The 143,285-nt window shown below is 39.2% G+C and overlaps 8 protein-coding genes and 2 long non-coding RNA genes across 18 annotated transcripts; 4 read left to right on the forward strand and 6 right to left on the reverse strand.

Annotated features, from left to right (window-relative positions):
• Nucleotides 1-22,793: 22,793 nt before the first annotated feature.
• On the forward strand, nucleotides 22,794-24,506 carry LOC126606041 (uncharacterized protein At5g64816-like). The gene is made up of 2 exons (XM_050273508.1): nucleotides 22,794-22,876; nucleotides 23,941-24,506. Exon 2 carries the CDS (start codon nucleotides 23,977-23,979, stop codon nucleotides 24,349-24,351), a length of 375 nt encoding a protein of 124 aa, XP_050129465.1. The 5' UTR covers nucleotides 22,794-22,876; nucleotides 23,941-23,976; the 3' UTR covers nucleotides 24,352-24,506.
• A 455-nt stretch (nucleotides 24,507-24,961) lies between these two features.
• LOC126606040 (uncharacterized) lies at nucleotides 24,962-25,898 on the reverse strand. Its single transcript, XM_050273507.1, has 2 exons — nucleotides 25,618-25,898; nucleotides 24,962-25,376 (listed from the first exon to the last, which is right to left on the reverse strand). The coding sequence occupies exons 1-2, from the start codon at nucleotides 25,887-25,889 to the stop codon at nucleotides 25,139-25,141; spliced, it is 510 nt and encodes a 169-aa protein (XP_050129464.1). The 5' UTR covers nucleotides 25,890-25,898; the 3' UTR covers nucleotides 24,962-25,138.
• Nucleotides 25,899-32,958: 7,060 nt separating this feature from the next.
• LOC126604488 (DNA-directed RNA polymerase II subunit 4) lies at nucleotides 32,959-34,860 on the forward strand. The gene is made up of 6 exons (XM_050271764.1): nucleotides 32,959-33,122; nucleotides 33,246-33,354; nucleotides 33,482-33,559; nucleotides 34,112-34,145; nucleotides 34,243-34,311; nucleotides 34,544-34,860. Exons 1-6 carry the CDS (start codon nucleotides 33,074-33,076, stop codon nucleotides 34,619-34,621), a joined length of 417 nt encoding a protein of 138 aa, XP_050127721.1. The 5' UTR covers nucleotides 32,959-33,073; the 3' UTR covers nucleotides 34,622-34,860.
• A 440-nt stretch (nucleotides 34,861-35,300) lies between these two features.
• LOC126604487 (uncharacterized) lies at nucleotides 35,301-42,623 on the reverse strand. Of its 3 annotated transcripts, none has more exons than XM_050271762.1 (8): nucleotides 42,562-42,623; nucleotides 38,860-38,960; nucleotides 38,690-38,773; nucleotides 38,503-38,600; nucleotides 38,112-38,404; nucleotides 37,205-37,439; nucleotides 35,816-36,020; nucleotides 35,301-35,734 (listed from the first exon to the last, which is right to left on the reverse strand). In XM_050271762.1, the coding sequence occupies exons 2-8, from the start codon at nucleotides 38,950-38,952 to the stop codon at nucleotides 35,612-35,614; spliced, it is 1,131 nt and encodes a 376-aa protein (XP_050127719.1). In that variant the 5' UTR covers nucleotides 38,953-38,960; nucleotides 42,562-42,623; the 3' UTR covers nucleotides 35,301-35,611. The 3 variants fall into 3 exon arrangements, with proteins under 3 accessions (XP_050127719.1, XP_050127717.1, XP_050127720.1); XM_050271760.1 differs by lacking the exon at nucleotides 42,562-42,623 and adding an exon at nucleotides 39,311-39,454; XM_050271763.1 differs by lacking the exon at nucleotides 42,562-42,623 and adding an exon at nucleotides 39,311-39,427 and having other exon boundaries at nucleotides 38,860-38,992.
• A 5,974-nt stretch (nucleotides 42,624-48,597) lies between these two features.
• LOC126601459 (ABC transporter F family member 5) lies at nucleotides 48,598-62,697 on the reverse strand. 2 transcript variants are annotated; one of them, XR_007615746.1, is made up of 10 exons: nucleotides 61,660-62,697; nucleotides 60,970-61,311; nucleotides 60,315-60,455; nucleotides 60,009-60,188; nucleotides 59,719-59,874; nucleotides 59,391-59,492; nucleotides 59,163-59,291; nucleotides 58,636-58,740; nucleotides 58,355-58,542; nucleotides 48,598-48,722 (listed from the first exon to the last, which is right to left on the reverse strand). XR_007615746.1 is itself a non-coding variant. In XM_050268168.1 (9 exons), exons 1-9 carry the CDS (start codon nucleotides 62,695-62,697, stop codon nucleotides 58,447-58,449), a joined length of 2,289 nt encoding a protein of 762 aa, XP_050124125.1. In that variant the 3' UTR covers nucleotides 58,308-58,446. The 2 variants fall into 2 exon arrangements, 1 of the variants encoding a protein (XP_050124125.1); XM_050268168.1 differs by lacking the exon at nucleotides 48,598-48,722 and having other exon boundaries at nucleotides 58,308-58,542.
• LOC126601461 (UBP1-associated protein 2A-like) lies at nucleotides 62,014-72,660 on the reverse strand. 3 transcript variants are annotated; one of them, XM_050268171.1, is made up of 2 exons: nucleotides 70,992-72,660; nucleotides 62,014-63,215 (listed from the first exon to the last, which is right to left on the reverse strand). In XM_050268171.1, the coding sequence occupies exon 1, from the start codon at nucleotides 72,494-72,496 to the stop codon at nucleotides 71,003-71,005; it is 1,494 nt and encodes a 497-aa protein (XP_050124128.1). In that variant the 5' UTR covers nucleotides 72,497-72,660; the 3' UTR covers nucleotides 62,014-63,215; nucleotides 70,992-71,002. The 3 variants fall into 3 exon arrangements, with proteins under 3 accessions (XP_050124128.1, XP_050124127.1, XP_050124126.1); XM_050268170.1 differs by lacking the exon at nucleotides 62,014-63,215 and adding an exon at nucleotides 69,247-69,393; XM_050268169.1 differs by lacking the exon at nucleotides 62,014-63,215 and adding an exon at nucleotides 69,722-69,948 and having other exon boundaries at nucleotides 70,992-72,659.
• Nucleotides 72,661-89,221: 16,561 nt separating this feature from the next.
• On the reverse strand, nucleotides 89,222-91,668 carry LOC126601647 (uncharacterized). Of its 2 annotated transcripts, XR_007615778.1 has the most exons (4): nucleotides 91,417-91,668; nucleotides 90,731-91,101; nucleotides 90,383-90,449; nucleotides 89,222-89,465 (listed from the first exon to the last, which is right to left on the reverse strand). It is a non-coding gene; the product is annotated as an uncharacterized LOC126601647 (long non-coding RNA). The 2 variants fall into 2 exon arrangements; XR_007615777.1 differs by lacking the exon at nucleotides 91,417-91,668 and having other exon boundaries at nucleotides 90,731-91,410.
• A 2,102-nt stretch (nucleotides 91,669-93,770) lies between these two features.
• Nucleotides 93,771-97,322, forward strand: LOC126605357 (uncharacterized). 2 transcript variants are annotated; one of them, XM_050272734.1, is made up of 3 exons: nucleotides 93,771-93,946; nucleotides 95,089-95,319; nucleotides 97,100-97,322. In XM_050272734.1, the coding sequence occupies exons 1-3, from the start codon at nucleotides 93,929-93,931 to the stop codon at nucleotides 97,145-97,147; spliced, it is 297 nt and encodes a 98-aa protein (XP_050128691.1). In that variant the 5' UTR covers nucleotides 93,771-93,928; the 3' UTR covers nucleotides 97,148-97,322. The 2 variants fall into 2 exon arrangements, with proteins under 2 accessions (XP_050128691.1, XP_050128690.1); XM_050272733.1 differs by lacking the exon at nucleotides 93,771-93,946 and adding an exon at nucleotides 93,995-94,120.
• Nucleotides 94,127-94,979, forward strand: LOC126605358 (uncharacterized). Its single transcript, XR_007616925.1, has 2 exons — nucleotides 94,127-94,596; nucleotides 94,910-94,979. It is a non-coding gene; the product is annotated as an uncharacterized LOC126605358 (long non-coding RNA).
• Nucleotides 97,323-101,177: 3,855 nt separating the features above from the next.
• On the reverse strand, nucleotides 101,178-108,605 carry LOC126604627 (developmentally-regulated G-protein 3). 2 transcript variants are annotated; one of them, XR_007616695.1, is made up of 10 exons: nucleotides 108,433-108,605; nucleotides 107,861-107,914; nucleotides 107,594-107,767; nucleotides 105,613-105,684; nucleotides 105,269-105,328; nucleotides 104,150-104,259; nucleotides 103,182-103,481; nucleotides 102,472-102,667; nucleotides 101,854-101,905; nucleotides 101,178-101,706 (listed from the first exon to the last, which is right to left on the reverse strand). XR_007616695.1 is itself a non-coding variant. In XM_050271917.1 (10 exons), the coding sequence occupies exons 1-10, from the start codon at nucleotides 108,472-108,474 to the stop codon at nucleotides 101,656-101,658; spliced, it is 1,107 nt and encodes a 368-aa protein (XP_050127874.1). In that variant the 5' UTR covers nucleotides 108,475-108,604; the 3' UTR covers nucleotides 101,178-101,655. The 2 variants fall into 2 exon arrangements, 1 of the variants encoding a protein (XP_050127874.1); XM_050271917.1 differs by having other exon boundaries at nucleotides 102,476-102,667; nucleotides 108,433-108,604.
• Nucleotides 108,606-143,285: the final 34,680 nt, after the last annotated feature.

The raw sequence follows: 143,285 nt of genomic DNA on the forward strand, positions 1-143,285 counted from the left end.
CATCGGCTCAGACGAGCAAGACATGCTGAAGAGCAACATAGGACACTAGGTCAACACCGGGGGCAGCTGGAGGCTCTGCTGCCCCTACCAGGTACAAATCCAGAAGGAAGTTCAAAGGCTCATAACAGAGCAGCTGTGCGAATTCCAGCGTGTTGACACTACCGACAATGCCCTCCATATAGACGTGGCCAACTTGAACAGGTCACCATTTACAGACGAGGTTGAGCAGACGGAGCCACTGCAGAAGTTCAATCTGCCACATTTCACCTTGTTTAGGGGAGATGAAGATCCGGACGAACACTTGATGCACTACCGAAGTGCCATGACCCTCTACGCTAATAATGACGCTCTCATGTGCAAGATCTTTACCATGACGCTATAAGGGAAGGCGCAAAACTGGTTCCACACTCTGTCGCCACGTTCAATCCAAAACTTCGACGAACTTTCCCTGGTTTTCACTAAGGAATATTCGTCATACTATTCGATCAAGAATAGATCTGACCACTTTTTCAGCATGAAGAATGACCCAAATGAGTCATTCTACACTTATGTCAAGAGATTCAAGGCAGAAAAGGCAAAGATCGTCGGATGCGATGATAGCATCGCATGCTCAGCTTTCCGAAAAGGACTCCTAGCAGATCACTCATTTTTCGGAGAATTGATTATGGGCGAGAACATGTCCCTGGCAACCTCTTATGCTTTGGCAGAAAAGCACTCCATCTGGGACGAGGAAAAACGCTCTCAGAAGCCGCCTGAGTAGCCACGCAGAGTCGTGGAACCGACTCAAAAGAAGGCGAGCGATAAACCACTCAAAATCAAAAGCAAGCCAAGAGACAAGTCCAAGAAGCGGTCACTAGTAAAGGGAGGCACGGCACCCAAGTCATAGACTTGGTTCTCGATCTCGATCAGCCAAATCCTTTACGACCTCAAAGACAAGCCATGGTTCAAGCCGCTGTCACCTATAAAGGTTGACACCTCAAAGATGGACCAGACCAAATATTGTGCATTTCACAAGGGTCCTAGGCACACAACCGATGATTGCATCTCATGGAAGAGGTACCTCAAGCAACTCGTGAAGGAAGGCCAGTGCGACCAATATATTGACAGACCAGATGCCCGGCCAAGGTGAGAAGCAGATGCCAATGCCTAACCCTCAACCAAGACAATCCGAATCAACAAAATCTTTACCGAATCTGAGCATCTGGGGGCCACCAATAACTCCAAGAAGAGAAAAATCCAGCAGGCGAGATCGGTCAATCAGGTTCAAGCCATGGATGTTGTACCTGGACCAATCGTCAACTTCACCGAGCAGGACGCTGAGGGAGTAGGTCTTCCCCACGTCAACGCCCTAGTGATTTTTGTACAACTGGCCCACGTCATCGTTAATAGAGTCATGGTGGACAATGGTAACTCTGTCAACCTCCTACAACTGTCAGTTATCTAGACGATGGGCATGGAAAACATGATCCAACGCAAAGCAGAGGTCTTGACCGGATTCAACAGACTTACCTCAACTACCATTGGCACTATCACACTCGACGTAACCAGCCTGCTGATTGTCTCATCGCAGACCTTCATGATCATCAGTGACCCATCTCCTTACAACAGGATATTAGGCCGACCTTGGCTAGTAAAGATTAGAGCTGTGACCTCAATCGAGTATCAGAAAATCCGATTTCGTATCCCAGGAAAAGCAGTCGGAGAAATCAAAGGTGACCAAGCCATGTCTAAGCGATGCACTTTACAAGTTCTCAAGGAGTCGAAGAAGAAGTCTTTCACCCTAGCAGTAGCAGCTGAAGTGCAAAAAGACGACTCTACCTCCGCCAAATAGAAATTGCAACAGGCAGGTCAGAAAGATGGCATTAAGGTCGACAATGCCCTAGAAGATGAATCAGGATGGAAACCCAAAGAAGACGCCGAAAACATCATTCTTGACCCCTCACCAGCCGGAAAAGACAGCTAGAATTGGATCACGTTTAAGCCCAGCGGAAAAGGAAGAACTCACGGTTTTCCTTAGGGAAAATCACGACGTTTTCGCATGGTCACCTTCTGATATACCTAGCATTGATCCAGTGATAGCTTGTCGCAAGCTGCATGTCGATCCTACTGCTAAACCTGTGATCCAAAAAAGGCGACATTTCATACCCGAGCTAGTGGCGATTATTGAGAAGGAGATCAACAAGCTACTGGAGGCCGAATTCATCGAGAAAGTGGCACATTCACCATGGCTGGCCAATGTCGTGCTAGAATTGAAAAAATAGAAAGGCAAATGAAGAGTATACGTGGATTACACCGACCTTAACAAAGCATGGCTTAAAGATAACTACCCGGTTCCCCGAATCTACCTTTTCATTGACTCAACATCCGGGAATCAGTTGCTCAGCTTCTTGGACGCATATTCAGGCTACAATCAGATTGCCATGCACAAGCCTGATAAAGAAAAGATTTCATTTGTGATCGAGCGAGGCATATACTGCTACAAGGTCATGCCTTTTGGTCTCAAGAATGCATGAGCAATCTACTTGGGGCTCGTAAACACGATGTTCAAGAAGCAGATCAAAGTCACCATGGAAGTCTACATCAACGACATCATGGTGAAAGGCAAGCAAGGGTTATACCACATTCGCAACTTGGTAAAAACTTTTGCCATTCTTCAAGAATACAACATGAAGCTCAACCCAGCCAAGTGCACATTTGACGTCTCCTCAAGCCGATTCTTAGGGTACCTTGTATCACAACGAGGAATGGAAGCTCATCCAAGGCAGATCAAAGCGATCTTGGACATGAAATCGCCTACAACTCTAAAAGAAATCCAAAGTCTGACCGGATGAGCAGTCGCAATCAATCGCTTCATTTCGCGATCTACCGACCGATGCAAGCCCTTCTTCAAGGCAATTAAAAAGGCGCAGAAGGACAAGTGAGACAATGAGTGCAAAAAAGCATTTCAGGACCTAAAGCAGTACTTGACATCACATGCACTACTATCCAAACCGGAAGCAGCGAAGAACCTATACATCTATCTGGCGGTATCAGAAGTAGCAGTAAGCTATGCCCTTATACGAGAAGAAATAAGGGCCCAACTGCCTGTATTCTACACATCCAAAGCTCTCCTCGATGCAGAAACCAGATACCGAAGATCGAAAAATTAATTTTGGCGCTAGTTGTTGCAGCTCGAAAGCTCAGACCCTACTTTTAAGGGCATCCGGTCATCGTCATGACTCAATACCTACTGCGATTAGTTTTGCATAGTCCAGATGCTTCTTAGCGAGTAATGAAGTGGGCATTGGAACTTGGTCAATACGGCCTAGCATATCAACCCCGCATGGCAATAAAAGCCCAGGCATTGGCAAACTTCATAGCAAAATTCACCCCAAGCCTGAAGGATGCAATAACACAGCCCAAAATTACCCCGGAGGTAGCCGAGCATGCCATAGTCGTACCTACCCTAACTGATGAAGATTTTTGGCATTTGCAAGTTGATGGATCATCCAACCATCAAGGATCGGGAGCAGGCTTAGTTCTCACTACCCTAGACAGCTCAATACTCGAGTAGGCGATCACATTGAGCTTCAAAGCATCAAACAACGAAGCAGAGTATGAAGCCCTACTTGCAGGTTTCCGATTGGCAAAAGACATAGCGGTGAAGAAGCTCGCAATCTATTCTGATTCCCAACTGATCACCAACCAAACTTCAAAGGAGTACGCTGCAAAACATCCAAGGATGGCCCGATACCTTGAGAAGGTACGATAGCAGCTAACGACGTTCCAAGCGTACACACTCACTCAGGTTCCATGGGCAAAAAATGCCCATGTAGACGCATTGGCAAGCCTAGGCTCCGCATTAGACCATCAGCTCAGACGCTCAATCCCGGTTGAGTACCTAGAAAAGCCAAGCATAGATGAGGAACTAGCAGGTGAATGGCGCAGATCAGCATGACCTCGAGTTGGCAAGATCCCATCATCGACTACATAGTCAATAGAATGCTCCCCGCAGATAGACTGGAGTCTAGGAAGCTCCAAATAAAGGCAGCACACTACAACATATGGATTGGCATGTTCGTTCAAAGATCCTTTTCAGGACCACATCTCCGCTACCTATCGCCTCCCGATGACCTGAAGATTCTTAGCTCAATCCATAAAGGCGTTTGTGGAAACCACTCTGGAGGCCGATCTTTGGCACAAAAAGCTCTCAACGCTGGTTATTATTGGCCAACCATGCATCAAAACGCTAAGGAGTATGTACAAAGGTGTGACAACTGCCAGCGCTTCAAGCCCGTGCCCGCACTACCTGCCAACGAACTCCATTAGCAAACAAGCTCATGGCCATTCATGCAATGGGCGATCGACTTGGTAGGACCAATGCCGCCTGCTACTGGGGGTAAAGGCATGATGTTCGTAGTGACTGACTACTTCACCAAATGGGTCGAAGTTGAACCCATGACCATAACTACCCAGATGGACATAAAGCACTTTATATGGAAGAACATCATCTGTCGCTTTGGTATCCCAAACTTCATCGTCACCAACAATGGCCCACAATTCGTGGGCAAAGACTTGGCAAGATTCTTTAAAATATATGGCATCAAGCAGCACATGTCCACGCCCCGATACCCACAGGGCAACGACAGGTCGAAGCATCCTACAAGACTATCCTCGACTGCCTTAAGAAGACCCTCTCAGACAAGAAGGGCAAATGGCCAGATAAGCTCCCTGGTGTTTTATGGGCATATCGCACCACTAAAAGGCAAGCAACCGGCCAGACTCCATTCTCCCTGGCATATGATTCTGAGTCGATCATTCCTCCCAACGTCTTAGTGCTAAGCATCATCACTGTACTACCTAACCTTGAGCAGAATGAAAATAAGATGGTCACCAACTTAGACCTGGCAGAGGAAGAGCATGAGAAGGTTATCACCCGCATTACGGCCTATCAACATCATCTTTTCTCCAGCTACAACAAAATGACAAAAATTCGGCAGTTCCAACCAGAAGACTTAATCCTTAGAAAAGCTTTCATCACCGCTCGATGGGAAAGCTCTAAAAAGATGGCTCCCATCTGGAAGGTTCATAGAAAATCAGTCGAGTAGGCAGAAAGAGAAGCTACATTCTCACCACCATAAACGACAAAGAAATAGACAAGCAGTGGAATGCCTACAACCTGAGAAAGTACTACGTGTGACCTCTTATCATTCCTTGGACCCTATTCAAGATGAGAAAGTTTGAAGACTCAAACAGCTCGATGAACAAAGACCTCGCATGCCAAAGATTATCAGTTGTTATGCCATTTACGCCTACGAGCAAAGTTAATAAAAGCCTCTATCTTCAACGAAGATTGAAGGATTTATTGACAAGCCTGGGCCAAATGCATAAACAAACTAACTACCTCATACAATAAGCAGAAAACACCCTCTGCCCGACGAACATGGTGCATGACACCCGCCACCCTGCAGACATGATGAAAAAACACCCTCCGCTAGACGGACATGGTGCAAGACACTCGCCGCCATGCAAACATGGTGAAAAACACCCTATGCCCGGCAGACATGGTGCAAGACACTCGCTGCCCTGCAAACATGATGAAAAAACACCCTCCGCCCAACGGACATGGTGCAAGCACCCGCCGCCCTGTAGACATGGTGAAAAACACCCTTGGCCTGACGAACATGGTGCAAGACATCTACCGCCCTGCAGACATGGTGAAAAACACCCTCTGCCCAACGGACATGGTGCAAGACACTCGCTGCCCTACAGACATGGTGAAAAACACCATTTGCCCGCCAGACATGGTGCAAGACACCCGCTGCCTTGTAAACATGGTGAAAAACACCCTCTGCCCTGTAGACATAGCGTAAGATGCCCTCTGCCTTGCAGACATAGCATAACCACCCCTGTGATAAGTAGAAGGCGCCCTCTGCCCGTTCAGACATTACGTATCTGGAATATCCAAACGTGGATGGGTAGTACGACTGCTCAATTTCCCTTGATGTCAGCGACCGCCTGCGCTAAACGACTCCCAGAATTGGCCACGATAGTCATTCCACTGGAATAAACTTAGCCAATTGAAGGATTCAATTCTGCTGGATCCCAAGTCTCTAACCAGAAGAGACAATTAAGTGCAAGACCCCTACCTATGAAAGATGTCACGTGAACAAAATGTTCCGTCCTCGACGTGCAAATCTTTATGAGTGGCTTGATTTCAAAATGTTGCAATACTAGTTAAGCGACCTGCAGAATCAAAGCTGCAACTCGGAAGGATATGACCTCTGATGAGCGACTTTGCCTACACCTTACGCCAAAGAATGCCTCCGAGAGCCAGGGATGACGCCTGAAGTGGTCACGCGGGTCGTCTACTTCTGTAAGTAAGATGCCCGGCCGACGACCCTACTACTATAAGCTCAAGGCAGCCCATAAGTCAGAACTTACGCCTGTCATAATTACGCGGACTCGCCTGTTTACTTATAAGTAGTGCTTCCGGCCGACTGTCTATGGTTTAGGTTTTGCTGGGACAAAGTCGAGTGTCATGACTATAGCGACTATGCGGACTTCCTCTGCTTTCAAAGAGAAGCACGAGTTCGGTCGACAGCTCTATAAGTCAAAAATCTCACAACATGCCTCGGGAGGGCCATGGCTCAAAAAGCCACAAAGTCAAGTGTCATAACTATAGTAGCTACGCGGACCTCCTCTACTTCCTACGCGAAGCATGAGCTCGGCTAACAACTCTATAAGTTAAAAATCTCACATTTTTTTCCTCTTGCAGGTAAAGCTTACGAAGCTACCCAAAGCCAAAACTAAAGCCTAAAGTGACCACGTGAGTCAACTGTTCCATCGGAGTAGCCCACTCAACTTCCTATCCTACGGTAAAGTTTTGTAAATCGCCTCAAGCAGGCAAAGCTCCCGAAGCCCCAAAGCCGAAACTAAAACCTAAGTGACGACGTGGGATCAACTGCTTCGTTGAAGCAGCTCACCCAGCAACCCATCCTACGATAAAGTTTTGCAAAAGACATGGCGAAATAGAAGGATAAAGCAAAAACAAGGAAAGTTGTTTATTAAATTTCTAGCAAATTGATAAACTGGCTCGAAGGCTGACAAAGTTCAAGCAAAGCAGAACAAAAAGAAAAAGGAAAAAAAAAATCCTAAGTCTAAGCAAAAAGACTATGTGCAACCACCGGTTCCTCGACTACCATGCCTTCAGCAGCCAAGCCATTCCCAGCAGCAAAAGCTTCCATCAGCTCATCCTCATTCGCCATTGCCTGGACTACCTGACCTTCAGCTGCTCTACCAAAGGTAGCCTCAAATGAGAAATCAAGCAGATCAACTAGAAAAATGGAAAAAAGTCTTGAAGTCCTTCTCGAAAAACTCATAATTCAACGGCCTGCCCTAAAGATGGTCTATATAGCTAAACTTGTAGAAATCGACCTGACAAGAAGTAAGCGCCACTTCGTGACCAGCTTTCTCATTCTTCAGCTGCACATTCTCCTCAACAAGCCTAGTGTGAGCACCTTGTAGCTCATCCAGTTCCTTTTTCAGGTTCTCGCTAGCAGACAGCGCACCTTGCAGATCCACTTCCTTGGACTCAAGCTTATTAGCAATCTCCTTGAGATTAGATACTTCAGCATGCATGAAGATGAGCTCCTCGTCTTTAGCAAAACAAGCAGATCGTAGCACAGAATTAACACGCTCAAGGTCCTCGACTACCAGAGAAACACGACTGATTTCCTTCTATACAGCTTCCAACATCGCCTGAGTCGCACTAAGCCTAGCATTCAAATGGGCAGCCTCTTCACAAGCGATCTCCAACTGCAAAGAAGTAGGGGCAGAGACATCAGACCACTTCAAAATGACGAGTTCAGATTCGAGCTTCTCAATCTTTTCAACAGCCGAGCGAAGTTAAGCCACCAATGCCACTTCGGCCTCCTTGGCACACTTGACAACATCTTGATCAATGTGCATAGACTCAGCTGCCAGGATCAAAGTCTTATGCATTGTAGCAATCAGGGAGGACCTCCTCGAGTAGGTAGGACGCTTCGCAAATGAGTCTGAACGGATAACTTTCCCAACACTGTCAACGAACTTGGCCCATGCATCAACATCCTCAGCCTTCAGTAGTGCACAAACCTCAAGAAACTCTTCAGCCTCAGACTCGGTGGATCTCTCACAATTGCCCGTGCGAGCAGATTTCTCCTTCTCAGCAGACGAGTCAGTCACAACAGAATTAGCAGTAGGCCCAAGCACCACTTTAGCAGCAGAATCCACATTCCTGCTCTTCATAATGGCGAACCTCTCAGAAGCCGATTTAGACTTAGCTTCCGATGGACGCTTCGATACAAACCCAGACACCAGAGACACCACCGAACCCTTCCGCTGGGCAAGTCTTTCAGCAATGGGTGCAGTCACCTTCAAAACAGAAGGTTTCATAGGCTCAGGCTCTACAGTCCTCTTCACCCCTTGGGGGAAGTTAGATCAATGACAAGCTTCTAGGCAACAGATAAGCTCCCACGAGCAGCTGAAGAAGTCATTTGCTTCTTTTCGGCTGGAAGCTCACAAGCAGGTGAGGAAGATCTTCTCTTTCCGCCCTCGATGGCAACAAGCTCTATAGCAGCGATCGGGCGAACCAACGTCTCATCCTTTATCCGCTTTATCTCTTCCTTCGGAAGCATGCCATCTTTCTTCCGACGAAGAAGGTTGAGCAGCCAGCGCCACTCACGGTACTCAGCAGGAATGCCCAAGGCAATGTGCACTTTCTTCATATCTGTCGAAGTCCTTGGAGTTGAGCCAAACTCTGAATCTACGCAAAGTAAGAAAGAATATCAACAAATTGAAGTCATAGAGCAACTCAACAAAAAATTCAAGCAGGACAAGAATGAAGCAATTCACTTACCACTAATAAAGGTAGTTGGGACACGCAGCTCAGGAGAAGAGTCAGACTTCCACTCTCCGCTCACCTCCAAGGTGTCTCTCGCCCAGTCATGATCACCTTTGCTAGAAGCATCGAACAGTTTATGGCGAGACCTCAGCTGCCCCACACCTTCCTTGTGGCCGATCTAAATGAAATACCATAACTCATTTATGGTCAAGCCAAGATCAAAGAACCTACTCAAGTTTGAAAATCCCACCATCGCACGAACTGCATTTGGGGAGCACTGAGCAGGTGCGCATTTCATGGAGCAAATCACCTCCTGGAAAAGATGCGGCATGGGAAAAGTAAATCCCAACACAAAGTAGTACGGGTGGAATTTGATAGCTCTCTTCGTAGCATAGGTACCCTCTCCATATGGTTTATGGCCGCTATCATCTTTCACCCGCTTGACGCAAACCCCAGACGGAATTGCATGCTTGTACGCTGAGGAAAATCCTGAAACAGCTCGTCAGAATTAATCTTGGCATGCGCAGCCTTGAAGTAACATACCTTGCCAGAAGAACCAACTTGACGATACAAAGGTGGAGGATATTCGTCACTTTTGCAGTCGGATGAAGACATCTTAAAGGCTCTACAAAAAAGCACAAGGGAAAATACTTAGAAGGAGGCTCAAAAAAAAAAAAAAAAAAAAGATGATGCATATATATATATATATATATATGCTTATTATATTAGCACCCCACAAATTGTTGAATAAAACCCACATTTACTTTTTCAATTTCAAACTATCTTAATACACCCCACTTCCTTTCCCATAATACCCTCACACCCCCACATTCTTAATATACACCTTATAATTTCTACACACACCCCACATTTCTCAAATCTTATAACACTCATTTTTTATTTTGCCGAATGATTTCAAACTATCTGAACGTTAGTTTGCTGAATGATTTCAAAAAATGTTTAGGTTCATTCGAACGTTTTTCAATAACAATAATAATGATTTCAAAGCTTTCGAAACACCGATTTTGTGTTCCATTCGTCAAAAATTATTTTTCTCAATTAACATGTTTGTAGTTTCATTGCTTAGGGTTTTATTCAACAATGGAGAATGGGAGGGGTTTTGATAGTTGAAATAGATAAATAATACATTAAAAGTGATTTGGGGTGTATTTATAAATTTTTTATTATTTTTTAAACCTAATAAGGTCAAAATTGTCATTACATAGTAGAGTAAATTAGTCATTAATATTAAATTTTAATGTGGGGTGCTAATATAAAAAGCATATATGTATATATATATATATATATGCGAACGCAGCCCAGCAGGAAAAGAGGCCCGCGCCTCTTTCCTTTCTCCTCCTCCACGGTGCTAAGCGCCCCAAAAGGCCAGCCCAAGCCTTGCGGCCTGATGCGAAAATTATCTTAACACACAAATTTAACCCTCTTTTGACAATTGTAGTACAAGTATAAGTAGGAATCGTTCTGGACAGGGGATTAGGAGGGCTTGCTAATAACCTCTAAACTGACTCAAAAACATAAAACTAAACTTAAAAACACTTAACAAGACTCACAAGACTCAAAGCAAACTTAAAATACTCAAAACAGCTTAAAACAACCAAATAAATTTAAACTAGACACTAGGAATGACTTTGGACGAAAATTGACTTTTACTTGAATCAAAACACTTAAAAACACAAACTAAAACAGATTTGAAACACTTTGAAACAAGAAACTAAAAGGGGGGTTTTGATTTGGATGAAGTTGAAACAAACAAACAAGTATGAAAAACTAGACAGATTGTAAAACAAATGTGAGAAATAAGATGATGGATGGGATAGCTAGAGGCTTTTTCTCCACACATGACATGTATGCAAATAACTCGATTTCCAGTTACTACTTCATTGAATTATGAATGACAATGCCCCAAATTAAACGTGACATCACTAGTTAACTCTCAGATTTTCCTTGTTTTATTGGATTGGATGACATCATTCGACAACCCAAAACATTCTTCAAAAGTTCCCTACATGACATCATAATAGAGATGCAATCAAAGATCATTACATCTAATGAAAATCATAAGCATTGACAAAGCACTTGCAACTATGACATCATGTCACTCATGCTAGGAATTGAACTTAACGCGATCGTTTATAAGCGACCTTCACTACATGTGAATATAAGTTTCTAACGATTATGTGAAACTTCCTTATATTCTAGCAACGGATTTATGCATGCCAATTAAGTGTCGACCCTTAATTAACAAGTACAAATAAGTTATCAACCAAATAGTTGAGCCAATTGCATTCACGATTCAAGAGTTCATAACTGGAATTTATCAAATTATATTGCACACATAGTCATGGCTTTGAAATCACCCCTAGCCAAGAGGGGTTTAGCCACTCATATTTACAACAAAACGAAAGGAAATGAATTTAAACATTAGAAACAAAAGAAAGAAAACACCTAAACGCTCCAACGATCCAAGTTGGACAGCAAGCACGTCCAAGAACTTTCCTTCCCTTCCTTTGCTACGGCACAAGGTGTTGGTGAGTGTTTGAAGGTTTGTTTGTATGGAGGAATGGATGTGAAGATGAATGGATGTGCTTGGATGAAGGTTGTGTTGAAATGGGAGTGAATGATCTAACAAAGTATGAACTAAATTTATGTTACACACACTTCCTTTTATAGAGGAAGTGCATGGCAATAGAGGGGAACATGGAATGGTGTAGCAATTGAGTGCAATGATGCATGAAATCTGAAATAATGGAGGGAACAAGGAATGATGTAGCAATTGAATGCAATGATTCAATGTAATGATGCATGAAATCTGAAATAATGGAGGGAACAAGGAATGATGTAGCAATTGAATGCAATGATTCAATGTAATGATGCATGAAATCTGAAATGATGGAAGGAACAAGGAATGGTGTAGCAATTGAGTGCAATGATTCAATGTAATGATGCATGAATCTGACCTTCATGATATGAAATACTTTTGCTTATGATGGGTTGTTTGCAGAGGAATCCTAGGGAATAAGGAACACTGAGTGACTCAATAGGCTTTGTTGGGAAGGCATTCTCGGAGATGAAGAAGGGTTATGTATGTCTGCCTTGCAATGGAGGGTGATGGTCGACATTTATATGAATTAATAACCGGTACTATTCTTTCACTCTTGTTGGCAACCGTTAGATGATTGAATAGTAATCTTCACATGTTTTCTACATCATCAGAAATCTTCGACAGATTGCCCGTAATTTCCGCAAGGCTGAGTGTGCATGTGACAGATGCTGACACGTCTGGAAAAGTAAATGCCTCCTCGATATCTGAAATCGGCGCTTCGACAAATTGCTTTCCACAAGCTGAGTGTGCATGTGACAGATGCTGACACGTCTGAAAAAGCAAATGCCTCTCCAATTTCTGAGCTTGCCTCTTCGATTTCTGAGCTCCGTCGAGTGCAGAGGTTGTATGTGACAAGTGCGGACAAATCTGGAATAGAGGATGGCCCATGGTTTCTGAGCAAGCCTAGCTTTTGAGAAAGCTAGCGCCTTTTCGATTTTTGAATTGGCCTCTTCGATTTCTGAGCTCGCCTCTTCGATCTCTGAAATCCCATTGAGTGTTGATTTTTATAGAGGATAAGCAGTTCGTTTCTAAGCACACTTGAATTTCTGCTTGTAAAAACTCCCATCATTGCACTTCTAAGATCTCGATTTGTCTGACCTCTTCTTTCTTTAACACATTTGAAAATGTTTGGCCCCTCCGACCGTCATTTTGACTTGAACCTTAGTGAAGAGGCATCCATGCCTTCTCCAGACATCATATGGCGCCCATCCTTTATATCCCCTACTGGTCCTCTTACCGTTGGGGATTCGATGATGAAGAATGATATGACAGCTGCGATGGTGGCCCGGAACCTTGTCACTCCTAAAGATAACAGACTACTTTCCAAACGGTCTAATGAGTTGGCTATTAAGGATTCTCTGGCTCTCAGTGTGCAGTGTGCGGGTTTTGTGTCTAATATGGCCCAACGTCTATTTGCTCAAACCCGTCAAGTTGAATCATTGGCGGCTGAAGTGATGAGTCTCAAACAGTAGATTATAGGGCTCAAGCATGAGAATAAACAGTTGCACAAGCCTGCACATAACTATGCTACAAACATGAAGAGGAAGATTGACCAGATGCAGGAATCTGATGGTCAGATTTTACTTGATCATCAGAGGTTTGTGGGTTTATTCCAACAGCATTTGCCTTCGTCTTCTGGGGCTGTACCGCGTAGTGAAGCTCTAAATGATCAACCTCCAATACCTCATCCTTCTGTGGCTCCGCTAACTGCTGATGCTCCGCCGACTACTGAGACTTCTCCTAAGCAGCCTTTGTGAAGGCTCCCTCTTGTATTTTCTGCCTCCTGTTCATTTTCAACAAATTTTAATGTAAAATACCTTGCATATCTGTCAATGTTTCAAAAATAAACCCACACCAAAAACAATTAAACAAGCAACAAATAAAAATAACAATCATGGCAAAATAAAATTACAGAAAAGGGAAGGTTTTTAGGAACACAAAACATGGGTTGCCACCCAAGAAGCGCTTGCTTTAACGTCTTGCAGCCGGACGAAACTTCCTTCTAAGCTTGGATAGGGCCCATGGCACTGAGTGGGATTTCTTCCACAATCTGCCCCACATCACTCTCATAGTATAGCTTCAGGTGATGCCTGTTCACTTTGAATTCGTCGTCGTTCCTTAAGCTTTTAACTTGGACTGCACCATGGGGAAAAACATTAGTGACAACAAATGGCCCAATCCACTTAGACCGTAACTTACCAAGGAACAATCGTAGATGGGAATTGAATAGTAACACTTTCTGTCCAATTGAGAATGTTTTTCCCCGAATCATTTTGTCATGAAACGCCTTTGTTTTCTCCTTGTAAATTCATGCATTCTCATAGGCTTCATTTTGTATCTCCTCAAGTTCATTCATTTGGAGCTTCTTATTCATTCTAGCAGCATCTAAGTCCAAATTGAATGTTTTCACAGCCCAGTGCGCTTTGTGCTCCAGTTCCACAAGTAGGTGACACGGCATCATCTAAACGCAAGTTCCAATCCTTCCAGTTTGGCCCAACAGTCTTCTCCAAGATTTGCTTGATTTCTCTATTTGAGACTTCAGCTTGGCCACTTGTTTGAGGGTGATATGGTGTGGAAACCTGATGCTTCACATTGTACTTTTTAAATAGCACCTCAATGGTGCGATTGCAAAAGTGGGAGCCTCCATCGCTTATGAACACCCTCGGCATGCCAAATCTGGAAAAAATGTTAGCCTTGATAAAATCTGCCACCACTCTAGAATCGTTAGTATGGGTGGCTTTGGCTTCCACCCATTTCGACACATAATCAACGGCTAGCAAAATATAAGTAAAACCATATGAGGGCATAAAGGGTCTCATGAAATCCATACCCCATACATCAAAGATCTCCACATTAAAGATGGTGGTTTGCAGCATTTGGTCTTTGGCACCGATTGTACCTGTTCTTTGGCATCTATCACAAGTTATACAAAATGTTCTACCATCCTTAAACAATGTGGGCCAATAGAAACCACTCTCTAAAACCTTAAGGGATGTCCTTTGGGTGCCAAAATGACCTCCACATACATAACTATGACAAAATGCAAGAATTGAATTAAACTCGGAATTATGCACACATCCACGAATAATCTGGTCACGACAATACTTCCACAAATATGGACCTTCCCACACATAAAATCGTGCATTATTTCTGAGTTTATCACGTTTGTATTTATCTAGAGTGCTAGGAACTTGTTTTGTGACCAAATAATTGACCAAATCAGCATACCAGGGCTCACTTACCTCTAGGGACAGCAATTGCTGGTCAGGGAAAGTCTCTAGAATGGGTAAGGAGTCCTCCTTGTGCACCAAACGGCTGAGGTGGTCAGCCACCACATTTTCACTCCCCTTTTTGTCTCTTATTTCAATGTTGAACTCTTGAAGTAGGAGCATCCAACGAATTAGCCTTGGTTTGACCTCCTTCTTGGTGAGGAGGTACTTCAACGCTGCATGGTCAGAATATACAATCACTTTAGTGCCAAGTAAGTATGAACGAAATTTATCTAAAGCAAATACAACTACAAGAAGTTCTTTCTCAGTGGTAGAATAATTCAATTGAGCATCATTTAGTGTCCGGGAAGCGTAGTGGATGACGTGGGGCTGTTTGTTCCTCCTTTGGCCTTAAACAACACCAATGGCATAATCGGATGCATCACACATTAGCTCAAATGGAAGGCTCTAATCTGGTGGCATGATGATGGGGGTCGAAGTCAACATGTCCATGAGGGTTTTGAAAGCGGTCTCACACTCCTTGTTGAACTCGAAGGCTACTTCCTTTTGGAGTAAACGGCAAAGGGGTTAAGCGATTTTTGAGAAATCCTTTATGAATCTCTTATAAATCATGCATGGCCAAGAAAAGAACGAACCTCCCTCACCGAAGTGGGAGAGGGTAAGTGACGTACAAGATCTATTTTAGATTTATCAACCTCAATCCCTTTTTCTGATATGATATGCCCCAAAACTATACCTTGTTTTACCATAAAATGGCACTTTTCCCAATTCAAGACAAGATTAGTTTTGATGCATCGTTGTAAGATCAGAGTAAGATTATTCAAGCATGCATCAAATGAGTCACCAAAAACACTAAAGTCATCCATAAACACTTCAATGATCTTTTCCACAAATTCTAAGAAAATACTTACCATACACCTTTGGAATGTGGCTGGTGCGTTGCATAGCCCAAATGGCATGCATCGATAAGCAAAGGTACCAAAGGGACATGTGAAGGTAGTCTTTTCTTGGTCATCGGGAGCTATCACAATCTGATTATAACCCGAATAGCCATCAAGAAAACAATAAAATGAATGACCGGCTAACCTTTCCAGCATTTGATTAATAAAGGGCAGCGGGAAGTGAACTTTTCTTGTCGTAACGTTGAGCTTCCGATAGTCAATACAAACTCTCCATCCGGTTTGGATTCAGGTGGGCACAAGCTCATTATCTTCGTTTTTTACCACAGTGACTCCGGACTTCTTAGGAACAACTTGGACCGACGAGACCCAATGACTATCAGAAATTAGGTAAATCACTCCATAATTTAGTAGCTTGATGATTTCCTTCTTCACAACGTCCATCATGGGTGGATTGAGCTGGCGTTGTGCTTCTCTAGATGGTTTGGCTCCTTCCAAGAGTATTCGATGCATGCAAGTGGTAGGGCTAATTCCCTTGATATCGGCCAATGTTCACCCAATGGCAGTTTTGTATTCCCGAAGCACCCTCACCAACTTGTCCTCCTCTTGTGCAGTGAGTGAAGAAGAGATGATGATGGGCAACGTCTCTTGTTCTCCCAAAAACACATATTTCAAATGGCTCGGCATTGGTTTAAGCTCTAGGGAAGGGGGCTGGATTACAGAAGGAAGCAACTTGTTAGTCGAATTGGGAATTGAAATTAGGTTAGGAGACTTACCAATATGCCTTGGATTTGACTCTAGGGCAGCAACCATCTCCACCAATTCTTCTTGAATAGGCACGGCAAGATGTTCCTTGTTGTTGCCGTGTGCATGCCTAAGTGCTAACCCTTCATTTTTTAGTCCAATGCTTTGCGTGAGAGTCTTTTCAAGTGCATCCTCACTCAAATCATAAAGGAATTCTTGCGCCCAATAGTCAATCACATCAATAGAGAAACAAGAGTGACCATCATGAGGATATCTCATAGCATCAGAAATATTGAAATTAATAACTTCCCTATCAAATTCCATAGTCAATGTTCCCTTGAATACATCTATCTTTGTACGGGCAGTCTTCATGAATGGTCGGCCAAGTAATATTGGTAATTGAGGGGAATGGTTTGAGTCTTCCATTTCAAGCACGTAGAAGTCCGCCGGAAAGACTAGGTGATTCACCTGCACTAAAACATCTTCCAAAACACCTTTTGGATACGCATTAGATCTATCGGCCAGTTGAATGATCACTCTATCATTTTTTAATTCTCCCAAGTTCATAGATGCATATATTGAATAAGGCATGACATTTATTGATGCACCTAGATCTAACATGGCAAATTTAAAGCGAGTATTTCCTATAACACAAGGAATTGTAAAATTGCCTCGATCTTTGCATTTAGGAGGTAATTTTCGTTGCAACACAGCTGAGACATTCTCATTTACCCTTACCACCTCTTTGTTCGAAGCCCTCTTCCTTGTAGTGCACAGCTCTTTCAGGAACTTAGCATACTTGGGGACTTGTTTAATTGCATCTAGAAGTGGAATGTTGACTTGCACTTTCCTGAATGTGTCAATGATGTCTTTGTCACTCTCATCCTTCTTTGATTGCATAAACCTATGAGGAAATGGTGCATTGGTTGGAATGGAATTAGAAGTCATGGAATTTGAACCCAACTTACCTTTGGTGGTTGAATTAGGGTGTGTAGGTGGTTGCGGCAAAGATTGCTCAATCCTTGCCGATGGCAGGCTTGTTCCTTCTCCTCATATTGCATCTTTTCGTCCTCCTCTTGATTGGATTTAGATGGGCTGGGATCAGATCCAGCTTCTTTTCCACTTCGTAAGGTGATGGCTTTGGCAAATTCGAAGCCTCTCTTTGGATTCACATCCGTCGAACTAGGTAACTTGCCTGGTTCTCTACTAAATTACCCCATGAACTCAACCATTTGTCCCATTTGTCTTTTCAATTCAGTCACCTTTCGAGCTTGATTTTGCACTTCCTTGGCGTAATTGTGCATATCTTTGGCTTGATTTTCCTGACCCTTCTCTAATGTAGTTAGTAACTGAATAACTTAAGCATTATCAAAAGACGAACCTGAGTTATTTTGTGCAGGTTGTGTTTGGGGTTGTGCGGGTGCATACGACCTTTGATAGAAACCCAGAGGTTGCTGTCTGAATGCACTTTGTTGTTGGGTTTGTTAAGGCTCCCTCTATTTGAAATTTAGATGATCTTTCCAACCTGGATTGTATGTATTCAAGAACGGATCATTCCTTGGTTGGTTTTGACTCTCAAAACCCACGGCATTGTCAGATTCCCACCCTCCGTTCTCGATCAATTGAGGGCACTTATCCGTGAGATGTCCATTCATTGAGCACACGCCACAAGCAGCTACACTTTGTTCTTTTGGTTTTTCAACCACCTGTGAAAGAAGAGTAGTAAGATTAGCCATTTGATTTTGAAGTTCAGAAATAGCACTTACCTCATTAACTTGTTGCTACCATGGGTTGTCTCTTTGACCAATGCCTTCATATTGTTGGGCATTCAATGCTCGGTTAGCAATTAAGATCTTGGCAGCCATGGGTGTTTTGTCCACCAAAGCTCATCCCGCTGAGGCATCTAACATTTGGTGTTCAATTGGTAGAAGCCCTTCGTAGAAATATTGAAGAAGAAGCTCCTCCTTCATCTGGTGTTGTGGACATGAAGCAACAAGGGTTTTAAAACGCTCATAGTAAGTGGGAAAGGATTCACCTTGGTTTTTCTAAATGCCACTAATCCTTTTGCGTAGTAGAATGACTCGAGAAGTTGGGAAAAACTTCTCCAAAAATGCTCGTTTCATACTCTCCCATGATGTGACAGTTCCGGGGGCTAGCTCGTACAACCAATCTTTAGCCTTTTCCAAAAGAGAAAATGGAAAAGCCTTCATTTTCATAATGCTCCCATCAACATTCACATGGGTCATGCTCGAACAAACAACCTCGAACTCCTTCAAATGTTTATTAGGATCTTCTATGGACAACCCATGGAACTTAGGAATATGATGCAATAAACTGGACTTTAATTCGAACTCATCAGTCTTGTTTTGGGCCGCCCTTGGATACTGAATGCATAAAGGCAGAGCATTGTCCAATCCTGAAGCGGAAAGCTCCTTGATTGTTCGATTGTCTACTGCCATATCTTGGACTTCTTCAAAAGTCCTTGACGTGGCCTCCTCTTGCTCTTCTACTTTGTCTTCTTCAAGATCTGGTGCAGGTTGAGATGGTTGGGGATCTTGTTGATTCCTTGCTCGTTTCAAAGTTCGTTCAAAATCGTCGTCAAAGTCAAAGATGTGCTTATGAACAGGTTGAGAACTTCGAGTCATAAACCACCTAAAATAAGAAAACAAGTAAAATCAGCAACTAGGAACAAAAACACATGAAAATAAACAAAAAGAAATAACAAGGGATTAGCAAAGTTGCTAATCCCCGGCAACGGCGCCAAAAACTTGATGCGAAAATTATCTTAACACACAAATTTAACCCTCTTTTGACAATTGTAGTACAAGTATAAGTAGAGATCGTTCTAGACCGGGGATTAGGAGGGCTTGCTAATAACCTCTAAACTAACTCAAAAACATAAAACTAAACTTAAAAACACTTAACAAGACTCACAAGACTCAAAGCAAACTTAAAATACTCAAAACAGCTTAAAACAACCAAATAAACTTAAACTAGACACTAGGAATGACTTTGGATGAAAATTGACTTTTACTTGAATCAAAACACTTAAAAACACAAACTAAAACAGATTTGAAACACTTTGAAACAAGAAACTAAAAGGGGGGTTTTGATTTGGATGAAGTGGAAACAAACAAACAAGTATGAAAAACTAGGCAGATTGTAAAAGAAATGTGAGAAATAAGATGATGGATGCGATAGCTAGAGGCTTTTTCTCCACACATGACATGTATGCAAATAACTCGATTTCCAGTTAGTACTTCATTGCATTATGAATGACAATGCCCCAAATTAACCGTGACATCACTAGTTAACTCTTAGATTTTCCTTGTTTTATTGGATTGGATGACATCATTCGACAACCTAAAACATTCTTCAAAAGTTCCCTACATGACATCATAATAAAGATACAATCAAAGATCATTACGTCTAATGAAAATCATAAGCATTGACAAAGCACTTGCAACTATGACATCATGTCACTCATGCTAGGAATTGAACTTAACGCGATCATTTATAAGCGACCTTCACTACATGTGAATATAAGTTTGTAACGATTATGTGAAACTTCCTTATATTCTAGCAACGGATTTATGCATGCCAATTAAGTGTCGACCCTTAATTAACAAGTACAAATAAGTTATCAATCAAATAGTTAAGCCAATTGCATTCACGATTCAAGAGTTCATAACTGGAATTTATCAAATTATATTGCACACGTGGTCATGGCTTTGAAATCACCCCTAGCCAAGAGGGGTTTAGTCACTCATATTTACAACAAAACGAAAGGAAATGAATTTAAACATTAGAAACAAAAGAAAGAAAACACCTAAACGCTCCAACGATCCAAGTTGGACAGCAAGCACGTCCAAGCACTTTCCTTCCCTTCCTTTGCTACGGCACAAGGTGTTGGTGGATGTGAAGATGAATGGATGTGTTTGGATGAAGGTTGTGTTGAAATGGGAGTGAATGATCTAACAAAGTATGAACTAAATTTATGTTACACACACTTCCTTTTATAAAGAAAGTGCATGGCAATGGAGGGGAACATGGAGTGGTGTAACAATTGAGTGCAATGATGCATGAAATCTGAAATGATGGAGGGAACAATGAATGGTGTAGCAATTGAGTGCAATGATTCAATGTAATGATGCATGAAATCTGAAATGATGAAGGGAACAAGGAATGGTGTAGCAATTGAGTGCAATGATTTAATGTAATGATGCATGAATCTGAAATGAGGGAGGGAACAAGGAATGGTTTAGCAATGGAGGGAACAAGGAATGGTGTAGCAATTGAGTGCAATGATTCAATGTAATGATGCATGAAATCTGAAATGATGGAGGGAACAAGGAATGGTGTAGCAATTGAGTGCAATGAGTGGTGTTTAAAATGATTCAAAGGTGAAAGTGAAGTGATGATGCAAAGCATGGGGGTAAAATGGAGTGGTGTTACAGCTAAGGAACATGAATGATTGTGCACATGGTAGAGAAAGGAAAGGGAGGTGGAATGATGCAACAAATGAGTCAATAGAGGGAACATGGATGATGATGCACGGCATAGGAATCCAAAGAGAGTGCAATGGTGGTGCACGGCAATGATGGAAAGGTGAATGGTGGAGTGACACCCCTTTATGGTTGAGCTCTTTGTCCTTTACATTAATTCTTCTTTCTCTTTAACACATTCCTAGCCTCTTTAGTCTTCAATTTCGTCCATCCACCTTGCTCCATGCATGTGCTATTCATTCCAAGCCCAAAACTACTCCAAAATGCATCTTATTACTTCATAAGGCCTATGGACCTACAAACGCACGAAAATAGCTTAAAATACATAATTAACTAAGAAATAACAACATAAATGCATGAGAACAAGCTAACTCAGTCGCATAAATATGCTCATATCATTGCCCAAACTGCATGCATCAGCCAGAGGACCAGCCCAAGCCGGCATCTCCTTCTCTCCAACCTTCAGCAAGCTTGAGCCCAACGCACCAACTCACCCCATGCCGCATCACTATGTTGTTTTTTTGCAAAGCAACTCACAGCATCCATGCCGTGTGTCACCAACACACCAACCAACACCCTTGCCGCACCACTTGCAGCCTGTGGCCTCCCTGCCAAGCCATTCATGCATCCTTGGCATCCTCCAAGCCAATCTTTCAAGCCCCAAGGCTCCCAAAAATTCAAGAAACAGAAAATATTCTTACCTTGGAGCAGCACGAAGAAGAAGAACAACAACGAGAAACGACTCTTCGCAAAGGCAAGAAAAGAAGAACACTAGGGGAGAGGGAAGAAAAAATATCCTCTGGCTTCTCCTTCTTGTTGGAATAATGATTGTTCTCCAAATTTATTTAATCCCCTGCTTAAGGCAGAGTTAAATAGGTATTGGGAACAACTATTTTCCTTTTCCTAGAAGAAGTCTATCTCCAAATCAAGAAAAAAAGATCAAGTTCAAATTGAGAAACAACTCTGCAAGCCCAAGCAGCTTAGGATTTCTACACCTATTACCTTTTCCATGCAAGCAGCACAGTAAGTGTGGGGGCATTTGTGGAGCCAAAAATAATTCCAAAAATTCTAGAGGCGACACGTGGACTTTTATTCAAGAATGACAAGATTGCCCTCAATAAATGGACAGGCTTCTCATATTGTCCCACGTGCAGCTCACCTCCCTAAAGGACCCAGCAGCTGAATACAACTACCCACAGCTCACCTACCCATGGCAAGGAATTAAAGATAATGATTAATTATCCAAATCTCATTTTTCATACATTCATAATTAAAGATTGACTCCAATCAAGTAAGTAATACTAATTTAAATCAATTAAGGATTATTACCTATTATCTCAAGATATTATCTCCTTTTAAATATCTTGGGAATATTTAGAGAATATTTTCTCCATTAAACCCTATGCGGTCAGCCCTAGCCCTATAAATACCCCATATTCTACCATTTTCAGAGAGCTTTTTGCAACCCTAAAAAGCCTAAACACCTTACTCTCTCAAAAAACTAACTTAGGCATCGGAGATTCGTTGACCTAACCCCCCACATCGTGGGCATGTGAGGCTTAGGTACAAGTGCATTTTCGTCAAGACTGAAGATGACGAAAATTTGCATCCACAACATCTGTTCATCGTCCATTGTGCAACCAATTTTTGTCAGGTATTGTTTATATTCAATTTTAAATAAAAAATTATGATAATTTCTAAACACATAATATACGATGAACGAATATGGTTTGAAAATCTCCTCGATACTATCAAAAAAGGATCCGGCGAGTTACCAACTCAAGGGTTGTGATTTTCACACACCCCTCCCTATTTTTTAATAGTTAATTGGTATCCTACTATTTAATCTTTCATATATATCCTTCCTACTTTTTTATGGTAATTAATAAAAGATTAAATAGGGAGGGGTATATATGAAAGATTAAATAATAAGATACCATTACTTTCATACTATCTTTCTCTCTCTCAAACTTTGAAGCCGGAAGAGCAGACACCTCGTCGAATATCATCAGGTATGCTTCCCGAACCCAGAACCGTCTTCTAAACCCTAAAACTTAAAACCCAACAAAAAATATTCCCTACAAGTTTGAACAATTAGAATTTTCTAGGGTTGTTTTGAATTCATATTACAACTTCCCATGTAATTCTCAATTATTTGGAATAATTTTCATCACTCTTATGGTTTTTCTGATAAGATATGTTTGCTCTGCTTAAAATGTGGCAAGAAAATATGTCCCTCTGGCTCTCTGGGAGTTTTTATTTCTTTTCATTTATTTGTTTGATACTTGTTAATTGGTGTGGTGGATTGGTAAAGGAAAAACATCTGCTATGGAGATGGAATTGCACTGCTTTATCCCATGGATAATATTAGGGTTCTGGGTTTAAAACCTCAGAAACGTTTGTGTGAGTGCGTGAATTTGGTTAGCTTCTCTCTGTGTGGGGTTACTTTGGGCAATTCTTTGGTTTAATCGTTGTTTTCGTTGTTGTTGTTGGAATGTTCCATTGTTGGATAATCCGATTTTGCAGTAAAAACTAAATCCAAGCTAAAATAGAGGGAAGAAATATAGTTAAACCGAGTAATGATTCCTAGGGAAATGATAAGCACAACCATTTTTAGTCTCGCACACCTTCCTGTTTAATCATGTTTGTTGTTTCCGTTTGATTTATTCGATTTGATAGCCAAAAATAAGGAGAGTTGTGTGAAAATCACCCCCCTTGTACCTTTCTGTCTGATGGTTGGCACTTGGCAGTTGTGTTGAGATTAACCAGTAAATTGGATTCCTTATCGCATTTCCTGTTGACATCGCAATGGTTATATTGAACTTCTGTTTGCAGTTTTCTTGCTCCCTTCTTTCGGGGCAAAATTTGTCTTTACTGAAAACTGCGGTATTGTATTTTTACATGTATGTAACTCAAGGATTCTTTTACCATGTACTCAATTTCTTGACTTCAGTTACATATTGGTTTCGGTTAGGCCAAAATGACGTTTAGAATTTTATAAAGAATGCATATGCTTACAATCTAACAATGACTAAATGAGTAACTAAGTTCTTTGCATTTCGTATTTCTGTTAAAGACTGCTAAAGAAGAGATTGACTTTGCATTGGTGGTGATGGTGGAAGTGTGGTGGTCCCTGTTAGCAGCTATCCCTGCAGTGGTTGCAGGACAAGCATTTCGAGTGAAGAAAAGGCGTGCTGAAGAACAGAGATTAATGAGTGCTAGGGGGAGGGAGAAGAGTTCTGATGAGATCTTTGTCTGTGAAAGGGTATGTACATCAAAGAGAATGCTGAAAAAGGTAGGTGCATTTTCAAAGGATCCAATTCCTGATAGCTGTGTTACCGTGTGCGGTGTATCTGAGCTGGATGCTTGTGCTGATGCATGTGCACGCACTGTTTGCGTAAACCAACATCAAGTACCTAACTGGAATGACATCTGCCTTCGGAGATGCCAGAGTGAATGTCTTAAACTCTCTTCTTCCAGTTCTTAGTAGCTTCAATCTAAAAAGGAAATGTGTATTACAAGTTGAATTATCATAGCGTCGGTTACTACCATTTTCTGAGGTTTTAAGCTCAGTTTTAAGCTCACAGAATGTGACTGACATTGACTTGGTATCAGTTTTAAGCTCACAACCGTTGGATTAAATTTTTTTCTTTATTGCTCAAGCTTGTTTGTTGGCTTTTCGAATTACCTTGTTATGTCCTTCTCTGTTCAACGTATATAGGCGTGTTCTTGAGTTTAAGCTTGCAACTGATGTAGATTGAGGTACTCGGCGAAGCTGTCATGTGTTGCTTGTTATTATGCTTGAGTAGCCATAGTGGACAGCTAAAGCAGGTGTAACTGGATCTCAGGTACCCCAACCATTCAGATGACGGTGAGTGTCGTATCCCTGAATTTCTATTTTTTTTTTCTTTTTAATTTTCATACGGTTGATGGAACCTATGAAATTGTTATTCTGTGGGGATGTAATCGGGATAACTTCTCAATTGAAGATATGAATAATAACATTGTTTCACTTTTCTGTGATATTTCCTCAACGTCCAAAATTCCGCATTGCCTGCTTCTGCATTTGTTAAGGATGGTCAAATCTCTTTCGATACAACAAAAAAGTGAAACAAGGTTATTATTCATCGATGGATTGAATAGCTTCCCATGAGATCATTGCTTAAGCATAAAACCGAATCAATGCAACAGATTGATACAAGTTTACAATGAATGAAAGAAATGTTTAAGCCAAAAACGCCTTGACTAATTTAAGCATTAAACAAAGAAGATTATCAAAGCTCTGCATGCGCAGCAGGAGTCTCTTCGTGCGGAGAAGCCACCGTCTCCTTTACCTTTTCTGCTGTCTTATGCACCGTCCCTCCCACAGCTTCGCCTGCGGATTTAGCCGATTCCTCCACCGTATGTTTGCTTGTTTCAAAACTCTTCTGTGCTGCCTCTTTCACTTTTCCTCCCATCCCTTGATCATCGCCTTCGCTGCCCCTTGCATTTGCCTCGTCTCCGCCCCTGAAACTGATAAAAACAACTTCACAAACCCCTTTCTTTCTTTTCTTTCTTTTGTTTGGATCAAAACAAGACTTGGAACCTCTTTCAACATTATATTGAAAAATATCAACTTGTACAAAACTTTTCGAGAATCGTCTGAAATCCCTCATTTTGTTAACAGTTTCAAGCAAACGACAACAGGCTATGCTTGAGAAGATTGGATAATAATATGATTGAACCATCGGAGATTATAAATCAATAGACTTACTCTAAATTTGGAGGGGAAAATTGCAACTGCATGTCGTTTATGATGGTTTTAACTTTGTCCCATGCATTTTGGTGAGACTTTTGCAGGACAGAGATTGTATCATAGAGCATAGACATGGTGTCTTGCATTGTTCTTCCAAAAGCAGTTTGCTGATCTGCTTCCTCATTCTTTTCGACCTCTGGTTGTGCTTCCCCGATTGTTTTCGGAATCTGAAGCGAGACGATGATGAACCAGAAAAGAAAGAGTGCTGTTCTTCTGCTGAATCTGTCCATGCCACCAAAACTGGAAGAATTCAATTAAAATAGGAGCTCAATTGGGCTGTTTGAGATTTGAACATTTTCTAGGCTTGTAGCTAATACATGTACGCTAACGTGGGGTTAGCTTCTTGCTTGTAGGATTCCACATTTGAACTTGTCAATCATGGCTGACATGTAATAATATGACAGTAATTTGGCATTAGTAATTTATGGCTTGTAATTTTTATTGACTTTGTGAAAGAATGTCAGTAACAAATTTATAACTAATCTTCTGGATCTATAGCATGTTATTCTGATCTGAGTCCCAATATAATAACTGAAATATAATAATAAATATCATATGAAACTTGGAACTGCAAACGTGTGCATATTAGCTAGAACGTATGTGCTCCTCTCTATTCACCCGAGGTTAAATTTGGATTCTTGAACATATACCTACTTTGGTGTTAGAAAAGATTTTCAAAACCAAACGATGGGATTTGAAAAGTGATAGGCCAACGACCGGTCAGACTAGTGGAAGCTAAGAGCAGTTTCACTAGGGCTTGATACCCCAGCACCCAGTCCAAAAAATGGACCAGCCTCCCTCATTTCTGCTCCACCCCAGCCTAATAGGCTGGCACCCAGCCCAAGCCAGGCCACTAGCTGGCCTAGAATCGACAGACCTGTTGACCGGCCCATCTGACGCAAGAGTGGCGTCAGAGGACGTTTGAATTTTTTTTTTTTTTTTTTTTTTTTTTTTTTTGCCCCAGGCGCATGGGAAGCACGTGTGATTGGGCGCACATCGCCGACAAGAATCTAGAGCCAGGGCCCGCTTGCGCAAGCGCACTCAGCGCACCAATAGGGAGGCCACATGGCCAGTCCTGAGCCATTGGATTTCCAACGGCTAGTTTTATGGACAATTGGATTTCCAACGGTAAAAAAAATTGAATTTGAATTTTGATTTGGACCGTCCGATCACAGATCAACGGTCCACGTTTTTCCCCCAAAAATTTAAAAAATAAAGGCACAACAGTCGTTGGCCACATGTCAACTTATAGGCTATTGGATTTGAATATTTTTCAAATCCAACGGTATAAATTAATTAACTAAATTAAAATTTATAAAAAAAATTAATTAAAAATTGTTAAAAAATACAAAAAAAATTTAATTTTTTTTCTATAAATGTCTAACCCTCATCTTCCACCTTACACCATATTTCAATATTTTCTACACTTTCTACATTTCAACATTTTCTACACTTTGAGAGAAAAAAATGACTACATGGAAGCTCATTGAAGATCTTACTTTGTGTGAATGTTGGGTTCACACTACTCATGACCTGATTACAGGTAATGGGATGGATAAGCGAGAAATGTGGAGTAAAATTACGAAAGCGTTTTGCAATGTACATGGAAAAGATGCCAGAAGTAATCAAGGTCTTCAAGGTCGTTGGAAAAAACTCAACGCATCATTTACTTAATGTGACTAGTTTAGCGGATCAAGTGACAATATTTTTATTTATTTATATGCATTCCACCCGCATCAATATTTTAATTTATTTATTTGTGTTACACCCGCATTTTATAATATTGTCTTATCCCACATTTATAGATACTACAAGCACTCAAAAAATCTAATTCTACACTCCAAACTTTCTATATTAGGAAAGAAAAATACACTTGTGAGGATTGTAGAATGAGATTTTGGGAGTACCAATAACATTTCCCTACTTTTAATACTTAATTTTATATTGAGATAACACTTTTTAAATATTTCAAAGTGGGACAAAAGTTAATACATGTAAAAGATGAAATCATTAGTTTTTCTTTTTTCTCTAAAGTGTAAGTAATAGAAATACCCTTTATGGTGGTAAAGTCGTTTCACAATTCCATCACTTCATTTGTTACTCCTTTCTTTCTCTTTCTCTCTTCAAGAAATATTAGACCGAATGTGAAGTTGGAGCTGAGCTTGAAAGATTGAGAATCGGCAAGAAGCCCTTCATATCCAATTCAATTTCGTTCCGATTTCTCTCTTTATTCATTGATTTGATGTCTGGACCGTGTTGCACGTGCAAATTCTTAATTTTTGTACTTTATATTCTTCCTCACTTTCTAGGCAGCTAAATAGTGCACATACAAAAACCAAAAAGGAAAAAGGCACATATGTATGAGCAATCAAGAAGGGTTGAACTAATTTTGCAAAAATGGTCGAAGACAGATTAAACTAATTCTACAAAAATAGTTGAAGACGGGTTGAATTGGTTCAGCCAAAATAGTCAAGGACGGGTTGAACTAATTAAGAAAAAATGGTAGAAGACGGATTAAATTGATTATGCAAAAATGGTTGAGGACTGGTTGAACCAATTTTGCAAAAAAGGTTAAGGAAGAGTTGAATTGATTCTGCAAAATTAATCGATGACTAATTGAATCGATTATGCAAAAATAGTCGATGAGGGGTTGAACTGATGCTGCAAAAATTGTCGATGACAGGTTGAACTGATTCTGCAAAAATATCATACGATAGATTTTGTTAGATTAAATGTTAGATGACAGATTGAACCAATTCTGCATAAATAGTTGAATTGATTCTAGTAATAAAGGATACAAACTGATTCTACATATAGTTTCAAAACTGATTATGCAAAAATCGAGGATGAGTTGAGCTTATGGCACATATAAATTTTGTTGGAGTTGTAAGGGTTAAGTTATATTAACAGCCTAAAACTTTAGGGGTATGTCAAGTATTTTAAAACATTATTTCCATGTTTTTGGGCTAGGTTTTTGTTGTTTTTATATTTTTGTCTCTCATTGACATGTTTCAAAACTAGTAGAGTTCCTTGAAATATAGTAAAAGTTTTTGTCTCGATATATAAACTCCCTTATTTATTTCTTTGATTTTACTTTCAATTTATTCTTTCGTAACCTAGGTTAGTTTCTTTGATTTATTTTCGTATTTATTATTGCCAACTAATGTCCTCAACCCCTGACATTTGGTGGAAATAGTTAATATATAGAGAGAAGAACCAACCACTACTCAACATATATAAATTTTGAAAATATTATTAGAATATCTTCTTTCTCTTCTCAGCCAATCAAATTGCAGAAGTTTAGACAACTATCAAAGAGGGACATGAGGTGCAAACACTTTAAACTCCAAAAGAAGTCTTCGTATAGGCTTCAAGCTAGGTGTAGTCTTTAATGTACAAGGACGAAACACTACCAAACCAAAATAAGTTAAAGGGTTAGCCATGTTTTAAATACATTTATTTATTGAAAAAATTGCACATAGAGTATACTTTTGATACCTCATTTTATATTGAGATAACACCTTTTAAACATTTCAAGGTGGGGTAAAAGTTAATACATGTAAAAGATGACATCATTAGTTTTTTTTTCTCTAGAGTGTAAGTTACAAAAATATCCTTCACAGTGGTAAAGTCTTTTCACAATTCCATCACTTTATTTGTTACATCTTTCTCTCCCTTTCTCTCTTCAAGAAATATTAGGCCGAAGGTGAAGTTGTTACATAGCTTGAAAGATTGGAAATCAGCGAGAAAGCTCTCAGATCCAGTTCAATTTTGTTCTGATTTCTTCTTTTTTTTCATTGATTCGACGTTTGGGTCGTGTTGTGGGCGCAAATTCTAAAATTTTTGTACTTTACTTTCTTCCTCACTTTATTGGTAGCCAACAGAGCATATACAAAAAACTATAAAGAAAAAAGGCACATATGTACGAGTAATCAAAAAGCCCTTAAAGGAGCCAGCAAAAGGGGCAAACACCAAACTGAAGCATGGCAAACTTCTCGACCAAGTCCTTGACCTTGAAGTAGCATACGTCAGTGCAGTTGAACTAATTCTGTAAAAATAGTCGATGACGGGTTGAATTGATTCTACAAAAATGTCGAGGATGAGCTAAATTAATTCTGCAAAAATAGTTGATGACTGATTGAACCGATTATAGAAAAATGATCGAGGACGGGTTGAATTGATGTTTCAAAAATGATTGAGGACGAGTTGAATTGATGTTGCAAAAATGATCAATGAGGGGTTGAATTGATTCTAAAAAAACAGTCAATGACTGATTGAATCGATTCTGCAAAAATGGTCGAGGATTGACTCTAGTAATAAAGGATACAAACAAATTCTACATATAGTTTCAAAATTTCAGCAGAAATAGTCGAGGATGTGTTGAGTTTATGGGACATATTAATTTTGTTAGAGTAGTGAGGGTTGGGTTATATTACAGCCCTAAAGCATTAGGGGTATGGCTGGTATTTTAAAACATTCTTACCATGTTTTTGGGCTAAGCTTTAGTTGTTTTTATGTTTTTGTCTCTCCTTGACATGTTTAAAAACGAGTGGAGTTCCTTGAAATATTGCAAAATGTTTCGTCTCGATATATAAAGCTCTCTTATTAATTTCTTCGATTTTATTTTCAATTTATTCTTTCATAACCCAATTATGTCCTCCTCATGTTGTGAACAAAGCTATGGGGAAGCAACTAATGTCCTCAACTCCTCAAATTTTGTGGAAATAGTTAATATATAGAGAGAAGTACCAACCATTACTCAACATATGTAAATTTTGATAAGATTATTATAACATCTTTTTTCTCTTCTCAACCAATCAAATAGCAAAAATTTAGGCAATTATAAAAGAGGGATGTGAGGCAATGCAAACACTTTAAACTCCAAAAGAAGTCCCGGTATAGGCTTGAAGCTAGGTGCAGTCTTTAATGTACAAGGACAGAACACCACCAAATCAAAATAAGTGAAACGGTTAGCCATGTTTTAAATGCATTTATTTATTGGACAAATTACACAAAGAGTATACTCTTAATACTTAACTTTATACTAAGATAACACTTTTTAAACATTTCAATGTGGGACAAAAGTTAATACGTGTAAAAGATGACATCATTAGTTTTTTTTTTTTTTTCTCTAGAGTGTAAGTTACAAAAATACCATGTATAGTGGTAAAGGCTTTTGACATTCCATCACTTCATTTGTTACTCTTTTCTCTCCCTTTCTCTCTTCAACAAATATTAAGCCAAAGGTGAAGTTACGGAGTTTGAAAGATTGGCAATCGGGGAGAAGCCTCTCATATCCAATTCAATTTCATTCCAATTTATCTTTTTTTTTCATTGATTCGACGTCTGGGTCGTGTTGCAGGTGCAAATTCTTAAATTTTTGTATTTTACTTTCTTCCTCACTTTCTCGGCAGCCAAATAGAGCACATATAAAAAACTATTAAGGAAAAAGGCACATATGTATGAGCAATCAAGAAGCCCTTAAAGGAACCAACAAAAGGTGCAAACACCAAATTGAAGCATGGCGAACTTCTCGGCCGAGTCCTTGACCTTGAAGAAGTAGACATTGGCGCAGTTAAACTAATTCTCCACCAAAGGTCAATGACGAGTTGAACTGATTCAGCAAAAATGGTAGATGACTAATTGAACCGATGCTGCAAAAATGGTCGAGAACGGGTTGAACTGATTCTACAGAAATGGTTGATGACTGATTTAACCAATTCTGCAAAAATGGTCGATGACGGGTTGAACTGATTCTAGTAATAAAGGATACAAATTGATTCTACATATAGTTTGAAAGTTGATTTTGCAAAAATAGTCAAGGATGAGTTGTGCTTATGACATATATTAATTTTGTTAGAGTTGTGAGGGCTGAGTTATATTAACAGCCCTAAAGCCTCAGGGGTATGGCTTGTATTTTAAAACATTATTTCCTTGTTTTTGGACTCGGCTTTAGTTATTTTTATGTTTTTGTCTCTACTTGACATATTTAAAAACTAGTGGAGTTCCTTGAAAATAATAAAAAAAATTGCCTCTATATATAAAGCTCCCTAATGATAACGGCACATCATTTATTTGACAATGGAGAGATAATTAGCAAAAGGGAATTAGATAATTGGAGTATTCGTGTCTAAATTTTAGTCGAACTAAAGTTTTCATACCCATACTAAAAATCGGTGAGTAATGATCCCCAAACTTGTCACTATGTAGAACAATTTTATTTTGGATTATTCCATTAGAAATTTTGTCCATTATTTGCTTCCCTAAGCTCTTTATTTTGGATGGAAGTTATAATGGTGTTATTCATAAGGATTATTGCTCCATCTTATAACAAGTTTAACAACTAATATTCACGGTATTTTTTTTCATGAACCAAAACTCTAGTTAGATCAAAATTCATAGACTAATGCTCAAATTTTCTTTAAAGAAACATATAATTTTATTTTGCTCCTATGCATCTTTTTAATTTCTGGTCATCCTTACATAAAAACAACTAAAAGATATAAGGTTTTTTATTTTTGTCAAACGATAACTTTATTCAATTAATTCGAATATCAAGCATCACATCCTTAGCAAGAGCATTGAAATAAAAATTTAGATGGGTAATTAGCTTAAAATAAAAAGAAGAAAGAATTCACAGCGGAAAATTGAGTGTAAATGAGGAAAACTATTTGTTCAATATGATGGCCAGACCAATGCCTTTATAGCACGTCCAACGGGATCCAATCCCCTTGGGGATAGGCGATCCAATCTACTACCCCACCCCCAAAACCCTCTAGCCCAATTTAGGGCATTGGGCTCCAGGTGAGCTCGATGACTCAGTCAGGCAATAATCCACTAGCCCAATATCTGGCCTATGTGACGCAAGACTGACATCAGCCACAATCTAATTATTAAAAAATTGTAAAAATTATAATTTTTTTCTATAAATAAGCAAGAACCACTTTATACTACATTTCAATATTTTCAACTAATTTTTTATTATTATTAGAAATTAAAATAAAGTTATCTTTTATTATTTTATAAAAAATAATATTTTAATATCAATGACCTACTTTTCAGTTTAAAGGTGAAGATATTGGGCAATTACCTAAGGCCCGGGAGGCTAACAACTTTATACGAGCCGCCCTATTGCCATTTCTAGGGCCCTCAATTGGTTGGCAAGCTCTCGGACATCAAAGATTAAGCTCTCAATGGCAGCATCATGTAATTCTATAAATAAATAAAATAAAATAAATTCAGAGCGAAAAATTGAGGGTAAATGAGGAAAAGTACTTTTTATATATGATGGCCAGGCCAACGCCGCCTCTGCCTCTTCAATAAATTCTTAATCCAACTCCTTGCTTTGCTTAAGCCCCGTCGAAATCTCTCTCTCTCTCTCTCTCTCTGTTTTCTCTCTAGATACTCCGCAAACATGTCTGGGGAAGAGGAAGAAAACGCCGCCGAGCTTAAAATCGGAGACGGTAGCTTTCTCCCGCTCTCTCTTGTTCTCTCTCTCTATGTATATATATCTATATATGTATGTATGTATTGCGTTAGATTAGATTAATTAGAGAAATGGTGGGATTTGGTTTTGTGGTGGGCAGAGTTTTTGAAGGCAAAGTGCTTAATGAACTGCGAAGTTTCTTTGATTCTGGAACACAAGTTCGAGCAGCTTCAACAGATGTCTGATGATCCCAGGAACCAAATTTCTCAGTCAGTTTCCCTTTCACTCCCTTTAATCTTTAATCCTTAATCTTCAATCTAGCATAATATTAGGATTCCGATCAGAATGTTGTCTGTTTTGCTTAATTTGTTGTTTCTTTTTGCCTTACCTTCTCAGAGTATTTGAGAAGTCACTGCAGTATGTGAAGCGCTTCAGCCGTTACAAAAATCCCGACGCTGTTAAACAAGTTCGAGAGTATCCTTCAAATTGTAAAAGATGGAAATTTTATCTTCTTTGTTGTTCGTTCATGGTTATGCTGCTACAAGTCTACCACATTTATACATGTGCACCCGTAGAATCTCATCCTATCTTGGACATTGCACTTATGTCCTTTCATTCGTTCCTGGGAGTCGGTGATAGAGACTCGAGTTTGCATAATTTTCTAATCAACCCTATAAATCCAAATTAGCCGGATGGCTGCAAGGTTTCCTGCCTTAGGTTCTTGTTAAGATGCAGATTAAGTGTTGGTTATCTGGTTATTGTGCGTCTCGTGTTAAAGAAAGTAAAACCATAGCAGTTTGGAGTTCAATCATTTATCAGCTGATGGGCAATTTGGCTGAGTTATCTGTTGATGAGAGTATTTGTAACCCTTATGGGCCGCCAGTCCAGATGTGTACTGTTATCTTTCAGATGCTTAATCGGGACAACGCTGGCAATTGTCATAGGAATGGTGGTTTATGTTATTTACTTTTGACATGAAAGCATGATATTTTTTCTTCAAACTTGTGAATCTTAACCAACATTCAGAATCCTTAGTAGATATCAGCTGACTGAGTTCGAGGTAAGTTCCAATTACCTATAATAAACTCTAGAAAGAGAATTTTCTTTTCATTGTTAACACAAATCTTCTTAATGCTGGAATCATTTCTGTTGTGCAGCTCTGTGTTCTTGGCAATCTCTGCCCTGAAACTGTTGAGGAAGCTATTGCTATGGTGCCATCTATAAAGGTATATCCCACTCATCCAACCTTTCCGAGTGGTGTTTATGAATTTGTCAGTATGGATATACATAATGCTTCGTAGGAGCGAGCAAGTTTAATGTCAGTTAATTTCCAATGAACAAAACTTAATTCAAGTGCAGAAAAAGAAATCTCATTGATTTCCTTCTGAAGTCTGTAAGTCATGCCTAGGGTTTACTTGACTCTAATTAGTATCTATTAACGGAGCCTCTCTTATGCAGGCAAAAGGACGGGTTCACGACGATGATGCAATTGATAAAATGTTGAATGACCTGGCGCTAATCAAGAAATTTGAGTAGTCTGTCGCTACTTCTGTTCCATATGACTATGAAAGGTGCTGTATTTATGGCAATGCAACTCCGAACGTCTTTTTGTAGCATATTTTGTAATATTCAGAACTTGACTGCCAAGCAAGCTGTCTTTGGACAGCCACCAACTTCAAACCTTGTGTGTGGATCTTACATGGATGTAGTTGAATGAATATTATGACACTAGTATTCGTGGGTGATGATGCCCTTGAGTGATTTGTTCTGAAGTATTCTGAGTTTTGTCACAAAGGCTTAATGCCATCCCAATGTGCTTTGAATGCAATGTAGTTTTAAAATTCGGTTAATTGATCGGTCCAATTAGTCAGGTTCTTGTGTCCAATCATATAGAACAAAAGAACCCGGACGTAGCCAAGTTGTCTAACCAAAAGTTGACTCCATCGACTTATTTTTTCAAAAAAGTTTCCTTAAACCCATTAAAATTTGTCAGTCCACCCTCTAAGTGTGTCACATGTCAGTCGCGCAACTTAAATTGACGAATTATCCTTGCCAACCTGCCTACCCATCTTACGGCCTAGCTTCAAGTGAAACCGAGTTGGGTGTTTAGAACATCGAACTCGAATCCTGTCACAAGGACTCTCCAAGTATATACGCTATAGGATCATATTCCATTTGTACACAAATCCTATAGGCAATTGAAACACCGTGTGCGTGTGGCAAGATTTTACCAGTAAGTATTTGCATTCTCTCAGCAGAAAAACTGTCACATACTAAAATATCAACCATGTATACATCACATCTCACCAGTCTCGGTAGCCTGTTTCGAATGGCCAATGAGACTTCCTTAAGCATAAGCGGGGACAAATTTGAAATTCTTCAAGCTTTACCAGAAGGTCCAGAACAAGAGCTCTTCCGTGTCAGCGCCACTCATCAGCAACCATCAATAACCAAGAGACAACGCCTTTAATATTCCCGTATATGTATGTATAATAGCCATGAAGAGGCTACATCTACTGCACCGATTCATGACAAATAACCATGTTCAGCTAGCCCATTAAAAGATTTCTCGACTTGTACCACAACAGCTTCCTCTATCACAAGCCAGTTCCCATACTTGGACGTTCCTTGACCATGTTGACAGCAGCTCTGCAAAATATCAAATTGTTTCTGCATAAAATTAAAGGGAACCTACGTAATAAGAGACCAAATAGCAAATACTTGACTCACCTTGGAACAAGTGTATACCATAAGTGTCATCCAGTTCCAGTTCTCCAGTGACTGCCTCTGACAATCATCAGCTGCTTCTTGTAGAAAATATAATAATGGGGGCATTAGTTGCATCTCGTACTTCCTTGATCCACCACATAGACTACATCTCCCCGGATCTCCTTCAGCCGATGTAGCCAGGAGTGGCTTTCCACCATATGAATATCTGAGTACACAAGATATCATAAGAAATGACAAAAGAAAAACGCGGAGTTGAAAAATAGATATCATTCCTCGGTTCCAAGTCTAACAGTGATAATTGCTGGGCCAATTTCGAAAGACATGAAAGATGCCAAAGTCTCAGACAAGCTTCCCATCAACTTCACACTCGGTTTCTAATTTAAGGTCGAATATAAGCTTAACAAGTATTACTTTCCAAAGGGGAAGTGAAAAATGAAAAAGCTCTACTCACATGTGGTCGCAAGGTTTTGAAATCACACATTATCACATGGAAATTGAAACAAAATTATGTCCAGGTACGCTAGTAAGTAACTCCTCATTGGTGAGGCCTAAAAGAAAAGATTTTTAAAAGGGAAAATTATAGATACAACTCATATGCTTTCGTCTACAAGACACTTCATCCTTATGGTTCAAATCAGAGAGAGAGATGAAAAAATTATGGTAAATTGGTCATCTGATATATGCAGTTACATGAAATTATTTCGGGAAAAGATCATATGACCAATTGACCATATCATAGAGCCATAGCCTTTCAAGACCTATATGAGATTAGTAATGAGTAGCAACAAATAGACCTTGAAGAAATTCACGACTAAGCATGTGAAGATGGGATTTTCAAGGGAACGTTACCAAAGCATGTGAAGATGGGATTTTCAAGGGAACGTTACCAATATATGAACGAGTGGGCTCTTCATATCATACAGCCATCTCAGCATAGTGTGTAGCCAGACATTGGTTCACATTGTTGCAACACCACAGATGGAAATACCATCAGGGATGGAGTGTGGCATGTTCACATGGCCATGGGTGACGGCGTGTGGCATGGTCATATATAGCTATTCAAACTAAACAATTTTTCCCCAAGGGGTTGGAGTAAGCAGCACTCTTTCCTAATTTTCCCCCTTCCCCCCAAAAATTAAATAAATAAATTCGTGGAGTTGATATATGTGTGTTGCTCTGCAATATTATGTTAAATAAGCCCGAGTGATTTTCATGTGCTTCTGCATCATAGTGAGCTTCGCATTGGTATTGACCACCAAACACATTGTAAGAGTCTCCACAAATTTAACTAATTTTGATAACAAGCTACAAATGCAAATGAAGTGCAACTAACTACTTGCATCCTAATTTCCATCTACTTGAACATCTTAAGTTTCATTAATTCAATACCTGAAACATTGTTCTGGGTGTGCATCCAACCGTTTCTTGAACTTCAGGTATGTCCTGTCAGCTGTCAACGCTTTATCATATTCATAAGCTTCCTCAGCCCACGTTTCATCTTGTCCGTGATCCTCATTATCATTTCCTTCTTTTGCAATGGAAAGTGATGAGTAGTTTGAACATAAAGAAGTAAGATCCTTTGAGGATGACTCTTTTTGAGTGTATACATAAAAACAAGGCACCACTGCACAAGCACATTAAACAAGTTATACCTCAGAAAAACCTAAAACAACACTGAAATGGCAACCCAGCACATAGATTTTACTGAAAAAGAATGTCATTGAATGGAAGAATTTGAATCAGTTAAGAAAAAGAAATACCAATTTACAACAAACAATAAATATGTAAATAAGTGAATCATGTTGTACACACACATAAACTTGGTTTTTCAAATTAAGCAAAAGTTTATATGAACAAATGGTTTTTACCCTTATGTATGAAGAAATGATTTTTACCATTATGTTGCAGTCAAAGTGGGATAGAAACTACAATAATTTATAGGCAAGCTAATTTTGGTTACTTCGTCCCTTAAAAAGAAAAGAACTTATTCATCTCACAATTATTTAATGACAAGTTTCGTTCTCCCACATCATTACATTTGTAGCCAACCATCCACTTTGTGCAGTTTTTTTTATGGTACCTTTCACACTGAACCACCAAAAAGACTCTGAACAAAACAACAACGAAGTGGCATATTTTAGCCACAGAGAAAAATGCAACAGCCATAGTACAGTACATGTACAAAGGAGACGAAGCTCATGAAATGGTGGCCAAAAAACACATACAATTATAAAAGCTTGGAAACCAAGTAAGGGGAAGCTAAGCTGAGATTTATTCTTCTAAAAGACATCCATACCAGGTGTGTCAACGTCTGCCACTTTTTCCAACTGACTTGAAGAAGATGGCTTTGTAGAAGTCTTACTGTGATCATTTCTATGAGGTTTCTTGGCAGTAGAAGCTAATCTCGCAGCATCATTAAATGCTTTACCCAACTCTTCTAGATTTATATCTTCATCATTTTCATCGTCCAAATCCTCCCACCAGCTGGCATTTGAAACCGGTACTGATGAAGTTGATGGGACCACTTCCAGAGAAGAGGTAATTGGTTCCTCCTCATTGTGTAGCTTTTGAACACGCAGCGCTCGCCAGCTGCATGATATAAGATACATCATAAGAAAAACCAACAACGCTTGCACCAACACTAATATATTTTGCAGTTAATATCAACTCAGATGCTTTAAAATGACCTAAGAGGAGTGCTCCCACATTTTGGCATTAGACACCCAAAAATAAAAATGACACGCTCTTCAATCTGTACGATTTTACTGGAAATTGGGGCATAAACCTGGAGAATAAAGAATTAAAAATCACGGCCTGTATCTTTTCGAAGGATATGTCATTAAAACGTAAAATGATTAGTTGCCAAAGTAAAACCTGTGCAACAAGACTTAATCTACTTCCACATGCACTGCACTTAAGCAGATCAGGCGTGACGGATTCCTCAGGGAGAGGCCAGTCCTGTTACAAAGAAAATAAAAGGGGTTCAAAAACTCAACACTCGTATACTGGAAGAAAACATGAGAAGATGAGCAGCAGTTGCTCACAGGTAATCCGCCAATCTTTGTAGTATAATGATCAGATGTTTCACGAAAATCATCAGCCCAGGGTCCCGGCATGCCTAGTAGGACTTGAGCCATCACCCGAGCTACAAGCCATAGTCACAAATTAAACAAAGAGCTGAAAACACAAATTCCAGCACATACAGCTAAATAAACAAAATAAGCGAAATCAATATAAACGAAAAAACAATAGATTTGAGGCTCTCAAGTGCAACTTAAAACAATTTGTTTGAGAAGCAAAGCACAAACAAAAGAATGTCATATGCTTCGTAACACTCCATTTATCCTTGGAATTTTTGTGAGTTTATTCAGTGCTGTCCGAGCAAAAAGAATTTGTCAGAGTTTCGGCACACTACCCTTTGTTTTTAAGAGCAAAAAGTCTGATTCGCATAACTGAAGAATTAAACAAAGAAGAATTAAACGAAGAAGTAGTTACATTAGCAGAGGACACCGGCGGCAACAATGGTTGATGCCTGATGAGGACTGAAAGAGGCTGCGCTGCGGTGCACTGCAGACTCTCTGGATGGGCTATAATTTACCTAGACTGATACGGCCCGCCCAACCCCCGCCCTAATTTTATTTAGCAACACCCCCAACTTTTCGTTTGATTAAGGCATAATCGGATAAATGGTCCCCGTGATCATAAGGTATTCAGATGATAGTCCATGTGGTAAAAAAAATTCGGATTTAAACCCCTGTGGTCACAGTCTGTTAGGATTTATGTCCTTCTGTCATTCCTCCATTAGGTTTAGGTTGGCAAAATCGGATAAATGGTCCTTGTGGTCATAAGGTATTCAGAAGATAGTCCATGTGGTAAAAAAAATTCGGATTTAAACCCCTGTGCTCTAAGTTTGTTAGGATTTATGCCCGAAACTAGAGGTTCTGTCGTTTCTCCGCTAAGCTTACAGGTGGAGCAGAGTTTCTCTTAGTAGACGCGACAGAATGAGGTGGAACTAATAAATCACATAATTCATTAAAATTCAAGATCTAATAAATCAAATAATTCAAAATGCCTTTATAAAATTAACGAGTTTTTAACTTCCGAATATCCAACCGATTAATTAATTTTTTACTAGCCTCTTGCCACATGCATACGCGTGTGGCAATTGACATTTTTATATATCTTTTATTTAAATAATTAATTTACATATGTTTTAAAAAAAATATTTTTTTTAAAAAAAAAGAAATGAATTAAAAACATGAAACCACCCACTAATGTGGGAGGTTTTGGTTTTTTTTTTTTTCTATAATTTTAAATATTAAAATCATTCAAAATAAAAATATGGTTAAATAATTTAGCTTCTTTTGGTTCAATTGTAATTTATGAAATTCTTAAAGGACAATTTATGGTATTTTGAATGTTTCACCATTTTAGGGTGCTCACTTTATATATATAGATATAATAGATATATATCTTTTATTTAAATAATTAATTTACATATTTTTTTAAAAAAAAAAAAAAAATTAAATGAATTAAAAATTATTTAAATCCGAATTTTTTCTACCACATGGGCTATCTTTCAAATTCCTTATGACCACGGGGATCATTTATCCGATTTGGCCAACCTAAACCTAATGGAGGAATGATAGAAAGACATAAATCCTAACAGACTTAGACCACAGGGGTTTAAATCCTAACAGACTGTGACCACAGGGGTTTAAATCCGAATTTTTTTATCACATGGGCTATCATCCGAATACCTTATGACCATGGGGACCATTTATCCGATTAGGCCTTTGATTAATTATACGCATATTTGTCGATTTGCGCCGTAAATTTGTATAGAGCTACCAATTTTCTTCTTGAACTTTAATTTTACCCAATTGCTTCCTTGAATTTTTTTAAATAGCCAATTTCTTCCTATGTTAGATTTTAAAAATTTGCGTTCAATTTTCCATTCATCTTAATCACGGAAACAAACACATGACAACTATATGAGGGCAAAAGAGATGAAAAATTGAATGAAAGTTTTTAAAATCTAATGCCAAGGGGGAATTGGCTATTTAAAAAAGTTCAGGGATAATCAGCTAAAATAAAAGTTTAAGAGGAAATTGGCTAATTTAAAAAGTTTAAGGGGGTAATCGGCTACAATTAAAGTTCATGGGAGAAATTGGCAGATGCATACAAGTTCACGAACAAATCAACAAATACCTCTTAATTATATAACGTCATCTCCTATCATCTTTTCGATTTTACAGCAATGTTTTTATTAAAATTGTTGAAAATGTTGTGAAATATATGATTGTACAAGGAAGCAAACCAAAATAAATTTTGGTGACAACCATTGAAAGCTTTATGTGAGAAAATCTTAGGGAGGTGAAAAGTTTTCTTTATGCATGTAAAGTTATGGTGGATCAAAACCTCTATATATTGAGGTATGTTTGTATCCTCAATACAACACAACAAGATCAAAAGTGAAGGTAATAATATCAATCTCACTCCCCACTCTTTACCTACATCCATTGTCTAATACAGTTACGAAAATAAACAGTGTGATATATTACTCCTATTCCACTTCGATTTTTAGCAAAAGTTATCTATCTCTCGCTTTTGCCTATTTGTAACATGTTATCAGCATAACTCTCTAACCATAACCAGTTTTCATTTCCTTTGCCGAAAAATGCTTCCCTCAAGGATCTTAATGTTTATCTTCCTTCTCTTCCTCACTTGCTTTGTGATCCCTCACCACAATAAAGAATTACTACCATCATGCCTTCTCCTAGTCCTCAATTTAATATTTACTTTTTTTTTCTTATTTGGGGTAGCTCCTAATTGCTAATCCAGTGTTTATTTATGTTAATTTACTACAATTTTAGATGGTACGGTACAATCACTTATCATGCACTGCATTTTAGATGATGCGGTATAATTGCTCATCCTGCACTGCATATTTAATTTTCCTGCTATTTGAATGGTGCGGTATAATCCTCCATTGTACACTACATTATTCTAATGAGAGTGGTTCCAATCGTCTTCCACATTAATTTTCTCTCTTTCTTGTACTAACACTTGAGTATAGACTTGTAAACTTGGTTAGATATATTGGGTCTGGATCGGGTTCAACCCGACTCATTAATTTAATGGGTCATCTTTGATATCCCACATCGCCCAGGGGAGTGATCCTTAAATGTATATTCTCATCCCTACCTAGCACGAGGCCTTTTGGGAGCTCACTGGCTTCGGGTTCCGTAGAAACTTCAAAGTTAAGCGAGAAGGAGCCTAGAGCACTCATAGGATTGGTGACCCACTTGGAAGTTGCTCATGAGTTCCCAAAAACAAAACCGTGAGGGAATGGTAAGCCCAAAGCGAACAATATCGTGCTATGGTGGTAGAGCGGGCCCGAGATATGGTGGACCCGGGTCGGAATGTGACAAATGGTATCAGAGCCAATCCCTGGCCGGAAGTGTGCCGACGAGGACGTCGGGCCCCTAAGAGGGTGGATTGTGACATTCCACATCGCCCAGGGGAGTGATCCTTAAATGTATATTCTCATCCCTACCTAGCAGGAGGCCTTTTGGGAGCTCACTCCATTTATCCTTGGAATTTTTGTGAGTTTATTCAGTGCTGTCCGAGCAAAAAGAATTTGTCATAGTTTCGGCACACTACCCTTTGTTTTTAAGAGCAAAAAGTCTGATTCGCATAACTGAAGAATTAAACAAAGAAGAATTAAACGAAGAAGTAGTTACATTAGCAGAGGACACCGGCGGCAACAATGGTTGATGCCTGATGAGGACTGAAAGAGGCTGCCCTGTGGTGCACTGCAGACTCTCTGGATGGGCTATAATTTACCTAGACTGATACGGCCCGCCCAACCCCGCCCTAATTTTATTTAGCAACACCCCCAACTTTTCGTTTGATTAAGGCCTAATCGGATAAATGGTCCTCGTGGTCATAAGGTATTCAGATGATAGTCCCTGTGATAAAAAAAATTCGGATTTAAACTCATATGGTCACAGTCTGTTAGGATTTATGTCCTTTTGTCATTCCTCCATTAGGTTTAGGTTGGCAAAATCGGATAAATGGTCCATGTGGTCATAAGGTATTCGGAAGATAGTCCCTGTGGTAAAAAAAATTCGGATTTAAACCCCTGTGGTCACAGTCTGTTAGGATTTATGTCCTTATGTCATTCCTCCATTAGGTTTAGGTTGGCAAAATCGGATAAATAGTCCATGTGGTCATAAGGTATTCGGAAGATAGTCCCTGTGGTAAAAAAAAATTCGGATTTAAACCCATGTGGTATAAGTTTGTTAGGATTTATGCCCGAAACTAGAGGTTCTGTCATTTCTCCGCTAAGCTTACAGGTGGAGCAAAGTTTCTCTGAGTAGACGCGACAGAATGAGGTGGAACTAATAAATCACATAATTCATTATAATTCAAGATCTAATAAATCAAATAATTCAAAATGCCTTTATAAAATTAACGAGTTTTTGACTCCCGAATATCCAACCGATTAATTAATTCTTTACTAGTCTCTTGCCACATGCATACGCGTGTGGCAATTGACATTTTTATATATCTTTTATTTAAATAATTAATTTACATATGTTTTAAAAAAAATATTTTAAAAAAAAGAAATGAATTAAAAACGTGAAACCACCCACTAATGTGGGAGGTTTTGTTTTTTTTTTTTTTCTATAATTTTAAATATTAAATTCATTCAAAATAAAAATATGGTTAAATACTTTAGCTTCTTTTGGTTCAATTGTAATTTATGAAATTCTTAAAGGACAATTTATGGTATTTTGAATGTTTCACCATTTTAGGATGCTCACTTTATATATATATATATATATATATATATATATATATATATATATCTTTTATTTAAATAATTAATTTACATATTTTTAAAAAATTTATTTAAAAAAAAAGAAATGAATTAAAAATTATTTAAATCCGAATTTTTTCTACCACAGGGGCTATCTTTCAAATTCCTTATGACCACATGGACCATTTATCCAATTTGGCCAACCTAAACCTAATGGAGGAATGATAGAAAGGCATAAATCCTAACAGACTTAGACCACATGGGTTTAAATCCTAACAGACGGTGACCACAGGGGTTTAAATCCGAATTTTTTTACCACAGGGGCTATCATCCGAATACCTTATGACCATGGGACCATTTATCCGATTAGGCCTTTGATTAATTATACGCATATTTGTCGATTTGCGCCGTAAATTTGTACAGAGCTACCAATTTTCTTCTTGAACTTTAATTTTACCCAATTGCTTCCTTGAATTTTTTTAAATAGCCAATTTCTTCCTATGTTAGATTTTAAAATTTTACGTCCAATTTTCCATTCATCTTAATCACGGAAACAAACACATGACAACTATACGAGGGCAAAAGAGATGAAAAATTGAATGAAAGTTTTTAAAATCTAATGCCAAGGGGGAATTGGCTATTTAAAAAAGTTCAGGGATAATCGGCTAAAATAAAAGTTTAAGAGGAAATTGGCTAATTTAAAAAGTTTAAGGGGGTAATCGGCTAAAATTAAAGTTCATGGGAGAAATTGGCAGCTGCATACAAGTTCATGAACAAATCAACAAATACCTCTTAATTATATAACGCCATCTCCTATCATCTTTTCGATTTTACAGCAATGTTTTTATTAAAATTGTTGAAAATGTTGTGAAATATATGATTGTACAAGGAAGCAAATCAAAATAAATTTTGGTGACAACCATTGAAAGCTTTATGTGAGAAAATCTTAGGGAGGTGAAAAGTTTTCTTTATGCATGTAAAGTTATGGTGGATCAAAACCTCTATATATTGAGGTATGTTTGTATCCTCAATACAACGCAACAAGATCAAAAGTGAAGGTAATAATATCAATCTCACTCCCCACTCTTTACCTACATCCATTGTCTAATATAGTTACGAAAATAAACAGTGTGATATATTACTCCTATTCCACTTCGATTTTTAGCAAAAGTTATCTATCTCTCGCTTTTGCCTATTTGTAACATGTTATCAGCATAACTCTCTAACCATAACCAGTTTTCATTTCCTTCGCCGAAAAATGCTTCCCTCAAGGATCTTAATGTTTATCTTCTCTTCCTCACTTGCTTTGTGATCCCTCACCCCCAATAAAGAATTACTACCATCATGCCTTCTCCTAGTCCTCAATTTAATATTTACTTTTTTTTTCTTATTTGGGGTAGCTCCTAATTGCTAATCCAGTGTTTATTTATGTTAATTTACTACAATTTTAGATGGTACGGTACAATCACTTATCATGCACTGCATTTTAGATGATGCGGTATAATTGCTCATCCTGCACTGCATATTTAATTTTCCTGCTATTTGAATGGTGCGGTATAATCCTCCATTCTACGCTACATTATTCTAATGAGAGTGGTTCCAATCGTCTTCCACATTAATTTTCTCTCTTTCTAGTACTAACACTTGAGTATAGACTTGTAAACTTGGTTAGATATATTGGGTCTGGATCAGATTCAACCCGACCCGTTAATTTAATGGGTCATCTATGATATCCCACATCGCCCAGGAGAGTGATCCTTAAATGTATATTCTCATCCCTACCTAGCACGAGGCCTTTTGAGAGCTCACTGGCTTCGAGTTCCGTAGGAACTTCGAAGTTAAACGAGAAGGAGGCTAGAGCACTCCCAGGATGGGTAACCCACTAGGAAGTTGCTCATGAGTTCCCAAAAACAAAACTGTGAAGGAATGGTAAGCCCAAAGCGGACAATATCGTGCTACGGTAGTAGAGCGGGCCCGGGATATGGTGGACCCGGGCGGGATGTGACAAATGGTATCAGAGCCAATCCCTGGCCGGAAGTGTGCCGACGAGGACGTTGGGCCCCTAAGGGGGGTGGATTGTGACATCCTACATCGCCCAGGGGAGTGATCCTTAAATGTATATTCTTATCCCTACCTAGCACGAGGCCTTTTGGGAGCTTACTAACTTCGGGTTCCATAGGAACTTCGAAGTTAAGCGAGAAGGAGGCCAAAGCACTCCTAGGATGGGTGACCCATTGGAAAGTTGCTCATGAGTTTCCAAAAACAAAACCGTGAGAGAATGGTAAGCCCAAAACGAACAATATCGTGCTACGGTGGTAGAGCGGGCCCGGGATATGGTGGACCCGGGCGGGGATGTGACATCATCCAAATTTAAACCGCTAATCTAATAAGTTACCTGTTAACAATGTTTTTTTTTTTTTTTTTTTTTTTTTAATTTTTAAATTTGCATTCCAAGACAAATTACACATTAACTAACAGTCTAACATCATATATATACATAATATATATATATATATATATATGTATATATGTGTGTGTGTGTGTTCATATATATACATAATATATATATGTATATGTGTGTTTGTGTGTGTGTGCATATATATACGTAATATATATATATATATATATATATATGTATGTATGTATGTATGTATGTATGTATGTATGTATGTATGTATATGTGTGTGTGTGTGTAGCTAGCTCTAAGACATTGGTTGTCCTGCGGCCAGCCTTGGTCTAATGGTGACAAAAGTTCATGTTTTCCATCAACCAATTTGACAGATGTAAACTGGAGGAACTTGAACCATATTGACTCGCAAAGAATTTCGTGAAACTAAAACTACAGGGCTTAAAAAAATCAGAGTAACTACAGGAGAACAAAACAGAGCAAAATTCAGTAAAACCCTGATTTTTGAGGTGGAAGGGAATCGTCATGGAAGAAGAGGTGGAAGGGAATTGGAACTTATCGGAGAGAGGGTGGCAAAATTCAGTAAACCCCTGATTTTTGAGGAAGAAGATGAGGGAGAGAACGGCAGCCCATAAGCAAAAAGAACAAAGAGCAACGTGCAAAACGAGACAGAGAGCAAGGTTTTCTATTACGACTATGAAATTAAACAAAGGCCTTCATTAATAGGTGTTAACGGGTTTTGCGGGTTGACCCAAAATGACATGTTACTTAACGGATGATTAACAGGTTGACCCATTAATAACCCAACTCGTTAAACACTCAACCGAATACTAATTTTAACGGGTCGGGTTTAAAATGTCAAGTCTACTCGATATTGATGGAAGTGCTTGTGTAGTGAGTGTTAATAACTACCTAATAATTTTTAATTAATGTAAATCTTGAGCCTGAAGTTTCGAGTACTTATCATTTTGGCTTGAAGTTCAAAAATAAAAAAATTTGTAGGAATCAGAAGTTCTAACACTACATTCCTCCATAATCCATATTATTGCAAATTCTTACACATCTCATTTTCTTTAAGAAAAAGGAGAAATGGCAAGCTTGACAAATCTTGATTTTGTTGCCCTTGACATCACTAGAAAGAACTACCTTACCAGAAAAGGGAGAAATGGCAAACTTGGCACGACAAATCAATTTAAAAGATTTCGATTTTGGTTGAATTGGGGTCTGGATCAAACCCAGATGAGAAATGGGTTGGATTTTTTCTAGGTGTTTCGGAAGACTTGGACAGTTGGAATGGTTGGGAAATGCGACTTTCTTCATCGTCCTTTTCTTATGTTTGTGCTTTGGCTTGATGAGTCTTGGTTTTGAGTCAATTGGGACTTGGTGTCTTCTGTGTTAGTTTCATGCCCTGATCTCGACTTATGTCCAGGATCGACAAGTGACGTCACAAAGTACCCGTATATCTAACATACCCCGCCTCCAAGATACAGACAAAGCATAACTCAAGCTTCGGATTGCGTAGTGGATTTTTCATTTACTCTATGGTTGCATCTAACCTTTTTGTTAGACTGCCTACGTATCTTCCAACGTGATCAAGTCATTTGTAGTTCATCATTTGTTAAACTCTAAACTTTTTGTAAAATACTTCCTAGCAGAAAACATAGGGTACCACACTACACATCAACCATAAGCCAAACAAGAGTTGTCATTTTGCCATTCACACACACATATGCTTTCCAACACCATTCCACAATCACGTCAATTAATAACTCATACAATACACCAAAATGCATGACTAGAGCGACACAGTTCGGCCGAAGCCTACATCTATGAAGAATGTGATTTAGCATCACCACAATTGCCACCTCCAACGCCGCCATCAACACCTCAGAACAACGTATCGTGGTGGATACTTTGGGGAATTAGAGAGTTTTGGGATTTGAAAAATGTGACCAATTACATGGCTATTCAATGGAGATGATTTTCACACACCCATTTTAGCCTCTCACAAACCTCTCTTTATTTTTGGCTATCAAATTGAATAAATTAAATGAAAACAACAACCAGGATTAACATGGGTGTGTGAGAGGCTAAAAAGGAGTGTGTATTTATTATTTCTCTTATTTCATTTGTCGGTTTTTTTATACATATAGGGCACGTTGGATACATAGAATTAGTTTGGTTTGGACTACATGTAGGGATTGACTTGGTTTGAGTTGAGCCGGTTCTACTTAGGCCCATCAATTTAAGTATTCCCACAGAGAGAATGTATAATCCTAGCTAATCCAGTTGCTAATTAAACCCATATTTGGTGTAGACTGAAATTACTGTTAAATTGCCCAATCCAATTCCAGTATAGGCAAGCCGAGAATTGGCTTGGATATGACTATTCACTACATTACACGAAGAAATGAATGAGAAATTCCTTATTTTGTTCAAGTTGAAGGTTATTGCTGCTGTTGAGAGTATAATCTTTGTTCTATCCTTCCACTTTCACTAGGTACGTATTGTATTCTTGAGTCCTAAAATAAGGAAGAGGGATGTCTGTTGCACCGTAATTTCATATTTTTGCCATTACTGAACATAGAGCTTCATGTACAAGGATTTCTGTTGCACCGTAATTCTCCCGAAACAAACCGGTAAACGTAATCCTATTAATAATAATGTTTACTGTTATTGTGAACACGGAAAATTCCTGAAACGAAAGAGACAAGAACAACGTGCACAAACAAATATTTTGTATTTGATGATTTTGGGTTACAATCTCTCTCTATTTTGATCATCTGATTCGATCTCCGTAAGGTGTGTATTTGTGGATGTGTGATTGATCCAAAGGGCCGTTGGGCTTGATCTAAGGATGAACGTTCTTCAAGGGCCGTGGACTTGATCTTGAAGGTGGATTTGAGCGGATCTTCAAAGGGGCTTTTGGGCTTGATCTTTGAAGAACAGTGACGAACGGATCTCCAAGGGCTTTTGGGCTTGATCTTGAAGAACAGTGATGAACGGATCTTCAAGGGCTTTTGGGCTTGATCTTGAAGAACGGTTGGATGTGTGGATTTGTCGACGTTGTTGATCCAAAGGGCCGTTGGGGCTTGATCTTGGATGAACGGACGATGAACGATGGTGCTTTCTTCAAGGGTCGTCGGGGCTTGATCTTGAATTGGTGGAAGTTCTTCAAGGGGCCTTTGGGGCTTGATCTTTGAAGAAAGATAAACGAAGAACGAAGAACGAAGAACACTTTCTTCAAGGGCCGTCGGGGCTTGATCTTGAATTAGTGGATGATTGTTGATCCAAAGGGCCGTTGGGGCTTGATCTTGGAAGAACGATGAACGAAGAACGAAGAAGGCTTTCTTGATTCTTCGGGAACCTAGATGCTTGAGAGCTTCGGAGTTTCAGAGCTTCAAAGCTTCAAGGTGTAATATGAATTCGTTCCTCCAAATGAATGAAATGGGCTTGTATTTATAGAATTTTTTAAGGCCTAATTTTGAATATAATATCCCAGATGAAATAAGTCGTTTCTACCAGGTGTTGACACGTGTCCTATTTGATGACTTTTCCAACTCATTTCAATTTTCGTTGAGTCACACGCTACGTGTAAAATTTATGTAATACATGAGCGTTGACACTTTGATTTATCGGTCAACATTTATTTACCGAAATTTCGATGTATACAAATGCCCCCACTTCAAGGCGCGTCGTATACATGTGCTTGTCACGTGTAGGAGATGCGTTTTGAAGTCCCTTAATGTAGATGTCGATCCAAGGGCAGTCGAGGCTTGATCTTGAATTGGGCTTGAGATTTCTTCAAGGGCCGTTAAGGCTTGTTCTTGAACTTTTGTTTGAAATTTCTTCAAGAGTCGTTGAGGCTTGTTCTTGAACTTTTGTTTGAAATTTCTTCAAGGGCCGTCGAGGCTTGATCTTGAAGGTTGAAATTGGACCACAATGAGCTTTATGTGGTAGATGATCCTTGGCTTTGGTAGTGGATGAATCGGCACGTATTTGTTTTTGCGCTTTGTTGACTTTCCACAGCTTTGATCTTGAACTGGGTTGGAGGATTTTCTGGATTCCTCCAATTGTTGATTTTCCACAGCTTATTCTTGAACTAGGTTTTGATTCAAGAGTGATAGACACTTGATCTTGAATCGGACTTGTGATTTCTTCCAGGGTCGTCGAGGCTTGATTTTGAATTTGGCTGGAAGCTTCTTCAAGGGTCGTTGAGGCTTGATTCTTGAAGGTTAATTCGAACACATGACAAGCAGGCATGAGGTGAAGGTGACGACTTGTTGCTTTGTTCAATCTTTCTAATTCACACCCGAGCAGTTTGGTCAACGGTATGATATTCAATATTGATGGGCTATTCTTCCAGTTGGTGACTTGATCTTTTAAAGATTTGATTCAAGGGTGGTGAATCGGCACGTGCAGCCCACAACGCCTAGTAAGCCGACCCAAGAATTTGAGGGTCAAAACGAATTCACCGTCAGAGTGATTGCAACTTTGATGATATGAGATACTCTTGCTTTTGAAGAAGTAGCGGATGAATCAGCACGTGCTTGGTTGCACTTGTCTCCACATGCTTCAAGGTATCATCTTCATTTCCTTTATCTGTTCCTCAGGTAGATGTGGCATCTTCTCGAGTTCTTCATCTCAGACTCTTTCTGCTGAGTTGACTGTTCATGCTGCATTCTTCTCTGCTTGTTTCTTCAGGCAAATGTGGCAGCTTCTCGAGTTCCTCAGTTCGGACTCCTTCTGCTGAGTTGACTGTGCAGACCGCATTCTTCTCTGCTTGTTCCTTCTGCACGTTGTCTCCACATGCTTCAAGGTATCATTTTCACTTGCCTTATCTGTTCTCCGGGCAGATGTGGCAGCTTCTTTAAAAGTACAGCAGCAGTGGGGGGGCGAGTACTCGAGAGCAGTGCTAGGTAGGCAATCAGGGAAGGGTTCCAAGCAGTCGGTTTCTTACCCGAGTTTGAGTGGAAGTTCCGGCATATTGTTTTCTTTATCCTTGTCTTTGTAGGTAAGAACAAAGACAAAGGAAAGGACAGGGAGAACGCATGATATGAGATACTTTTGCTTTCTACCCTGGTGATATGAGATACTTTTGCTTTGGTGTCATTTGTTGCTGAGGTACCCCAAGGAATAAGGAACATTGAGTAACTCGAGAGGCTTCGTTGGGAAGGCATTCTCGGAGATGAAGAAAGGTTTTGTATGTCTGCCTTGCTATGGAGGGTGAAGGTGGACAGTTATAGAGAGTTCCTTAATACCTGTAGAGGTACTGTTCTTTCACTCGTGTCAGCAACCAACGCGTGATTGATCAGTATGGCTTCACGTGCTTTCTTCTTTATCAGAAATCTTCGACAAACTGTCCGTAATTTCTGCCAAGTTGAGTGTGCATGTGACAGGTGTTGACGCGGCTGAAAAAGACCGGCGCCTCTTCGATATCTCGGATCGGCGCTTTGACAAATTACTCGTGATTTCCGCAAAGCTGAGTTTGCGTGTGATGGGTGCTGACACGTCTGGAAAAGCAAGATGCCTCTCCGATTTCTGAGCTTGCCTCTTCGATTTTTGAATCGGCGTCTTCGAATTCTGAGCTCGCCTCTTCGATCTCTGAAATCTCGTCGAGTGCTGATTTTTTTATAGAGGCATGCAGTTCGTTTCAAAGCACACTTGAATTTTCGCTTGTGAAAAAAAAAAACTCTCCTCTTGTACTTCTAAGATCTTGATTTGTCCGATCTCTTCTTTCTTCAACACTTTGAAAATGTCTGGACCCTCCGACCGTCGTTTTGACTTGAATCTTGGTGAAGAGGCAGTCCCTCCTTCTCCAGACAACATATGGCGCCCATCCTTCATATCCCCCACTGGTCCTCTTACCGTTGGGGATTCGGTGGTGAAGAATGATATGACCGCTGCGGTGGTGGCCCGAAACCTTGTAACTCCCAGAGATAACAGACTACTTTCCAAACGATCTGATGAGTTGGCTGTTAAGGATTCTCTGGCCCTCAGTGTGCAGTGTGCAGGTTCTGTGTCTAATATGGCCCAACGCCTATTTGCTCGAACCCGTCAAGTTGAATCATTGGCGGCTGAAGTGATGAGTCTCAAACAGGAGATTAGAGGGCTCAAGCAGGAGAATAAACAGTTGCATAAGCTCGCACATAGCTATGCGACAAACATGAAAAGGAAGATTGACCAGATGCAGGAATCTGATGGTCAGATTTTACTTGATCATCAGAGGTTTGTGGGTTTGTTCCAGCAGCATTTGCCTTCGTCTTCTAGGGCTGTACCGCGTAATGAAGCCTCCAATGATCAACCTTCGGTGCCTCTTCCTCCTGGGGTTTTGTCGAGTGGTGTGGCTTCAAACAGTCAACCTCCGGCGCCTCTCATTTTTGGAGCTCTACCGAGTGGTGAGGCGGCACCTGATCGTCCTTGAAGATCCCCTCTTGTAAATTTGATTTGATTTGATTTGATTTTTTTTTTTTTAAGGTATGTATAATGCAAATTTATGTAAAATTTCCAAAAAAATAAATAAAATGGACTTCTATTTCTCTCAATGCATTTGTTTTTTTTTTTTTTTTTTTTTGCTATATACATACATATATTATGTATGTATATATATATATATATATGTATATTTTTTTCACGTGGACTCATCCACCATTCCAAAACCCTTCCCCTTTGCATGGTGCTAGCCACCAAGAATCCACCTTCTCTCCTTTTTTTATTTTTTTATTTATTTTTTATTATTTTTATTTTATATATATATATATATATATATATATTTTTTTTTTTTTATTATTATTATTTTTTGCTTTCACATGGTGCTGATCCACCATTTCCCTTTTCTTTTCTTTTTTTTTCACGTGGTGCCAGCACCACTTTGCTCCACCATCCCCCCCCCTTTTTTTTAATATATTTTTTCTGTATAAATTTGGGTGGTGGGTAGAGGAATTTGCAGGGAGCGGACAAAGACGGATGGAGAGCTGGAGTTTGAGGAAGAGCTTCTCGGCCGGCTAGTCGTTTGACAGCGGTCTTTGAAGTTGGTGGCAGCTGCGAGGCAAGAGGCGGAGGAGATGGAGGTGCACGGAGGAGGTAGGTGTGGACAGACGGTGCCAATGCTTTGGAGCTGGGTTCTTTGCTGGGCTTAGGCGTTGCGCAACGGAGAGGGTGCCTAGATGATGTAGATGATGTACTGCATCACCACCGCTTGCACCATGAAGATCTCTCTGTTAAAAGCTTTGAGCAGACTCCACAAGACTGCAAATCTATGGAAGGAGAACATGAGAACCTGCAGCCATCAGAAGACCCACCTAGAGATCTAGTCGCCAAGTCATTGCTGCAAGTAGAGAGAGTCAGAGGTGGCGGAGACAGAGCCTGTCCTCCAATGCCGGTGACGAGAGAGCAGATGAGTGCCACGTTGAAGATGTTCTATCTCGGATGCTGCTGCTCTACCATGGTTCAGAACGACGACGAGGTCGTAAGTTTGGAGACGCAGGTTTGCACAGAGGAGGAGCGGAAGATAAGGGATGACGTGAAGGTCCACTTGCTCTGGGTGTGCACACCATGTGCAACAGGCCGGGTTTGGTGGAGTGAGGCAGCAGAGAGCGGCACAAAGACCGGTGAAGATGACAGCGGAGAACAATGATTGCTGAGTCTGGTTGCTCATGAAAAGTTGCGGGTTCAGAATCTGCGGCTTCTCGTCCGGGCTGCTCTCAAATTGCTGCTGCCGTTCGAAAACCCCGAACCGGCGAACCCAAAATTTGGGACCGAAACGCCGCTGCCCCAATTAGATCGAAATTAGGGCCCTGATTCCCAACCCGGCGTTGCTGTCGAAATCAATGGGGCTGTTGTGGTGGTTGCCCTTCCCACTCTGCAACAGCTGCTTGAGTCCACACGACATGTCGTCCACATCCCCGGCTATCCACCTCAGCAGAGACGTCGATTTATCACCGCCACCACTGCCGTTGTTAAAAGACGAAGAGAGAGTGGAAGCCGAAGTGGGTGGGCTCGGGTTTCTTCTCATACGAAGAACAGAGTTGGGCTCGCCGGTCGGAAAGCTGTTGAGGTGGAGGAGTCGCAGCGGATGTGCGGGAGAAAGATGAGAGTTAGCTGAGAGAAGGGCCTGGATTCCAGCTTGAGGTCCGTGAGCTCGCCGGACCTGGATTTGGGTGCCCTCTGGGTGCCCTGAAGTTCCACAGAGACGGAGGGAGAGGGATTTCTCGGAAGGGAACGTCGCGGCGGTCGATCACGGATGAGATCCGGTCCGCGGTCCGTTCCTGAGATAGGGAGTCGGATTCGGTGTGGATCTGAGTTGGATCGACGAGTCGCGGAAGGGTGGCGACGATTCGGGAGAGCGTGGTGTGGTCAGCCGGTCTCATTGGCAACTGGTGTGCGAGGTAGAAAGGTACTGGAGTCTATAAAGGTTGCAAGTCTGGGAGGAACTGAGATGGCAGTTGAATTTCTGGCGTAGGGAGCAGTAGATATACAAGCAGATGGATGCTGACCCAATGTCATCACCGAGCTGTGGTCTCAATAACACCTGACTGCCTGGCTGAGGTTGAAGGCTAAACCTTTTGCAAGCTTTTGAGATGAGACTTCGAGAGTTGGGCCTGAGCCTGGATTTGGGCTTTGATAACCGTGTCTGGGCCTAGGCCTGGAGGGAGACGAGTGGGGCGGCCCAAAGTAATATTATTTTATATTTGTGGCTGCAACTCTGTGCTATGTATCATCAGAATTTCAACATTTTTTTTTTATTTTTTATTTTTTATTTTTTTTTAATTTAATTTTATTTTTTTTTATGAAAACATAATAACATATGTATTCATTTTTTTTTTCTTTTTGTAATAAAATTGACTCTATTTAATAAAACACATTTTTTTTTATTTTGATGCGACTGGACTCGAAAAATTGAATATTCGGGCTGCCTACGTACCCCTCCAAAGAAGAGATCAAGTCGTAACGTAGTTCAAATACATACATATTTTTTGGTATTTTCTTTTTGTGCCGTTTGCAGTTTTAACTCATGCAGGCAAGGAGTGTTGGTGTCGTTTGCAGTTTCAACTCGTGCAGACAAGGAGCATTTGGTGCCGTGTTGCAGTTTCAGCTCGTGCAGGCAAGGAGCGTTGATGTTGCCTTTTATGCTCGTGCAGACCAGGAGCGTTGGTGTCGCCTTTTATGCTCGTGCAGACAAGGAGCGTTGTGCCATGCAGTTTAGGCTCGTGCAGGCGCGGAGCTTTGGTTCGTGCAGTTTAGGCTCGTGCGAACAAGGAGCTTTGTGTCTTGCAGTTTAGGCTCTTGCAGACAAGGAGCTTGTTTCATGCAGTTTAGGCTCGTGCGAACAAGGAGCATTGGTTCGTCAAGCGATCTGAGAGAGTCGTTCCTCGCAATCTTCATAGCAAGGAGCCTTGACTGAGTAGTTGAAGAAGTCTTCAGGAAAGAAGTCACGCATCATGATGGGGATGGACGATCTATGTGTCGAAATTTCATCATCTTCAACACGTTCATGTTGCTTTGAAGGTTGACAAGAGCTGCTTTGCCCCCTTTCCAATTGGCGGACATGTGGAGGAGACGTATGCTTCTTGTGCAATTTCTTAGGAGTGACTTGAGTCTATCCTTCAATTTTGCTTGTCTTGGAGGATGCCCCCAGCGGTTGAGGTGAAAACTTTGAGTCGGAAGAGCCAAAAGTGGAGGTGGTATAGTTTGACTCCACCATATCATCAAGATCTAGCTCGATGATTCCTTTCTGAGCCAGCTTCATGATGAGATCTTTCAGCACGAAACATTTTTCTGTCGGATGACTGATGAAGCGGTGGAATTTACAGTATCTTGGACTGTCGGTACGATTCATCTCTTCCGGCCGTCTGCACTCAGGCAAACTGATCACCTTCTTGTCCAACAGGTCATCTAACATGGCAACCACATCAGAGTCGGGGAATGGATAAGTCTTCTCCTCAAGCTCCTTCAAAGTGCGTCTACGCATCTCTTGATCACGAAAAGCTTCGGTTTGAATCGCCTTGCCTCGTGTGGATATTTTGACGGGAGATGTGTTGACCGTCATCGCTTCCTTGGTGGGTTTCCATGCAGCCTTTTCCACCTTTGTCCCAAGAACTTTGTCGTTCTTGTAGTCGGCGATCGGTTCTTTCTTCCCATGATGGGCGATGCTCAACTCCATGTCATGGGCGCGAGTGGCTAATTCCTCGAAGGTCCGCGGTTTAATGCCTTGAAGGATGTATTGCAAACCCCATTGCATGCCTTGGATGCACATCTCGATTGAAGAGGTTTCTGAGAGCCTGTCTTTACAGTCGAGGCTTAGAGTGCGCCATCTGTTGATGTAGTCAATGACTGGCTCGTCCTTCCACTGCTTTGTGCTCGTTAGCTCTAGCATGCTCACAGTACGGCGGGTACTATAGAAGCGGTTGAGGAATTCTCGTTCTAATTGCTCCCAACTGTTGTTGGACTCAGGCTCCAGATCCGTGTACCACTCAAAGACGTTTCCTTTCAGCGAGCGCACAAACTGCTTGGCGAGGTAATCCCCTTCGGTTCCTGCGTTGTTGTAGGTTTCAACGAAGTGGGCAACGTGCTGTTTCGGGTTTCCCTTTCCATCAAATTGCATGAACTTTGGTGGTTGATAACCCCTCGGCATCCTTAAGGCGTCGATCTTCTTTGAATACGGCTTTGAGTACAACCCGGAGGTATTTGAGCTCCCTTCGTACTGTGCCTTGATGGTGTTGGTGATCATCTTTTGCAGCTGCTGGATAGAAAGAGATCCCATGAGTGCCGCTGCTTGGTCTGGCTCGGGCTTCGCATCGTTTTTCTCCACCTGAGGCTCATCTTCTGGGTTAGGGTTCTCGTCGTCCTGTGGCTCCAGTCGATTGGCGAGTGCTGCAATTTGCAAGTCTTTTTCTTTCACAGTTCGGGTTAGCCTTGCGATTGCTTCATTCATTTGAGCCAGTTGTTCTTCAACGGAGGTAACGCCGATAGTCATGACTTGTGCGACCAATAGACGTGACTTTCCTTTAGACATCCAGGATGCTGATGAAGAACGTCGTTAGCTGCTTTGGGATGTCATCTTGTGTGCCCTAACATCGTGCTTCGGTGCCCCCAGCGAGGTCAGGTTGATGACATACTCACACCTTGGATGCTCCCCTTGCTCTTTTAGCGGCACCAATTTTGAAGTGGCGTGTTGAGGAGCGGTTGTGGCGCCAATGGATTGTCCGTTTGCGGCAGAAGTGCTTAGGATCCTTCCCTCAGTGGTTGCAAGAACGGCTTGTCCCTTGCTTGATGCCATTGACTTTGAGGTGTGCTTGGATTCCTTGAACGGAGAAAGAGATGAGAGGTAGAGATTATCCCACCGGGCGTGCCAATTTGTGAACACGGAAAATTCCTGAAACGAAAGAGACAAGAACAACGTGCACAAACAAATATTTTGTATTTGATGATTTTGGGTTACAATCTCTCTCTATTTTGATCATCTGATTCGATCTCCGTAAGGTGTGTATTTGTGGATGTGTGATTGATCCAAAGGGCCGTTGGGCTTGATCTAAGGATGAACGTTCTTCAAGGGCCGTGGACTTGATCTTGAAGGTGGATTTGAGCAGATCTTCAAATGGGCTTTTGGGCTTGATCTTGAAGAACAGTGATGAACGGATCTTCAAGGGCTTTTGGGCTTGATCTTGAAGAACGGTTGGATGTGTGGATTTGTCGACGTTGTTGATCCAAAGGGCCGTTGGGGCTTGATCTTGGATGAACGGACGATGAACGATGGTGCTTTCTTCAAGGGCCGTCGGGGCTTGATCTTGAATTGGTGGAAGTTCTTCAAGGGGCCTTTGGGGCTTGATCTTTGAAGAAAGATAAACGAAGAACGAAGAACGAAGAACACTTTCTTCAAGGGCCGTCGGGGCTTGATCTTGAATTGGTGGATGATTGTTGATCCAAAGGGCCGTTGGGGCTTGATCTTGGAAGAACGATGAACGAAGAACGAAGAAGGCTTTCTTGATTCTTCGGGAACCTGGATGCTTGAGAGCTTCGGAGTTTCAGAGCTTCAAAGCTTCAAGGTGTAATATGAATTCGTTCCTCCAAATGAATGAAATGAGCTTGTATTTATAGAATTTTTTAAGGCCTAATTTTGAATATAATATCCCAGATGAAATAAGTCGTTTCTGCCAGGTGTTGACACGTGTCCTATTTGATAACTTTTCCAACTCATTTCAATTTTCGTTGAGTCACACGCTACGTGTAAAATTTATGTAATACATGAGCGTTGACACTTTGATTTATCGGTCAACATTTATTTACCGAAATTTCGATGTCTACAGTTATATACATACATGCTCGGCTAACTGGGAAAGCCCTCTTCGTCTCTAAAATTAGCTTAACAATAATGAACAATGTTCGATGAGGTTTCGCTTAATTCCATCTCTTGGCATTCTTTGTTCCTTTTGATTTGGCCTTTGCTTGCTGAAATGCCTGCATCTTTTGCTTCTTCCGAGCTTCCTTCTCAGCCTATAGTGGAAAACAAGGGTATTAAGCAACGGCTCAGATTGCTGCACTAAAACACTTACAATTTCTCAGGTCTCATAATGGAAGAATGCTTACCTTAGACATCTTTGACTTTGCTTTCACTTTAGGAGCCTTTTCTTCGATCTCGGCCTCACGCTCAAGCTCTCTTTCTCTAGCATCAAGATTCTTTTCTAGATAATACTGCACGTCATAAAACCTCATGGTCAGAATCACTGATCAAATAAGCAACTGGATAACTGATTTAATTTTTTAATGAACCCTAGACTCTCCAAATGTGATCACAGCTGCTAACGTTATGGGCACTAACTTTTCTGTCTTCTGAAATTGCGAATGAAAGATGGGATTAAGTGAAAGGATCCCTTGTTGCCACATGATAAAATGTTCTATAATCATCCTACAACCCGGGAGTCATCAATTTGTTGGTTCTACAAACTTAAAATATTTCCTGAATCATCATTTGGTTAAGGCTCAGCTCAAGATAATGAGATCATTTTTAAATTTAGCTCTTTTTTTTTTTTTTTTTTTAAACTATTAAACGAAACCAGAAAAATCCAAACACTACACTTTTAAGCCAATACATAGAGGGTCAAGAAAGTGCTTACATTGTAATCTCCTGCATAATTTTGCAACTTGCAATCTTTAACTTCCACTACTCTATTAACTATTTGCTTTATGAAGTATCGGTCATGAGAAACTGTGATGACAGTGCCCTTGTACTCCGTGATTGCCTCCTGAAAGAAACAATTAGGGACCATATTATATTTAAGTGATGCTGAAGTAATGCAAAATACTCATTGCATAGAATGGAAAGAAAAATGTGAGAGACTTGCCTCAAGCATCTCTTTTGAAGGAATATCCAAGTGATTTGTTGGTTCATCCAAAACTAGCAGAGTTGACGGCTTTACCATGAACTTGCAAAAGGCAAGGCGTGCCTAACAAAAGTGAAAGACAAACTGTTAAAATCCTCACCTCACCTTGACATGTGTAAGTCCACGTATTATGTAGGCTTCTCAAAATGGAACAAATGAACAAAAACAAATTCAGACCTTCACACACATTATAGTCAATACCTCACTGGAAGGAAAAGATATAAAGGAAGCACAAAATACATGTGTACAAAGAACTGACAAAATTCATTTGCAAGCCTATTAAATTTACCTTCTCGCCACCACTCAACAGGGAAACCTTTCTGTCAAGCATATCAGATTTGAAATTACAACGCCCAAGGAGACCCTTTATATCATCAAGTCTCCAGTCCTCTGCAGCTTCTTCTACAGTCTCAAGCACTGTTTTATTTAAATCAAGTGCCTCGGCCTAAAAAGACATGGATATAGGTCAAATGCAGAAGAAAAAAAAAAAAAAAGTTCTGAGAAACGGAATTAAAAATTTCTGTGATGAAACCTAGAATTGCCGTGGTATTCCTTAAATCAAAGTAAACACTAACTCACCTGATTTTGCTCAAAATAGTTTGGTAGGACATTATGCTCCCCAATCTCAACTTCTCCTGCTATTGGCTTTTGTAAACCCATTATTAGTTTCAGCAACGTACTCTTTCCACATCCATTTGGGCCAATAATGGCAATTTTCTCCCCCCTTTCAATCGTAAGATTTGCCCTGTTAAATAGGACCTGGTACAAAACACAGATTGATGTAATATATACAATTTGTCTCATTTCTCTTCAACAAAAAGTAAAATTTGCAGATGAAGAGTTTAAAGTAGCACTTCTTATTATTAGCAACGTATGTCCACCCACCTTATCCCCAAAGCCAAATTCCAGATTCTTAATCGTTGCAACAAATCTTCCACTTCGTCCCCGCTCAGGAAACCTGATCTTCATTTGTTTCCTCTGGAACGGCCTTTCAACTAGATCATCTTCCTGAAGTTTCTCCAGCTTCTGTTTTTTAGAATAAAAAGAATGTTAGATAAGTGGGAAGTGAAGTGATTAAATACCACCATAGAGAGCAATACATAGAATAACAAAATAAAATAATTAGAATCATCAAACAGATATAACCACCAATCATATATGTTTTACATTTCTATCGAGTATCATAACAAGCATTAATAGGTATAGAAATTTAAATTAAAAGAATTTATGTAACATTTAGTTTGTTTGGCTCAACAATGTAAAAGTGCAGTTCGGCAAGAACCATTAAATGAGACAGACTACAAGCCTACTGACAAAAAAGTCAGTGAAACGATTTGTTTTTGGAAAGAATATTTCTCACCACTCTTAAATTTTCGTGACTGAAAAGAAAAAGTTTAAAGCAATTAAGTTGCATTTTGTTAAATTGAGAAAATGAAGCAACAAATTCCAACCGTGACTGACTGTTCAGGTTAGACTGGTTTATTTAGTTCCCTTTAGAATTGCACAGCACAACTCTCTAGGCCAGTAAACCTCAGTTTACCTTTTCAGCAGAAGAAGCACGGCCAGAATTAGCTCCAGCTCCCAGCCTGTGTATCAAGTCTCTTGTCTGCTCGATTTCCTTCTGTTGCTTCTCCCAAGCAGCATTTTGGGTTTCAATCCATGCCGCCTTTGCCAGAATATACTGAGAGTAATTTCCCTCATATGTCCTGGAGACACCCATATCTGTTTCCACTATTTTTGTACATAACTGATCTAGAAATGCTCTGTCATGAGATATTATAACCATTGGCACATCTTGCCGATTCAGATAATCCTCGAGCCACTCAATTGTGTCAAGGTCAAGGTGATTTGTAGGCTCATCCAACAGTAGTAAATCTGGATCCTGAAGATAAAAAAACATCGCGCCGTGATTCATGAACAACAACTAAACCAATTCATATTCTAAGATACATTAAACGTGCTATGCCTATTGGCAGAAAACAAATGTTCTGTGAAAAACAAATGCTAAATGTTGGATGAAACAAATATTTGTTGGGGGCAGCATCTCGCTATACAGAAATTCAAGTTCGCAATTTTCCCTGCATACAATTTTTCATCGCACCATTTGCGGTAATAAAACATTGTTGCATACGTCAAGCAATAATAAATGTTATAATTCAGTTTTCTACATCGCCAACAGAGATAACCTAAAACAAAATGTATCATATTGGTAGGATATATGTTAATATACCTGAAGTAAAATCTTCCCAAGCGACATCCTCATCTGCCAACCACTGCTAAAGGATGCCACCAATCTATCAGTATCCTCTGGAGCAAACCCGAGTTCCGGCATCAGCTTATTAATCTTTGAATCCACCATATCCAAGTCAGCCGCCTGCGCCCGATTCTGAAGCTTATCAAACTCATCCAAAAGCCTTCCCATCAACTCCAAATCGTTAACGGAACTCTCCAACGCCTTTTGCACCTTCTCCAACTTCCCAGCCACTTCCATTTCCTCTTTAAACGCACTCATAAACTCCTCCTTGACCGTCCTACTCAACGAAACCTCGAATTCCTGGCTCAAAAACGCGATCTTCATGTTGGGTTTCGCCTTTATGACATTGCCGGAATCGGGTTCTTCTAAACCGGCGATAATTCTCATTTGGGTAGTTTTTCCTGCTCCATTTACACCCACCAATCCAACCTTATCTCCCTTTTTGACTTCCCAAGTGACATCTTTCAACACAGTGACGCCCTTGTAGCTCTTTCGGACATTTTCGAGCTTCACACCAGAAGAAATACTGGAAGCCCCGGAATTATTCGAATTCTTTTTACCACGTCTGTTCTGAGATTCGTTCTTGGAATTATCCGAGAACAAAGACTCGACATCGTCGTCACTGGCGGTGGTTTCGGCGACGGATGTTTCAAGAGCCACCGCCGATAAGGGGGTTGCAAATTTAGGAATTGGGGTTGTGGATTTCTGTAGATGACTAGTGGTTTTGATGGAGTTAGTGTTGTTGCTATCTCTAAGTGATTGAGAAGCTATCCGATTGGAAAGGGAGCGGAGCCGGGGAGGGCGAACGGTGGCGCGAGCGTCGAAAGGGGATGAGCCGCTGATGAAGGTGGAGCGGAGGTGGAGGCGGTGGAGCTTAGAGCTCAATTCCATGGTTGGTTTTGGTGGGTAGAGTCTCTCTCGGTTTGCTGCAAGTCTGACACTCAGACCATGAATTGTAACAAGATAGAAAAATGAAATTTGTGGCGTTTTAAATGCCCATACAATGAAAATCATACTTCCTCCATTCCCTTCTCTTGTGTTGAGTGGTCAGGAATTTTACCCATGCCCCTTTTTTGTTTGAAATATACTTCTATGGAGAACAATTGATGACGAGTAATACCATATAAATTAAATTTTTGTAGTTAAAATTTTATAAATTAAATGAAATAAAATTTGATGATTGAATTATCATAAATTTTATCTACTCATTTTCTATTCGTAACATACCATTTATTTTATAAATTTTATGTGCAAATTTAATTTGCTCACCGTTATATTTGTACGAAACACAACCATCCATCTCTTTGTTTTCTACAATGTCGTTTGTTCTTTCGTTTGTGGTAGCAAATGTTGTGGACCCATAAAAAGTAAAAAGTCAAGAAAAACAAACATGAGAAATACTGGAACCGCATAAAAATTGAACATAACGACAACGCGCGCGGCTGCAACAGAAAGTTATGAGTGGTACACATTCCACAAGGGCAGATTCTTCAGAGAAATTGATAGCCTCCCATCCTATCATCTAAGGCCACCTGTAAATCATGTGAGGGTTGCCCACAAAACACGTCGTTATTCTGCTACTAAAATTGAATTTTAGAAAATTCTTAATTGATACCAACATTTTTATTGTTATCTTATTTCTTTGCATTTACTTAATTAATATTTATTTATTATAATAATTTAAGTTATTTTCGTTTTATTGTAGATCCAATTGGTATAGTTGATAATTAGAGTTTTTTTATTTTTTTTAACAAATGACAGATTTTGTTAGACTATATATTAGTTTAGCCAAACACTTTTTCACCACTATGATAAAGGGTTGTTGATGCACAAAATCGGTGAGGACTTTGGTACAACAGAGAGTGTTAAGTTTGTGACATTCGCTAGATTGCTCCGGTCACTAATGTGGATAAGTATGTAAATGAATAGGGACAGGGAAGCAAACACAAGATGTACGTGGTTCATCCAGATTGGCTACGTCCACAGAGTAGAGGAGTTCACATTAATTGTGAAGGGTTTACACAAGTACATAGGTTCAAGCTCTCCTTTAGTGAGTACTAGTGAATGATTTAGTACAAATGACATTAGAAAATATTGTGAGAGAATGATCTCTATTTATAGAAGATTGATATGTAAATGATCTCTATTGTGAGAGAATGATCCCCTATATGCATTATCGTGGTGATACCCTTGGTTATCGTGAAAGTGTCCCTTACTCCTTTTACTAAAATGGGACTGGTGAGGATGGAAATCTTTCCTTTTGCCCTGAGATTGATATGTCTGTTGACTTGGCGAAGTATTAAGTAAGGCAGGAGAAGGCACCGCTGCCGTTTGGAAAGTCGAGGTCTTCTCATTTTGTTGGATCTGGCTTCCATTCCCTACTTGCTGATAAAAGGGTGGATGTGGGGGGTTTCCCTTGATATGTCATTGCCTCAGTGAAGGCATGGTTGTAAGCCTGTGCCATCACCTCAGAGTAAGTCTTCCAAGTGTTGGCATTGATCATGTACTTGAATAAACAATCACGTAGGCCTGCCGTGAAGGCTTTGAGGGCAGTCTTGTCGTCTGCCTCGGCATAACGGGAATACTCATGGCTGAAGCGGCCAGCATACATACGTAATGACTCGTCTGGCTTCTGGTGAATAGTGTACAAGTCATCCGCAGAGTGCAAGCGATCGGTCTAGAAAATGTGTTAAGAAACAAACAGTTTCCTCAATTCCTCAAATGAGTTTACTGTCTCAGGTGGAAGACAACAATACCAGTTTAAAGCTCCGCCAGAGAGGGTGGAGGGGAAGAGAAGACATCGCTCTTCGTCGGTATGTATCCGGTATGCCATGGTGGACTCAAAGAGGTTCATGTGTTCAATCGAGTCCTCATTTCCAGTATAAAGTTGCAAGCCAAGCTTCTGCTTTGTCTTTGCTTGAAGGGGGTGTCAAGGATCCTCCTTGTAAGAGGGTCAGGCCTAGGTTGGTTCCAATCAGGTATCTTAGCTTGTCGTTCAGCTTTCAACTTGTTTACTTCCTTAAAGAGTTGTAGGACAAGAGGGACCTGAGTGGAGTCATGTACCACTAGAGATTTCTTTCGTAAATCTCCATCTACTCCTGGAAGTAGGAAGGTTTGATTAAGAGCATGTGATTTTTCCCTGGACTCGCCGTACTGACTTCCAATGTATGTCTGTCGGAACATCTCTAAGTCCCCTATACCTTCGTGTTTCTCTAGGACTTGTTGCCCCTTCCCCAAATTAGTAGTCGGTCTGGGACATGTGAGGGGACCGAGTCTTTCAGATACCCTTGGGTCATTGATCTTCGAGTTTACATGGATGGGATTGTCTCGACGTTGCTTTATGAAGTCTCGACAGTCGCGAAAGACGACTTTCGATCCTTCCACTCCTTCTGTAAGGAGGTATCTTCCTCCACTCCTTCTGCTTCGAGTCGAAACAGCTGAGTTTAAAGAAGTCTCATGTTAGTCGCCATTTCGATGAGTAACTCGCTCCTCAACAGGAATATCCAGGTCGAGGGCAAATGACCCTCCGTGTTGAGGGGCACCCAGTTGATGGTTGACTTCCACAAGGGTGATGAGCTCGTGTGTTTAGTATATCTAGCCTCGTGGAGCATCTCGAAGACTTTCTCATACTGCTCTTGGAGGATCTCATTCTTCATCGTTATCTTGTTGTTCTGAGTCTCAAGCTCATCGACTTTAGCCTAAAGAGCAAACTTCTTTTGTTCATTCTTTCGTTACTTCGCACCAGGTGCAAGAGGGATGTCATTCTGCGTGTTATGGCTTCCTTCGCTCCCCATATTGGAAAGGGATGCCTAGTCAAAAGAGTGTGTACGAATGGTGGAAACCAGCTTAACAAAGCTGAAGAGAGTGAGAATAAGTGTCGTTCCCACAAACGACGCCAAATGTTGATGCACAAAATCGATGAGGACTTTGGTACAACAGAAAGTGTTAAGTTTGTGACCTTCGCTAGATTGCTCCGGTCACTAGTGTGGATAAGTATGTAAATGGATAGGGATAGGGAAGCAAACACAAGATGTACGTGGTTCACCCAGATTGGCTACGTCCACGGAGTAGAGAAGTTCTCATTCATTGTGAAGGGTTTACATAAGTACATAGGTTCAAGCTCTCCTTTAGTGAGTACTAGTGAATGATTTAGTACAAATGACATTAGGAAATATTGTGAGAGAATGATCTCTATTTATAAAAGAGAGTTTCTAGTTTCATTCTGACATTAACACGTGTCGTGCTGTGATTGGCCTCTGATGTCGACACGTGTCGTGTTATGATTGGCCTCTGATGTTGACATGTGTCGCGTTGCGATTGGCCTCCTGGTTGGAGAGACTCTTGTGGGTCATTGACGGTATAATGTTGACTGGTGCTTAGTAGTTTCGGGGTTGGTCAAGTATGGTACAAACACTTGCGACAATTAGAGATCAAATCGAGCAATTTGGAACAGCTTTAGACTTGGACTCGATAGCATGCGTGGATAGCATATGGGTTGGACGTTTTTGGTGTTTTAGGTGTTAAATGTGTGCTAAATTCTGGAGAAATTATAGTTGAGGCTAGGAAGACAAGGAATTGCACAAGAAAGAGGAATCCCAGTTGGACTGAAACATTATCTTATCCTATCTTATCATATTTTATCTCCAGTTGCAATGAAGAATCATAATCACATTCCAACACTCAAAACGCCTAATCCTTTTCCCCTTGGATTCTGCCCCATATATATATAGTCCTGCATCGTTTTAGAAGTGTGTCGTGCCTACCATTCATCCGTTGAAGTTTCTAGAGTTTTCAGAGGTCTTTCTTTGTTTTAAGTTTCAATATTTATTTTAGATTTCTTTTCAATTATGATGAACATGTGTAACTAATTTTCTTTTTAACTAGATGTGAATTTGAAGTCATGATCATATGTTTTCCATAAATTGATTACATCCAGTTATTATTTCATAAAACATGAATGCGATTTACTTATCTGCCTTAAAGATAACTTATTCTTGTATGTTTATTAAGGATGCATACTTAATTTGCATGCAGGGATTTGATGCTAGTATATAAGGGAATTTCACCTAATCATTATGAACTTATATTTATAAGTAGTAAAAGTCACTAATCATGATTGAGTTAAGTAAATTCTTGACAGGAGTATCATGCATTTCATAGTTATGAATGTTTCATCAATGCTTATGATTTTCATAGAACTTGATGATATATGAGATGTATCTTTGTCATGATTTTCATAGTTAGGGAACTTGAGAAGAATAATTTGGTTACATTGTTAAGTCCAATTCAATGAACTAGGAAAATCTGTGAGTTAATTAATGTTGTTCACGATTAATTTGCGGCATTGTTATTCATGGTTTATAAGAATAACAACTAGAAATCAATTTGTATGCATATGTTTTATTATGTGTGTAGAAGAATCATTTAACTATCATTTTATCCATATTTCGTTGACAACTTAATTTATTTGCTGTCATTTACTTTTGTTTTAATTAAATTAGTCCAAAATTCCTCAATCTCTGTTTTGTTATCAATTTTTAACTTAATTTTTAGTTTTATAAGTTTAATTTGTGTTGATTAGCATTCCTTATAATTCTTGGAAGAAAACAATCCCTACTTACTACAATTGCATAATCTACAAAGTTTAATTTGTGTGTTAATTTCTACCACATCATTAATGTCAATTTTTTTATATTTAAAATTTAACTTTAGAAAATTCCTAATGCCTTTTTTTTAATATATTTTTACTTTTTCTTGTCCGGGTCTTATCAATGAAATTGGAAGAGGGGGAATTTTTTTGGGTCGGAAAGTAACATTCATTAAGCATAAGAAAGGGTTCACGAGGCCATCCAAAGGAAAGCAAAGCAACCAATAACACATTTGGAAATTCAAATACACAAAAGCTCAGCCCAATAAGCAAACAAACAAAAACTAAAACTTTAATTCCTATCCTCCAAACGCAAAACACAACCGTCGCTGCCGTCACTAACGTCTTGCCAGCAGCCACTAAGGCAACAACACTAGAGAAAACAATCTAGTGGTGAGTTCAATCAAGACATTCCAACACAAAAATTACAAAACCGCAACCAAAAGCACACCACAACCAGATTTGGTTATCGGAGACGCCGAACCAATAGATAGCCATCGGATCCAAATCACGTTCACCAACTCCTGCAAATATAATCAAACACAGTAGCAAATGGAGGGTGAGCTAAAGGGGTATGTAAAATCCCTTTACTTTGGCCGAAGCTGCAAAAAGCTTGCCCCTGAGAGAATTCCAACATACCAATCGGTGGAGGGTCACTAAGGAAGGAAAATGGATATGGCATCCATTTCAGTCAAAGCTCACAAATCTCAGCATACATTGGGCTAGGGACGGATTATGAGGAAGGAAGAGGGAAAGGGTGGGGGAGATGAAGGCTTGGGTATGAAAAGGCAATGTAAGAGGAGAGAGGGTGGGGGAAAGCTAAATATCATAAGGCAGTAAAAATTAACGGTATAGGTCAGAGAAGCGGCGATGAACACCGAGGACGCATCACACCGACTCTCAAAATGGCAACCCGAGGAGACAATTGAGGGTGAGCATGAGAAGGTGGGAGAGCTTTCTGGGCAGTGCCGCCTGCTTCGGTCATTTGACCAACACTCCTTCAAAACATATAACTTGTTCTTCACTCTCCATGGCAAGAAAGGAAAGGAGAGACAATTACAAATCTCAATTACACTTGACCCGTGGGATTACAAATCTCAAATCAGAGGAATTCGCATTGACAGTCAAGGGAGTTACCATCTTCACAATTACAGACGACCCACGGATCAAACCCTCCTCATTAGGCTTGGCAACCGAGATTTTAAAAAGGCCATCAATGGGGGCTAAAGTATTGTATGAAGCCTTCAATTACCTCGTGCGATTTTTTACCTTCCTCCCATGAAGCCTATCAATTAGTCCCTGAGGAGTGTCACCAATACTGAGGTCCACGGAATTTTGTTTCGCTCATGGGTATTACCATGATGTTAAATGGTTTTAATCGATGAAGATAAAACCACAAGACCAGCTACAAGCTCTATACCCATGGTGTGGTGACACGACCAACCAATATACTAGAAACTGATCACAAATCCTAATTCAAAACTCAAAAGGATTAAACAATAGATAAATTAGTCTACCGTTAGAAAATAGTTCCGAGTTTTAATACACATTGGTCAAAAACTAATTTTCAATTCAACGAAAAACCATTAACAAGTCAGAGTCTCATGTCACAAAACTGCATTTCAGGTATTAGAATTTCAGTCGGTAAACTCTCAAAGTGACTCGGTTCCAAAGAAAACATAGCTTCCAGAAAAACTTCCATCACAAACGCATACTTCCTAGTTTTAACTATTCTTCAGAAACTGGGCTATCAAAATTTCAAGAAAATTTCTCAACCAAAAAAATCCATCGACTTCTGACAAGTTTTTTTTTTTTAAAACCAAGACCCTTCTATTGTAAAGATGGTATATCACAAACGCATACTTCTTAGTTTAACTATTCTTCAGAAACGGGGATATCAAAATTTCAAAAAAAAAAAAACAAAAACAAAAATTCTCAATCAAAAAAATCCATCAACGTCTGACAAGTTTTTTAAATCAAGACACTTCTATTGCAAAGATTGTATATGTAGCTAGTAGTAATCGTAGTAGTACTTATTGCCGCAGAACCTGCATCACGTATACCTGCCAAAGGACTGCATTAAACAATTGAATCATGTTATCATCTAAAGAGAAAAGTCTAAGATCTGATGGTGCCCAAATGTTTCAAACGAAACATCACAACTCACAGAGCGCCATTTGGGACCAGTTTCCAAATCACAAAAACAATTTAAAATTTCCAATTTACGATGCCATAGATTAAAAACAAATTATGCAAAACCAGGAAAAACAATGAAGAGCACCGATAAACAAAGTTAACAATGAGCAGTTAAAAAAATTACTACATTATCAAGTTCATTTAATCCGTAGGATTTGGGAAATTAAAAAAGTAATTTTGTCCAACCCCGCTGACTCCATAAAATACAGATAGATTTATAAGTAATTTCTCAAACTCTTGATCAAACAAGTCAAATTAAAAGCTACAGCACTTTGAAGAACGCGAAAACAGAAAAGGAGAGAAAAACAGAAATATAATTTGATAGTTTTAAGATTCTGCTCTTTGTAGTAACCATCAGCTCCTTTTAAACTTCAGAAGAATCAGCAGACCAGTACAAAAAGACTGATGCACCTATGTGGGATCTGCACATTTAATAAAAATATGTGAAAAATAATTTCAAAAGAGAAGGTTTTAGCACCCAAGATACCTTTAAAAGGCATACAAGTTAGATTTCAAGTTCAAAAGGCGAACTGGTCTCAACATTTAAATTACACATGGAATGCCGATATGAACTTGCTGCAAAAACTCAGGTGATTCACAATACATAAATATAACAACTTTGGAGAGATCCATTATTAGGAGCTTGGTAAAAAAGGAGCCTTCAAATGGTCAAACAATTCTAAACACTTTGTTCAAATAATGCACCACTCAATCAAAATAAGCTTTAGAACTCATGAGCGTTCGTTTTTTAGGCTTTAGAATGGTTTAACATGAGTACAAGCTCGACATCCGAATGTTTGGACTTTGGATTGGTTTAATGGAGCACAAAGTAAACGTCAGCATTTGCATTAAACCTCAATAGTAGATACTCCTCCGACTGATAGAACATATGCACGACACAATACATGTCAAAAAGAGAACATATAGCAGGATCTATGCAAAAACCTAAAGATCTATATAGTGGCATGCCAAAAACCACCTTCCACAAAACAAGGTATTCTCATTAGTGACTCTTTACCCTGAAATTCTGTAATATTTGACAGAACTAGAATTGCAATAGATTTGGAGGCCAACATATCAAGCAAGTAACAGACACTATCAAATAGTTCAAGAAGGGCGAACCCAAGATGTTCAATTCAAAAGAAGGCAAGAGAAAATTATCTGTATGGTCTAGAAGAACCCGGAAAATACCAATGGGTTGAAATTAACCCACCCCAAATTTTCAATTTTGGTTTGTGCTGACTCCCAGATAAGAGATTCAGCGGCAGCTAGACAATATTAACAAAACCTTACATAGTGGAGGGATTTATAGGCTTTTGAAAAGTCATTTATTTGGTTCTTGAAAATCAATCTAAATGCCAAATTTACTGCCATCTACCAAAAAGGAGTAAGTATAGGAGTGGCTTGTTATCATTTTGGATGAGAATGACTCAAATTATCAAGTAAAAGAGCGAATTTGTTATACCTCATGGGCACCTAATGCCCCATGTACGGAGCGCCACCAGATTGCCCAACGCCATGCTGCCCTCTTCCTGAACCACCTTGCCCTAACTGCGGGTTAGGGTAGCCACCTTGCATTGCACCTTGATTTCCATAGCTTCCCATCATCCCAGGACTAATACTTGCCTGATTCCCATATCCACCCTGTATCACATGTCCTGCACCAGGAACACCTGGGTTCACATTTGGAGCAGATCCAAACGTCCCCAAAAGGTTTGTCAACCCCAAGCCAGCTCCCTGTGTTGCAAGCAAAGCAGTCAGTGCCTGCCCAATTGCCGGGTTAAACGCCTGGGCTGCAGGAGCCCCCTGATTAAATCCAATCCCTCCACTCGCAGGCGCCATCAAATGCCCCATTCCTGATGCAGCTCCACCTGCATAACCTGGATTCTCATTCCTCTGAAACTTGGAATTATGTGACTTGTGGTGGTGCTGGTTCTGGTGCTGGTGCTGAGACTTGCCCGGCTTTGGACCGTCAATAGCCTTCTGGCAATGCAAAATATGGCCCTCAAAATTCTTGTGTGGCTCTTCCAGAGCCCTCTTCGCACTCTCTGCCGACTTGTACACAAACAAGCAAAACCCCTTAGGCCTCCCCGTTAGCTTATCGAGCCCTAGTGGCCCGTCCTCAACTTCTCCAAACCTAGAAAAGAACATAAGCAGCTTCTGGATATCCAAGTCCGCCCCAACATTGCTCACATAGATCTTCCTCTGAGTGTACTCAGACATTGGCTGGGACTGAACCGCCTGGGCCACCACAGGTCCAGCAGCGGCATTAGGAGCCGGGCCAGGGCCAATTGCCGCCAGCTGGCATGCAGTCATCCGATTACCGATCCTCTTCTGGGGCTGCTGTAGGGCTTTTCGGGCCCCAGAACGAGTCTTGAAGAGAATGAAACCGTAACCCTTGGACTTACCAGAGACCTTATCGCAAACAGCCTTGCAATCCTCAATCTCACCGTATTCCCTAAATACGCCAGTTAGGGTTTCGGCGTTGGTATCCCATCCGAGACCGTGGACGAAGATCTTGCGGTGGATTGGGTCCTCATCCGCAACCTTCCGGATCCGATCCGCCACGTCGCCATGATTATCGGCAGCTTCGCGGAGCAGGGCCATAAGCTGTTCCTTGGTGAATGGTTCTAGAAGATTCTGGATCGGCTCGTCCTCGTCGTTACCGGCACCGGCCTGATCCGAAGCCGCTGAGATGGAGGTCGTGGTTACGTTATAGGTTTCCTTATACTCAGCGCCCGGCTCCTCTTCGTCCTCCTCTTCTTCCTCTTCCTCTTCATCGGCTCCTTCATCTTCCTTCTCTTCTTCCGGCTCTTCCTCCTCCACCTCCTCTTCTTCGACTTCTTCTTCTTCCTCTTCGACTACTTCCTGTGCTGGTTCAATTTGGGGTTTGGGTTCCTCAACGACCTGTTGTTGCTTCTTGGAGGGTTCGGAGGGCTCGGTGGAGCTGAGCTTTCTCTTTTTCGCCATTATAGGAGGGGAGCAGGGCGTCGCGGATAGAGGGATTTGGGGGTTAGGGTTAGGGTTTCTTTGAGGAGCTGCTGCGGCGCCCAAGTGAAAACACACAGGCACGCAGGAACTGATTGGGAATCGAGAGAGAGAGAGAGAGAGATAGGAGATGCGGGGTAAAGATATCGTCTAATCTCTTTAGGTTAGGGGCACTTTCGTATTTCTAGTCTAGGTATCTTTATCTTATATCTTATGTATTAGGGAAACGGAAAACTAATGAAAACATTCTAGAAAACTTTCATTTAATCATAAGGACAAATAATTTCAAAAATAGCCGCCCTTGCAAACTTTCTGATAGAAAAAGAAAAAAAAAAAGTATTTCAATCTTCAACATCCATCAAAAGTCACATGCTCTTCATCAAATCAAATACAAATGACAAAGTTATGGGCTCCAGGAAACAAGTCATGCACAAGTTGACATGCAAAATGAGACAACTAAGTTCACATCCATTCATTAAAACAAGGCAAAAGAAGACAAATAAGTCAGACCACGTTTTAGAAACAGTGCTGACAATTTCAGCAACAGTAGAAGTAAAGTGACAAATGACAAATACCAAGGATACGTCTACACATTCATTTGTAAAGAGTTTTAATATCATAGTATTCTCATTCTGTATTTATAGGGAGAATTCCTTTCATTGTAAGGGCACACGAGATACACACCATACTCACACCATACTTCAATCCTCTTACACTCAAGCATTCGAAACCTTCCTAGTATCTTTTGTAAACACTTCTTTGTAAACACTTCTTTGTAAACATTCTATATATCAATAAAAGTTCAAGTGTACAGATTCAAGAAATCTCCAAATCTTAAATAAGTTTTCTTTTTTTCTTTAGTATGTTTGTTTAATTAAGACGTCTAGTCCAAAATAGGAAAACATTATTGCAGTTATATTATTAACCTGCTAAACTAACGATCATATTTTGTTCAAGCACTCTGTTATAGTTGAATGTTTACCATACAAATAACTAGGCATTAACCAGGGTACCTTTGAGTTCAGCCGTTAAGGTCTTATACCTGCATTATGAATGGCCGTCAAGGTATAAAATATCGATGATATCGGAAATATCGGTAGTCCAAAAACACGGAAATTTCGATAGAAATATCGGGATATTATCGATATCGATAAAAATTGAATAAAAACCACGGAAATTGTAAGAAAAACTTGGAAATTTTTATTGAAACTTTGCAAGATGTTTATTTAGTCAATTATCTATTAGTTTATTACAAAAAATTGGAAGGAAATGCATTGCATGATAGATATAACTGATTTAAGTTGATTATATAGCGAGCTGGCAAACATTGTGAGTTTAGAAAATATGTAGTAATTAATAAAAGAAGTTTAAACACACCATAATTATTTATATATAATGAATTAGTACAATATTTTATACTTTATACATTGCATGGTAAGATATATGAGTGACTTAGCAATGTCTAAAATATCGATGATATCAGAAATATCGGTAGTCCAAAAAAATATCGGTAGTCTAAAAACACGGAAATTTCGATGGAAATATCGGGATATTATGGATATTTTAGACCATGGTGGCCGTCATGCTGAAACATGTCGAGTTCCATGTGCAAGGTTTTATATCTAGTTGTTATAATAGTCATCCAACTATTTAATCGAGTCTGCTTAACGAATTTGGTATCTGAGCCAAGTTTAGCATTTTAATAGTATAATTATAATAGTAAAGTACCTTGATGACAGAAGTCATTAACACAACATATATCACACTAGTTTAATTTTGTATGAATAAGAGATATTATTGTCCTTGTAGACTTTGTCAACCATAACCATCAGGTACTTATTGTCCTAGACACCCAACTATAACTAGCATAAAGAGAAGATTAACATATATATATATCCAAAAGAATTAGCAGGACTTTGAAGAAGCAGAAGTTTTATCTTAGTTATCTTGAACATCCTTCATTTATTAGTAAATATAATAATACAGAAGTGCAGCAAAAAGAGCAACATGTCAAGTTTTAGAGACACTGAGAGAAGAAAAAGAATTTCTAAGAAACCAATTAGCCATAACTTTAGAGAAAGGTAGACTGTAGTTTATGATAGATTACCTTAATTTAGAAATTAGTGAACCTCAAAAAAGAAAAATAACCTTAGACCAAATTAGTTTAGTTTATTATTTTTCATTGAGAAAGCATAATCATATTTTGCATAGTAAAGAAAATCCACAAGTCAATAGTATTGTAGATCTTATTATTAGTCAAACAGAAAATATAAAATTAGAAAATAATAGGCATAATCATTTGTTAAACCAGTTGTTAGAGCATTTTCTAAAAAATTTCATAAAACCAATTAAACAAAATTTAGATTATATTACATCTCAGTTAGGAGATAATAATAAAAATATTCAAAGGTTTCCTAGCAAAAGAGATAAAATAGCTTGTTGACCTTATAGATAGTAAGCTTAAGCAAGTAGAACTCAGATCATTAGAAATAGTTAAGCAGTTAAAATTAGAAGTTCAAAAAATTCAATTAGTGCAAAAAGAGTTGAGTGAACAAGTAGATAAGTTGCATAATAGATAGATTATTAGTTTAATGATCAATTCTATAACTAGCAGAAAATATATCCAAGTTTTAAAAGAAATTAGTAAGCTAGATAAAGAACCAGTAGGTTTAACAAATTTTTCGACACAAGTAGCTAGTAATAATGTTGATGCACAAAATCAGTGAGGACTTTGGTACAATAGAAAGTGTTAAGTTTGTGATCTTCGCTAGATTGCTTCGGTCATTAGTGTGGATAAGTATGTAAATGGATAGAGACAGGGAAGCAAACACAAAATGTACGTGGTTCACCCAAATTGGCTACGTCCACGGAGTAGAAGAATTTTCATTAATTGTAAAGGGTTTACACAAGTACATAGGTTCAAACTCTCCCTTTGCGAGTATTAATGAATGATTTAGTATAAATGACATTAGGAAATATTGTGATAGAATGATCTCTATTTATAGAAGAGAGTTTCTAGTTTCATTCTGACATTGACACATGTCGTGTTGTGATTGGCTTCTGATGTTGACACGTGTCGCGCTATGATTGGCTTCTGATGTCGACACATGCCGCGCTGTGATTGGCCTTCTGGTTGGAGGGAAACTCTTCTGGGTCTTTGACGGTATAACGTTGACCGGTGCTCAGTAGTTTCTGGATTGGTCAAGTATGGTACAAACAGTGATTCTCTAAGTTCCCGAGTGAGGGAAGCTCCTCGGTTGGGGACTTGCAAGATCCAAGTCATTGAGTAATCATGAAACTTCTAAGTACCGAAGTATTTTTCCTCCATCCAGGGATGGTATCTTTAACCGATGAAGATGCACAAGGTAATGTATCAATTTCACTTGAAGCTTACTTGTAGTTTCAGGCTTGGTCAAGTGCGATACAAACCTTATAGTAGGAGTCCCCCAAGTCGCCGAGCTAGGAGATTTACCGAAGGAGGTAACAGACAAGGTAAGCAATCAGACTTCTAAGCAAGTAACCTGGATTGGAGGTTCGACTTCGGCTTCCGGTTGATTGTTCTCCTTTTCTTTGTGTCGTAAACATCAACAAGGATAATGAGAAGCAAATGAAGAAGAGATGATATGAGATACTTTTACTTTTGAAGAAGTAACTTTCCACAGGCTTATTCTTGAACTGGGCTAGAGGGTTTTTTGGTTTCCTCCAGAGTATAAGGCCGACTCAAGAATTTAAGGTTCAAAACAAGTCCATCAAATCTAGAGTACGTTTAACCCTGATGATATGAGATACTTTTACTGTTGACAAAGTAGTGAATGTATCGGCACGTGTTCTGTTATGCTTGTCTCTACATGCTTCCTTGTATCATTCTCACATGCCCTATCTGTTCCTTAGGCATATGTGGTATCTTCTCTGGAAGCATAAGATGTTGAATATGAGTACTCGAGAGCAATGTCAGGTAAGTAATCAGGCAAGGGGTTCCAGGCAGTCAGTTCCTGACTGGAAGATTGATTCCAAGTGCTGACTGATTGCTCTCTTTCTCTTTGTCTTGCAGGTAAGAACAAGGCCAAAGGAAAAGACAGGGAAAAAGCATGATATGAGATACTCTTACTTTTAACCCTGATGATATAAGATACTCTTACTCTGGTGTGGCTTGTTTGTAGAGGTATTATCGGGAGGAAAAAAAACTGAGTATTTTGAGAGACTCTGCTAAGAGTGCCCTCTCGGATGTGAAGAAAAGTTGAGTATTTTTTTTATTTGCAGGTCTGCCTGGTTGTGGAGGATGAAGGTCGACATATATAGGAGTCTCCCTAACAACAAGTAATAGTGTTATTCATTTACTCTTCTTGGTCATAGCAATGTAGTGGGAGCTGCAAGCTTCACGTGTTTTAACTTTGTCAGAGCACTTTGAAAAAGTGGTCTGTGGTATCTAAAAAGCTGATGTTGCATGTGAAGATTGCAGACAAGTTTTATCCAAGGAAATCTGGCTCTCGAAGTTTGGAGAGCGGTGCCTCTTCGGTTTTCAAACAAGCAATTCTGTCGAGGATCTGGCTCTCAAGATTCAGAGAACGATGCCTCTTTGATTTTTGAGAAAGCAATCATGTTGGGAGTCTGACTCTTGAGATTCGGAGAGTAGTGTCTCTTCGATTTTTGAGAAAGTAATCATGTTGGGAGTCTGGCTCTCGAGATTCGGAGGGTTGTGCCTCTTTGATTTTTGAGCACGTAATCCTGTTGGGAGTCTGGTTCTCAAGATTCAGAGAACGGTGCCTCTTCGATTTTTGAGAAAGTAATCATGTTGGGAGTCTGACTCTTGAGATTCGGAGAGCAATGTCTCTTCGATTTTTGAGAAAGTAATCCTGTTGGGAGTCTGGCTCTCGAGATTCGAAGGGCGGTGCCTCTTCGATTTTTGAGCATGTAATCCTGTTGGAAGTCTGGCTTTCGAGATTCGGAGAACTGTGCCTCTTTGATTTTTGAGCAAGCAATCTTGTTGGGAGTGTTTTCTCGAATGTGAGTAAAGGTTGGGCATTTTTGCCAGTCTGCCTTGCCACGGAGCACGGAGGTTGACACACATTGGAACGTTTTAGTTATCAAGCAGTGGTGCTGTTCTTTTACCCTTGTGGGTAATAATAGGGTAGCTGGACTTTCAAAATTTATGTGTCTAAACTTTGTCAGAGATCTTTGGCAAAGTTATCTATGGTACCTGAGGAGCTGATGTTGCGTGTGGAAAGTGGTGCCTCTTCGGAATCCGGAGAGTGGTGCCTCTTCGATTTTTGAACCAACGGTCATGTTGCCCTTTCTTTTGTAAGGGCACCAATTGTGTGCAAGAAGTACATTAAGAGAGTTATTGCTTGTAGGAATTTTTCCCTTACTTCAGAGATATATTGCATCTCATTTCTCCTTCATCATTTCTGAGAATGTCTGACCCATCCGACCGTCGTTTTGACTTGAACTTTGGTGAAGAGGCAGTCATGCCTTCTCAAGACAACATATGGCGCTCATTCTTCTTATCCTCTACTGGTCATCTTACCGTTGGGGACTCTGTGATGAAGAATGATATGACTGCTGCGGTGTTGGCCAGGAACATTCTCTCCCAAAGATAACAGACTACTTTCCAAATGGTCTGATGAGTTGGCTGTTAAGGATTCTCTGACTTTCAGTGTTCATTGTGCAGGTTCTATGTCTAATATGGCCCAACGCCTATTTGCTCGAACCCGCCAAGTTGAATCTTTGGCGGCTGGAGTGATAAGTCTCAAACAAGATATCAGAGGGCTCAAGCATAAGAATAAACAGTTGCACAGGCTCGCACATGACTATGCTACAAACATGAAGAGGAAGCTCGACCAGCTGCAGGAATCTGATGGTCAGATTTTACTTGATCATCAGAGGTTTGTGGGTTTGTTCCAAAAGCATTTATTGTCTTCGTCTTCTGGGGCTGTACGGCGTAATGAAACTCCAAATGATCAACCTTCGGTGTCTCATTCTTCTGGGGTTCTGCCTAATACTGAGGCTCCGAATAATCACCCTCTGGTGCCTCCTCTTTCTAGGGCTCTGCCGACTGCTGAGACTTCTCCTGAGCAACCTTTGTGAAGGCTCCCTCTTGTTTGTTTATTTTGATTCATGTATATGTATATATTTGTAACTTATCGGAGATATCAATAAACAAGCTTTGCTTCATTTCAACGTATTATGTTAAATACACTAAGGCCTTTTTCACTAAGTTCTTTGAATTTTTCCTTTTGTTGAAACTTGTGTGTTGAATCTTTGTGAGTGAAGCATGTAGGTTGAGGTAGTGCTCCCTTAATTTCCCGAGTGAGAAAAACTTCTCGTTGGGAGACTTGAAAAATCCAAGTCACTGAGTGGTCGTGAGACTTCCAAGTATCAAGGTGCAGTAGCATATGGTAGGAGTCCCCCAAGTCTTTGGTCGAGGGGAGTTGACGAATGAGGCATTTCCTTTCTAAGTGGTAGCCCAAAACTCATTCTTCATATTTATTTGTTATGAAAGTTGTTAGGCCCAAAGAAGATGAGGCATAGGCAATTTTTTTTTCGAATTTTTTTTTTCGATTTTTCGAAAAAAAAAAAAAATATATATATATATATATATATTAAAGTTTTATAGGTGAAACTTTGGTGTTGAAGCTTTGTAGGTGAAGATTTGAGGTTGACGCTTTGTTGGGTACCATGAATTGATTTTGCTTCACATTATCTTGATCAAGATAGTGTGAAGCTTTTGTAGGTGATTTTTTTGTGTTAAAACTTTGTAGGTGAAGCTTTTGTGGTGGGTGAAGCTTTTGTGGTGAGTGAAGCTTTTGTTGGTGAAGCTTTTATGGGTGAAGCTTTTGTGGATGAAGTTTTTGTGGTGGGGGAAGCTTTTGTGGTGGGGAAAGCTTTTGTGGGTGAAGTTTTTGTTGATGAAGCTTTTATGGGTGAAGCTTTTGTGGGTGAAGCTTTTGTGGTGGGTGAAGCTTTTATGGGTGAAACTTTTGTGGTGGGTGAAACTTTTGTTGATGAAGCTTTTATGGGTGAAGCTTTTGTAGGTGAATCTATTATGGGTGAAGCTTTTGTAAGTGAAGCTTTAGAGTTGAAGCTTTGTAGGTGAAGCTTTGGAGTTGAAGATTTTGTTGGGTACCATAAATTGATTTTGCTTCACACTATCTTGATCAAGATAGTGTGAAGCTTTTGAGAATTTGTAGTTGTCCTCCATTGATGAAGCTTTTGTTGGTGAAGCTTTGGAGTTGAAACTTTTGTTGGGTACCATGGATTGATTTTGCTTCACACTATCTTGATCAAGATAGTGTAAAGCTTTTGAGAATTTGTAGTTGTCCTCCATTAATGATGCTTTTGTTGGTGAAGCTTTGTTGGGTATCACGAATTGATTTTGCTTAACACTATCTTGATCAAGATAGTGTGAAGTTTTTGAGAATTGTGGTTGAACTCCTTTGATGAAGCTTTTGTTGGCACCATAAATTGGTTTTGCTTCACACTGTCTTGATCAATAGCATGTGAAGTTTTTGAGAATTGTGGTTGCCTTTGCCCTCCATTGATAAAGCTTTTGTTGGCACCATAAATTGGTTTTGCTTCATACTGTCTTGATCAAGAGTGCGTGAAGCTTTTGAGAATTGTGGTTGAACTCTTTTGATGAAGTTCTTGCTGGCACCATAAATTGGTTTTGCTTCACATTGTCTTGATCAAGAGTGTGTGAAACTTTTGAGAATTGTGGTTGCTCTCCATTGATAAAGCTCTTGTTGGCACCATAAATTGGTTTTGTTTCACACTGTCTTGATCAAGAGTGTGCGAAGCTTTTGAGAATTGTGGTTGAACTCCTTTGATGAAGCTCTTGTTGGCACCATAAATTGGTTTTGCTTCACACTGTCTTGATAAAGAGTGTGTGAAGCTTTTGAAAATTGTGGTTGCCCTCCATTGATGAAGCTCTTGTTGGCACCATAAATTGGTTTTGCTTCACACTGTCTTAATCAACAGTGTATGAAGCTTTTGAGAATTGTGGTTGAACTTCTTTGATGAAGCTCTTGCTGGCACCATAAATTGGTTTTGCTTTACACTGTCTTGATTAAGAGTGTGTGAAGCTTTCTACGAGTTGTAGTGTTTGCATTGTTACAGAAGGGAAATGTTTGAAGCAGATGTAAGAGGGCTGAATAGCTTGATCTTCGTATGCCATGCACTGAAGTTGTTGTTGGCTTGCAATAAGACTTTGTTGGTGACTATAACTCTTGTTGGGCATAAATGTTCCCCTAGTTAAGTTGTCAAGCTTGAGGGTTTTTGATTATTTGTGAATGCTAGGAGTTCACATGTGCAAGTTGTACCACTCGTCTTCTGGTAAGTGGAATGAATGGTGAGTTGCTTTCATTACTTGGTTAGTGGTACGAAGGTGAGTTCCTTCATCACCTTTCATCACATTTTAGCACCTGGTTGGTAGCACGAGGATGAGTTTCTTCTTCCTCTGGTTGGTGGCATAAATGGCAAGTTGCCAAATGATATTAGAGTACGGGTTGTACATTTCATCACCTGGTTGGTGGCATGAAGAAGAGTACGGGTTGTACATTTCATCACCTGGTTGGTGAGAATAAGGGCAAGGTGTCTAGGCACATTGTAGCAAGTGTCGAATGACACAAAGTATGTTGAACCATTTCAAAGCACAGTTGGCTTATGCATGAATGTGTTGGAATGTATGATTGAATGAATATACTGTGAAGCTGCTCGTTTATTTGTATAGTCTTGTTGACATATACTTAGACTTTGTTTCATGTTGAAGTTTTGAACCCGAGCGTTTCACTGCTAGGAATGTAAGAGGATTAGGACCGAGTTGTCTAAATCACATCTTTATTGAATTCATACCAAATAATCTTCGTTACATAGGATGCCGAACGACTGAAGCTTAACACTTGTACAATGTGAATTTACTTGTAATAGTACTTCAAGTGATCAGCGTTCCATGGATGGCCAAAGGTCTTGCCATCGGAGCTTCTAAACTTGTACGAGTCAAGGCGACTTATGCCAACAACTTCAAACGGTCCATCCCAGTTTGGACTAAGTGTTTCTTCACTCTGGACTCTGTCACAGAGTAATCTTTTCTTCAATACCCAGTCCCCCACTTTGAAAGAACGAGGTTTAACCCTTGAGTCATAGTAGTTAGAGATGCGCTGCTTGTAGGCAACATTCCTCAAGTGAACCTAGTTTCTGTGTTCCTCGACTAGATCTAAGTTAAGGGTAAGTTGTTTGTCATTTTCGCTTTACACGTAGTTCTAGACTCGAAACGTTGCTTGCTCAAGCTCAACTGGAACAACTGCCTCTGTACCAAAGGTAAGTGAGAATGAGGTTTCTCCTGTTAATGTCCAATACAAAGTGCGGTATGACCAAAGAACTTGGGGTACAAATTCTGGCCAACAACCTTTAGCCTTGTCCAAGCTGGTTTTTAGAATTCGCTTTATTATTTTGTTGATGACTTCAACTTGTTCATTAGATTGGGGATGAGCTGGGGAGGCAAAACATAAGTTGATGTTGAACTTAGAGCAGAACATCCTGAACTTATTGTTGTCGAACTGTCGCCCGTTGTCAGTGACTATCACATTGGCAATGCCGAATCTGCAAAGGATGTTCTTCCATACAAAGTCTTCTATTTTTACCTCAGTAATGGTTGCCAAGGTTCTACTTCGGCCCACTTTGTGAAGTAGTCAACTGCAACAATTGTATAACAAACCTTGCCCTTCCTTGCAGGCATTGGGCCGATCAAATTAAGTCTCATTGGGCGAAGGACCAAAGGCTGATCATAGGAGTGAGCGGCTCAGGAGGAGAGTGAGGAATAGTTGCGTAACGTTGACACTTATCACATAAGCGAGATATTCTGATGGCAGCTAAGGATCGAGATCCAGCATGATCTCTGCAGACTCCTTCATGTATTTCCCGAATGACAGTTTTCGTCTCTACGGATGTAAGGCATCTTAGGTATGGTAGGTTAAAACCCCGCTTGTAGAGTTGGTCATTAATAATTAAGTAACGGATAACCTTGTATCAAATCTGCTTAGCTTGGACTTTGTCATTTAGAAGGGTGCCACGAGCAAGGAATCTATAAATCGGGGTAATCCAACAATCCCCCTGTTGTAAGTTGCACACTTTCACAGCCATGGTGCTTGGTGCTGCCAACAATTCGACCTGAATTTTTCTCCCAATCTTGTCTTCCACCGCTGAGGCTAGGCGAGCCAAAGCATCTGCATGACTGTTTGCCGCTCGAGGAATTTGGGTGATCTGGTAGTGGAAGTGTTTGAGCAAAAATTGTGTTTGTGCCAGATATGCTGCCATGGAGCTATCCTTAGCGTCAAAGTTGTTGGTGACCTGGTTAACCACCAATTGGGAGTACTGAAGATATCAATTCGTTTAACCCCAAAGTGTTTGGCCAAACGTAAGCCTGCTAGGAGGGCTTCATATTCGGCCTCATTGTTCGACGCCTTAAATTTGAAACGAAGAGTATACTTTATCGCCACTTTGTCAGGGGTCGTAAGGACTAGTCCTGCTCCATAACCCTGTTGGTTGGATGAGCCATCATCATATAGACTCCATGTTAGGGTTGTTGGTTCTATTTTTTGAGCTTCCAAGGGTAATGAAACCACTTGTTTAGGCATAGAAACAATGTCAACAGGATATGTGAAGTCGGCGATAAAGTATGCCATTGCTTGGCACTTCTCAACTGGCTTTGGTTGGTAAGAGATGTCAAACTCACCCAATGTTATCGCTCATTTGATCATTCGCCCGGAAGTGTCAGGACTTTGAAGTATCTGTCGAAGAAGATGATTGGTAAGCACGATGATGGAGTGTGCTTGGAAGTAAGGGCGAAGTTTTCGAGTAGACATGGCCAATGCTAGAGCCAATTTCTCAATGTTAAAGTATCGTGTCTCCACATCTTGTAAGGCTTTGCTAACGTAGTAGACAGGTCGTTCGACATTACCATCCTTTAAAATGAGAACGAAACTTACTGCTAAAGTCGATATCGACAGATAGATAATGAGAGTGTCATTAACCTCAGGTTTGGAGAGCAGAGAGGCTTTACTCATGTAGTCTTTGAGGTTCTTGAATGCCTCAACACATTCATCAGTCCATGTAATGAACTTCTTAATTCCCTGAAGTGTTTTGAAGAAAGAAGCACATCTGTCTGTGACCTTAAAGATGATCCTAGTTAAGGCTGCCACTTTGCTAGTAAGGCTTTGGATGTCTTTTGAAGTTATCGGTTTCTTCATGTCAATGATTGCTTTAATCTTCTCGGGATTAGCCTCAATGCCTCGTTGGCTTATCATGAAGCCTAAGAATTTGCTAGAACCTACGCCGAAGGCACATTTGTTAGGGTTCAACCTCATTCGATACCTCTTAAGAATGGTGAAAGTTTCAGATAGGTTGGTGATGTGTTGGTCAGCATGTTTGCTCTTGACTAACATATCATCAATGTAAACGTCCATGCTCTTCCCAATCTGTTCGGCGAACATTAAATTGATCAGTCTCTAATAAGTTGCTCCTGCATTCTTTAGGCCGAAGGGCATGACTTTATAGTAATGTAGTCCCTTGTTAGTAATGAAAGCTGTGTGTTCTTGGTCTTGAGGGTTTATGTGGATTTGGTTGTAACCTGAGTAAACATCCATGAAGCTTAAAAGTTCACACCCTGCCGTAGAGTCTATAAGTCTGTCAATGAGAGGAAGAGGAAAGCTATCATTCGGCCATCCTTTATTTAGGTCGGTGTAATCGACACACATTTTCCACAAGACCTTTTGGAGTATGAGACTTTCATTGGTCGGATTCTTCTTAACAAAGACAACATTTGCTACCCACGTTGGAAAATTGACTTCACGGACGAAGCTTATGCCTTTGAGTTTTTCAACTTCTGCCTTCATTGCCTCGTACTGTTCAACGTCATAAGATCTTTGCTTCTGTCTCACTGGCTTGGTCTTGGGGTCAATACTTAAGCGATGACAAATGATATTGGGAGAGATGCCTGGCATGTCCTCTTATGACCAAGCGAAGACCTCAGTGTTCTCTTGCAAAAAAAAGATCAATGCCAACCGAATGAGTGGTGACAAGGTGGTGCCAATCTTCACCATGCGATCCAGATAATCTTTTGAGATAGAGACCTTCTCCAACTCTTCAGTGGGTTGTTCTTGCTGGGTGAAAGAGTCATCTCGATGATCGTTGGGTTGATTGTTGCCACCGTGAAGATCCAAGTTGACTTCGTCGGGGCTGGTCTTTATGACTTGGTCATGTATAGAAAGGGTTTCCTTAGGCACAAACAAGTGCTGACCGAAGTGTTGTAACATGATCGTGCACTAAATTGATCTCCTCTGATGTAACCATTGCCACAGGGGGTTGGAAATTTCATCAACAACATATGTGTGGATACCATGGCCTTGAGATCATTGATGTCTGTGCGTCCGAAGATGACATTGTATGTTGTTGGGCAATCAACCACCAGGAAGTTAGTGGTAATGGTAATTGTGTAAAGGTCTGTACCAATGGTGAAAGGTAAGTGTATGCTCCCTAAAGGTTGCACGATATCACCGGAGAAGCTTATCAGAGGGGAAATCGAGCGATCGAGCAAGTGTTCAGCTACATTAAGTGCCCTGAAAGCTTAGCAAACATGACATTGACCGAAGCCCCCGTGTCTACCAGGATTCGTCGTACTTCAAAGTTGGCTATGTGAGCTTCCACAATCAGTGGGTTGTTGTAAGGGTAAATGATACCTCTTTCTTCCTCAGGGTAGAAACATATTGGATCCCAGTTAGGATCCCAGTTAGGCTTTTGATACTTACCTCCTCTGATGTCTTCCACGTGAAACACTTGGTGGCCAGACCTTAAAACTCGTTCACTATTTTTCATGGCCCTATTAGAAGATTTAAATGTGGGTGTGCCACCACTTATGAAATATATCACATTCACTTGGCGTTGGTTACAGTTACCCATTGGAGGGTGAATAAGGAATTGATCAATTTTTCCTTCACGTGCCAAAGCTTCAATATGATCACGAAGAGTGATACACTTCTCGCCGTCATGGCCGTTATGCTCGTGGTAGCAGCAAAACGTGCCCGTGTTCTTCATGGGCTTGTAATCCGGGTGCCTCGACTTTGACTTCGGTATCAGGTGTGTTATGCTGGGGTAAATGGCCATGCATATGGCGTTCAAAAGTGTGTATGTCTCATACCTCGGGGTAAGGGTTGTCCTGCCACGTGCTTGACCCACTGTGTTGACTGCCTGGGGTCGGGGATTATCATGGCGATACCCTTAGTTATCACGGTAGTGTCCCTTACTCCTTTTACTAAAATGAGACTGGTGTGGATGAAAATCTTTCTTTTTGCCCTGAGATTGATATGCCTATTGACTTGGCAAAGTATTAAGTAAGGCATGGGGAGGCACCACTGCTGTTTGGAAGGTCGAGGTCTTTTCATTTGGTTGGATTTGGCTTTCATTCCCTACTTGCTGATAAGGGGTGGTTGTGGGGGGTTTCCCTTGATATGTAATTTCCTCGGCGGATGCATGGTTGTAAGCCTATGCCATCACCTCAGAGTAAGTCTTCCAAGTGTTGGCATTGATCATGTACTTGAAGAAACAATCACGTAGGCCTGTCGTGAAGGCCTTGAGGGCGGTCTTGTCATCTGCCTCAGTGCAGCGAGAATACTCATGGCTGAAATGACCAGCATACTCTCGTAGTGACTCGTCTGGCTTTTGGCGAATAAGGTACAAGTCATTTGCAAAATGCAAGTGCTCGGTCTGGAAGATGTGTTGAGAGACAAACAGTTTCCTCATTTCCTCAAATGAGTCTACTGTCTCAGGTGAAAGACGGCAATACCAGTTTAGAGCTCCGCCAGAGAGGGTGGAAGGGAAAGAAGACATCGCTCTTCGTCGGTGTGCATCTGATATGCCATGGTGAACTCAAAGAGGTTAAGGTGTTTAATTGGGTCATCCCTTCCCATATAGAGTTGTAAACCAAGCTTTTGTTTTGTCTTCGCTTGAAGGGGGTGTCGAGGATCCTCCTTGTAAGAGGGCCAGGCCTAGGTTGGTTCCAATCAGGTATCTCAGCTTGTCGTTCGGCCTTCAACTTGTTTACTTCCTTAAAAAACTGTAGGACAAGAGGGTCCTGAGTGAAGTCACGTACCACTGGAGCTTTCTTTCGTAAATCTCCATATCCTCTTGGAAGTATGAAGGTTTGATCAAGAGTATGTGATTTTTCCCTGGACTCGCCGTACTGACTTCCAAGGTATGTCTGTCAGAACATCTTTGAGTCCCCTATACCTTCGTGTTTCTTTAGGACTTGTTGTCCCTTCCCAAATTGGTAGTCAGCCTGGGACATAAGAGGGGATAGAGTCTTTCAGAAACTCTTGGGTCATTGATCTTCGAGCTTACATGGAAAGGATTGTCTCGACGTTGCTTAAGGAAATCTTGACAGTCGCGAAAGACGACTTTCGATCCTTCCACTCCTTTTGTAAGGAGGTGTCTTCCTCTACTTCTCCTGCTTCGGGTCGAAGCAGCTAGGTTGAGAGAAGTCTCATGTTGATCAATTTTTTGATGATTAGCTCGCTCCTCATCAGGGATACCCATGTCGAAGGAATGCGACCTTTCGTGTTGGGGGGCACCCAGATGATGGTGGATGTCCACAGGGGTAACGAGCTCACGTGTTTGAGTACGCCTAGTTTCGTGGAGCGTCTCAAAGAGCTTCTCATACTGCTCTTGGAGGACCTCATTCTTCATTGTTATCTTTTTGTTCTGAGCTTCTAGCTCATCGACTTTAGCTTGAAGAGCAACCCTTTTTCCTTCATTCTTTCGTTGTCTCGCGCCAAGTGCAAGAGGGGTGTCATTCTACGTGTTGTGGCTTCCTTCGCTCCCCATGTTGGAGATGGATGCCTGGTCAAAAGAGAGTGTATGAATGGTGGAAACCAACTTAACAAAGCTTAAGAGAGTGGGAATAAGTGTCGTTCTTATAGACGGTGCCAAATGTTGATGCACAAAATCAGTGAGGACTTTGGTACAACAGAAAGTGTTAAGTTTGTGACTTTCGTTAGATTGCTCCGGTCACTAGTGTGGATATGTATGTAAATGGATAGAGACATGGAAGCAAACATAAGATGTACGCGGTTCACCCAGATTGGCTACGTTCACGAAGTAGAGGAATTCTCATTAATTGTGAAGGGTTTACACAAGTACATAGGTTCAAGCTCTCCTTTTGTGAGTACTAGTGAATGAGTTAGTACAAATGACATTAAGAAATATTGTGAGAGAATGATCTTTATTTATAGAAGAGAGTTTCTAATTTCATTCTGACATTGACACGTGTCGTGTTGTGATTGGCTTCTGATGTTGACACGTGTTGCGTTATGATTGGCTTCTGATGTTGACACGTGTCGCGCTGTGATTGGCCTCCTGGTTGGAGGGAAACTCTTCTGAGTCCTTGACGGTATAACGTTGACCGGTGCTCAGTAGTTTCGGGATTGGTCAAGTATGGTACAAACAAATAATATTCACATTAGGCAAAATAATTCAATAATTTAATTAGTTTTAAGTTTGGCTGAAAAAATTACATTAACTTGAAGAACAAATAGCATAAACAAACCAAGTTTTACATAGCGCATCTTCATCACTTCCTCCATCTTTGTTAGAAAAATTAGAAAATTTAACTTTAAGTACAAATAATCATATTAGAAGACCTAAGATAAATCCTTTTGATAACAGAAAATGGAACTCTTTATGAGAAAAAGAAAAGAAGTAGTTAGAGCTGAAGATATTTATCAAAATGAAGAAGAAGCACAAGAATTTATTAGAAGAGGATTTGAGAAAACACAAAAAAATAAATATAATTTGTACCAATTAGGTTTATTTGAAAATAGAAGTAAAATTGTAAGTAGCATTAGTCAATATGAAGTTAGTTGTATTGATAAAGAAGTTACCCTTAATTTACTTAGTAATAAAGCAGTTATGCATTTGAGAAAATCACATTTCAGTCAGATTCACATATGGACAATATTAATTGGAATAGCAGAATTAACTAGAGTACAAGTAGGCACAAAAATTTTAGTATACATATATGATGATAGATAAGATAATCACCAGCAACCAGCAATAGCAACAGCTGAAGTAGACTTAAGTTCAAACTTAGCAATCATATGATGTATTCCAAATTATGTTATAACAATAAACGAATTTAGTAAATATATTAAAGTAAGCATAAGAACAAAAAATTATAATATGAAATGAGAGTATAAAAATTTGTGTATTAGCTTAATGTATATTGGTAAGGTTTCTGATAAATATAATCATAAGTTTAATTTAGAATTTCAAATTTTAGTTCAAACCTTTGGTTGTAAGCATGTAAATATGATAGTAGCAAAACTTGTAGATAATAACTTTTTAAAAGGAACTCAGTAGACATTACCTAATTTACAAATAGCAAAAAAATAGAAACCAGATAGAGTACAAATATATGAAACTAGTACAGGTAAATCATCAATTATGTTTAGTAATTACAAGCAACTAGAAAATATAGAATATGATAAGAATGAGATAAAAAATGAGAGTATTCATATGGCTTTTGATAATTTAGATATCAATTTAGTTGAGCAAAATTTTGATCATATTATAGATAAGCTTAGAGAAGATATGACACAACCCGACCAAAGATCAAGGTGTGCTAGCCGTCACGTGAGAGTGACGTAACCATGTGCACAGTACGGAAACAATAAGGATAAGAAATATACGAATAAATAAGAACCGAAAGCTAATTAATGTGTACTGATAAACAGAAAGTGCTAGGAATGAGATACAAGTGTAAATACACCTAATCAGAGCATAGAAGTCTAGGTGCAGTCCAGTAGGACAAGTACTAGTTATACAGTACCATAAGAAATCCTACGAATACTATACTTTGTCAGAACCGCTAAGATCCACAAATGCCACCAACAGCAAGTCTACCTAAAACCTGGAGGGCCGCAAAACAAAAAGTGTAAGTGGGCAAAAACAAAGCTTTTCAAAATCATTTCATTTACCAAAAGCTCTAACCCCTCGTCGTAAAATATGTATAATTTTCCCAGAAATGGAATATAAATATATAAATATATATATATATATATATATATATATATATATATATATAAAATCATGCTTCACAAATCCATAATCATAAGTATGCCATGCCAAAAATATTATATATCAAATCATGCTTCACAAATCCATAATCATAAGTATGCTATGCCAAAAATATAAAACAAAATAAGTAACTCGAGTGAAAATTCATGGAAAATAACATATTAGCCAGAACCCATGCAAAAGTCTGTACGGTTGAATTCATAGCTCATTAATCAATCTAGCCGGAGTCACTACAAGTGACCTATACGGCACTACACTGCACACGAGTCGGAACCACTGTAAGGGTTTGTACGACAAGACTGAGTGTAATATAGTTATGCTCAATGCTATGCACTTATGATAGCTATGCGATAAATCGCTAGTCAACAATGAGTCGGAACCACCTAAGATGGTCTGTACGACAAGACTGTGCACCTAAATTGGATCCAATGTGAGCATACGGTGCGGGATGTGACATTATAAACAGGCATGTACCATATCTCTGGCTAAAACACAATCACCCGGGATACAGGTTTATGAGCTCTATGCTTCTCAATTAATCACAACCGTTATTCACATTCACAATTCATAAACTCACTTGGGCTTACCTGAGCGTCCACAACACCACAATTATATATTATGCATCATATACTAATTCATATGCTGAATATAAATTATATACATGGCATTTCAAGGCATACATTTATTTAAACGCATTTTCTGGGAAAATATCAAGTATAAGTATATATTGAAAACCAAAAGCCCACTTACTAGTATGTCAAAGAATCGTAGCCCCTAAGTCGCCCTTGACTGCGCTCGTCCTTGGGATAAGTCTTCTCTATATGTGAAACAATTATAAAAACGTTAATTTAAAGCACATAACCGATACTAGCTAATAACTTCTCATACATTGCTCAACTGAGATATATAAATATACCATCGTGACCTACACAACTCCATGAACATGCTCAAAATTTTAAAATAATTTTTGAAGCTGTCACGCACCGACAAGGGCACGGCCCTATGCGCGGCCACACACAGAGAACCCTAACAGAATTCCCTAACCCCGTTAGGAATATTATATTAAAAAGTAACAGAAACCATTAAACAGGCCTTTACCATATATGGCTGCTAATCCGGTCACGAGCTAATCCGGTCACGAAACATATTGCTTTGGATTATCATTTCGTCCAAGAACGTGTTGCTTCAGGAATTCACCATGTTCACTTTCTTCATTCCATTTCGCAACTGGCTGATCTTTTTACCAAAGGCTTGTCGAAGACGCGTTTTCAGTCCTTGTGTTCTAAACTTGTCTCCTCTCCAGTGTCAAGTTTGCGGGAGAGTGTGAACAAGGGCAATTAGGATGAGTTGTTATCATTTAATTGTAATTTGTATTTAATTGTATTGTATAGCTGCTACAGGACCATTATATTCTATGGACCTCTTGGTGTATAAAGCCTTGTAAAGTTTGCCTAAAGTTTAATGAAAATCTGAAACTTCATAAATAGAAATCAGAATCTTGACACACATTTCATATTAGAATCCCTAATTTTATTTCAAAACCAAAATCAAAATTTCGAAACTCTAATCCTTAATTTTAGAGACCCATATCGAAATCATAATAAAAATTCTGAAATTAGAATCCCAAACACATTTTAAAATCAGAATCCCGAAACGCATTTCATATCAAAATCCCTTATTTTAATTCAAAATCAAAATCAATATTTCAAAAGTCCAATCCCCAATTTCAGAATCCTACATCGAATTCGAAATCAAAGTTGACAAATGAAGGTGCAATTTCTTACCTTGTGCAATGCAACTGTCAGATGAGAATAATAGAAAGTCGAAAGACAAATTGCCACCCAACTCGAGCGAGACTGGAACCAGACTCGGGCGAGAGAGAGAAGGAGACCGAGAAACTACGAGAGAGAGTGAGAGAGTCGATGTGGTCACGATGGTGTGGTGTGGCCAGGGGCGACACTCGAGAGCCGGATAATTAGGGGAGGAGGAGAGATCGGTAAAGTTGGACGAAGCCTCAAATGAGTCGAGAAAGATAGAGAGACATGAATGAGTTGAGGTTGATTTTAATTCAGCGGTTGAGATTAAATCTCAACCTATCCGACGGTTATAATAATTTATAATCTTATATATTATAAATTTAAAATTAAAATCAAACTTATTTAATTCAGTTCGGTCATACAGAACTAACCAACGGTTCATACCAATTCTCGTACTCAATGTTTCAGTTTAGGTTCGATTTCCGGTACCAGATTTTTTGGTATTTTTGGTAGTTTTGGTTCAGTATTTTTCAATGAAGGACGTGAGAAAACGTGATCAAAGACAGATTGAGATGTTATTTTTATAATCTTTTCAATGAAGGACATTAAATGAGTACGTACTTCCTTGGGGGAGTTGAGTAACTCAGAAGAGTGTAGAAACTACTCTTTTTATCGCCGAATTAGGAAGAAAGAAGTGGTTGTAGCATTGAAAAAGAAGAAGCATAGAAAAGCAGTGGGTCCATATGATATACCGATCGAAGTGTGGAAAGTCTTGAGAGAGACGGGTATATCATGGCTCACAAACCTTTTCAATAGGATTTTGAAAATGAAGAAGATGCCAAATGAGTGGCGAAAGAGCACAATGGTGCCTATCTACAAGAATAAGAGCGACGTACAAAATTGCATGAACTACATGGGTATTAAGTTAATAAGTCACACAATGAAGTTTTGGAAGAAAGTAATTGAGCATAGATTGAGGCAAGAGACACGGGTCTCAGACAACCAATTCGGGTTCATGCCAGGATGCTCAACCATGAAGGCAATCTGTCTCTTACAAAGATCAATGGAAAGATATAGAGATATGAAAAATGATTTGCACATGACCGTTATAGATTTAGAAAAAAGCGTATAATAGGGTCCCAAGATACATTCTTTAAAGGATTTTAGAGAAGAAATGAGTACGAGTAGCATATATCCAAGCTATAAAAGATATGTATGATGAAGTAAGGACTGCTGTAAGAACTCATGAAGAACAAACGGAAAAACTTTCTCATAACTGTAGGGTTATTACATTAAGACTCATCTTTAAGTCCTTACCTTTTTGCATTGGTAATTGATTAGTTAATGGGACATATTCAAGATGATATTTCTTGGTGTATGCTTTTCACAGATAATATAGTGTTGATAGATGAAACTGAGGAAGGAATAAATGCGAAGCTTAACCTTTGGAGAGAAGTGTTAGAATCTAAAGGTTTTCGCCTAAGTTAGTCAAAGACAGAGTATATGGAGTGCAAGTTCAGTGCAAATAGAGGCACAAATGAGTTAGGAGTGATGATTGGAGATCAAGAAGTACCAAAGAGCGATAGCGTTTGCTACCTAGGATCTATCTTGTAAAAGAATTGAGAGTTGGATGGAGACCTCAATCATAGAATACAAGTTGGATGGATGAAGTGGAAGAGTGTATTCGACGTGTTGTGTGACCGTCGTATGCCAACGAAGCTCAATGAATTTTTTTATAGGACGTCAATAAGGCCATCAATGCTTTATGGCACGAAATGTTGGATGGTGAAGTATCAATACGTACACAAAATGGATGTAGCAGAGATGAGAATGCTTCGTTGGATGTGTGGGCATATGAGAAATGATAAGATTAGGAATGAAGATATCCGAGGTAAAGTATGAGTAGCTGAAATTGAAGGAAATATGAGAGAAAATCGGTTATGGTGGTTTGGACATGTGAAACAAATGCCTACTAATGCTTCGGTTAGAAGATGTGATTACAGGATAGAAGTTCAAGGTCGAAGGGGTAGATGAAGACGTAGAAAGACTTTGGAAGAGACTCTAAGAAAATATTTAGAATACTTGGATCTAACGAAAGACGTGACACAGAACCGAGCGTAATGACGTTTTAGGATTCATATAGCCGACCCCATTTAATAAGAAAAAGCATTGTTGTTGTTGTTTGGTTCAGTATTTTTTCGGTTGGATTTCTGTATAGTTTTGGTCTTTGATTTTTAAGATATTTTATTCCATCCGTACACGTACAAGTAAAATAAGCCGAAAGACACAAAGTAAAGCGAGTCACGAAAGTGGCATTTATGTAAATGAACAGCAAGAAGAGGACTATTACCGTAAATGCAATCTTATATATATTTGTGTGCCGTGCTATGTTGGTACCGTCTGCTCTCCTCTGCTTTTCCTCCCACCAAATGCCCTCAACTTTTCTGGGTTTTTTAATTTGTACTTTTAACTATTTTCGTTGAATTTGATTTATCTTGACAATTATAAAGGTGGAGGATCTGGGACGAGTCTTAATCTCATGGAGGATCGAAAGGAGGTGATTCTCTTTTTCTTCTCTCTCCTTTTAGTTGTTTGGTTTCTCAAAAACCAAAAAAGAAACAGTGGGAGAAGTATAGGAAAATATGGGAGTGTGTTTATGAGAGCATGTTTGAGTTCGTTTTTCTTGCAGACGGAGAAAGAAAGAAAAACACAATTAGCTAATTTTCTTTACGTATGCAAATAGCTCTATTCTGGATTCAGAAACATAGTGTGTTTTATTTTCTTCCTGCGTTTTCTGGGTAACCAAACAGAGCATAAACATTTTTTGGGCTTTTATTTGTTGCTGCCAGGGGAGCGGGGTTGGTTGTGAAATCTGTTTTATTTCTTTATTCGCTTGAAATTGGAGAGAAAATTAATTAGATCCATGAATATGGTTTGAATTAATTGTTGGTCCATTTTCCTTGTCCTTGTTTGTCTTAATTCTGATCAGAAAAACTTGGGTGTTGAATTGGTTTTGATGTATCAAGCTTAAGAAAGAAACAGTCAAAGTTATTACCTGTTTTATATAATTTTGGTTTTTTTTTTTTTTTTTAATTTCAATGCTTGTCACAATCAGCTTTAGAGCCCTCCTGCTGTATACAATTTGACAATTTTGGGGATGAATGAATTTTGGAATCGCAAGTGGAAATTCAGGAATTTGTTTTCAAAGTTTGAATCTTTACCCAAGTTATTTTTTTTAGTTGTCATATCAATCGCGCATAGTATCCTACTTTTTAGAGATTTTTCGTATCGTCATCCATAGACCACATCCTATTAACCAAAATCTTATAAAGTCCGCCGTCCGTTGGCTTGGTCTTACCCAAACTCTTTCTTACAATTCACTTCAATAAATCCATAGGAGTGATTGCATGAGATTAAAATGGCTAATTTTTAATGTGTATTTATTTCATAAATCATGTCTCTTCATTATATCACCTGGGTGTGATTGAATTTTTTGTATCATGTTTCCTTCCACCAACAGAGACTTTAATTGTGGATTTGGAAGTCACTTTTAATCTTGCCTATGAGTGGATGGTGAGCAGTGCCGCCAAGTTAATTATCGTTGTTGGATGAGTTTGAACTAATCTATCTGCTACACAAATCTCAAAATTTGAACTCGTCCAATGTCAGTCAATTAACTAGTTTGTTTGTTGAATGCAGAAAAATGCGCCATGGTTGTCAGTGCCGCAATTCGGGGACTGGGATCAGAAGGGGCAAGTGCCAGACTATTCTCTTGATTTCTCAAAAATAAGGGAAATGAGGAAGCAAAACAAGAGGGATGTTTCCAGAGCCAGTCTTGGAAATGAAGAAGAACTCGTTGCCTCAAACACTGCTAATGCGGGTGCTGTTCACAATGAACCCCATTACCATCAGACCTCCCACTCTCCAACTGTATGACTCCTTTCCCTTTTCTTTCAATTTTTTTTTATTTTTTATTTTTGCTTGGTATTAAACATGCAATTATTGAATATACAACTACATATACAAGTAGTAGCAGGAGTAGTTGGTGTACTTATAAATGAAGCTTTATGAATTATGAGCATGTGGTAGCACTGGCACTTGAAGGATGGGTGGGGATTGGGGAATGGACTACCCTTTTATAGGTGCTATCTAATATAGTATTGACATGTAATTTACAATTCTTCTTCAAGAGTACGTCGCAATGAGTGGTTCGGGAAATGAATGACTGAGATTGAAAATAAAAGATGTAAACAGTTGCAAAATCAAATCTAATGAATGAGTGCTACGTAGCAATGAATCCACACCCTTAAGGGACTTTTGATGAACTTATTTTAACATAATTCAATAGGCCTAATTCTAATTGCGACTTTAGTTAGGTTGAACAATGACCATTGAATTGATGCATCTGTTTTCATGAAGATTTTTTGGCTTTGTGGTTATTATATTTAAAGAAAAAAAATCACCTGATTTGGTCAAGGAGGTTCATTCTGGTCGTAGTTGATGATTCATGATCACTTTCAAAATTAATTTTCAAGCTTCATCCAAATTTGGAAGACGTGGCACCAAAATCGAACGCAATGATGTTCTAAGATTCATATAGCCGACCCCATTTAGTAGGATAAAGCTTTGTTGTTGTTGTAAGCTTCATCCAAATTTCGTACCTTTAAAAGATTGTTTGCCCCCTGAGGAGTACATAGGATGGATTAAAATTCATTTTTTCCTGGGAGTTTAATACAGGGTAGGAGTCATCTAAGATATAATAAAAACGCAAAATTCGTTGTGTTTTGTGTGTGAGGGTCGCACGGTCACATGGTCTGAGACAGTTGCAGAAGAAAGCTTTTTTGTTTAATATACAGAAAATTCCTGGGAAAATCCCATGAAATGGAGATTGTGCCAACTTTACTGTTAAATGGCAGAAGGAACTCAGATGGTTGCACTTAGAGAAATAATATAGAATGTTCTTAGTAAATGTATTAAGGATGCATACATTCCATCCTAAAAGACTAGTGGTTGCACATGCATGAGATGAGGTGCTCTAATGCTCTAGGTCTGGGCCATTAAAATAATATATCTTCTTTTTTATTAAAAAGAAGGAAGATATTCTGACTTGTGTGTGTTAGAAAAACAATTGAATGAGTGATCCTAGATACTTACACGCAAGTCCAAGTGGTGCACGTGCACCGGCCATTTTAGATTTTAATTTTGTTGGTGTGTGTTTGGACTTTGGAGGGGAGAACACAAGATTATATGCATCATCTGATCCATTGGATCATTATCCCAATGGTATTGTTTGTGATGGTATTCATGTCGTTTTCGATCGTTTTTCTTTTTCATACAGAGATATATTCGAACCTAAGATCTCTCACTTACAAGTGAAAGAAAAATACTACTTGAACTTAGTACTAAGTGGCCGATCGTTTATATAAACAAAGAAAACTGATAAAGTAATTAGTATGGATCCAACTTTTATAAGCCTGGCCCTAGTGAGTAGTGATGGTGAAAGGAAAGGATTTGACTCAGCTACTTGGTAATCAAGTGTCCTTTTCACTTATTTTGAATTTGAAACTTTCTTTTTAGAGGGATATATATCTTTACACGGGAAAGGATTATAAAATTATAAATTGTGCTGCTGCTTATTGTTGACAACTTCAATCTTTAATTTGGTTTTTATTAACGTAATTGTGTTTTTATATTTGTATTTTGCCAACAGACTCGACGGAGCATTTTCAGCTACTTCAACTGTTGTGTGAAGGGCTGATGATGTATGTGCTCGAAGATTACCTCTACTGCTCCTTACCCTTGTTATGTCTTTCATTGGTTTGTACTTGATAAAACTAGTATTGGCTCTTTTTCTTAGCACGATAACGATGTGCTTGTGATGTATTTATCGGATTCGGTGATTAGTGGTTTTTATCTGATTTTGCTTTCCTCTAGTTGTTGCTCTCTGCGTGTATAATGCTGCCTTGGCCTCTAAATGCAAGATTTCTTCCTTTGGTGCTTTTACTGCTCTAGTAATCTTATATGAATTGTACAAAATTACCACATATAAAGGGCACCGCATTTTTTTACACAATTTTTGACACAAGTCTTTAGCCATTCAATGCGAAGACTCTCAACGGCTTAGATGATAGCTGACATGGATTTATAATTTTGGAATTAAAATAAATCAAATGCTTGCTCCTCAATGCAAAGACTCTCAATTGCTTGCTCCTTAGGCAAGTTGAGTGAAACTATATTTATCATGAGGCTAACTTTGTTGTGGATGCCTTGGCCCACATTGGTCTTTCCCTGGAATTGTCACATGTTTGGGATTACTGCTTACCTACTAGTGCCCTTCTTGCTTTTAACTTTTATTGTACTGGAAAAGGTTGTACTTGTAATTTTCGCTTTAATGCCAAATCTTTTTTAAATAAAAAAAGTATTTCAATCAAATCTCTCTCTCATTTATGTCTAATAATAGGTGAATAATGAGAACAATTATTAGATTTTTCATCAAATCAATCAATCAATCTCTCTCTCTCTCTCTCTTCATCAAATCAATCAATCAATCTCTCTCTCTCTCTCTCTCTCTGATTACACAAAAGAACCGAAGAAGAGCAAGTGATTTTTACACATAATGAACTTTTTAAGGTTTTGAGATTTTAGTATAAACAACAATAGCCCCTTGTGAAGTCTAGAATTATTGTTTGGCTTCCTTTGTCAAATGCTATAATTGTACCACCATGCTCTAGTTAGATTTAGGGTTAAAATGTTACTTTGAGATGTTGCTGCTGGAAATATCATTTCAAGAGCTTAACTTCTCACATCAAGGTTTGTTCATTCATATGCATTTCACACTATTATTTTCAATTCATTATGTCTAGTGGTTTTGTCTCATCAAAACTTCTTGCTGCTTTCACGTAAGCTGGGCGCACACACACTTTAAGACAACCCACATGAGACATCTAACAGCTTTTTCCCGAAAATGGTTTTTCTACCCTAGATCTTTCTAGATTGATTTTGCACATGACGTGTGGCTTTTCTGGTCCCTTTCTTGTTTGAACATCAATCCCTCTTTAACTCAATCTAGGGTTTCAATTCAACTTGCTAGGAGATTTACATTTTCAGAAAAGAGTTGTTTTAGTTTTGAGTTGCCTCCTTGTGTTCCTTATCAGAAATCCTAGCCACAAAATCACACTCATGCACTAAACACCCAAATCCTTGCATATTAGGGTAGTATTGTTTTTGTGATTTTGATTTATGGTTTTGGTCAAGTTTTTCTAGTTTCAAATCTTTGAACTGGCCCATTTTCAGATTCTTTTTAGTTTCTTCCTTCAATTGTTTAAATGGAGAAACTGATTGGACATTTGAATCAAGATCTGCAAATCATCATCATATGCATAGTTTGTGTGTTGGTCTTGATGCCACAAGGTTAAGAGTTCAAGAAGAGCTGCCATCTTATGAAGACTGGAGACAACACCATTTCGGTGCCACAAGGTGAAGAGCTCAGGAGGAGCTGCCACTTCGTGAAGACCAAAGGAATCCTTCTCGTGTAAGGCAAGTTTGCACAAAGGTAAAGTTGTTCCGTGGACTAGGTCTAGAATTGAACTTGGCGTGGTATTTTGTAAGAATCTTGTTTACACTAGTGGATTGGACTCAGTGGAGAGTCCTTTATTTTTTAACCCAGAGGTGGGTTTTTTCAACCAAAAACTCCCTGTGCAGTTTATTGCTCGAGTTTACTTGTCTTACTTTTAGCTTGTGATATATGTTCGTCATTATTTGCAAAAAGTAAGTCAATGCAACTAAGCTTGTCAGAGTTAAAATGTGCACTGAACTGGCCTTAGTTAACTAGGAACACTTCAATAAATTGAGCTTTAAATTGACTACTTCTGTTGTTAACAAACTAACATATTTGATCTTAGTTGTTTGGTGCTTTGACTAGTCAGACAAGCACATATATGGATTTTTAATTTCAGGATATTCCGCCTCGTACCAATTTCACCCCCAACAACTATCATGGATTTTTGCTTTCTATACAAATTATAAATTAAAATAAGTTTTGTGATTTTATTATGAATTTCCAATATTTCCAATGTTCTTTTTTATAGTGGATTATAGAAGTATGGTAAAATTCTTTGTTTGTACCATACTTGACTAATCCCGAAACTACCTAGCACCGGTCAATGTCATACCTTCAAGGACCCATTAAGGGGTTCATGCTAAGGTACCCCTGCCGAAGCACAAGAGTTTCCCTCCAACCAGGAGGCCAATCACAGCGCGACACATGTCAACGTCAAAATAAAACTCATAGAGTCCCACATCGACCAACAACAAAAGCTAAAGACTCTCCTCAACTATAAAAGGAGACCATTCTCCTACACTTAATCCCTAATGTCATTATTGTACTTAAACTAGCCATTATAACTCACTAATGATGATTATGCTTGAACCTATGTATTTGTGTAAATCTTTCACTATTAATAAGAACTCCTCTACTCCATGGATGTAGCCAAGCTTAGGATGAACCACGTACATCTTGTGTTTGCTTCCCCATCTCTATCTCTTTACACATCATCATCACTAGGTGACCGGAGCAACTGAGCGAAGGTAAAAAACTTGACACTTTACGTTGTTCTAAAGTCTCATTGATTTTGTGCATCAACATTCTTATTTCGCATTTTGGTTATAAAAAAAAAAAATCAAATCTCTCTCTCTTTCTCATAAGGCTTCACGGAAATCGACTTTTTCAGGTCTCAATAATGTTAATAAAACATAACCAATTCCAAGACACTGTTAGCATAAACTTTAACAAAATAAAACCAATTTTAGAAACTATGAAAAGTGAAAACTGCAACAAAATAGCACAACTCAGTGACATTCTATCCTACAAAACTTAAACATCATCACTCTCCACATATTTTCGCCCAAGTCTTCTTGTTCCTCATTCCTTGATAGATTGCAAATAACAAAAAAAAAATATTATACACAAATAGGTAACCTGACATTGGAAAATATCAATAAAAAAAAGTTAATTTGACATACATTCTTTAGTTGATTCGATCTTTCTTCTTTTCAGATTCGATGCGCAAGTTCTTGTATCATGTCGTACTAACTTATTGCATGAACTACATTTACTTTTCTTCTTTTGTTGAGCCCACTCAATACCACTTTTCATCATTTTCGAAGTGCTGACATTGTCCTTTTTATCCATTTGTGAGATATTTGGGTCTAAAAGTAGCAATAGAAAGTCACTTTTTGTTGAGGAATCAAAATTTTGGTTCGATTTCGATTTTGGCAAAAAACCGAAGCAAATGAAACCGAACCCACCCTTACTTTTGGCCACTTGATTCTTTTAATGAAATGTTAGTGTTTTTACACTATATTAGTCAACTTGTTTTACCACAATTAGGTGTCTCAATCATTTACGAATTGGCTAACAATTTTAAATGATTTATGAACTAAAACTTGAAAAATAGACAGTTTGGTTATTATATAGGTGTGTAATATCCACATACCACCTTTTACTTCTTACACATCCTTCTAATTTTCAACCATTAGATCAGATGAATTGAAAAAGATCAAAAAATTTAAAAAGAACGTATGAGAAGTACAATAAAGTATGTGCATAGCACACCCCATTATATATTATGTATTTTTTTTTCACTTCCTTGCATTCGTCTTGTGACTTCTGTCTGCTCATCAACTTTCACCCCCTTCCCCTTCATTTCTTAAACTGAACTAATCCATCATTATCTACCCCAACCAAATGTAGCGCACATTGTGATCGCAGTAAACCAAGAACACAAAACTTGACCATAAAATAAGAGCTTCCTTATCCCATTTCTTGAGCTCTTTGGACTTGCAAAAATTAGACAACTTATCTAAATAGCTAAAGCAAGGGAAATAAACCGAGCCCAAAATAGAAGCGATCCTCCCAGGCGTTAGGCTCTACTACTATTTACGGCATTACGCTCATGCAGTAATCCACAATTCGATGTAACCTCACGCCTGGAGCATCTCACTTCCGTTACTTTCTTTAAAAAACAACTTTCTTTGTGATGGATGATACTTTTTATACTACAAACTAAATAAATTTTATGACGACGTGCAGTATGATATTAAATATCAAACTGCCTCAAGTTCTGCCTAGCCTTACACCCCCAATAAGCAGACACCGGAGGAGGTGCTGTATGGTCTACAAAATACAAACAATCCAGTCGGGAGAAAAGAAAAGCTTCATCTCAAAATGCTTTACCTCTCGTACATGACATCCTGATATTCACCAAATCACACCTTTTTGATAATCTGAACAACATCTTCGTCTTCAAGCAGATGTTCCTGTTGTGTCAAAGCAGCAAATATGCATCTTAATTAACACAGTCAACGTCCATTAATAGAAATAAATCAAGTAGTCGCACGTGGAAGAGATGACCATGGTGTAGCATATATTTAATATTCAAAAATAAATAAATAAAACTAACCAACCTTGCCAACTCTTTGGGGCTTGTGCTTCGCGCTTGACCCCCAAACAAGAGCACTGCAAAAAAAAAAAAAAAAACACCAAAGTTAACTTTAAATGAAACAATGAGCCATATAAAAGTGTCCGCGGGACACGTCCCAAGTATAGCAACCAGATTTACAGGGGAATAAACAAATGCCAGATTTTGAACCACTAAAGAAAGAAAGGAAAGAAACAGATTCTGAACTGCTATATATTTGAAGATGGATGAAAAATACTTCAATGTCCAAAAAGTAACATACCGCCACCCAATTAAAACTATGATGCAAACATAAAATCTGTGTCCACCTTAAAGCTTTAACTTAGCACGGAAGTTGACACAAGCACCTTTTTCCTTTCCCCAGAAGTTGGTGTTATCATTTTCAAATCAGAAAAAGATGAAGAGTCTTTTAATGTCCAGAAGTACCATTGAGTTGAAACTTCCAAAGAACGTGGAAGCCTATATTTACTTAAAGCTCTAATTTTGCACAGCTGTTGAGACAAGTGCCTAGAGTACCTTTCCCAGTTTTCAGAGTGCTTGATATCATTTAAAAAAACAATTAAATATTAAATGGTTCAACATTAAGAAAATTTAAGAGAGGTACTTACTACTTAAATTGTTTAATAAAATCTTTATGAATCCGTTCGCAGAAATCCTCAACGGTCCTTGTCTTAGATGATAGGATCACAGGGTCTTCATAGTCTGGATTCATCCCTTTAGGTTTTGTATATATGCGAGTTAAATTAAGATACTCCCATATTTTCTCCAGCAAACCATCAAGGTTCCACTCCAGGTGAGCACTGCAGATTAGCCATGGAAAATTGCACAAGTTAACAAAACTACTAAACAATAATTTCAGAAATTATATGCCAGCCAAACTATACCAGAAAATGAAGAAAAGTTAAAAAGAAATAGAAGCATTAATATAATAACAAATATTTCCAAGGAAAAACAAATCTAAACAATGATTCATGGGCGCTACACAATCCAACTCCAACTGGATCAATGACTAGAAGCTGTGCACTATTATTGAAATTTATTCATTTTGCCATGCTGTGTAACTGCAAACTGTTTTAACACCGAGTCTGGTGTTTAATTAAGCACTATTCAGAATTACAATGTTTTTCATGTGCTTCAATTACAATGTTTTCTATAGAAACTCCTGATAACTGATGCATTGTAGAGCTGTCAAACACTGAAGTTCAAGTTCTCTAAAGAGAGGTAGATGGAACATCCAAAAATTTCAAATAACCAAGATTTTGCAACAATAATCCAGATTGAAACTATAAACTATGGTATTAAATAAAAGATTACCTGACAGGACAGTAGTGAGGAAGTTTATCCAAAATCTCAAGCTCTTCAAGTGTAATCTGATCAATCTTGTTCACAACATAGATGCAAGGCATATATATCCTACTGCCTTCAATAACATCAATGAGATCATCGGCAGTTGCATCAAACCTAAGAGTGATATCAGCATTGTGAATTCTGTATTCACTGCATATTGCCTTCACAGTTTCAAGATCCAGATGTGTGTTTGTAACCGTTGAAGTGAAATTGATACCACCTTTATCTTTCTTCCGGAATGTAAGGTTAGGTGGTTCCTTGTTTAACCTGCTCACAATAAGCATTTAGCTAATTATAAGTATAAACTATCTAGGAAGAGAATGTACGAGCAAAGAGTCTAGACAATGTGAGAAAGATCACATGCACATACATCTAGATACACTCATATACACATAAAAAAAACGTGGACACTTGAATAAATTGTCACAAGCATGTAACTTATAGGTTTTGTCAACTAACTCACTAGGCATGGTGTTTGCAGCAAAACAATCCATATTTGATAAAAGGAAGAATTAATAGCCTCTGACGTTTACCAAAGGGGAAAAAAGCTTTGAAGAAGCATTATGAAAAAGGTTTCAAGTCCAGACAAGCCTTTACCAGCTAAATTCAACAACACATCATCCACAGAAATGTAGATCCTAGGAATATTTCAATCAAATTTTTATTTTTATATTAAAAAAATGTTGAATCAGTATCACGTAAAGGCTTGCGAAAAGAGTTTATATGATGTAAACAAAACGTAGAGCAAAGGTACAACCAAATTTTGAAAATCCAGCAGATTCAAATTATGCAAACGAAAAGGAGAACTTCTGAAAGCATGCATACTGACCAATGCATAAATGGCCTTAAGATCAGCTAAACTGAAGTAACTAAATAACAAAGCTATAGTGATCAGAAACAAAGCTATAGGGATCAGAAACAAAGCTATAGCTGACCTTATGCCAAATCCCTCGAGCTCTTTTTCAATTAGACGCTTGTGAGTTATTGGCTTTATTGCATCAAGAACAATTAAAATGCAATTGCATGTCCTAGCAGTGCTGATAACCTGGATGCCATGAAAGTTCAATAAGTGAATCTAAAAGCATATAACGAACACCCAAGCACAGAGAAAAAAGGGAAGAAGAACAACTCATTTTCTGTATTCCAACAATCTCTGACATATCTCAAGCCTTCATTAGTGCGACATATCAAACAAATTATAACAACATTAATCACAGCCAAAAGGAAAATATACCTCAAGCATGTTTCACTACTAGAAAAGGTTCATAACATAAAAGGAAAGTCCTTTTGCAAAAGTATGTTAGTCCAGATCTTTATAAACTACCCAAGGTCATTTTTATGCAAACCTATCTTTCTGGAAGCCATTCCATACACTTACATGATAAAAAACCATCAGAACACTTGTAAATCCACGCAATGGTGCAATATTGGTCATCTAATTATTTGAAAGTTGTTTAGTCTATCTAACAACATAGTGTATAAATTTCTTGCAAGGAAAACAGAGCTTCTTAGGGCAAGAATCTATATTCATAGAAAACACCCTTGTTCAGGTCTTGTCCAGCGGCCTTGAAAATTATAGCCTACTTTGCATGGACATGGACACGCTATTAAAGCATATATACACACTGTATGGTTTGGCTAGAAAACAGAAGACAATTATGTGAGAGGCTTGAAGAGAAAGAAAACAGAAAGTTCAAACAAAATAAATAAAAATATGGGCCTGTTTGGTAACACACTTTTATTCTTTTTCTAATTTGTTTAATGGAAAACTGACAGGGAAGAGGGGAGAAGGAGAGAAGAGGAGGAAGATGTGAAAGAAGTGAGGAAGGATGAAGGAAATACACAGGATGATGTTAAAGATAACGACTGAAGTTATAAAAGGTTTAAATGAGTATTGGTTATCAAAAAGACAAAGGAGAAATGTTATTATACGGGTTCTACGATTCAACATCGGAATGCAGACATCAAAAACAAAAAAGAGTATCAGAAATAAGTGCACTTAAATAAATCAGCATGTTACGGTAGCACAATGAGAAACAAATATCACATTTTACCTGTCTTCCTCTACCCTTTCCATCCTTAGCACCCTCAATAATTCCAGGGAGATCTAACAACTGCAAATTGAAGTGCGACAATTAAAAAATATTTATGGTAAGGGAGCAAATGGATCATAAATCTAGAACAGCTATTTTGAGTATATCAAAAACTTCTCTTTATCAGGAAAGAGCTTATAAAACACAAACGCACAAACAAACAGACATACGTACAAGAATAGTCAACAAGAATAGTCAACAAGAATTCCAAATCTAAAAAAACACAAAACTGTAACCACCAACTAAATTATAAAAATTCCAATTATATAAGCAAATGTAACAAACAAAGCAAAATAGTATAATACCTGAATTTTCGCACCTCGATACACAATCACTCCTGGTATGCACGTTAAAGTAGTGAATTCATAGGAAGCAACCTGTACACAACACCCATTAGGTGGTCTTAAAAAAATATCAAGAATTTTCTTAGCAATGATAGCATATATCTTAGTAGGCAGCCTACATTTTATTGCATGGCTGCACAACAAAGGAAAGAATAACAATAATAACATTCAGGTTTCACATAGCAATCAAGAATTTAGGTCTTATCACACACATAGACATTAGAAGCATACAAGGGAATCTTGAAACCCCCAACCCCAACGTTTTCATACAGAAGGTACAAATCAAATTTTGAAAGGATTTCAATACAATCCTCCATTCCCAGACAGTTCCCTGGAGTTTCAGTGCAATATAAAGCTTGGAAAACATCAGACCAAAGAGAATATCAGGAACCTGTAAATGGGTGGGGCCCTAATATTGTGGTTGAGGCTACAGGTAGGATCAATTGTTTCTATCATTTCTGCATTAATATTAGGTTCTAGGAGGATTGATGATCCAAAAGTAACCAATTCATATAATTTCTACGCCATAACGGATTCAGGACTCTAAACTGCCAATTTGTCAATCTCTGTTGAATCCTTTTCCAACCAGTAAGAACTTTCTTTTCCAGAGAAGTTTAAATAATCTGGAGGCAGGGGAGCTGTCTCTCCATTCTCTTTGCTTGAAAATAGCTCCTTTCAACCAAACAAAGGTACAAAAAATTAGTGAACAAGGAGGTCCACTGATAAAAAAGTACAACTGATTACAAGGGAAAAAAAAACAACTAGAAGGAAAGAAGAATGTAAGATGTCTGACTTCTGATGTAACTGAAGACCAAAGGGACGACAAAAACTTCACCCTCTCCCACGATCATCTAGCTCTAGATTGGATTAGAGCTCATGACAAAGTCAATACTTGTGACATAGTCCAGAGGAGGCCTTATGTTTGCTTATCTTCCTATTGACCTTATTTACAAGAATGAGGTTGCACTTGTTGACCACCTATTTTTTCATTGTTATACCACTCTAAAGCTTCAACAGAAATTGATTGTGTAACATGTGATTTCTATACTTTGCATTTCCATGCTTGTTGAGAAACACTATGCTTTTGGAGAAGTGGAGAGAAAATTTCTTGGAGTTGTGGGCTGGCTGCTTTTTGGGCAGTGTGAATGGAATGAAACTTGACTTTCGAAAAATCTAGGGAGGAGGTAGGTTATGGGGTAGGGTAGTGTGTTACTTTTTGGCATCTTCGTGCCTTCAGTTTCCTCTGAATTTTGGGATGTCATTTTTCCTTATCCATGTATACTCTAAGGCAGCTAAATATACACATTTACATATTAAAAATAAACTATAGGGTCACTTGTATATACAAAAGTTAAGATGAAGGTAAGCAAAGCAGAACTTTCCCACTGGACATAAATCATATGTCTCATTCCACTATACAATCTCAGGTCATCATGTTCTAACAACATCAATCAGAGTAGAGCAAATTGTATGGTCCATGAGCCAAGTTGTGGAATAAATAGATCAAAGGTTGAAAGAGGGCTTATCACTATGTTCAATTAGTTTTAGTGCAGACCTGAATTCCCCATTAAGTTAATCCATCTAAGAGAAGAAAATTCAGCTAATATTTTACAAATAGCATCACTTAAAATAAACTTTTACATTTGTGATGACGAATTTCCACAGTATATAAGATCTCTATACAGACAGAAACCGGTTCTAAAGAATCTCTGGGAGACCAGGCAATGAGTCCCAGTAGACTGCACAGATTGTTAGAAGATCAAAGTCGGCTTAATATTGGAGACCCACATTTAAACATAATAAGTGATCTCAATCAAACTCTACATGCTTTCATGCCTAACATAACGAATCTCTGGGAAATAATTTTGTCTCTCTTCAAATAAAAAATTTATTTGCCTTGCATAGATCATGTGTGAAATGAGATAAATGGAGAGTTCTCTACCTCTGAAAAGGTCCCAGTTAATTTATTCAGCAGTGTAGATTTCCCAACTGAAGGGAAACCCACCAAACCAACTCTTGCATCTCCGCTTTTAGTGACATCAAAACCTTCACCAGCACCGCCACCGCCTTTTGATGGAGGCTCAAGTAGATCTCTCCTTAGCTTTGCAAGTTTAGCCTAGCAAAAATTGATAGATCACTATTGTCAAAAAATTTGACCATGCATGGCAATATATTGACGAACATTACAATGAAAAAGAATATAACTCACCTTCAGCAAACCCAAGTGATGGGCAGTAGCTTTGTTCTTTTGAGTCCTAGCCATCTGCAATTAATAAGTAAAGAAATATTAAAATTCCTGTTACTACTCAAAGAATCTGACATATCCAGATGCCAGAAACACCCCCTCCAACACAATAAACGCATTTCAACGGCTAATTGAAAAAACAAGAAATCAAATTTACCAAAATCTGGACCTATAACTATTCCATAAAACTAAACTTTACATGTTAATCATACAGGTCTACAAAAACAAGATAATAAATTAAATTTTCAAATTATGTTTTCCTTGATTGGAGAGAGTTGAGTTGGTAATGCTATAACAAAATTTTTACTTGACAAATTTTGTTTTCCTCTTCTAAGTTACATTTTATTCAACTTTTTTGTTAATTACTCGAAACCGAATAAAAGGAACTGCCAAAAAAAAAAAAAACATTGAAACCCTAAGCATCTAACATGTGATAAGGCTATACATAAAGTATTCAATCTTCCCTAAATTAATTTAGGGTTTGTCGTTGGCAGAGAAAGTAGAAGAGAGGGTATTGGGGTTGCAGGCAAAAGTACCTCATCTTCGATATCCTTGATTTTCTGCATCAGAGTCGCCATTGTTGAAGCACGCTAGCTCCGAAACAGAGGAAAGGTTTAGTCGGCCTGTAATGGATTCTGCTCAAATGCTTCTCCGAGAGAGAGAGAGAGAGAGAGAGCAGAAGGTACCAGAAGTAAATAGGGTTAGGGCGCGTCCTAGTCTAACCCGTTTATGAATATTTTGTAGAGTCCCATTTTACCCTCCAACTAGCCTTTTCGCGCGGTCCACACGAGAAATTACAACTCATGTGTTACGTGCGACTTCCAAAATTTTTGAGACAAAATTTCATGCATATGCTTGTAGGTTAGCAACTTCCAAATTTCAAGGAATTAGATATGTTGCGATCATAAAAAACTAAATATAAGGGATTAGAAAATGCAGCACATAAGCATGGCTGTTCCTAAGGGTGATTTTTTTTATCGAATTGGATAGGAGGTTTCTAATGCCAATCCCAAAAAATGGGGATCAAACTTTAGCACCAATGTTAGAATATTCAGCTTTTTTTGAAATCAGTATTATCTCGAAGTTTCATAACATAATTCAGATTTCCTGTATTTTGCAAGATCTTAGAAATTTTCAAATTATTATGTATTAACATTCATTTAAAAATAAATAAAAATAAAAAACTGTTATGTATTTGTGTATACTTCTAATTAATCTATAGAGACGAGTATGTTTGCATGCAATTACAGGTGTGTATGACACATAATCATATCAAACAAGATAAAATATGGATAGTTAGAGTTGATACAAAACTTGGCAACTTTCTATGTTCCTAAGGTTGGTGGCAGTCCTTTATTTATGCTTTTTGTTCTCTTCCTTACCTTCTGCTACTAGTTTCCCCCTACTATCCTTTCCCACCAGTGTGTTCTGTCCACCCCACAAGTTGTTGGTCTTGCTCACCAATGTCCTTAGAACCATTCCTATCTTTTCTCTAATCCATGCTTACCCCTCCATCTTCAAGGCCCTTCTCTATCCTTCTTAATCTTTTATGATTTAGCTCCATCCTTCATCAATATTATACCAACTTCGATTTGCAATCACTTTTAACGGCAATATGTTGCAGTACATCAAGAAGGTGTGTAAAGTTCAAGAGTTTACACCGGCTCGAGTGCTCGCACCACCTCCTTCTCTTGGTCTGCTTTCGTTAGCAATGTCGCAAATGGGTTTCCACTATCTTCTTTGATTTTTTCTACTTGGTGGCTGCAATCGGAGAAGGTTTATTTGCTAGATGATGGAGCCTTCCTTCCTTCCATCTCTATGGCGTTGTTTAACCAGATTTATGGTGATCGATGAGGTCGATGGCTCGTGCTGATCGAAAGGTGATGCAGTGAAGGCTATGGTTTTCTCTCTCTGTTGGTTTGTTTCTATTTGTGAACCCAATCTATTGGTTAGGCTCTTGGTGTTTGTTTTGCAGGCCCACATTTTCTTTGTATATTTGTTTGGGACCTCTGCTTTGTAAATTTCGTTTTGTTGGCAATGAAGCTTTGTCTTTGTACCAAAAAAAAAGTGATAATTTCACATACCCTTGTTATTTTTTGGCCGTTGATATTCTTCAATTCATTCGATGCGAGACCCAAAAATTGAGAGGGATGTGTGGGAAGTCAAAATGGGTGTATGAATAGCATTTCTCTAAAATGGATAATGCTAGGGGACCATATTTGCAAACCAAATGATGTGGTTGTTGATTATTGGATTATTAGTTAAGCGTTGATTAACGTACCTTATTTCCTATCATTTGGTTTGCAAACTTGGTTTAAAATTTTGGTCTTCATAGCATTACCCTCCTAAAATATTATGTATGCTTATACTCCTCATTGTTAATATATCTAGGGGTGGTTTCGGTCGGGATCTCGAACCGAAACTCTCAACCTGAATCCCAAAATCAAAATATTTCGAGATGAGATTTTATATCCCGAAATCAAACCAAACACTCAAGATTCCCGAATTTTAGGATGCCTAAATTTTTTTCGGGATTTCTGGTCACTTCGGGATTAGGCCTTGATAATGTTGGGCTTTTTAAAAACTTTAGACTCAAATCACATACCAATCATTCCCTTAGGTGCTTGGTGCACCTACCTTTCTTTGTTAGCTTCTCAAGGTACTTCTTCCATTTTATGCAACAACTAGTATTATGACCTAGACCATGATGAAATGCATGTACTTTATTTGACCAGTCTGATGATGTTTTCCTTTATGGGTGGTGGTAGCTTGAACAAAGTCGGAGAGAATGTGGTGGATCGGAAACTGAGAAATTGGTGAATGTCTTAGGTGTTGAGCCTTTTTTTGCTAGAGAATGGTCCTTGCTTTTGTTCCTTAACTTTTTCTATCACGCCACGATCCCAAGATACCTCCAAAACTGACACATGATATCAAGGCATAACTGTACCACCAACACGGATAGCTACCAAGACATGACTAAAATGAAACATTAGTTTAACAAGGCGAAATTGTTTTCTTTTATGTTATGGATGCATCTAACATTTGTGTTAGATTGCGTACATACCCAAAAGATGAGATCAAACCATTCGTAGTTCACCTTTCTCTTAAACTCTATAATTTCTCAAGGCATTAATTGGCAAGAAACATAGAGTTCCAGAATCACTCAATGAAACTCAACAAGCACGACTCACTAGATTCTAGAAAACTTAACGCAACCATTTAACAACCAGAATACTTGACAACAATTCCACAACCACAATAAATAATTAATCCAAAGAATAAAAGGTGTATAATATTAACATTAAACTATGTTAATCAACCACTGAGATCATATATCACTTCAATATGTTTAATAAAGCCGACCTTTGTAAGGTTTGCCGTATTTCCCTACTTGAAATCCAAATCTCCAACATTGTAACCTTAAGTGACAAAACCAGTATAAACTTGAGCAACTTCTATGCACAAGGATCTACGGTTCCAAACCAATGCAATGAAACCAAATAAGGAAAGGAATTATATACCACTCAACGAAACTGAACAGAGAAAGAGATTCCGGACCATTCAACGAAATTCAACTAGAAAGTGGTCGCCCATTGTGGATTTGCCAAGCACAAATACTCCTTACACAATGCAGATTAACCAAGGTAGGCAATGATTACTTATTGTCGATATACCAAGCATGATCACCCTAAAATATATATAGTCCCCTAATGCAGAGTAACCAAGTAGAACAAAAAACATTCATCTAATAGTGTGGTCCCCCCCCCCACCTAAATGCGGATTAACTAATCAGGATCATATCTTATATTACTAGGTAGTGATCACTCATCGCAGATATATCAAGTATGATCACCCCTAGAATGCATATGGTTCCCCATTGCGGATTAACTAAGCAGAACCAACCATAATCATAATCTAATAATGTGGTCCCCCAATGAGAATTAACTAAGCATGACCATTTCCTATAATAATAGGTAATGGTCACTCATTGTGGATTACCATATAATGCGTATTGTCCCGTTTTGCAGATTAACCAAGCAAGACCTTCCATGTACCACACTGCTACATTGTGACATCCCACATCGCCCAGGGAAGTGGATCATGTAAGCCTTATATGTATATTCTCATCTTTACCTAGCACAAGGCCTTTTGAGAGCTCACTAGCTTCGGGTTCCGTCGGAACTCCGAAGTTAAGTAAGTTCGCGCGAGAGCAATCCCATGATGGGTGATCCACTGGAAAGTTCTCGTGTGATTTCCCAAAAACAAAACCGTGAGGGCGTAGTCGGGGCCCAAAGCAGACAATATCGTGTTACGGTGAAGTCGAGCCTAGGATGTGGTGGGGGCCCGGGTCGGGATGTGACTTACATAGTGTAGTCGATCATCACCCATCATACAACATATCCATACATCATACATCTAATGTTCTAAAAGACGCTAGGCGCTAGTCGGGCAGTGGGCTAGGGCCTAGCCCCTAGGCGGCTAGGTGGGGCCTAGTCAAGGACTTAGACGGACTAGGCGAATTTAATTAAATTTATTATATAACATATAAATAAGTGCCTACTTACACTCTAAAAAATAAAAATATACTTGTATTGAGAATTTGGGAAAGTTAAAACTTAAAACTTAAGTCATCATGGCAATGCCATGATGACTTAGATGGACTAGGCGAATTTAATTAAATTTATTATATAACATATAAATAAGTGCCTACTTACACTCTAAAAAATAAAAATATACTTGTATTGAGAATTTGGGAAAGTTAAAACTTAAAACTTAAGTCATCATGGCATTGCCATCATCACAAATTAATGCAGTAAAAATAAGAAAGACCTAAAACAAAAACCAAAATTGAAAATTCACTAATTCGTTATCTAGGTTCTTTTTTAGGAGGTTAGAAAACCTTTTAAGTTAATTAAAAAAATTAAAAACAATAAAATCGCCTAGCCACCGCTTAACTCATCTAACCTGTCTAGTCGCCTAGGCAGCCACCTAACCCTTACCTGATTTTTCTGTCAGTTTTGGCCTAAATTGCATCGGTCCTCCATCGCCTAGTATATGGGCAGCTGCCTAGGCCGATTTGTAGAACAGTGCATACATTATACATCAACACCCATGATTTGCGTTGTGAGAACATATATTATCAAGTTCGCATGACAAAAAAAAAATCTAGTCATGCAGATAAGTCCTATAGAATACTTTTAATATAGTCATCGCCTCATCTTTGCATACTTGCAAACACATTATCCTTCCTTTCCTTTAGAAGTTCAATACACATTTAAATCTCGGTAAGGTGCCACTTATATGCAAATTGAGTGGTACATACCATGCTAATCAAAGTAGGCCTACTAAGCTCCATTGGGTCTCTAATAATACTCATCTTAGTAATTAAGGTTGATTTGAAACATGTTGACTAAAAGTTAACCATCGGTTTAAGGCAACAACCTAGTAATCCAATCTGGAATATTCATACATAAGATTTTCGATCTGTAAATTTCTAAGATCTTCAAATAAAATGCACAACATAATATAATTTCATAACAATCCAACGGTAGGATCTTCACTTACCACAAAGGTCAATTGGTGACCATTTACAAAACTAGACTCAAAGAATGGAATATATCAAACGAATATGAAATATGAATCTAGAGCATCACAATTAGCTTAGAAAGAAAAGGTCGGGTTACTAGTCAAATGCCTCCGCCACGCGTCGCCGTACGTGGTGGCATGCGGCCTTGCTTTGCTGGAATTTTCAACAATCACCAAGATGACTCAAAATTTACTAAGAGGTAGATTTCAAAGAGGAGAGTAATTTTTATACATTTGCGGGAGTCTAGAACTGGTCAGCAGACGATGAAAACCATCGAGAACACTTAGGTCGCTGGAAAGACCGTTCAACCATCGTTGCACCGATAGACGAATGAAGGGCAAGGTTTTGCTCAAGAACCTACAAATTGTAAGATGGGGTGGTGGTTCTCAGCCTCATCAATGGCGACGACAAAAATTGTACCTACAAAACAAATTAAACACCTTGGTTACGACCAAAGCCACACGCCCAGGGAAATAGGGGTTTGGCCAATGAATTTCAGTTTGGGTTGTAATATCCACACACCCATTTTTACTTCTCTCATACCTTTTTAATTTTCGACCATCGGATCGGATGAATTAAAGAAGATCAAAGGACAAAAATTAACAAGGGGTGTGGGAGAAGTTAAAAGAGGTGTGTGGATAGCACACCCCTTTCAGTTCCCAAGTCAGTTTCTCTGGAAAAAAAAAATCAACTTTAACTACTTGAGAAGTGTGTAGAATGAGGTATTTATAGGGAGCATGGCCGACCATATAAATGGGGAACCCTGCGCCACATGTCAATTTCTAGTTGGACAAGTTGTGCCATTCAGTGAATGAAATTGTACTTATACAATTACACTAACAAGGCGCAGGGTTCCCCACCTATACTATGACTATTTAGATACTTCTGATGAATACTCAAGTATTATACTATGACTATTTAGTAAATATCACATTAATTTTTGGTTAGATAACTTGTAAAAAAAGGGTGAGCCTATGTAAAAAAATAAACATAAAAACACATTTTAGTTGTGTTAGTACTGACATATGCCACGTAAGAAAAGAGTATAATGATAAGCTAAACACACCAAAAACGGTATCGTTTATTACCCAATAAACTAAAGGCGTGAAGAATCCTTAAAATTATTTGGGTTAAGTGTAGACTGTGCAGTGGACTTGAAGCTTCACATCGCGACGAAGCAAGCAAGCCCAGAATGATGACTACGACTGTGTCGTTGAAGCTCTAATTAAATAGAGAGACGAGGAGCACCGCCATGCCTTGAATTGTTTCTGGTAGGGCACGACATCATTTTGGTAAGGATAATAACATTTTCTTATGTGCCAAAAATCTTCACCATAGGAAATTGTTTCAATAACTGAGAATGAAAGTAGGCAACATAGGAGAAAGAATGTACATCCAGAAAACACGGGGAAATTAGGAAAATAGCCAAAATTTTGGATCATGAATAGAATTTTAACCAACCATTATAACTTTTTATAATTCTAACCAAAACTTGACAAGAATATACTACGGTGCTTTTTACTAAAATATTTACAAACTATATGTTTTCCGTGGTTGGAAGGCTATCGCCATCTCTTGCAACAAGATGAACACCAACTCTTGCAAACAGATGAAAACCAATTTTGGCACCAGACGCTCCACCTTTCAAAAAAAAAAGAAGTTATAACATCAATTTTGAAGTAGATAACTGAAGCAGAACTGCTTGAGAGAGCACAGTCCACCATTCTTCAGATTTTCTAGGTAGACCCAAGTGCAACCATGGCTACAACTACCCTGCCACGAAAGCTTTGTTTGCTACGGTGTAAAAACCCAACAAACCTTATCAAGATTCAATGTAGATGAATCATGGAAGCGGGCCTTTGATTTCCTTGGACCATGTAACAATTCATCATCCAATTGAACCTTCTTGTTCCTGGATGCTCTATAGAAATCCATTGCTATTTCTTTTCTTCCACTAAGAAAGGTTCATTCCAAATCACAAGAAAATTTTCTTTTTTTTCTTCTTTTCATTATGGTTGTTTGGGTTAATATTTGAACTTTGAGTTGTAAGTGTGTGGATGCCCAAAAACACCAATTAAAGGAAGACCTGCCTAAAGCCCAGCATCAGGCCCAGAGACAAATTGGCACATTCTCATTAATGTATAGGCCATGTGCCTATGATTTAAATGTCAAGTGATGGGGACTAACTCATAATTAGCCAAGAAGCATTTTTTAATGGCAATACAAGTAAAAAGATGATGACTCACTACCCTTCAATTGCTTTCGGGCAAAAGCAAAGTTATAGCAGTCGGGTTAATCTGCCTATAAAAGGAAGAAGAGGCCCCAGTGATAAAGACACTCAACCAATCAAACAAACAAACATACAAACTCTACTCTCAAGCCAGATTTGCATATAAAAGATGTAATCAGCTCATATCTCAATCATTTTCAGAATCATCCCCCACAAAAGCTATTTTTTGTCTAGTTTAGAAGCTCTGCTATCACCCCTAGTGGCGTAGTATCGATTCCCTCGTGTAAACTTGTTTACCATCCATCCCTTCTTAGCATATAAACCCTGTAAACTTAAAAGAGAAGTGATTGCAAGAAGTTCAACCTTGCCCGACAAAGTAAAATCTTGCTCAAAGCTCTTTGTTTGTTTTATAAATTAATAGATCTACTGCTTAATGTATTCTCTAGCATGTATTCAAGTCATATCCATCTATTTTCATACTTTAAGAGTTTCATTTGTGCCTAGATCTGGTCACCTTAATGAATATGCCTTCATTTAAAACCAATCAAGAACCAAGTAAATGACTTAAGGGGATTTGGACTCCCTTTACTCAAACATACAAGACTATGAACTGAAAATCCTTGGTCATAAGGCAAGAAAAAGAACTTAATGTGGACTTAACCCATCTACGACAATCCTTTGATAACAAGAAGTCCGGGTAACTTGGGGTGTAAGTAATAAACTAAATACACTTGTTCTACATTTGCTATACTGAGATAGCAGTGGCACGTCTAGCACTCAGTTAGTTTTTATTGCGAGCCTCAAGGCCTACATCTAAGGCCCTACAAAGGCACCTTTCAAAACTAACTCTATCCTCTTCTTGCACTACATCAGCAAGCAAGAGCCTGATTACACATCCAAAGTGCCAATTCCTTGGGGAGCTGTGCTAAGAGCTGATGAGCCTTCTCTGGAGAAATCTTTGCCCGACCGGTGGGACCACATTAGTATTGTATGCCAAGAAAGAGAAAAAAAGGAGAAAACCTTCAGGTGGAACATAGAGTACAGGTTACCCCAGTCTCTACCAAAATCAAACATGGCAGACCGCACAAAGAAAGTTCCTTCCATACAAGAACCAGCTGTTTTGAGAAGCCCGACCTCATATGAGAAGTCAGGAGGAATGGTAACCAATGAAGACTTTCAAGCCACCATGGTGCAAGTGTTAAAAAGTAAGGATAAAATTTCCTTGGAAACCAGGGGAGAAGTCAGCAGACCCTGCTCTTTAATAGGGAGTTTGCAGAGACGACTAGATCTGGAGTATTCTACTCCAAAAAATGGTTATGTAAGGGGAGCATGCCTCGAAGAAGAACCAGTTATTCCATTCTTTCTTTTGCTAGAGGAGAAGAATGGTAAGGATAAAAACAAGGAAGAATTTGGCACCAATGAGCTAGTGTTGGAGGAAATCCTAAAAGTAGAGTTGCTTGACCCTTCACTATTTCTATTTAATAATAGGGGGCAGGGTGGTCAAGAAAGAACGAAGTATGGGATGCCCCAATTGATTTAGGAATCTAGTGGAAAAGGCGGGCCTACCAAGCCAGATAAACTTCTTCCTTATAGGCCACCACCATTGGCTAGTAAGGGAGGGGATGCCAAGTGGAAGAAGCTCGATCCAAGAAAAGAGCCTTTTTCGGGCAATGATTGTAGCCCGAAATAGGAACCCCCTCATACTTTTCTTGATAATATAGCTCACCAACAACTCAGGGATGAGTTAGCCGAGTTAAGGAGGATGGTAGCCTGGAATGCTCAGCCACAAGCTTGCCCATTATTTAGGATCACCTATCAGAAACCCTATCCTGAGTACGTTAACGAGTAGAATCCTTTTCCAGTCAACTTCAAGATGATCGCATTCCCAACATTCAAAGGAGAAGATGGTAATATGTCTTCCAGAGATCACATTTTCAAGTTCTCTAATTACTGGTGGCATTTGAAGACAATCCAAACTACAAGTTGAGATTGTTTAGGAACTCCTTGGTGGGCTTAGCATCTCAATAGTATTCTTTGTTGCCTTCTAATTCTATTGCCAACTAGGGGCAAATAGAGATGACCTTCCATGAGCAGTTTTACAGGGTCGAGCCCGAGATGTCTATCAATGACCTTGTAGAGGTGAAGTAGTACGAGCATGAGTTTACAGAAAACTTCATGATGAAATTCAGGAAGATAAGGATGAGGTGCCAGTTCCCTATAAATCATGCACATCTCGTATCTATTGCTCAGAAGGCGTTGATATTACCTTTAAGGAAGAAGTTTTATGACGTGCAGTTCAATGAGCTGCAAGAGTTGGTAATTGTGGCTACCAAGTATGAGAAGCTGTTGATAGAGGAACAACAAGTAAAGCATTTATCTAAGGTGCCTCCTTTGTACAAAAACAAAGCTGTTATTCACCAAGTGAAGTTTGAATGAGAATCAGAAGAGAATAATGGCCATGAATGAGAGAAAATGGATGTGTATGCGACGGAGATGACTACCCCTTCAAACGTTTGACTGTAAAAGGGTTAGTCCAGCCAGTGAAGGACTAGAAAGTGGTCACGAACGATGGTGGATTTGTCCCCATGAAACCCCACCTAAGTACCAGAGTTATTCCTTTGACTTAACCAAGGCCGCGAAGATCTATGAGGAGTTGGTTCAGGCAAGGGTGATTGTGCTCGACAGCGCTAAAAAGCTGCCCAAGCCTGAAGAGTTGAGAGGAAAAAAGTATTGCAAGCTGTATTACACTTTCAATCACTCTATAATCAACTGTGTCTAGTTCAGAGACTTGATATAAGACCTTATAGTAAAGGGAAAGTTGTTGCTGGAGAAACCGTAGGCCAACATAATGATTTACATTGACCCCTTCCTATAATCCCAATAAACATGATCAACCTTATGTGGGCTGAGAAGGGAAAAGAAAAGCTACTTGGGAGGTGAAAGCAGAATGAAGGCAAGTTGATAGGCCAACTGAGGGAGCAATAAAGTTGCTCGAGAAACCCAAGACGACCATAATCAAATGAGTGGTATTGTGCAATAGATGCCAATGTGAGTGTGAGCTGGAAGTCTTAGCGTCAGGAACCATTATTGATCAAGAGCTGATCAAGAGAAAAGAAAAAGAAAAGCAAGAAACCCGTAGAAATGTCATACGGGTAGCTGAGAGAGAGACCTCTAGGAATGTTTTCCAAAGGTTGGGAGCTAACCAAAGGGTTTATCAGAAGTATTCAGAAATTACGAAGCTTCTGAAAAGGTGGAGGACAGAGAGGCCAAAGTGCCAAGATGGGTGGATGTGAGGCCACCTCAACCAAGCTATGCTGGTGGAGATGTCAGAGTTAAGAGGTGAACCATGAATCTAGTCACAAAGAAGAATCTTGTGTCACATCCCAGACTGGCTTTGCCGTAGCACGATATTGTCCACTTTAGGCCCCAGCCACGCCTTCACAGTTTTGTTTCTGGGAACTCAGACGAGAACTTCCTAATGGGTCACCTATCCTAGGATTGCTCTCTTCTGAACTCGCTTAACTTTGGAGTTCCAATGGAATTCAAAGCCAGTGAGTCCCCAAAAGGCCTCGTGCTATAGGGAGGGGAGCATGTACATATAAGGCACATTACCCCATCTTCGTTGGTCAATGTAGGATCTTACAATCCACCCCACTTAAGGGGAACCCGGCGTCCTCGCCGGCACATCTGCACCGAACGATAGAGTGACTCTGATACCATTTTGTCACATCCTAGACTAGCTCCGCTGTAGCACGATATTGTCTTCATTGGGCCCCGACCATACCTTCACGGTTTTGTTTCTAGGAGCTCAGACGAGAACTTCCCAATAGGTCACATATCCTAAGATTGCTCTTGCTCGAACTCACTTAACTTTGGAGTTCTAATAGAATCCGAAGCTAGTGAGTTCCTAAAAGGCATCGTGCTATAAGGAGGGAAGCATGTACATATAAGGCACATCACCCCATCTTCATTAGTCGATGTGGGATTTTACATCTTGCCTGACTCGGGGCAGAAATGGTATATGGTCAGAAATGATGGAAGACCTGTTAAAGAAATGTAAGCCTCCATGATTAGGAGAGTCTATAGGCAACATAAAGCCCACATAAACTCATTGAAAGTCCCCGTTGCCTCAGAAACCTCAGAGAATGTAAAGTTTGAAAAAGTACCGATGAGAGAAGAAATCAATTCCATTAGAGAACCAAGAAGGAAATGGAGAATGCTAATAGCAAGACCGAAGGGGAAAGAGACCATGTGCCGCAAAACCCTCATCTTGGGAAATACAAAATCTTAAGGAGAGCTTAAGAGGATATGGTGATGATGCCAACTCCAAGATGGAGCCCAGAACCAATATGCTTTGGAACTATCTCACCTGAGAGGGGGTTGCTCGCATCATTGTTGGTTGATACTCTTTACGAGGTTCCAGAACAAATGCTAAACTTTGGCATAACTTAGGAAGAGAGGGTGCCGGAGCTGATGCTGCCAGAAGAAGCACAGGCGCCGCCACCATGGGCGGGAATGTCCCAAACCTGACACATCATATACACCGAGGCAACACGTGATGATGTGCGGGAATGTCATCCCTAGACCGATGGATGCAGCGTGCTTGCCATGCTTAGGAGGCTTGATAAGCCTGGTTAGATAAGTTCATGAACCACATTGGGGGGCAAAAATGAGAACTTATTCGGACCTAGCAACTTCCATGTAAACATGACCTATGTTTTATCTGCCATGTTTTGTGTTGAACATGATCAACCTGCCATAATAGAGGGTGACTACTTAGCAACAGAACCTATGATGGCACATGTTAGTGTTGAAAATGTGGGAAAAAAAAGAGTTGGGCATAGTAGATTTGTCCAAGCCCACAAAGAGATAGCCCAAGAGAGTGTACATATACATGATGGTCTTCAGTCGTCCGGGTTTGGCCATGGCCAACCATCTCAAGCCCATTTATGTAATTGCTCATCTGGAGGAAGTGCCATTCAAAAGGGTTTTGATTGATGGATAACCCGCAGTCAATGTGTTACTTTTCAAACAGATGAAGATGGTATGCAGAAGTGAGGAGGATTTTATCCCCAAAGACATAACAGTTTCCAGTTTCTCTGGAACCAACACCAAAACTTATGGGATATTGCCCTTGGAGGTTAACTTGGGTTCCAAGCAGATAATATTAGCTTTTTTCATTATGGATAGTACTTCCACATATGGAGCTTTATTAGGCCGAGATTGGATTCATCAGAGTCTCTCGGTGCCATCCACCCTATATCAATAAATGGCAGTTCACCATGATGAGAGAGCTATGAGACCTGGATTTTGAGACAAAATCCAGTGTTCAGGAGTTGATGATAACGGTTGCTTGATTAAAGTGACGGCTTAAAAGTTTTTGGGACAAAGGCTGTTCCTTACAAGGGAAGAATGGGACTAATCCCATATTGTCCCAACTCCCCAACACCAGTAATGTCAGAACAAAGAAGAAAGGACCAGATAGTTGTAGTCAGGTCGTTAATCAAAAGATTGTTGGTGTATGAAAGAGATAGGAAGCAAGAAATGGAGAGCTTGGCCGAGAAGCACCAGGAAGAAGCCTCAAGCAGCCAGAGCGGATAAGAGTTTTTTAGAAAAGAGTTGGAAACGACCATACAAATGCCTGAATGTATATACGACTTGGACGAGCCAGAAGACTTGCCCAAGAGTCTAGAGTTAGTTGAATTCTTGTGCGCAGAACCTGACAAGCCACCACTAGAAGTACAAGACCCCTTGGAAACCATTGATTTGAGAACTAAGGAAGATCCAAGGCCTAACCAGATCAGTGGCTTATTAGAAACGGAGGATTGGGCAAAGGTAGTTAGCCTTCTGCATGAGTTCAAAGACTGTTTTGCTTGGCATTACACTGAAATGACAGGTTTAGATTTAACCTTAGTAGAACACATAATGCTTATTAAGGAAGGGTATAAACCTGTCAAGCAAGCACCACGTAGGATGTCAAATGAAATCGAGGAAAAGGTCAAGGAAGAGATTGAAAGGCTGGATTTATTAGGCCTGCCAAGTATGTCAAGTGATTGGCCAACATTGTACGTGTATTAAAAGCTATAACTAAGGTAGTTCGATGTTGTGTTGACTATAGGAACATTAATGGAGCCACGCCTAAAGATGAATATCCAATGCCCATGACTGACTTATTCATAGATGTAGTTGCCAAACACAAAGTCTTATTTTTCATGGATGGGAATGCCGGTTATAATCAGATAAAAATGACTAAAGAAGATATACACAAAATAGCTTTTAGATGCCCAGGTCATGTTGGAGCATATGAATATGTGGTAATGCCATTCGGGATAAAAAATCCTGGAGCGACCTATCAAAGAGCGATGAATGCCTTTTTTTCATGACTTGATTGGCTATACCATGAAAGTGTACATTAATGACATTGTGGTAAAGTCTAAGACTAAAGAGCAACACTTGGTAGACCTCAGACAAGCTTTAACAAGAATGAGGATCCATAAGCTAAAAATGAATCCAAAGAAATGTGTTTTTGGAGTAAGGTCGGGCAACTTTTTGGGATTCCTTATTCATTAAAGGGGTGTGGAGGTTGACAAGAACAAAGCTTGGGCAATCATAGAATCACTTCCTCCCACCAATAAAGTACAATTACATAGGCTACTAGGAAAGATCAACTTCTTAAGGAGATTCATTGCCAACTTGGCGGGCAAGATTCAGTCCCTAACTCTATTGCTAAAATTGAAAAACAAAGAGAAATTTGAGTGGGGCCCACCATATCAAAAGGCTTTCGACATCATAAAGGCTTACTTGGCCTCTCCACCAGTGCTCATGCCACCTCAGAAGGGGAAGCCTTTAAAGCTTTATATTTCTGCCTCTGAGAAATCAATGGGAACCTTGTTGGCTCAGAACAATGAAGGCGAAAAAGAACAAGCAATTTATTACCTCAGTAAAATCCTTACTGAAGTAGAGACAAGATATACACCAGTGGAGAAGTTGTGTCTAGCTCTATACTTCACGACATGCAAGCTAAGGCATTACATGTTACCTTGCCACATCCACATTATTGCCAAGACTTACGTAATCAAATCTATGCTGTCAAAACCAATGTTAGGTGGGAGAATTGGAAAGTGGATTCTAGCATTTTCAGAGTTCAGCTTTCAGTAGTGCCTTAAAGAGCAATCAAGGGGCAAAAAATTGCAGACTTATTAGATGAGCACCAAGAATCCCAAGATGAGATTATCAATATCTCGGGAACTCATGAGGTAGCTAGTGTATGGATCCCATCGAGCAAAGCCTTCTCGGGCAAAGAATAATGGATCCAGCAAGAGATAAACATAATAACTAGTCTTTGGATCACTCATTGGAGACTGTATTTTGATGATTCTTGCACCCAAACTGCCGCGGGAGTCATGATTGTTATCATTGATCCCAAGAGTGCTCACCATTATTATTCATTCCTCCTAGACTATTAAGAGACTACTAACAACCGGCAGAATACGAGGCATTGATAATTGGCTTGGAGATCTTGATAGAGTTAGGGGCAACTGAAGTTGAAGTACTTGGTGATTCAGAGTTGGTGATCAATCAACTAAATGGAGAGTGCAAGTGCAGACACATCACCATGGCATGTTACTATTTGGCATCTACATAACTATTAAGCTATTAGGGCACTGAGATATCAGTCAACCATATCCCTGGAGGATTAAATGCAATTGCCAATGAGATGGCACAATTAGCTTCTAGAGCGTTAATTCAAGAAAGAAAGTATGAAGGGGATATAGAGGTTCAGAAAAGAAATCTCCCTTCTATCTTTGAAAAGGGATCCAGCCTAGATGTGATGACTAAAGAGGTGAAGGTTGAAGATTGGAGGACACCTATACTTCAGTATTTAAAAGATCCATATTTCCCCACAAGTAAGAAGAATAGACAACAAGCAACTAAGTACGTTTTGTAGGGGAAAATCTACTAAGAAAGACTCCAGATGGACTAATGTTGAAATGCTTAGGCCAGGAAAAATCAATGAGGGTAATGGTCGAAGTAAATGAAGGGATCTGTGGAGCACATCAGGCGGGAACCAAGATGAGGTGGCTACTTAGGAGATATGGTTATTTCTAGCCTGAGATAAAGAAAGATTGCAAAGCTTATGCCCAAGGGTGCGAAGAATGCCAAATACATAGACTTCTCCAACATGTGCCTTCAGTACCCTTAAACCTCGTGGTCAAGCCTTGGCCCTTCAGAGGATGGGCAATGGACTTCATCGGGCAAATTCTAACATTTTCTAACAAAGGGCACACGTTCATAATTGTGGCAACATACTACTTTACCAAATGGGTAGAAGCTTCAGCAGTGAAGACCATAACCACAACTGCGTTCAAGAAATTCATTAAAACCAAGATCTTACACAGATATGGGGTGCCCGAGAGAATTGTTATAGACCGTGGGCCATCTTTTATTTTAAAGGAAGTAGAAGAATTTGCAAGTAAGTTCAAGATTAAGATGATCCAATCTAATCCTTACTACCCCCAGTCAAATGGTCAAGCAGAAGCCAGCAACAAAGTCTTGGTGAACATTATCAAAATGATGGTGGCAGATAGTCCAGAAAAGTGGCATGAGAAGTTGGGAGACACTTTATGGGCTTACAGAACCTCCAAGAGGACAGGAACTGGAATTACTCCTTATGCCTTGACAATCGGGCAGGATGCTGTGCTCCCCATGGAAATAAATGTGAGTTATGTTAGGATTCAAAATCAATTTGGGTTGCATAGTGAAGAATATATTCAGGCTATGTGTTAAAGAGTTAAAGATCTAGATGTAGCCCGAATCGAAGCTCTAGATAGAATTCAAGAGGGGAAGAGAATTGTTGCCCGAGCATACAATAAAAAGGTGAGGGTGAAGAACTTCGAGAAATTGGAGATAGTATGGAAGGCTATTCTGCCTTCAGAAGCTCAAGTTAGAGGCTTTAGGAAGTGAAGTCCCACTTGGGATGGTCCTTTAATTATCAACCAAGTACTAGACAAAGGGGGATATTATTTGGCAGATTGGAAGGAAGTTTGCAGAGGCATCCAATTAATGCTAAGTTTTTTAAGAAGTATCATCAACCTTATGTGATGTTAGGGATTGCTACATTGAAGAAATATTGTGAGAAGTTTAAAGTCAACTTATTTACCCATCACAGTTGAGTTTCTAGAGAGAAATGCAAACCAAAGTGGATTAAAGAAATCATTTTCATTTCATTGAATGTTGAAATTACATCAGAATTAGTTTAATAGTTCTACATCCTTGACTAGGGTAGCTATCCTAGAATGTTACTATTAGCTAACTATGCTTCAACATCTTCAAACTTCAACATTTACTCTCTTGACCTCTTCAAACTTCTAATGAAGCTAATTGGCCGAAGATCATGCTAAATGGTTACTGGCGGCCACTGCCACTTTCATGTATAAACCCGTCGTTCGAATCAGTGAGGGGCCTTTTTCCACAAGTCCTACCAAAGTCTTTGACATTATTGTGGTAGTTGATCCCAAAGCATACATCTATGATGATGAAGTGATCAAGGAAGCAGAAGCTATAGGGAAGTCTGGGCTTATGGATATTAGTGCAAGGAATGTCAGCTATGTATCCACATGTGGGATCTACTAATGCGATTAAAGCTACTCGGCTACCCCACAATGCCATAGAAATCCTAAAACTGAAGTTGGATACAGTGCGTCTTTCTGGGGATGATGAAGAAGCCAATGACTGAGAAGTCCATGCAGGTCCCAAGGAGTGCACTCCCCATTCCTTGAGGAAAAGCTCAGTGTGCAGGCCTGCCCGAGGGCGAGGAAGGCCGTTAAGAAGACATCATATGGTAAAAATCCCCTCACCAGTCTCGCATAGAGATTAAGCTCAAGCCACTATGGGTACCATTAGGAATTCTGAGGAGTTTTGAAAATTCAGAGGCTTGAAATGGCTAGGGTGTTTTGCCAAAGAGATTAAGTGAGGATTATATAGGGGAGCAGTTAACTAACGGTGCAGTTCATGGGGTAGTGCAAAGGGTTTTAGATAAACCAACAGTTGCTTTAAAATGGCATAAGTTCTGAGTGAAGGCGTGCGATAGTTGTTTAATGAGCAACTGATATTTAATCATTATTAACGCCTGGGATTGCAGCCTTAACAATGATTAAATGGGGCACTGTTTGGGTTAATATTTGAACTTTGGGCTGCAAGTGTGTGGAAGCCCAAAAACGCCAATTACAGAAGACCTGCTCGAAGCTTAGCATCAGGCCCAGAGACAAATTGGCTTCTTCCCATTAATGCATAGCCCATGTACCTATGATTTAAATGTCAAGTGATGGGGACTAACTCACAATCAGCCAAGAAGCATTTTTCAGTGGCAATACAAGTAAGAAACAGATGACTTACTACCTTTTAATTGCTTTCGGGTAAGAGCAAAGTTACAACAATCGAGTTAATCTGTTTATTAAAGGAGGAACAGGCCCCAGAGACAAGGACACTCAATAAATCAAACAAACAAACATAAAAACTCTGCTCTCAAGCTAGATTTGCATCTAAAAGCTGTAATCAACCCAGATCTCTATCATTTTCAGGATCATCCCCCACAAAAGCCATTTTTTGTCTAGTTTAGAAGCTCTGCTATTACCCCTAGTGGTGTAGTATCGATTCCCTTGTGTACACTTGTTTACCATCCATCCTTTCTTAGCATATAAACCTTGTAAACTCAAAAGAGAAGTAATTGCAAGAAGTTCAACCTTGCCTGACAAGGTGAAATTTTGCTCAAAGCTCTTTGTTTATTTTATAAGTTAATAGATCTATTGCTTAATGTATTCTTTAGCATACATTCAAGTCATATCCATCTATTTTCCTACTTTAAGAGTCTCATTTGTGCCTGGCTCTGGTCACCTTAATGAATACGCCTTTATTTAAAACCAATCAAGAACTGGGTAGATGACTTAAGGGGATTTGGACTCCCCTCACTCGAACATACAAGACTATGAATTGAAAGTCCTTGGTCATAAGGCAAGAAAAAGAACTTAATGTGGACTTAACCCATCCACGACAATCCTTTGATAACAAAAAGTCCGAGTAACTTGGGGGTCAAGTAATCAACTAAATACACTTGTTATACATTTGCTATACTGAGATAGCAATGGCACGTCTACCACTCAGTTAGTTTTGATTGCGAGCCGCTCTACAAAGGCACCTTTCAAAATTAAATCTATCATCTTCTTGTAGTACATCAGCAAGTAAGAGCCCGACTACACATCTAAAGTGCCAATCCATTAGGAAGTTGTGCTAAGAGCTGAAGAGCCCTCTCCGAAGAAATCTTCGCCCAAACAATGGTAATGCAATGCAAAAGAGGTCTCGAAAACTGGGTTTTTTCTGATGATGAAAAGATCTTTCACCATAAATGCAATAATTGTTGCTTCTCAATTCTTAAAAACACACCATAAATGCAATAACTGATTTAGAATTATTTGCCAGAACCCCACAAAACATAACAAAATACAAACGAAAAGCACACTGATTCAAAACTTTTCAATTGTAACCTATCAGAATTAGAGCAACTAGATCTATATATTGGTATAAGAAGCAATTTGAAAAGAATGTATTTGTATTTTAACAACAGATAAGTGTGAGGGGAAAAGAAATTAGGATCAAACACCTTTCAAGTAAATATGACATAAAAACATAAAAATGAAAATGATTTGGGCTAACTTTAAGTTAACAAAAAAAACTACCATAAACTATTATTTAATGAAAATGACTTAAACTTTAATGAAAGTACAATATAATAAAAAAAAGTAATAAAAAACTGACGTGCAGGACCTCGCACATTCATTACACGCACTATTTCTGAAATTGAACGGTACAATACTATTTCTGAAACTGAATGGTACTACACTATTTCTAAAACTGAATACTATTTCTGAAAACTGAACACTAATTATTTCTGAAACTAAACATGAGTACTATACTATTTCTGAAATTAAACAAGGATACTAGACTATTTATGAAACTGAACACGGGCGCTATTTATAAAACTGAACATAGTTTGGCGGACTATTTCTTAAACTGAATATTGTATCTCTCTAACGAACATTCTTCTCTCTCCCCTTTTTGAATTTTCTTGACACTTTTTCACCTTTCAAAAACCTTTTCTTCTTCTAATTTTTTTTCAATCCTTATCAAATTTTCTATAAATCTCTTCAATTTCTTAACTTTCTACACCAATTACTTAATTTTATTCTATTATAAATTCACAAACCAAGAAATAAAAAAATAAAAAAAAGCATTCCTCGTGCCTTCCCTTCCTTAAAAACCCGATCACCATCCCTTCTCAAATTGGGAGAGAATGTGTTTGGTAGGTAAGGAAAATAGTATAAATATTAAACTAAACATGGTAAATACCAATATTAAACTAAACATGGTAAATACCAAAAATATATATGACCATATTTGGAAATTTCTTATATCTTCATTAATCTCCAAAGTGGAGTCTATATAGGAGTTACAATTGGTATTACATATGTACTTCACCAATGTGGGACAATAAACTCTATTTAGACTTTAACTAATATATAACTTGCAACACTCCCCCTCAAGTTGGTGTAAAGATGTCACGTATGCCAAACTTGTCAAGCGAGTTGGAAAACATACTATTAGACACAGCCTTAGTAAGAACATCAGCAAGTTGATCTTCAGATCCCACAAACGGAAACGTAATAATTCCATCATCCAATTTTTCCTTAATGAAATGTCGATCAATCTCCACATATTTTGTTCGATCATGTTGCATTGGATTATGAGCAATCTCAATAGCAGCCTTGTTATCACAATGAAGTTTCATATCACCTTTGGGTTTAAACCTAATATCTCTCAACAATTTTTTTTAACCACAACAGCTCACATACACCATGAGACATATCACAAAACTTAGCTTCTGCACTTGACCTAGCCATCACTTTTTGTTTCTTGCTTCTCCAAGTAACTAAATTACCACCCATAAACGTAAAATATCCAAATGTAGATTGCCGATCAGTGACAGAACCTGCCCAATCTCATTTGTATACTCTTTGACATTCAAATGACTATTCTTGGAGAAAACCAGGCCTCTGCCAGGAGCCATCTTCAAGTACCTCAAAATACGGGTTACTGCATCCATATGAGCTTCACTAGGTGAGTGCATAAACTGACTTACCACATTAACTGCATAAGCAATGTCAGGGCGAGTGTGAGACAAATAAATTAATCTCCCCACAAGCCTTTGATACTATTCCTTATGAGCAGGAACTTGATCTGGAAATAAACTCAGATGATGATTCTGCTCAATCGGAGTATCAACAGGTTTGCAATCTAACATACCTGTTTCAGCTAACAAATCAAGGACATACTTCCGTTGAGACAGAAAAATACCATGCTTGGATCGTGCAACCTCGATTCCAAGAAAATACTTCAATTCACCCAATTCTTTCATCTCAAATTCAGTAGCTAGGTACTTTTGAAGGTGTTGTATCTCCTTCTGATCATCATCAGTCACTATCATGTCATCAACATAAATAATCAATGCAGTTAGCTTACCATTTTGTCGATTTAGAAATAAAGTATGATATGAATGACTTTGGATATACCCAAACTTCTTTATTAAACTTGTAAACCTCCCAAACCACGCTCTAGAAGATTATTTCAAACCATACAAGGCCTTTCGTAACCTGTATACAACACATTTTCCAAGAGCTGTTCCAATACCAGGTGGAAGATCTATATAAACTTCCTCCTTAAGATCACCATGAACGAAAGCATTCTTAACATCAAACTGCAATAGAAGCCAATCCTGGTTTGCTGCTAAGGACAGAAGAACACGCACAATATTAAGTTTGGCAACAGGAGCAAAAGTCTCATGATACTCCACCCCATAGGTTTGAGTATAACCCTTAGCAACTAATCTGGCTTTATACCGGTCAATAGAACCATCTGCTTTGTGCTTAATAGTAAACACCCATCTACATCCAACGACTTTCTTCCCATTTGGTAAAGGAACCAAATCCTAAGTAGAATTCTTTTCCAAAGCTTCCATCTAAACTTTCATGGCATTAACCCACTTAGGGTCAGACAAAGCATCTTGCAATTTTGTTGGAATTGATACACTAGATAGCTGACATATGTAAGATGCATATGGTTTGGACAAACGATGAGTAGACACATAATTGTTGATAGGATATTTAGCTTTGGCATGCATATCAGGCTCATATTGTACTTTAGGTTTTCCACGATTAGCTCGTGGAGGTAACTGATAAGTAGAAGAATCGTCAGAATTTACCTCATGTATGCCACCATCTTGTGCCAAACTGTTAAAAGAATCATCACTGGACAAACCATCATCAGGCAACTTGTCATACATATCAGCAGCAGGCAACTGATCATCAAAAGGTAATTCGTCAGACATACTAACAGGCAACTCGCTGGGCACATCTGATCTGTCATCAGTAGAAATAGTTCCGGGAATTACAGGTGACCCATCACTATCTGTAGCCGATTGATCAGTATCACGTAACATAATAGGTTATGTTCCCAACTCTGCCTGTAACACATCATTCATACCATCTCTTTGAATATGCACTTCACTCCCCCTCCCCCCCTGAAGTGGAGAGTCGGAAGAGGGCTTCACAAAATATGAAACTTCCTCATGGAAGGTGACATCCATGGTAATATAAGTTTTTTGAGTCGGAGGATGATAACACTTATAGCCTTTTTTATTGTTAGCATACCCAATAAAGACACACCGGAGAGCACATGCATCAAGTTTACTCCGCTGATGAGAGTAGACATGCACATACGCAATACACCCAAACATTTTTGGAGGAAACTTTGATATAGAAACAAGAGAAACATGTTTTTGTAGCACATCAAACGCTGTCTGAAAATCAAGAACCCTACTTGGAACACGATTGATCAAATACACAGCAGCCAAAATAGCATAACCCCACAAATGATTAAGAACACATTTATCCAACATCAATGAGCGAACAACCTCCATTATTTGACGATTCTTCCGTTCGGACACACCATTTTATTGGGGTGTAAACTGAGTAGTCGTCTGGTGAATAATACCATGATCACGAAAAAAGCAAGCCAAAGTGTGATTCACATATTCTTCTTCGTTATCAGACCTGAAGACCTTAACTTTGGTCTGAAACTGAGTAGACACCATTGTACAAAATTCTTGAAGAAGCAACAGAACATCACTCTTATTCTTCATCAAGAACACCCAAGTTAACCGAGTACAATCATCAATAAAAGTAACAAACCAACGAAATCCATTAGAAGTAACTTTCGCCGAACCCCACACATCAGAATGTATAAAATCAAATGGCAAAGTAGCTTTAGAATCACTGATAGGAGCATATTTATGCGACTTAGTGAGCTTGTTCTTGTGCATTTACGTTGTGTTTTCTTAGTTAAATTAGTCTTTTAAGCTAGTTTCATGTATTTTCAGGTTCTAAGGACAAAATATGCAAAAATGTGCATTTTGGAGCCTTTGGAGCAGTTTTGAGCATAAAATGGATATTACATGCTTGGAGCCAAATGGATGGACGAAATTGAAGATCAAAGGAGGCAAGAAATGAAGAAATGAACATGAAGAACAAAGAGTTCAGAATTGGAAGCCAAAGTTTCTAAAGTTGGAGGTTTCCATTCTTGAAAGTTTCTATTCTTGGATTGGAAGTTTCCTAATCCTTTTTCACCTTAGTTCCAACCCTTGCCGCACCTTTCAAGCCTCTTCCCTCTTGGATTCTGATTTGTTAGGCTCTTTTCCTTGTGGATTTGGGTTCTACACATCATTTTTAGAAACTAAGTGGGCCAAAACCCTTTTCTTTGTTGATTTAAACCCTAATCTGATTTCCTTAGGGTTGTGCCGCACCTAATGTTCTAGAAGCCTAAAAATCTGCATAAAACCCTAGTTCTTTTCTCCCTTAGATGGGCCAAGCCTTTTATCTCCAAAACCTCTTCCCATCAGATTTGTGAAAACCCTAGCTTTGCCGTGCCTATATATATATGTGTGTTTTAAAGCCTAAATTCGTCACCACCTCCCTCCCATTTAGAAATACATCCAGCCGCATCCTCTCCATCATTCTACATCATTCTACATCCCTTTCCACCACCATACATCCTTGCCGCAACCCCCATTCAACCTAAACCTATTTCTGACTCTTTCATACGTCCATAACCATCCATAAACTCTTGTGCCGCAGCAAGGTGGGGAAGAAGAAGGCCCTTGGCGTTTCATGCTTGTAGATTGTAGCGTTTTAGGTGTACTTCGTTCTTGTTTTCAATGTTTATTTTGTTATTACTTTCTGATTTTGCTGTAATCATGAGTGGCTAAACCCTTAATTAGTTAGGGGGAAGTTTGAAGCCATGAACATGCTTGAGATATGAATTGATTCCGTCCAATTGTGATTTGTTAAGTTGTGATTGCAATTCAATTATCTATTTCATTCATAACTGATTCTTGTATGTTTATTGAGGATGCATACTTAGTTTTCATACATGAATTAGATGCTAGAATATAAATGAGTTTCACCTAATCGTTACAAGTTTATATTCATTAGTAGTGAAGGTTGCTTATCACAATCGCGTTAATTGAATTCTTGGCAAACGTATCATGCATTCATAGTTACAATTGCCTCGTCAACACTTATGATTTTCATGAAACGTAATGATCTCTTATTGTATCTCTATTATGCATTCATGTAGGGGACTTTTAGAGAATGATTTGGATTGTTGCATGCATTCATCCAATCCAATGAGTAAAGGAAAATCCGAGGGTTAATTTGTGCATCACGGTTAATCTGGGGTGTTGAGCATCATAATCTATTGAAAAGCAATTGGAAATCGATTCATGTTCAAGTGTGTCATGTGTGGAGAACGGACCTCTAACTAATCTATCCATCATCTTATTCATCAAATTTCGTTTTATAATCTACCTAACTTTATAACTTGTTTGTTTGTTTCAAATTCGTCCAATTCAAAACCCCCATTTTACTTTCTTCTTTCAAATTGCTCAATTTAGGTTTTGTTTGTGTTTGTGAGTGTTTTGGTTCAAACCAAAACACTAAATTCGTCCAAAATTGTGTTAAGGTCAGAATCTGCCCAGATTGTGTTTTTAGGCAGTTTTGAGTGTTTTTAAGCTGTTTTGAGTCTTTTGAACTTGTTTTGAGTCCCTTGAATCTATTCAAACGTTTTTAACTTTGTTTTTATGTTTTTGAGTCAGTTTAGAGGTTTTAGCAAGCCCTCCTAATCCCCAGTTTAGAACGATCCCTACTTGCATTTATACTACGATTTGACAACAAGAGGGTTTAATTTGTGTGCTTAACTTTTATCACATCAAATTTTGGCGCCGTTGCCGGGGATTAGCAACTTTGCTAATCCCTCGTTGTTTCTTTTTATTTATTCTCATGTGTTTTTATTTTTAGTTGCTGACTTGTTATGTTCTTTTGTCTTTAGGTACTAGTGTATGACTCGAAGTTCTCAACCTATTCGTGAGCACATCTTTGAATTTGATGACGATTTTGAGATAACTTTGAGAAGGAAGAGGAATCAACAAGCATCTAATCCACCTAACCTTGACCCTGAGTTTGAAGAACGAGTAGAAGAGGAGGAAGAAACCCCCACGGCATGGGTTGTGGAGGAAGAGCCAAACATGGCAGTGGACAATCGAACGATCAAAGAACTTTCTACCTCGGGTGTGGACAATGCCGCACCTCTATGCATCCAATACCCCGCGGCAGCCCAAGGAAAGACGGAAGAATTCGAATTAAAGTCAAGCTTATTGCATCACATTCCGAAGTACCATGGGCTGTCCATGGAGGATCCGAACAAGCACTTGAAGGAGTTTGAAGTAGTTTGTTTGAGCATGACCTCGGTAAATGTAGATGGTAGCATCTTGAAGATGAAGGCTTTTCCATTCTCTCTAATGGACAAAGCTAAAGATTGGTTGTACGAACTAGCACCCGAGACGGTTACATCTTGGGAGAGTATGAAACGAGCGTTCTAGGAGAAGTTTTTCCCAACTTCAAGAGTCATTCTCTTGAGGAAACGGATTAGCGGGATCCAACAAAATCAAGGTGAATCGTTTCCCACTTATTATGAACGTTTTAAAACTCTTGTTGCTTCATGTCCACAGCACCAAATGAAGGAGGAGCTGCTCATTCAATACTTCTATGAAGGACTCCTCCCCATTGAACGTCAAATGTTAGATGCCTCGGCGGGTGGTGCATTGGTTGACATGACTCCGGTGGCTGCAAAAACTCTAATTGCAAACCGAGCACACAATGCACAACAATATGAGGGTGTTGGACAAAGAGAAAGCACACGGCAACATAGTGTGAATGAGTTAAGTGCTATCTCTGAAATTCAATCACAATTAGTTAATCTTACCTCTCTTGTGTCTCAGGTTGTAATTGGGTCAAAACCACAAGAAAATCAAGTTTGCACCGTGTGCTCCATTCAAGGGCATCCATCCGAGAAGTGCCCTCAGTTAATCGAGAATGGTGGATGGGAATCTGCCAATGCTATTGGATTCCAAGGCCAAAATCAAACCAAATACGATCCATACTCGAACACATACAACCCCGGATGGAGAGATCACCCTAACATGAAGTGGAGAGAGCCCCAACAACCTGCGCAACAAGGGGGATTTCGGCAAAACCCCCCTGGGTTCCCACAACCATATCAACAAAATCAACCACTTCCGGCCCAATCTAGAACAGGTACGCCTATGGATAATGATCAACTTGTTCAATTGCTAACCAATGTGGCACAGGGCATGCAAAATCAAGCCAATGAGGTGGAAGATTTGAAGAAACAAATGGGACAAATGGCTGAATTCATGGGGCAGTTTAGTAGAGAACAAGGTAAGTTACCTAGTTCAACAAATGTGAATCCGAATGGAGGATTCGAATCTGCCAAAGCCATCATGTTGCGTAGTGGAAAAGAAGTTGGAAGTGAGTCCGACATTCCCAAATCTGCCCAAGAAGAGGATGACAAGCTACAAGAAAATGAGGGAAGCATTAGCACACCCACGACAAGGGTGAAACAAACCTTGCCGCAAGCCCCTATCCTTCCTAATTCGACCAAACAAGGTAAGTTGAGTTCAAATTCACTTAATACTAATCTGACCAATGTTCATTTTCCTCGTAGGTTCATGCAATCGAAGAAGGATGAGAATGAGAAGGACATTTTAGAAACATTCCGGAAAGTGCAAGTAAACATTCCACTCCTTGAGGCAATTAAACAAGTCCCAAAATATGCTAAATTTCTCAAGGAGCTGTGCACAAACAAGAGAAGAATGTCGAACAAAGAGGTAGTTAAGGTAAGTGAAAATGTTTCAGCCGTATTGCAACGTAAACTACCTACTAAATGCAAAGATCCCGGTAGTTTTACGATTCCTTGTATAATTGGCACTACTCGGTTTGAACATGCAATGCTTGACTTAGGTGCATCCATAAATGTCATGCCTTATTCTATTTACGAATCTATGAATTTGGGTGAATTGAAAAAGGATGGTGTGATCATACAATTGGCTGATCGTTCTAACGCTTATCCAAATGGAGTATTGGAGGATGTTTTAGTGTAGGTGAACCATTTGATCTTCCTGGCTGATTTTTACGTTTTAGACATGGAAGATTCAACCCATTCCACCTCTCTACCGATTCTCCTTGGTAGGCCATTCATGAAGACAGCCTGTACAAAGATTGATGTGTTCAAGGGCATTTTGACGATGGAATTCGATGGGGAAGTTATCGATTTTAATATTTCTGAAACTATGAGATATCCCGTTGATGACCATTCATGTTTTTCTATTGATATCATTGATTCTTTGGCGCAGGAATATCTTGAGGAATTGAACGAGGATGCCCTTGAAATAGCCATTACGAAGGGCATAGAACTGAAAAACAAAAACATTGGAACCATACAAACCTACGGCCAGATTGAGGACCCCAATGCCGTGCCCTTTAATGAGGAAGTTGTGGAAGTTGTGGTTGCCCTTGAGTCACTTCCACGAAAATATGGTAAGGTTCCGCTCTCAATTTCAAGTTCAGTTTCTACTAAGATGTTACCTTCTGTTGTTCAGGCACCTACTCTTGAACTTAAGCCGTTGCCGGACATTTGAAGTATATGTTTTTGGGAAATGACGAAACATTGCCCGTAATTGTTTCCTCAAGTCTCACAGCATATGAGGAAGAAAAGCTTGTGAGGGTGCTACGAGAATACAAAACAGCCATAGGGTGGACTTTGGCCGACATTAGGGGAATTAGCCCCACCACTTGCATGCACCGTATACTTCTTGAGGAGGGGACTAAACCATCCCGAGAGGCTCAACGCCGTCTCAACCCTCCAATGATGGAAGTTGTGAAGAAGGAAATAATCAAGCTCTTAGATTGTGGCGTGATCTATCCTATCTCCGATAGCCGTTGGGTTTCACCAATTCAAGTCGTTCCCAAGAAGTCTGGAGTTACTGTTGTCAAGAATGAAGAGAACGAGTTGGTGCCTACACGAATTCAAACTGGATGGCGTGTTTGTAATGACTATAGGAAGCTAAACACCACAACAAGGAAATATCACTTTCCTTTGCCATTCATCGACCAAATGCTTGAAAGGTTAGCCGGTCGTGCTTTTTATTGCTTTCTTGATGGATATTCTTGATATAACCAAATTGTGATAGCCCCGGATGATCAAGAGAAAACCACATTCACGTGTCCCTTTGGAACGTTTGCTTATCGTCGCATGCCATTCGGCCTATGCAACGCACCTGCCACTTTCCAAAGGTGTATGGTAAGTATATTCTCCAATTATGTTGAGAAGATCATTGAGGTATTTATGGATGATTTCAGTGTATTTGGGGATTCTTTCGCTAATTGTTTAGATAATCTGACCTTGATCTTGAAACGATGTGTTGAAACTAATCTTGTGTTGAATTGGGAAAAATGTCATTTTATGGTTAAACAAGGTATAGTTTTAGGCCATATAGTTTCAGAAAAAGGAATTGAAATAGATAAATAAAAAATATACCTTGTACGTCACTTACCCTCTCCTACTTCGGTAAGAGAGGTTCGTTCGTTTCTTGGCCATGCAGGGTTCTATAGGCGTTTCATCAAGGATTTTTCCAAAATTTCTAACCCCCTTTGCCGATTGCTTCAAAAAGATGTGCCCTTCAAGTTTGATGAGGAGTGTGAATCGGCATTCAACCAACTCAAGGAGAAGCTCACTTCGGCCCCTATCATTACTCCTCCCGATTGGAGTTTTCCTTTCGAGCTTATGTGCAATGCATTCGACTATGCATTAGGAGCTGTTTTAGGGCAAAGAAGAGACAAGCAGCCGCATGTTATATACTATGCTTCTCGGACCCTCAATGATGCCCAATTAAACTACTCCACAACGGAAAAAGAACTTCTGGCTATTGTCTTTGCTTTAGATAAGTTTCGATCTTATTTAATTGGAACTAAAGTGATTGTTTATACTGATCATGCAGCTTAAAGTACTTACTAACGAAGAAGGAAGCAAAACCTAGGCTCATTCGTTAGATGCTTCTTCTTCAAGAATTTGACATCGAAATCCGAGACAAGAAAGGAAGCAAGAATGTGGTGGCTGACCACCTAAGCCGAATGGTCCATAATGACAAGACAATGTCGTGCCTATCCCTGAAACTTTCCCCGATGAGCAGCTGATGTCCATTGAGGTAAGTGAACCTTGGTATGCCGATCTAGTGAATTACTTAGTGTCCAAACAACTCCCAAGCACTCTCACCAAGCACCAATGTGATAAACTTCGAAAAGATGCACGATTATATGTTTGGGATGATCCCTATTTGTGGAAGTATTGCTCTGATCAGATTTTGCGTAGATGTGTGCATGATTTTGAATTTCTTTTAATTCTAAGATTTTGTCATACTTATGCTTGTGGTGGACATTTTGGCACTCAAAGAACAGCATTAAAGGTTCTTGAATGTGGATTTTATTGGCCCACTTTGTTTAAAGACGCTAGAACTTATTGTCTAACGTGTGATCGGTGCCAAAGAACGGGAAATATAGGTACCAAGGATCAAATGCCGTAGCAACCCCTATCCTTTGTTGAAATTTTTTATGTTTGGGGTATTGATTTCATGGGTCATTTCCCTCCATCTTATGGTTTCACTTATATCTTACTAGCGGTTGATTATGTTTCGAAATGGGTGGAAGCAAAAGCCACCCGTACTAACGATTCTAAGGTGGTTGCAGATTTCGTGAAAACTAACATTTTTGCTAGGTTTGGAATGCCTAAAGTTATAATCAGTGATGGAGGCTCCCATTTTTGTAATCGATCCATCGAGGCTTAGCTCAAGAAATACAATGTTACGCATAAGGTTTCAACACCTTATCATCCTCAAACCAATGGGCAAGCCGAGGTTTCAAATAAAGAGATCAAGCAAGTCCTAGAGAAAACCGTGGGGCCAACAAGGAGGGATTGGAGCTTGCGCTTAGACGATGCATTGTGGGCTTATCGTACGGCCTACAAAACCCCCATTGGTATGTCACATTTTCGGCTCATCTATGGTAAGCCATGTCATTTGCCTGTCGAGTTGGAGCACAAGGCATATTGGGCAGTGAAGACCTTCAACATAGATCTAGATGTCGCCGGAGTTCATAGAAAGCTCCAATTGAATGAACTCGAGGAGCTTAGGAATGAAGCTTACGAGAATGCCCGGATTTACAAGGATAAGACCAAGGCCTATCATGACAAGATGCTTCGTACCAAGACATTCTCCAAGGGGCAGAAAGTGCTCCTCTTTGATTCTCGCCTTCGGTTATTCCCCGGTAAGTTACGTTCTAAGTGGATTGGACCCTTTGTTGTTACTAATGTTTTTCCTCATGGTGCTATCCAAGTCCAAAGTTTGAAAACTGGCCACGAGTTCAAGGTGAATGGGCATCGTTTGAAGCCTTATTACGACTTGTTTGAGGAGCATGTGGTGGAGGAACTACCCCTCCATGCCGTGGGCTTCAAGGAAGCATAAAGGATGGTAGTCGTCCGACTGCACGACGTTAAAGCAAGCGCTTCGTGGGAGGCAACCCATGCCAATAAAAGAACACCTAAACTCGGCTCTAAACCCAGATTTGCTTTCTTTCAACCTTTCTCCTTGCTGCCCTTATTTGTCCATGTTTATTTGTTGCTTGTTTAATTGTTTTTCTGTGAGTTATGTTTAAAACATTGAGGACAATGTTTGATTTAAGTGTGGGGGGGTAAATAAGTGTTTTTGATGCAAATTCGTGGGTTTTATTCACCTATCACTTCCAATGTTGTTTCTCACTGTTTTTAAGTGTTTTTAGTGTGTTTTTAAGCTTTTAAGTGTGTTTTGACAGAAAAATCCGAAAATCTCATAGAAAATTTGAAAAATTGTTTTGAAAAAACCAAAAAGAGTTGTTTTTTATTTGTTTTTGTGTGTTTGTTTGTGTCTTAGGGTACCTTCCAACACAATGATGAGGATTCGGTTTTTAATTGCATGACTATTAAAGAGAGTTATAAACATGGATGGAAGTTTGATTTACTCTTTGGTTTATGCTTGGTTGTGGTTATAACTTATGAATTCACATGCAATCATAAAGAAAAAAAATTAGTTTTTGTAACATGCTTGAAGGAAGGCACTCAAACTAACGCTACAACCTTATGAGACTTGAGCCTAAATGTTTATTTGGAAAGTTAATAATCTTTGCATTGTTGTTTTCTAAAGTCGTTGCATGATCTCATTATTCTTTGCTTGGTTACTACTTAGAAGGCGTTTCATCATTTAGTTCCAAACACTAGAACTCATGCCCATTTCATTCGAAGCATGCTATTGATTTGCATAACACATATTCAAGATGAAGTTGTGTAGTGACCACCACTTAAGCCAAATTGCCGTGTCCCCCATGTTCATTTGTTTTGTAGGTTTTAACCCCGTTGAGCCTTGTGTAGCCTATATTCTTTGTTAACCCACATTATCCTCACCTAGCCTAGATTAGGACCATCCATACCCTTGTTCTTGAAGCATAGTAAAGCATGACTCAAGATGAATTCCTTTTGATCAATGTATTGCAGAAAACAAGTGTGGGGGAAGGGATGTGTGTGTGTGCCAAAGACTTTTATGTGGCACGGCTAGAAAAAGAAAAAAAAAATTTGTGAAAAGTATGAAAAAAAAAAAAGTTGAAAAAGATGTGAAAAAGAGCTCTTAAGTGTTGATTGTTGAAGAAAGGGTCCAAAACATTGAATTCGACCCTAAGTGTTGCTTAAATCTTCCCTTGGTGTTAAAAGTTGATTTCTGCATTCTAAAGTGAATTCTAAGTCTCAATTTCATTACTTTGCTTGCTATTTCTTTAAGAACGTTTGTTATCCCTATCCTTCTTTTGTTAACCAATACCCCAAGCCCCGTTGCAACCCTTGACTTCAATCTTGAGTGTTATGTGTTTCAATTTGTGGAGTTTGAATTTGGTATGAGCATATGGTGTCACTGGTTCTCGCATCTAAGTAGTAGCATTCCATTCATGAGATCATATCTAAACATGCTTATTAACTCCAGAAATTGCGTTCTTTGTGATACATATATGTGAGTGTTCGTTTTCATATCTACATCAATCTTCTCACATATAACTAGTATAGGGTGTGTAGTTAGAAAATCTGAGTGAAAATTGAGTGCAAACCTTGTAAGGAATTGAGTGAATTCTCTAAGGCATGTTACTACATTCAAAACATCATTTTAATTGGTTAATTGTGAACTAGTAAGTGGTGACTATGATTAAGTATGTGCTCAAGTGTAAGGATGACTAAAATCTGTGGGAATGATGATTTTTGATGTGTCATGTGCATAGGAAATCCCTGAGGCAAACGTTGGAAGGTTTAGGTTTTGTTTGTTTGTTTTTTTCGTTTTGTTTTCTTTTGTTTCTTTGTTTTGCTCGAGGACTAGCAAAAGCTAAGTGTGGGGGAATTTGATAGGAGCATATTTATGCAACTTAGTGAGCTTGTTCTTGTGCATTTACGTTGTGTTTTCTTAGTTAAATTAGTCTTTTAAGCTAGTTTCATGTATTTTCAGGTTCTAAGGACAAAGTATGCAAAAAGGTGCATTTTGGAGCCTTTGGAGCAGTTTTGAGCATAAAATGGATATCACATGCTTGGAGCCAAATGGATAGACGAAATTGAAGATCAAAGGAGGCAAGAAATGAAGAAATGAACATGAAGAACAAAGAGTTCAGAATTGGAAGCCAAAGTTTCTAAAGTTGGAGGTTTCCATTCTTGAAAGTTTCTATTCTTGGATTGGAAGTTTCCTAATCCTTTTTCACCTTGGTTCCAACCCTTGCCGCACCTTTCAAGCCTCTTCCTTCTTAGATTCTGATTTGTTAGGCCCTTTTCCTTGTGGATTTGGGTTCTACACATCCTTTTCAGAAACTAAATGGGCCAAAACCCTTTTCTTTGTTGATTTAAACCCTAATCTGATTTCCTTAGGGTTGTGCCGCACCTAATGTTCTAGAAGCCTAAAAATCTGCATAAAACCCTAGTTCTTTTCTCCCTTAGATGGGCCAAGCCTTTTATCTCCAAAACCCTAACCTCTTCCCATCAGATTTGTGAAAACCCTAGCTTTGCCGTGCATATATATATATATATATATGTGTTTTAAAGCCTAAATTCATCACCACCTCCCTCCCATTCAGAAATACATCCAGCCGCATCCTCTCCACCATTCTACATCATTCTACATCCCTTTTCCACCACCATACATCCTTGCCGCAACCCCCATTCAACCTAAACCTATTTCTGACTCTTTCATACGTCCATAACCATCCATAGACTCTTGTGCCGCAGCAAGGTGGGGAAGAAGAAGGCCCTTGGCGTTTCATGCTTGTAGATTGTAGCGTTTTAGGTGTACTTCGTTCTTGTTTTCAATGTTTATTTTGTTATTACTTTCTGATTTTGCTGTAATCATGAGTGGCTAAACCCAATCGCGTTAATTGAATTCTTGGCAAACGTATCATGCATTCATAGTTACAATTGCCTCGTCAACACTTATGATTTTCATGAAACGTAATGATCTCTTATTGTATCTCTATTATGCATTCATGTAGGGGACTTTTAGAGAATGATTTGGGTTGTTGCATGCATTCATCCAATCCAATGAGTAAAGGAAAATCCGAGGGTTAATTTGTGCATCACGGTTAATCTGGGGTGTTGAGCATCATAATCTATTGAAAAGCAATTGGAAATCGATTCATGTTCAAGTGTGTCATGTGTGGAGAACGGACCTCTAACTAATCCATCCATCATCTTATTCATCAAATTTCGTTTTATAATCTGCCTAACTTTATAACTTGTTTGTTTGTTTCAAATTCGTCCAATTCAAAACCCCCCTTCTACTTTCTTGTTTCAAAATGCTCAATTTAGGTTTTGTTTGTGTTTGTGAGTGTTTTGGTTCAAACCAAAATACTAAATTCGTCCAAAATTGTGTTAAGGTCAGAATCTGCCCATATTGTGTTTTTAGGCAGTTTTGAGTGTTTTTAAGCTGTTTTGAGTCTTTTGAACCTGTTTTGAGTCCCTTGAATCTATTCAAACGTTTTTAACTTTGTTTTTATGTTTTTGAGTCAGTTTAGAGGTTTTAGCAAGCCCTTCTAATCCCCGGTTTAGAACGATCCCTACTTGCATTTATACTACGATTTGACAACAAGAGGGTTTAATTTGTGTGCTTAACTTTTATCACATCAATCACTTACGGGAAGGAAGCACGATGACTCTTAGCCATGACAAATGTTTCACACTTGAACTTTGAATCACTACAAGTGCGAAACAAATAAGGAAATAGATGTTTCATATAACTGAATGATGGATGTCCCAATCGTCAATGCCACATCCAAATTTGATGTTTGTGATCCACTTTAGCACTTAAAACTTGATGATTATTTGAACCGGAAACAACAGTATCTTCCATAGTCAAGATGTACAAACCCTTTATTCTTTTACTACGACCAATTATCTTCTGAGTTTGAATGCCTTGAAAATAACAATACGTAGGGTAGAAGTGAGCAGAACAATATAAGGTATCAAGAAGTTTTCCAACCGACAAAAGATTGCACTTAACATCAGGAACAAGTAAAGCATGGACCAGTGATAAGGTTGGAGTAAGAGAGATAGTGCATTAACCCTTCACAGGGGAAAGTGCTCCATTTGCACTAGTAATATACGGATCACGAACATAGTCACATAACTTATCAAACACTCTAGAGTCACTAGTCACATGATCAGTGGCTCAGTATCAATTATCCATTTATTTGTTTCATCAAGATGCATAACAACACTATGATTATACTGAGTCATTGAACAAAATCACGAACAATAAAGGCACAAAAGATACGTAACGGAATGAAAACAATGTACCAGAACACTGTAGCATCACTATTCACACACTATAGCATCACTATTCACAACACTGTAGCATCACTATTCACGACACTGTAGCAATAACTGTTTACGGCACTGTAGAGGATCAATGTTTTCAAGCAGACAGCTGTTCACGCAATGTATCAAAGTGT

Source organism: Malus sylvestris, chromosome 15 (genome assembly GCF_916048215.2).
Source record: "Malus sylvestris chromosome 15, drMalSylv7.2, whole genome shotgun sequence".
Lineage (NCBI taxonomy): Eukaryota > Viridiplantae > Streptophyta > Magnoliopsida > Rosales > Rosaceae > Malus > Malus sylvestris.

Coding starts and splice junctions, on each gene's coding strand:
- LOC126604627 (XM_050271917.1), bottom strand. CDS start 108,474: ATGGCGACTCTGATGCAGAAAATCAAGGATATCGAAGATGAG. Junction 104,260..105,268: donor GAAAGGGTAGAGGAAGACAG/GTAAAATGTGAT, acceptor CATGGCATCCAG/GTTATCAGCACTGCTAGGAC. Junction 101,707..101,853: donor AGCCCCAAAGAGTTGGCAAG/GTTGGTTAGTTT, acceptor TTGACACAACAG/GAACATCTGCTTGAAGACGA.
- LOC126601459 (XM_050268168.1), bottom strand. CDS start 62,697: ATGATTTTCATTGTATGGGCATTTAAAACGCCACAAATTTCATTTTTC. Junction 59,493..59,718: donor TGTTGAGTGGTGGCGAGAAG/GTAAATTTAATA, acceptor CACTTTTGTTAG/GCACGCCTTGCCTTTTGCAA. Junction 58,741..59,162: donor ATTATGCAGGAGATTACAAT/GTAAGCACTTTC, acceptor TATGACGTGCAG/TATTATCTAGAAAAGAATCT.
- LOC126605357 (XM_050272733.1), top strand. CDS start 94,046: ATGAGAGCATGTTTGAGTTCGTTTTTCTTGCAGACGGAGAAAGAAAGA. Junction 94,121..95,088: donor AATTAGCTAATTTTCTTTAC/GTATGCAAATAG, acceptor TGTTGAATGCAG/AAAAATGCGCCATGGTTGTC. Junction 95,320..97,099: donor AGACCTCCCACTCTCCAACT/GTATGACTCCTT, acceptor TTTTGCCAACAG/ACTCGACGGAGCATTTTCAG.
- LOC126606041 (XM_050273508.1), top strand. CDS start 23,977: ATGGTGGAAGTGTGGTGGTCCCTGTTAGCAGCTATCCCTGCAGTGGTT.
- LOC126606040 (XM_050273507.1), bottom strand. CDS start 25,889: ATGGACAGATTCAGCAGAAGAACAGCACTCTTTCTTTTCTGGTTCATC. Junction 25,377..25,617: donor TTTTCCCCTCCAAATTTAGA/GTAAGTCTATTG, acceptor TGTTTTTATCAG/TTTCAGGGGCGGAGACGAGG.
- LOC126604487 (XM_050271762.1), bottom strand. CDS start 38,952: ATGGCTCAAGTCCTACTAGGCATGCCGGGACCCTGGGCTGATGATTTT. Junction 38,774..38,859: donor CAAAGATTGGCGGATTACCT/GTGAGCAACTGC, acceptor TCTTTGTAACAG/GACTGGCCTCTCCCTGAGGA. Junction 37,440..38,111: donor GGCAGACGTTGACACACCTG/GTATGGATGTCT, acceptor GTGCTTGTGCAG/TGGTGCCTTGTTTTTATGTA.
- LOC126601461 (XM_050268171.1), bottom strand. CDS start 72,496: ATGGCGAAAAAGAGAAAGCTCAGCTCCACCGAGCCCTCCGAACCCTCC.
- LOC126604488 (XM_050271764.1), top strand. CDS start 33,074: ATGTCTGGGGAAGAGGAAGAAAACGCCGCCGAGCTTAAAATCGGAGAC. Junction 33,123..33,245: donor CGAGCTTAAAATCGGAGACG/GTAGCTTTCTCC, acceptor TGTGGTGGGCAG/AGTTTTTGAAGGCAAAGTGC. Junction 34,146..34,242: donor ATCAGCTGACTGAGTTCGAG/GTAAGTTCCAAT, acceptor TCTGTTGTGCAG/CTCTGTGTTCTTGGCAATCT.